Source organism: Triplophysa rosa, linkage group LG21 (assembly GCF_024868665.1).
Source record: "Triplophysa rosa linkage group LG21, Trosa_1v2, whole genome shotgun sequence".
NCBI lineage: Eukaryota > Metazoa > Chordata > Actinopteri > Cypriniformes > Nemacheilidae > Triplophysa > Triplophysa rosa.
Genome location: NC_079910.1, coordinates 1,919,429 through 2,040,650, shown reverse-complemented (window position 1 = coordinate 2,040,650; position 121,222 = coordinate 1,919,429). Strand labels below are relative to the sequence as shown.

The 121,222-nt window shown below is 38.9% G+C and overlaps 2 protein-coding genes across 8 annotated transcripts in view; one reads left to right on the top strand and one right to left on the bottom strand.

Moving 5' to 3' along the window:
- Positions 1 to 4,046: 4,046 nt before the first annotated feature.
- dlgap4a (discs, large (Drosophila) homolog-associated protein 4a) lies at positions 4,047 to 89,698 on the bottom strand. Of its 5 annotated transcripts, none has more exons than XM_057363302.1 (13): positions 89,375 to 89,698; positions 66,561 to 66,649; positions 26,719 to 27,083; positions 25,756 to 26,619; positions 25,378 to 25,616; positions 22,882 to 23,038; positions 20,778 to 20,982; positions 12,110 to 12,534; positions 11,266 to 11,354; positions 10,044 to 10,447; positions 9,348 to 9,439; positions 8,089 to 8,241; positions 4,047 to 7,803 (listed from the first exon to the last, which is right to left on the bottom strand). In XM_057363302.1, the coding sequence occupies exons 3-13, from the start codon at positions 27,010 to 27,012 to the stop codon at positions 7,579 to 7,581; spliced, it is 3,147 nt and encodes a 1,048-aa protein (XP_057219285.1). In that variant the 5' UTR covers positions 27,013 to 27,083; positions 66,561 to 66,649; positions 89,375 to 89,698; the 3' UTR covers positions 4,047 to 7,578. The 5 variants fall into 5 exon arrangements, with proteins under 5 accessions (XP_057219285.1, XP_057219284.1, XP_057219286.1 ...); XM_057363301.1 differs by having other exon boundaries at positions 25,756 to 26,622; positions 89,375 to 89,697; XM_057363303.1 differs by having other exon boundaries at positions 10,062 to 10,447; positions 25,756 to 26,622; positions 89,375 to 89,695.
- Positions 89,699 to 110,186: 20,488 nt separating this feature from the next.
- The window catches only part of si:dkey-65j6.2 (rho guanine nucleotide exchange factor 40), an 18,602-nt gene continuing 7,566 nt past the window's right edge, over positions 110,187 to 121,222 (top strand). For 2 of the 3 annotated variants that reach the window (XM_057320080.1, XM_057320082.1), the window contains exons 1-13: positions 110,187 to 110,341; positions 113,558 to 113,755; positions 115,074 to 116,295; positions 116,403 to 116,567; positions 116,928 to 117,051; positions 118,049 to 118,142; positions 118,245 to 118,331; positions 118,426 to 118,542; positions 118,806 to 118,904; positions 119,121 to 119,272; positions 119,637 to 119,775; positions 119,914 to 120,036; positions 120,137 to 120,328. In XM_057320080.1, coding sequence (XP_057176063.1) covers positions 110,339 to 110,341; positions 113,558 to 113,755; positions 115,074 to 116,295; positions 116,403 to 116,567; positions 116,928 to 117,051; positions 118,049 to 118,142; positions 118,245 to 118,331; positions 118,426 to 118,542; positions 118,806 to 118,904; positions 119,121 to 119,272; positions 119,637 to 119,775; positions 119,914 to 120,036; positions 120,137 to 120,328 — 2,715 coding nt within the window. In that variant the 5' untranslated portion in view covers positions 110,187 to 110,338. Of the gene's footprint in view, positions 110,342 to 113,410; positions 113,470 to 113,557; positions 113,756 to 115,073; positions 116,296 to 116,402; positions 116,568 to 116,927; positions 117,052 to 118,048; positions 118,143 to 118,244; positions 118,332 to 118,425; positions 118,543 to 118,805; positions 118,905 to 119,120; positions 119,273 to 119,636; positions 119,776 to 119,913; positions 120,037 to 120,136; positions 120,329 to 121,222 lie in introns of all 3 variants that reach the window. The other variant, XM_057320081.1, reaches the window with a different exon arrangement.

The following is a 121,222-nucleotide window of genomic DNA, read 5'->3' as shown; positions in this document are numbered from 1 at the left end:
TTACCCTACCAAAACATTTCTAAAGAAAAAATGTAGATCTGACTGACACCAAATGCATTTTTGTCAGAATGACACTGAAACACTAATTCACTTGTTTTGGTCGTGCAACTGTATTCAGCAACTTTGAAAACAAGCCGGTTCGTTATTTTTGGATTTTTCTAAGGTGACCAAAATGCTAGTTTTATAATCGACAATTCTTTCTCTGTGTAAATCTTATACACAAAAATGTACATGTTCTAATTGCAAACCTATTTTTGTAGTCTTTCTAGAAGAGATAAAACAGTATTTAAAAACAATTATGTTTCCTTCTAATACGAAAGCACAAAGAACTTGCACGGCATATAAGATTTTCAACCTATTTAATTTGTCATTTTTATTGTTTTTTTGTGTAATTCCCTCTCCTGTTTTTGTGGTTGATTGTTTGTTTTTTTGTCTTGTTTGTTTTGAGCCATGGTAATGTTTTATTTTCTATTTTCTCTCTTTTCATTAATTCTTAATGTTATGTTAATGTTGTAACATTGTTTTGTTATAACAAAATGTTCAATAAAGCATTATAAAAAAGCTTATTCTGGTATACTATGTTTAGAAATATAAACTGGAATAAAGTTTGGTGTATCAGTGATAAATATTGTTTAAATACGTAGGTAAAAGATACGGTGGTTCACTGGTGCACAACAAAACGAAATTTAAAAACCAAATATAAATTCACAACACAAGTTAATCAAGCTATAACACAACGGAATCAAGTCTCAACACGATGGAAATGGTCCAGACCACTAGGGGGCACTTTCGGCATGAAAAAAGCTACGTCATGCGAGGATTGCGTCATGCCAGGTAGGAGGTGCGCGTTTTGCTGGGTATTGTTTTAGTAGTTTTTGGTAGCCTGTTTTTTTTGTGTAAAGCATTTAAAAGGAAAGTGTGCTCAACCTTGGGAAAACGGAATGGCAATGGCAAAAAAATCTCATATGAACAAATTAGAGAAAATGAATGCTTTATTTTGATTGGCTAGTCATGACACCACTTGGCGAGCTGTGGAGTTGCTGCGCTGCTGCTGTCTCTCGTAGTGAAAATGTTTTGTATTTGTCTTCTTTTTGTTAGGTCGTATAACTCTGGGAAAATTTCGCATACATAAGAAAGAAGTCAAGTAAAAAAGGTTAGCTGGATTTGATTGTTGACGGTTTCGCATGATCTTGGTTTGTTCGATTCTTCGACGCTCATCATGGAGTTGCTGTCATAGCAACAGGTCCGTTAGCTTAAACCTGTTCAGGAGCAGAGACTTATTTCATGTAAACAGATTTTATTGATACGAAAGCAACTTGTTGTGCAATGTGCATGATTGATACAAAAGGACTTTCCGAATTTAACATTTAATTTGCTTTTAAAACAATACCGTTTTTCTGGTGAGGAAGATATTAGCCATATTAATTTGCACTATTATATTAAAAGTCAAGCAGCACAGACAGTTCATATATAGGATGCAGGAAATTTAATTTAAAAAAGTGCAGTCTGTCCTGCCATTTGCGAAGACATTTCTTGGACATTTGTGGTATTTGAGACCCCAGCTTGAGACGCAGTTTTTTCCACAAGTAAATATTATAAATGTGGCTGGTGATCATGCAGTCAGGATCATGTCAATAAGCATTGTGTCTTTCAGTCTTGATTGATGTCACTGCATCATAGCCCCCTGAGGCCTCAGTTCATTATTCGAAAAGAAATGATAATATTTGCCGGTGAACTACTATTATTCCAATATTTTTTCAGATATATTCATATTATAGATTTGTAAAAGTATATTAAACAAAACGGAATTGAATCAATAGAGAAAATGAAGCTAACTGATTAAATCTCTCGGATGGTGTGTGACTTAATGTGCACCTATCACCAGCACTGAAGTCACAAAATGACCTGCATCTGCACGAGTCAACAATCTTCAGTCACATTTATGCACATTACTTGAATGTGTAAGTGAAGTGAAAAGGGTCGAACTCACTGTATTAGATACAGTACATGTATTACGTGCAGGTGCCGAACTAAACTGTGTTTATCCTTAACACAGGCGATTATGATGGGAAGACACCATTCCCTCACTACAGCTACAGCCAGGACAAGATCATGATTTGAATGACATATGGGCATCTGGTAGGAAAAAGTCCGGGATGAACCCGACAACACACATCATCAGAAAAGAGTGGAGCACTGTGATGGAGGAGTAGCCCAATGATGATCTTCGGCCACTACACTGACCTTCATCAGGTAGAAGTTTTGGAATACCATTTCTTTATTATTCTTAAATGAAAAACAACACGTACATGCTTAGGCCCACATGGATTTTAGTTGAATTCTTTATGGATAATTGGCAGGTATCAGTCATCTTTTACCTGCAATAAAAGATGTTAGGTCAGTAAGTAATGTTAGAAATAGTGATAGCGCACTTACTCTATCTCCAGTTTTAGTTTTTAAGGTTTTTAAGTTTTTGCATATATTCAACCTTTAAAGACTTTATACAACCTTAGAAGTTTATACATGGATGTGCCTTGTGCCTTTTGTGGAGAGAAGTGAATAAGTCACAATGCAATAAAAATAACACAATACTCATATTTTCCTAATCTCTGTACCGCGAGATTTTATAAAAGAGAATGAATAAAAAAGAGAATTAAATGTTCATTTATCAGATATACAGTAACTTGTAAAATGTAACAAATATCGGCATTAAAAGCACACTCACGTTTACATTTCTTGACACATTTCAGTGGTTTACGAGTACAAATGTATTATGTTTCTAGTTACTTAATATCTCCATAGTTATGCTTTAAAATGAATCATTTCAAATGAACCAGCGCTGAGGTTTGCGATTAAGCCACTGTATTACATCTTTTGATATTTTACCAATAGATTGTCGTACTTTGTTAGGTTACATAGTTATCCAGTTGATTATGGCCTGTGATTTAAATTCATTGTTGGCACTGTGTTGTGTATATATATATATATATATATATACCGTATATAAAAACACAATAACGTTTTCATTTATCAACTAATTTCAATACTTTACTACTGTGTGTACATGCAGTACTAAACGCTTTGGATAACAGAAAAAGCCATTTCCCCAATGAAAAACTCTTTTTTAGATAATATGTAAATGCAATTATTTGACCTTGGGTGTTTTGTTCGATGTGCTTATCAGCCACAGAGACACGCTGCTTTAGCACATAAGGGACAGTTCACCGAAAAATTAAAGTTCTGTCATCATGCACTTTGTTCCGATGAACACAGAGTAAGATATTATTGCTTTTGTATTGCATTCTTATAATGTGCATTTGATATTTTTTAACTTTTCGGGGTATACAAAAAGTCTTTTTTGACTCATTATACCTGTAAAAGAAATAGTGCCTAATCATACGGAGGACGAGAATTGACTTAAGTATAAATAAATAAATACATAAATTCACGCAGAAATTATTAAATAAATAAATAAATGCAGAAATGTATAAATAATTAAATCAATAAGTAAATGAATACATAAATAAATAAATCTGTCAAAAAATTGTAATACTACATTTATTTAGTTCTGTATTTCTGTGTCCGTATGTTAATGAGGTAGGCGGTCCTTCTCAATGCAGGATAGGTTGTTTGCACATGACGTCACGTTACTGCGTTTGAGTAGCGCGAAGTGGAGATGGCGGCCATGAAATGTGTTCTACTCTACATAGGAATTACACAAACTCGCCTCTTTTGCGTTGTTTATGGTTGCCTAAATCAATGAAACCACAAGGCGTTTTTTATTGAGTTTTCTGACACGCTTAACATGCCTAAACAACGACCATGGAAGCACAATATTCTGTCAAAGCCTTACTTGTAATAAACTCTATAGCTTCTGTCAAAAGAACGAGCCCTTGCGGATAAATCTAAATTACGGATAAATCATCATGTACAGTATACATAAACCGGAGAGGAATGAATTCGTGCATTTTTTTCCTTCCATTTAATCTACGAAAAATGTGCACAAAAAGTCTGCTTATGATTCATAAATCGATGGAGCACAAAGAACAATCATCCACCGTTTTGCTCCGCTCTTGTTAAATAAAACTTTATTTTTATCGTAAAAGAAATATTCCCACAACAATCCTACAATCTACATTGTATGTATCTATATTACTTTAAAACATGAGAGTTCTGAAAAATAATCATGAACAATATCTATAAATCTATCTTTCTCCGGACTCTGAAGACATGGGATGGCATTTGGGTGTACATGTTCAATTCCATAATTCAGACTTTTCCTGTTTCAACAGGTCAAACACAGAATCACTTGAAAACATTTCCAGAATACACATTCAGTTCCCACAGCAGTAATAAACCAAATCTGTTTTAGTTACATGTAGTGTTTAAAACAATAAAACCACCCAAAACATTCTCATTTACTCCCCCTCATGTTTTTTCAAACCCACAGTCTTAAAGGCGGGGTGTCCGATTTCTCTTAGCCGTTGTTGATGTTCAAATCACCAAAACAGACACACCCCTACCCCCATCTTTGGCTTTCGTCAGCGCTCGGCTCGACTAATGTCCGTCCTGTGCACCTTACTGCTGATTGGCTACAAGGTTGTTTTGGTACTCGGCCCGACTTTGTCTAAACAAGCGTAACTCGGAAATCGGACACCCCGCCTTTAAAGGCCCTGTGTTTCACGGAAGATAAACATACAAGTTTCACATGAAGGCGGGTAAGGAATGACAAAATTGTGTCTTTTAGACACGTGATAGACGTCATCTTTATCAGCCCTCTCCGTCCAGCTGGAAAACATCATTGGTTAGTTACAGCAGATGACACACAAACCGCTTTAAAAATCTCTCAAGGAAAGAAAGGTGAAATCAATGCAAAGGCAGTTAGGAGTCCATCGAATGTCCTGCAGAGACTGTCCGTCAGTCCAGTGTAGCCCTGTTTTGCTTTTGTTGATCTGGAGTTTATATCCGACGGAAAGTGAAGCGAATCGTCAGTCTGTGAGATTCCGTAGGGGAGATATTGCTGCGACATGCAGAATCTAGAAACTTGTGCCGAGTTAGTTGTCATTAAAAAAGCATGTCATGTAAATGGAGACGTCTTGGATGAAGATTTTCAATAACAAGCGATTCTTCTGTGAACTTAGAAACACGTGACGTCACCTGCTTTAACTTTGGATCTGTATCGAACAGTAACATTATTGCTGTAAAACTCAAAACATTTCGCATTCTAAGCTGTGATTGGTCCAGACAAGTTGTTGATTTGCTTAAATAAAACATGATCATTTTAGGATCAAGAACTGAGAGGCAAAAGAAAAACAAGAGAAGACAAACCTTCATTTTCTCGGAACACGAACAGAAATGGGCCGGTCTTTTTCTACAGCACGGTTTACGTAAAAGACAAAACCAAATTATATAACAAAACATTTTGGAATTCATCCCATTATTTCATTTGATTAGGATATTGTGGTAACACTTTAACATTGGTTAACTACATTTTCATATTTTAAAATCAAACATACGTTTACTCCCTCATGTATGCGTAGTATTACTAAAGTATACTAGAATTGTTTTCATGTGGGCTAACATAAATGAACACTTGTTATTGTGTTCAATAACATCAGCAAAAATGAAGAAATGTTGTTCAGATATGTTGCTCATTGTTAGTTAAACCATGCTGATGAATGAGACTTGTTTTCGTAAAGTGTTACCAACATTGTTTATTTAATTTTATGCAATTCAATGAATGTCTGACTAACTTTAGCTTTAAACAGGTTGTTGAGTACATACACATCTACACTCATATCAGTCAGTCATTTCATTGCTAACATTATAATGGATGTCAGCAGACTGGGGTAAAAAAAAGTTTCAATAAAAGACCGGCAAGAATCAGAGTCCTGTTCCCATTAACCACTCTAAATTGCCACGACTTTATAATAAACTGAATTAAAGTTCCCTCTTACAATTTAAAGGTAAGTCGTAATATTCAGCCATAAATCTACGCAAAATTAAATGGTTTGTTAAAATACTTATTTTAGTATATTTTCACTGCTATACCCACACTCGGATCAAAAATACATTCAAATAAATTCTCTTCATTGCATCTCGACCACTGCGTAGTGTTTACTGTGCAGTTGACACAAATGTAGGCTTCTAAATCCTAACATGATACAAAGCTAACTCATGAAAACACAAGGTGATGACTCTTTCAGTTCCTAAAGGTCATCTTACGATGTCAAAAGAAAGTTTTCAAGTTTAATGTGCAGACTTCTCCTGCGGTTTTAAAACATTACTCTGTATTTTTGAGATTGACAACGCCATACAGGAAAATTATTCAGACATTACTGACAAGTTCTGGGTAACCGAAGTCTTTAATTTCTGTAAAGAAAAAGATCTATTACAAGCGACGGCTTCTAATTGGTCACACAAAGACGACAGCTTTACTGTCACTGCCTGAATCGACTGGAAAACATCCAGCGGATTCAAGCGTCAGAAAAACTGTGTACTGAAGTACACGTGGAATGACTGGACCACAGAGAACAAAAACCTTTAAAATAATATAATAACAATAATAATATTAATAATAACAATAACATTACAAAACAAACGACTGTTGACCCAGGTGGAAATCTGGACCATTGGTGAATTTCTAAAACATTCATCATAAAAAGCATTTTAATCCTACAAAATTAAAAAGACAGGAATGGATAGCTGGAACAGAAAGAGCGACATGCAGTTTCATGGAAAATGAACCAAGCTGTGCGTTTTCTGCATCAAATTTTACTTTTAAGTGAAAAACGCTAAAGTGTCTCTATCTTAACTAACTGCTAACTGGTTGTGAAAGAAAACAAGTGGAGTGAAATCCTTCTGCTCGGGCTGGTCTGAGATCTGTGCTATTCGTCTTCAGCTTTAGTACATTTCAAGTATCTGTTGCATCCTCATGACATCTGCAGAGTATCAAGAGCTCAGATTGACCCAGATTGCTCAACATCACTAAACATTCACATACGCCATTCAAACGCTTAAGAGTTCAAACTTCTGAACACACTCCATCCGACCGGAGACCAGGGGCAAATTTAACGTTTAAAGAAAACCGAAAGTGTGTTTGTGAGAGCAGGAAGACTGTGCTGATGAGAAGCAAGTGCACACGTGCAGGGTCCTGAGTGCATGCTCAACAACAACAAAAAAATACGTCCGGGAGGGTTCGGTGGTCACGTGACGTGTGAGTGATGCGTGTAAAGGGTCTGGAGGAAAGATCGTCTTTTCATCAGCGATATTAGCACAATTTACAGACAAAGTCTTGATATATTCCATGAGATAATTCACTTTTATAACATCGATCATTTTAACAAGGGTAACCATAGAAACAAAGGTCAAGGAGAGGTTCTTCTGTGGCAGCCATGGCGTTCAAGCTCGTTTAATTTTTCGCTCTTTGTGTACATTTTTTGCTCGTCATTTTACTGCACTGCTTTTTGCACGCCACACTTTCCGATCCACGAGTGTCCGCGTGGGCACTAGGAAGTGCGTATTTAGGGAGGCGTATTTGGAGGTGCACAAAGTGTAAGCATTCGGTTTCGTAGTGTCTCAGAGTCGCGTCTGGGCCTCCGGAACGTAAATCTCGATGCTCTCTGCGCTCTCCGTGGCAGAGTTCTGCCGTTCCGAGACCGCTCGCTTCGCCGCCATCAGACGCTTTCTGGCTTCCTGACGCTGCTTGTCGGCCACAGAATCGCTGCTCTTTTCCTTCATGCCGCTGGTCTTCACCTTCACCGTCTTCTTTGGTGTGTGCGCGGGAGCGGCCTTCTTCTCCTCCTGAGGACATTCATTCACCCGTCACAACTTGGTCAGGAAATTACTTTTAATGTATTAACAGTAAATATTACAATGAATTTCTAAACAACTGATGTTGATGACTTGTGTACTTCACACACTGAGCAGCACTCACTATGTCAGTTCAATCCAGAAATGCTATTTCTTCACATCACATAGACAAGATAATAATGTAATAAAGTCAGGTTATTAAATTAATTATACATCTCATCGTGGTTAATACAATTCTGGAGAGAAAGCGGTGAGATGTTGGTGTGTCGGCTGGACCTTTTTGTCCTGGATCTCGGATATCTTCCAGTTGTTGGACCTGAGGAGGTGGAGTTCATCAAACTTCATGCTGATGTCCTCTATGGACAGCTGCAGTAGATCCCAGAAGCCGGCCAGATCCTGCGCTGTGGGCCGCGGCTGAGCGGTTGCATCCTTGCACACACACAAAAAAGAATAAATAAAGAATAAATGGAGTAAACAGACACAAGTCCCCTGTAATACGTCACTCAACATAACTCCTGGAGCTTTATGGGCAGTGCACAGCGTTCGCAACGACCAAGGAGACGGATTTAACTGATGAACACACATACTGATTAAAAATGCATAGAAGCAAATAAAACCGTAGTGCCCTTTAGGTCAGCTGCTCCTGTTTAACTCCCGTGACCAGAAAACATCTGAAATAGAATGCGATTTCCTGCAGGAAACAGCTCACAGCAAGAAACACAATACACAGGAGTCTTCCTCTCTTTAACTGTGGGAATGTTGTTGTGTGACACAATAACCCAAAACACTGCTGTATGATGAAGGACCAATACTGATGATTTTCTACAAAGAATAGTAGAATTTGTAAAATGGCTTTAAATCACTTTCATTCAGACTGCTGTGCAGACAAAGCGCCACTAGAGGGCAGTAAACTAAAACCTCAAACAGTGGCCAAAAGTGACGTCTGTAGGGCAGTGGTTCTCAAACCCCAAGATGGTCCAGGGGTTGTTTTTAATTGTATGCAATCAAACAGAAAAATAAGACCACCAACCAAAATAATTGATGTTCCAGCATTGTATAACTGATTATGTTTTTGGTTCAATTACAATTCTAAGTTTAAGATGATAAGTCTTTATTTAGGGCGCCGCAAAGCGATGCACCCTACACAAAGGGGGTCTTACAACAAAAAAAGTGCTGTAGGGCATATTTGTGTACAATATTTGCATTTAATGCCAACTCATGGCAAAATATGACGTGTTAGGAAAAAACTTAGTTGATGTATTTATTGGACAAAATGGTCTGGCAAAAAAGACAAACTACAGCGTAACAGGGAATATGGCATCGCTAATTCTGGTTTCTGATTCTGATGATTTTTTTTCTTTTAAACCAAGCACCCAAAAACCACAGAACACAAGTCAATTGTGGGAATTTAAGTTCTGTACCCCTAAAAGCTTCTGCGTAACATTCCACAAAAAACACCCACAAACTTAACTGTCACACCACTCCCATAAAACATAATATTGATTTTATGAGTCAGGAGACGGATTCATGCTCACCAGATTCTGCTCACAAAGACCCTGAAACTGCTTGAACTTCTTTGACATCAGGAGCTGAGCACTGCCGACCGCACTGCGAACCTTCCCCAACACTACACACACACACACACACACACACACAGAGAGAGATTTGAAAAGTCAGTTTGCCGTCACGCATCACAAACGGCAGCTTTGCAAACAGCATTGATTTGTTATGTTTGACGCGGCCTGTCATGAAGGAGGCAGAAATACACAATTTCATGATCAGTCGTCTCGCCTCCCCCCTTCACTGCTGCCAGGTTCAAACCTAATGACTGTAATCACAGGCTCGAAGAGCCAAAATTAGTGACAACCACGAGCCGTTTGTGATTAAAGCCTGTAAATGAGTCTGCACGTCTTATCTTTAATTCATGAGCCCTCTGGGAATTTCTGGGAATTCAGATCCGGTGTCTGAGGCGCCAAGCGGCCAGATGAACCTGGACACACATTTCATCTGTTTCTCCAACACATGTCATTCCTAATTGCTTATATAATGAAAACATACGGCTACGGGTGCAGATAAGGGCTAACGGGAGTTTAAAAACGTCATCTTAAATCTAAAGTGCTTGAGCTTCTGGTGGTAGAAAGCCTCGGGTTCATTCACAGGTTGTGATCGTGTATTCTGTTCTTTTTTTGTATAGATAGCTTGTGGTTTGCATCGGATGTCGTGTTGCTCACTATAAAAGAATAATTCACCCTCTTCGGACAGTTGTTTGTCTTTGGTCTCTTGGTCCATCTGTTGACACCAAGCCTCCATGCGGTCCGTCTCGGCCTGCAGGAGCTTCTGGAACCAGCGTCCGTCCCTGAGGCAGGCCACACCCCCGGGCTGATCCGCCGCTCCGTTTACGCTGCCCGTACCGGCCTGCAGTGAGGGGTCGGGCGGGGGCAGCGAGGACGGATCCAGCGCTGGGTCGAGTTTTTCCTGCAGCGAGGCAAAACTGCAGCGCATGTCCGGTCTCACGGGTCTGCCGTCTAACGATTGATTGCGCGTCTTGTTCTCCGAAGGTTTACCGTCAGGTTGGTCCTGAGCTTCGGCATCCGCAGTCTCCTGTCTAGACGCCATGCTAGTGAAGCGACTGAGTCTAGACACACACAGAGACACAGACGCTACCTGAACATCCAGATCAACATGAGTAATTACAACCAATCTGTCGGTTTTTCACCGTAGTTCTAACAGCTGTAATAATGACAATATAATGAACTTTAAATCATTTTTTTTAAAGAATTTAATAAAAATGTCTTTCATTTCGTCAAACTCTAAATACACCACAAATACAAAGCATTACATTATAGCATTTTATATACACTAAAAAACTATAATGCTATATACAGTATATATACCGGAGTAGTTTTTATCAAATGAAGAACTACACATCATGTAACATTAGAACCATATGTGTTTTCTTTTGATGCCGTCATATTTATTAATACAATTAATAAACAGCATCATTATATATTTGTGTACAAAAATGTAACAAAAGCGTGACGCATTTTTCTGCATTCTGTATGATATTTTGTCAGAGAGTGGAGGAGCAGAGGAGAGCACAGAACAGAGAGACAGAGAGAGAGAGAGAGAGACAGACAGCTGGTGTGTGGGAGACAGGATGCTTTAAAGAGAGAGATATGTAAATGAGTCAGAGAAAATATGAAAATAGACTGCGATGAGGAGCGCCAGGAACAAAGTGAGTGGGAGATCCGGACACAAGCTTCTTCCCTGCTGCCTGTCTGCACTCAGTCTCAGTGTATGTGTGTGTGTGTGTGTGTGTGTGTGTGTGTGTGTGTGTGTGACGGACACACGCACAGAGCTGTTGATTACACGTGTCCTAATCAGTAAATGAAGGCAGTCAGGCAGACATGAAGAACTTTGGCCTTTTCCTGTAAGCACAGAAGCAAAACTCACGGCCTGCCGTCTTCAACCTGAACACCGATGGACTGAAATCTGGTCGTGGGAGTTTGTTCCTCTTTCAGAATCGGCTGAACACAATCCACCTGTGACCAAGCAAGAAATATTACACAAGCATTTGTTTAAATTGATAAAGCACTATGCTTATGCAAATGAAGTACATGGATAAATACTTGAACATGGTTTCTTTCAAAGTTAGTCATTAACTGGCCAAACCACACCTCAGATGTAAAGGCAGATGTCTACCAAAAATAAGAATTCTGCTCGTTAACTTGAATGGCCCAAACGAATCCGTTTTGTGTTATTGCATGAAACACAGAAGAACCGAATGGTCAAGTAGGAGTGATCCGGTTGCAACTCACCAAGTCATGGTGACTAAAAGTAATGACCTAATAACTTACAGAATATATATCCCCTCTAATGTCGTTGTTTATGCAAACAGAGAGAAGTATGAAATGACACGAGGAAGAGTAAGAGATCACAGAATTTGCATTTCGGGGTGAACTATCTTTATAGATGATCATGCTGGTAGTAAAATAAGAGTTCACAATGCATCGTGTTCCTTCCTACTTCACACAAAACTATACTGCGAGAACAAAACCGATTCTGTACTGACATGAACGATAACAAAAACTATTATAACTATAAATATCAAGACTTCGACATGAAATTTAAAAAATAACAATAACAGAGAGGCCGTTTTTTTCCTGTCGATGAACGCTTTGAGACGATAAAACATGTGACCTAATTCAGTTATTACAAACCCCTGCGATATGCATTTTGAAGTCGTATAAACATGTTTCAGTAATCCCGCACATCTCATGAAGATCCACTTACACACCTGAATACCAATAGATGAGAGTTTTCTCTTGGGCTCAGCTTTCGGTACGTCGGGGGTCACCGTCAAACTCACAGGCTCATTTTTGGCATCTGGGGCGGGAGAGGGTGGAACGATGGAAGGGGGCGGGGTGGTCACCCTCGCGCTGGGCAGAGGTACGGGTTCCCGTGGAGCGGGTATGGGGGGCAGGATTGGCGGCCGCTTGGCGCTCTTAACTAGACTTCCTGTCCGCGAGCTGGCGAGGCTGTCTGAAGAATTGCTGCGTCCTGATTGGCTGTTGGCCTCGCTGCGCTGTTCCTGGCTATCCAGGTAAGTGTCCTGGGCGGATTCGGTGCTGCTCTGGACCGTGACGGCGATGAAGGGTTTGGAGGTGATGCGGGGAGGTATAGGGGGAGGAGTCTTCTTACACACAGCTGTACACGAGGACTCTGAGATGATGGAGAGAAATGAGAAGAAATTTAGAGTGAAAATGTCAAGACTAAAATAAATCAAATGTAGTTGTGTAACAGACCGAATATCTCTAACGCTAGCTCATTTCACATGCAACCCAGAAACATTTCAAAAACTCTCTTCAGAATGTCAGACGGTATCCCAGCAGCCTCTGCTGTGGAGACACAGGAAGAGACGAGACAAAGACAGGCATTTACATACTCGAATCAAGACAACATTCCTCTCGTGCATCAGGAATGCGTCGAGCTGCACCCGCCGAACAAAAAATCTGCTGATGCGACTCGAGATTTTCCTCAACATGATAATAACGCTCGTCTGTGCGTTATAGCGAAGCTCTCTCGACAACACCAGAACGCAAATAAACCACAAACACGATTCAAGAATTCTATAAATTCTATTTTATTTACATTAATATGAATGAAGCCGAATCCCATGAAACCGTCTGATTGTATTAAAACCTGTGTTGTATTGTTTTACAAGACGATGTTTTGCATTATTCCGTTTGTATTGTTACAAAGCCAGTATAGGTAAAGGTTTGTCTGTGTTACCTTGAGAGAGAAATGCGTGTTTATTTGCCAGCAAAACATTTTGACAGCAGAGGTGAACAACAGTATTTTCACTCTCATTTTTCAAAAAAACCTGTCCATTATCAAAGTGTTTCTACTTCAGAAAAATCTACATTATTTACATTATACTTAAAATACATTAAAAACCGAGTAATAACCTTTTATTCAAAGAAAGTAAATTACTGAAGAAACAAGGCCTAAAGAGGCAGAAGTGTTCGTGAACAAATATCCTCTGTATTGCGTTTGCTGTATGGCCGGGTCTGTGCCAGGACAAGTCCAACACAGCGACTGACACTTCTCAGACAATATTGAATACATCTGTTCTGTCTCTCGCACAGGCTGTTGGCATTGTCAGCGTGGTGTTTTAATGCTCGCAGTGTGACGCCAGGACAGCTGCCACACAGCAGTCTGATGGCCAACAGAGATTCACTTTAATGAAAGATATTATGAAAGAAAAGAGCCAGTCAAGCCATTATAAAACATCTTGAGACATACAGATGAATGTGTGACAGAACTACGTAGCTCATCTTAGAACTTTTTCAAGACATTTTGAGTGGTCAAGACAGCCCACCCATGCAGATCTCTGATATTCTGACTTTTATGAATTTGTAGCCATGTTTTAAAGCCATACGTCTGTTTACTTACCAATGCTTCATCTGAAGTTGCACAATTCAAATTCTTAACCCTGAGGCTACGTCTACACTTAACCAGATAACATTTCAAAATGATGAAATACTCTTCATCAGTGCTCAAACTGAATAATGTTGTACGGGGGCCCACACCATTTTGGGGCACATGACAAGTCGCCTAAAATAGACATAATAGACTTATAAATAATTCATTCACAATACTTACAGCATCTTATACGCACAACATTTAGATTTGTCATTATTAAGGACCCCCTAGGTCGATTGTTTCCTCTTATAGGGGGGTCCCTAATGCCTTATGGGGGTCGCGGATCCCCCCAGCCCCCTTCAATTCAAGCACTGCTCTTTGTTCACGCCAGCATTAACAAGCATTTTCCAAAGGTCTGAAATGCCTGAAAATGCTTGCATTTCATTACTGCAAAAGTCAAAAAGACATCCATCATTTGCGTCAGCTGTCCATTTACTTTCCACCTCTTTGAAATGTCACGGCAATGTAGAGAAAAGACACAGAGTTTTTTAAATAGATGAACACATGAGGTGAAGTTGATGCTGAGAGTAACAGAAGACTACAAGGATAAAAAACGAGTGAAAACAGAACGGGAATCACATTAAAAACAAAAATGGTAGAATACCGGACAGCTTTAAGGTAATAAAAATATAACTAAATATATAATGCATTAAATGTACGCAAGAAATATTGGACCACTTTTTGATGAATCCACTTGACAAAGCAGTTTTGTTGACAAAAATTAAACGGTCCACACTCACAGTAACAAAAGTGCAACTGCTATTATTTAAGCTGACAGCTACTGAACGACCAACTTTAACTCAACTTCTCTGGGATGTGGCGGCAGATCATTTAAGAACTCTAGACCAAATCTCAAAGCACAGCGCTGCGTTAAGCTGAGCTGACACTTTTAACCACTTCTTGAATTGCTATGGCACGTACACAACACAACAATGTTTCTCGTCGTCCTTCATCTTCTTGTTGTAGCAGCACGCACACTACACAACACAACTTTGGTCAATGACCAACAGCGAAAACACCTCCCACATCGTGAACACTTATGCCGTGCGATCCATTCAGAAGTGATCATCGCTTCGAAGAGTAAAGCTCTCGATGTGTAAACTCTAGACTAGAGGGAAAAACGCAATTGTATCTCTTAATGTGTCCGTTTAAAATTCTCTTGGTAAAAGGTGGAATAAAAACAACGCAAGTTTCTCTTTATTTGGAGCGATGTTTTGTGTGGTGGTGTCCCCTTCTCAAAGGGCCCTTCGGAGGGCGATATGTCCCGTTTGGAACGCACCGCTAGTTTGACGGTGGATGGCAAACGAGTTGCTGGTGCGTTTACGCCATCCACTGGAATGGAGCGTGAAACATTGAAATGTTATTAAAGTGTGTTCTATCTTCCATTATACACACTTGTTGCTTTAGGATAGTTTAAAAAGCTTCATGTCTGTTATACTAGCCATTTAACATGCTCTGTAATGCTAATTAATACATGCCAGCAGTTTTTAATTCCTCGATGTAACAATTTGACGCAAACCTTCTGAGCTGTGATTGGTGTCGAGACACAACGAGATCACTTGGCGATAATATCAAACAGGTTTGAAAACATCGTAGCGTCCAGATCACGTTGCACACCTGCTTATACTTAATGAGCTTTGGCGACCGAAACGAGCACCGATTTGGTCGCGACACTGAGGTTTTGCCGCAGACCTTGGAAATATGTCCGCGACAGGAAAATCCAGCCAAAAGTCACGTAGTGTGAGCTTGCCATTAATCACAACACGATCTTCTCAGGAAACATGACATCTTGTTTAATTTACAGTGTGATTTAACAACACAGCTGACCTGTCATAGCTTAAAGCACCATGATTTCTGGACAAATGGGACTTAGCGTTTTGAAACAGGCTTTTGGGTTTATCTTACTTCAGATATGCTGGCGTCAGCACACGTGTGACTCCTGTAGAGAGGGTGATAGTGAGTGCTCTCGGCGGGGAGGCTCAGATCCAGATTAAAGGCATTAGAGCCGGTCTCTGCCCCAGGGCCCCTGCCAAAGCGGCCATGGCCTTTTAATGAACACAAAGAGCACAGGCACCAAAGAGCCACCAAACTCACAAAGACTTTTTACTCACATTTCTGGGAGGGGAGAAAAGGTTTTTTTCTTCTGCAGAACACAAAAGATATTTTGAAGAACGTTGGAAACCAAAAAAACATTGGACCCCATGGACTTCCATTGTATGGACACAAAAGCTTTTCTCAAAAAGCTCTTCTTTTGTGTTTTACAGAAGAACAAATCACATGCAGGTTTTGAATGACATAATAAGATTAAAAAGATGACAGATTTGGGAGGGGGGGATGACCTATCTCTTAAAATACGAGAATAAGTAGCAGATTCCGTTAGGCCAATAACAATAGAAATTTGGAGCGTATAATGAGTGAAAGTAGTGAAAAAGAGCAGGCCGACCAGGCCGAACAATAACATAGGGAAAAACTTTCTAGTCTTAAAGGAACAGTTTACCCCAAAATACAAATTCTGCCTTCATTCACTCACCCTCGAGTTCTGTATAAATGTCTCGATGAACACACAGAAAGATATTTGGACGAATGCTTGTAACCAAACAGTTCATGCACCCCATTGACTACCACAGTAGTGGGAAAAGTGACAATGGCAGTCAAAAGTTCCCCAGAACTGTTCGCTTTCCTACATTCTTCAAAATATCTTCTTTTGTGTTCAACAGAACAAAGAAATTTACAAAGAACTTTTTCTAATGGTGGAACTAAATAAACCACCGGGAGACTGCATTTATCAGATATTATTTACTAGAATAATCTTGCGTGTTCTATAAACATCATGCACTGTGCTGTGTTTGACCTTTTTTGTGTTTTTCTGTTTTTCTGCTGTAAAGCTGCTTTGGAACAATCAACATTGTGAAAAGCGCTATATAAATAAAATTGAATTGAATTGTTTGGTTACAAGCATTCTTCCAGACATCTTCCTCTGCGTTCATCAGAACAAACATACAGATTTGGAACAACTTGAGGGCGAGTAAATAAAGAATTTTTAATTTTGGGCTAACTGTCCCTTTAAATGATATTGAGCAGAAAATGTGACCGCTGAATGACAAGAAGCTGGGGTTGTGTCACAACTAACATAAGTTGGTCCAAACAACCAAAAATGACCTACAGACTAGACTACACACAGACAGCCCAACCGCTTCACATTCAGACTTGTAATCCTTATTAGGACAAGTTTTAAGATTAAGTGCACAGCAAGTGTTTACTAAGAAGAGAGCAACTTGCCAAATGTAGGACAAACCAGACTCCATACACAATCTAAGCGTTAAACTCATAACATAATACACAACTCGCTCTGGTCAAGCATGTGGAGACAATTACATGTTTAGTTAGTATACACCTACACCCTAAACTTAACATATTATTTCTGTGTGCACATTTATATAAATAGCAGCTTCTACAAGCTAAAAGCATTCATCTCGTTTCAAAGAAAACAGACTAATGTTCAGGTCTGCTTCAGAACCACGAGTCGATCATTTAAAACCCCACATGCTTGCCTTCACAACACACAATGGGTAGTTGTCGTGTCATCTCTCCTTGACTTTGCATTGCAAAAACGTTGCACATAAACTTGTCTTTATGTGATCACGTGTCATCTCTACGTCGAAATGCACGATACCACCTAAAGCAGCGTTCACATGACAGCGTGCGTGAAAAAGCGCAAGCATTCCCACGGCCCGGTTAGTATGTCATGTTTGGGTGTGTGGTTGAGTCACGCATCATTATGAACACACCTCCACTAGCCAGCATGCAGGCTAACGAGAGCTAACGGGCTAATACAATAAACACATGAAAAAAACAAACACTAAAACCATCGATAAAGCCTATTTCTGACGCTTAGATTTGTAAGAATCGGATGCCTTTGTCATGACTTCCTCCAAAAACCGCACATGGGATCCGTCTCGAGACGCTGCGCGTGCGTTCGCTCGCTCACTCGCTCGCTCGCTCTTTCTATCCCTGGCGCGTGCCCTCCGCGTTCACGCGCTAACGGAGGACATTTAACGTAAAGAAATCCACGCACACCTTTTCCTCCGTGCGTGAGGCGATCACCGTCGATCTAGTCTCTCCATATCGTCGCGCGAGAATAAACGAAGCGATCCGCCGGATCTTTTACTTCAGATCTTTGTGTCGTTTCTTCCACGCGCTGTAATATCCTTCCGTTCAACGGGTCCCGCCATCCACGTCTCGAGGAAGAGTCGAGGGGGAAAAAAAGCATACGCGAGCGATCCAGCTATTCTTTCAAAGCGCGGGATTGGAGAGCAGGGCGTTCACGCGCTGCGCTCTCATTGGCCGAGGGGATGAGCGTTTGATCTCGGCGCGTTGCGTCATAGTAGAGTCGCCGCTCGCGGACGGGAGGCTGCGCGTGATCACGTGTTCGCGCACGGCAACCAGGACGGGGAGGAACGTTTTGAAAGCACGTTTTTTTCTCAATGAGATGAGATACGATAGCGCAAATGTTGTCACGTCAAGAGGAAAAAAATCCACATCTGTCTGGTTATTCTTACATTTTACACGCCATCACGTGTCCTTACTGAGTTTAATATTAAACTCCCAATTTGAATAATGAAAAAAATTACTTTTATCAAATTGTTTTGATTAAGTGAACAACTGAAGAGTACATTTTAGAGTATTTCACTACTTTGATTTTAGCGGGTGTTTGCTGGAGCTCTTGGCGATGTTCAAAAACGTTTAAAACTGGCAGTTTAATACGTTTTTTCCCTTTTCATTACAAAACGATTATAACGAGCACATGGCTTTTACTTTGTCCTTAATTGGATAGTTCATAGAAAAATAAAGTTTCTTCTGTGGATCACAAAATAAGGTATTTTGAGAAATGTCTCAGTGGTGTTGTATCCATACAATGGAAGTCAATGTTGTTGTTTGGTTACCAACGTTCTTCAAAATATCTTATTATGTGTTCTGCATAAGAAAGAAACTCATACAGGTTTGGAATGACATGAGAATGAGTAAAGGATGAAAGGATTTCTTGAAATATTTCTTTAACATAAGCAATGGAATTCTAAAATGCTTTGTGGTATTAGTTGGTTTGACTACAACAAAACCCCCATTATGATTAAAAAAATTAAAATATAAAAAATTAAGTGACACCCACATGCAATCTTAAATTGTCTCACTGTAGCTACTGTAACTATTAAAAACTGACAAGTGTACATTTTTAAAAACCTGCTACCTATATAGAAATACTTCCTTAAATTACAACACACTCATACTGTATTCATTATTGAGTCACTAAAAGCACCTGCGTTACATGAAAGACCCTGTTATAGTTCAAGGAAGCTGGTCATGAGTCACTTGTGCTGACAGATACAATTCTGTTCATTTGCAGACCACATACATGTCAGATCAGATGTGGTTAGGAATTGAAATTCTACGGTGTTTGATCATGAACAGCGATGACGGAGTGCCTATTGAGAGCACAGGTGGGCTGGTAATACCTCATTTATACCATTTGCATTGTTTGAAAAATGCCCATTTCACAGCCAAAAGAGATATTTTCAACCAAATGACAAATTCTAGGAATATTGTTCGATATGTCACACCGAATAGAAGGCAATATAAATCAAGTAGGTGATGTTCAACGGTCATCGGCATTGTAAGTCCTCCAAAAAATTGTATATTTTCATTTTTTTTTAATGTATGTACGTTTATAACACTATACGTTGTATTATATTACCTTTGCATCAAATAACAAAAAAAATGTGCTGTGTTTCTTATACAGCGTCTATGGAAGTCACTGTCATCATTCTCTCCTTTGACTGCCGTTATCAGACTCTCTTTTTTTCATTTTGTTGAAAGCAGCGAAAACACTATCGTAGAGTTTTTTTCTTTTGCTATTTGAGCAAATGAGAATGCAAAAAACATACTTGTGGTAGTCTCCCATTTACCGCTATAGAAGTTCCGAGAAACCCGGAAACGTGAAAAAGGACCATTCTGCTTTAGTCTGAGAGCTGTTTATCAGTCATCATATCCAGAAAAAGATGAACAACCAGGCATCCCATTGGCTGCTTGTGTATCACATGTTACGCCGTACTAATCTGCTTGATTCGTTCCTTTAAAAACCAACTGAGATGAAGTTGAATTTGTAGCTGAAGTTTTGCCAGAAGGGTCATGACGGACTGAGAAACTCTGAGCTTCATCTAAGACCATCAGCTGTTAAACTCTGGGATTCATCTTAGCAAGACGCCACCCGTCCAAATGTAGGTCAGCAGATGTTGTGTGTGTGTGCGAGACAGCCGGTGAGTATTTAAGATGTCAAAAAGTCTAACGACTCCAGTGGTCTATTGAATCTAAACCTGTCAATCAAGTTTCTGCAGAAGAACACGTCTCTTTCGTCCTTTGTAATGTAATTCTTCACATTCCACGGAAGTGACATGAGACCACGTTCGAGTAAATCATGACAAAATGTTCATTTTGGGGTAAACTGTGCCTTTAAGAAGTCCATGGACATGGGCTGGATTTGTACCCTCACATGGTGATTCCAGAACACCGGTCTCACAGAAAGCGAGAGAAAGATCACACTTCACCTTGAGCTCTTTAATACTGATATGATATCAACGGCAATATAATGACATCATGTTAACCTGAAGAGACCCAGAGACCTTTGCCTCTCCTCATTTCATTATATCACCGGCGATGAACTTTGTCCACAGATTTGCCTGTTGCTTTAGTATGTGACACAATTAGGGGCTATCAAATTTTGAACGCATCATTAACTCTTCTTCTCTCCGTGCACTGAACAAGATAAGGTGAATCAAGCCCGATATCATAAACCACGAGAGGAGGAACACAAGATAAATGGTTGATATGGATCAGATTGTGTCCGATCCAGTCCATTGTGATGTTTCACATAATCATGTTTGCAGTGTTTGCTTTATATGATCTCTACAAAGGCGTGCCGTACTCACTGTTGCTGTTGGTATAGCTACTGATGGACATGGTTGTGGGCGGAGTCTCATCTGAGTCCACGGAGCCCGTATCATCATCCTGGGAGCATCCGGCTTGGATGGCCCGCAGGTAACTGTGGCTGCGAGACCGAAAGCAGGTTGGTTTGGGAAGGTCCAAGGCCTCCAGCTGACCGTAAGCCACGCTGCCCGGGTAACCATGCTCCACCTGAAAACACACGTGCAGGTTCAGACGACCCGTGCGACGGCCGCTGCCCGTCACCTGAGAGGGGGTGAGACGCGGATGGCGCTTTAGTGTGGATTGAGGCGTTGTCGTGTGGAAGAGAGGATCTGATGGCCCTAACTCCAGCTGGGATTTACGGCTTTCATGTAGTCATTGTTACAAAGGGCCAAAATAAATCTCTTTGGCTGTCAATCTTAGTGCTAAAACGAGTTTAACACTACACTCAGTTCAAAATTCAATACGATACTGGGTTCACGATATTGTATCACGGTATTTTGAACAAAAAATATACTGAGTAACTTTTTGTTGCGCACACAACTTGTTATGGAATTGACAACACTCAAGGTTTGATTGAACATTTTATATGGAAATGAATAAAAGCGGAATAGGTCTGTCAATGTAAAAGATTATTGTAACATTAATAAAGGTAATAAGAAATCAAAATAAAACAAACAAACAAATAAAATGTTCAAACATATATGTCAAGGCAGGTCATGTCATATTGAATCAAATGACCACAGCTCTATGATATATATCGTGACCCCCCCATAAATCGTACCGCGATATATAGCGACACCTTTAAAAACAAGATGTTAAAATAGTTTTAAAATGCTTCTAATTTAGTCTATATTCCATGCCGTTTCTATATTTATAAGGGGTGGATGAAAGAAGTATATTGTGAAACTTGACCTTGTACTGTATTAATATTCTCACGCCAAGAATTTTAATTTGAATAGTTTTTTTTAAGAACCACCATTCAGTAAAAGTCTGTGAAAAGCAGAAATTCAGAATTATTTATTTATTTTCAAACCAAACTAACTATAATTGTGATATTAATATAATATTGGGTTGCCAGGTATTTGATGAGTTCCACTCCTAATATTTATAAATGATCTTGCCTGAAATAGGACAAACATCCAGGCCTAATAATTTTGTGAATTTTTTCTGAACCGATGATTCGTGAGCACATCAGATTATTATAGCATGTTATAATCCTGAAATATGGCCATTTGTCTGCTGCAATCCAACAGGCAAAGTGCAGAAACAGAAACTCCAAAGAGCTTCATGTGAATCCTCAAATCCTTCTAAATTGACAAAACGCGATCACGGTTCAAACTAACAGCAGAACCGGTAGACGGTGAAAGTAGAGACAGAAGTTTGTGTTTGTTCTGGTAGCAGGAGACACTCACCACGAGGACGAAACAGAATGGGTTTTGCGTGTGTTAGAGAAGAATAAACCGTCTAATTAAAAGCAAACAAATAAACAGAAAGATCCACTGAAACTCTGTTCAATGATCAAACCGCCTGACGATTCCCAGAACAAAACACTGCGTAATAAATGCTTTAAACTAGTTCAAGTAGTCCATTTGTTTTTTATCAGAAAACGCCTCAGTGTTCATAGTACAAAATCCCAAGAAAGTAGATCGGTTGTCTTTCCTCTTTAAAAATCCACATCGTTTCATTCCCGTCTCACTCCAGCAGTCCTGATGTTGATATCATGATATCATGAAATGAGGAGAGAGACCGTATGAAATGTCTTCCCCTTAAACTCATTTTCACTCTCCATGCTTCTTTAAACAAGGTTAGAGATGTCTTGCAACACTTAATCTGGAACATTCTGTTTCTGAGGTCACAGCAAAACATCTCTGACACATTTTAGAGTTTCTCTGCGATTTACAAACACACATCGTGTGTTTCGGGTGGATGGTTGCTTCGCTAAATTTAACCCATGGTGTTTGCGGTTCTAGAAATGGTAATCAATCCACGAAGACAGTTAATACTGTGTTTTACTTTTACTATAGTAAAACCATGGTTCATTTTCGTAAGGGTTGCTAAAGTGATCTGTGCGGTTACGGATTGTGGGCATTTGCAAACAGCACTAACCTGGCTGATGCCGGACCCTTGACCCAGTGTCCCACAGCCCTGACTGAACCTGTGATCCGTGTCCCAGTGCGGCAGTCCCGCTTCACCTGACGTCATCAAACAGTCCAGGTTATCCAGACTCCGATTGGTGGAGACCTCACATAGAGACGGCATACAGCTGATGATCGAGAACAGAGGAGAAACGGAAGAGAACGAGTCAAGAAAAGTAAAAAAAGCACAAACCCTGAACACTAATTTTGTCTTTCTGTCATTTGCAATTATTAAGGATTGGTTTATTTTTAGTTCACAGAGACGAAGTGAGCGAGCAGGTGACCGAGAGCAGGATCCAGGACAGAGGAACAGACGTCTGACCAATGAGATTCATTTACACTATCGTATTCGCTCTTGTGGTAGTAAAATCTGTATGCTTTTCTGTTTTCAGTGGCACACAAAATGAGCTCATCTGAAGTTGTCAGCGGTTCCTCTGTTCTGTGTGTTTCAGTGAGGTTGTTGTGGATTCCTGCCGTGCATCCGTGTGCATTGTGGAGGAGATCAGACACCCGTCGGACCTTCCGTCTGTTGGATTGAGTGGAAACGTGCCAGTGAGTTGATTGGTGAAAGTGTCTCTGTGAATATCTGGTGTCCATCTAAACTGGGCGGAATGTCACCTTCTTTTATTTGATTTGTTTTAAACTTCATTAGAGCTTTTCATTTAAAGGAGTAGTTTAGCCAAAAACGTAAATGTTGTCCTTATTTACTCACCCTTATGTTGTTAAAACCCTCAATGGCTTTTCGGGACATTTTTTCTTTTTGTTTTTTTTAAAGGTATTGTTTTTTGTTTACAGCGGGAGTGGATGATAATCTCATCTCAAACTTCATAAGGATGCAAAGGTGCATTAAGTAACTCCATCTTGCATTTTCTAATTTTCCCGAAGGCATACGAAAATCTAAAATATAATGTTTTTATTGATTAATTATTTGATTAAAAACACATTTGTGTGCTTTTAAGCTTGAGGTCACCAAACTTCCACTTTAAACAAAAAACACAAAACACCACTTAAGAAATCTGTTTTGATGTCAAAGAAATCCATCAGGGTTTGAACAACATGAGGGTAAGTAAAATAATAAAAAAAGTTTCATATATGAATGCCAGAAGGGAATATTCCGTATTCATTTATTCATGTCGAACGGTTATACTTGCTTTCTTCTGTGAAGCGCAAAGAAAAATCTCAGTATGTTCTGAAAAGAGAAATGTAACTTGTGCAGATACTTTATGTAAAACTCAAACTGTTATGAACATTTTGTGACTTTCAGTCTGTTCCTGACACAAAGACATCCCATATAGCAGAAGTGTTAGACTGCTGTTATGATTATTGTATGTGTATATAAAATGTATATTTATATGTATGATCAGTAAAATGACATATAACCCTCGTATCTTCTATGTTATTTCTCGTTTCTTTGTTAAATGTTTTTTCATATAATATTTTTTGTGCTCCACAGAAAAAGCACATCGTAGAATAACACGACAGTGAGTATAACATGAAAAAAAGATGTACTATTACAGTTTCACCTCGTGAATGAAATGAACATCAGGAGGTCAGTGACTCTTCTGTTGGGTCATGTGATCGGATGGAGGCGGGGCTCTGAAACACTGACCTGTGCAGGTGTGGCACTGAGCTGGCGCTCTGCAGAGGAAACCAGACCACACCGAACAGCTCCCGCATGAAAGAACAAGGGCTTTGTCTGCTACGGCGAGCGTGTAGGAAGGGTGGGACGTTACATGGCCGATTGCACATAAAAAGAATGTATTTAATGCCATCTGTGTTTTTCTTTTTTTATACCTTGTGCATCAACATCATACAGGACCGACTGCATATTTAATGACAAAACACTTCTGTAACGCTTTATTCATCTTGCCTTCATTGTATGCAGAATTGTTGACCTCGTCACATGATCTTGTGGTTTAGTTTGACATTGGGCACCTGTGATATCAAGTTTGTTACAGAATATTCAAGAGCTCAGAGCAATGCCTCATGGGATTTGTACTTTGTACTGTAGTTACAGTAGAGGAGGTAAAGCAGTCTGTCAACATGCTGCCATCTGCTGGTCACACGGAGCGTGTGTCTGATAACAATAATGTGATGAGAGTGATTCAATTTAAGATATGTGGAAAAGATGAAATACTTAATAATGTACGTAACGTGTTGGTTTATAAAATAATGTAGTACAAAAACATTGAAGAGTTGTCAGGGGTACAGAAAACCACATCAAAGCGGCCTGAACTGGTTTGCTGGTCTGAACTGGTCTCTAGTCTCTTTAGGTTTTAAAGTTGTTTTCAGACAGAAAAACCAGCAAACAAGTTTAGATTGATGTTTCTTAATCTAGGACAGGATATTATGACTTTTATTAGTTTATTATAAAAACAATAGATGTCAATAAAAAGTTTCCAACATCATAGAAAAACAAGTTTGTGTGTTCTGGTGTGTGTGCGTGTGTGTGTTTGGTTTTACGTACTTGCGTGGCGGCAGTGGTGGTTGTTGTTCACTCAGAGACTGTTGTGTGGCTTTCAGGTAACTCTGTCGTCTGGCGGCGGTCTTGGGCGAGGGTTTGGGCGAGGGGGGTTCGTCTGAGTCCTCGCTCTCCTCCGTGTCTCCCATGGCTTTCACATAACTGCCACTGCGCATCCTCCTGCACGGGATATCACCCGCCCCGCCTCCCTTACCCAGAGTCCCACTCCACTCGCCTGCCGGCACCTGCGGCAAACACACAGGGTTCATCACACCAAATGACAATTCGAATGAATTGAAATCAAAACATTTCATAATTAAATCAAGGATGCGCAACAATGTCACGAAATCTCACTTTCATTCTCCCGTCTTTGTTCTGTGTTACCTGTAGGAAGTTGCAGGTCATTTCTTGTCCGTGGCAGGACTTAGACTTGAGCAGTGTGCGGTTGGCGTTGACCGTGCCCTTCTGAAGCACCTGTCTGGCCTGACTGAGCGTCAGCGCGGACCAGGAGGCTCTCTTCACCAGCGCGTTGTGCTCCCCTCGACCCCCGGAGGGCACCGGTCCCGGCTGAGTCTTGAGATCTCCGCTGCTCTTCGAGGATGTGAGGGAGAGAGCCGCGATGGTGTGGTAGCCCTGTGGATGTGGTCTGGGTGCCGCCTGACTGTCCGACACGGCTCTGCCCAGCGTCATCATGCTCAATGGGTTTCGATACGCCACCGCCAACGGGCCGGCGGTGGCGGGCTGACTGGCGGGCTCGTCCTCCAAAGCGTCGTCTGAGCTCCAGAACCCTGAGAGGTTGGGTCGAGGTCGCCGTTTGGTGCCCTCCGTCTTAGCCCGGTCTTTGCTCTTGCTTCTACAGGCCATCTTGGCAGCGTCTCCTGCCTGACCCGCGGCGATGTTCCCTTTGACCGCCGACACCTCCAGAGACTGAGACTTGGCGAAGAGCTTCTGGACGGACTGCACCAGGTTGCGGATGCGACTGGGACTCTCGCTGCGCTGCTTGGAGCCGCGGCTGCGTCGGTGGAACTGCAGCGTGCTGAAACCGTCCCGCTGGAGCGGCAGGTGTCTTTCCAGTTGGTCGAGGAGGTTGCCCGGAATCCGATTCATCTTAGCGGCGGCCGCGGAGGAAATGGTGGCCGTGCCGCTGGAGATCATGGCGGGGGCGCCCAGCCCGAGTCCCAGATTCATGCCCATGGACATGGAGGATGTGAGAGTGCCGGCACGACTCCCTGTTTGAGCCACATAGCCCTGCTGGAATGAACGCCAACATCACTCAGAAATCATGCGGATGTAGTTTACACTCAAATCAACGCTTCTTTATCAATCATTTATAAAATGTTAAAATACCTGCGCGTACTCGTTCTGCTCTGCCTGACTGGTGTAGTGGAGCCGTGGGAAGGTGCTGCTGTTGGTTAGCTGGTTATTCAGGGGCAGCAGGCAGTCTGATTGTAGGGAGGTGGGAGGGGAAACAGGGAAGTGATGGAGGTGAGGATCCAGAGTACCATAGTGGTTGATGGTGGGGCTCAGGAGGTAGGCAGCGTGAGGGTCCGGGGCCAGGGGACACAACGGCTCCTGTGGGCCTGCGGTGGGGTCACAGGCGTCTGACAGATGTCGGCTACGGTTGGCCCCTAAACCTTTCATGGTTGCTGTAAAGCGTCCCGTCTAGAACATGCTCCCACCTGGAGAGAGACAACAGCCCTGGAGGGCGCCCCCTAGAGGAAACACACAGATGGGAACGTCCTTAATGTCTCGCTTATTTCTTCTAGACATCAATGACATTGAATGAAGTTTCATATGCATCTCAGATGTTTCTCCTGAGAAAAAGAGCCTGGTCAAAAGTCAATATTATTGAAGATCTCCATATGAACTCAAACATTTCTCATCAAATTTACCCAATTCCAGATTATTTGACCTCTATAATCTACATTCATTTGACACTTTCAGGAGAAACATCTGAGACTAAGTTGAGAACTTCATCAAAGGTATGAAGAGCAACTTCTGAGCAATACACAGAAGACAAAGATGCAGTCATAGATTAAAATAATTCAATATTGTGGTAAATAGCACATAACAGATCCAGCGTTTGTCAAGGTTGCTTTACATACAGTAAACTACAACTTTTCTACATGCAAACGTCTTCCCACTTTTCCTCACGATGTTCTGTTCACACCCTCCAGGTTCCTGCCGCTAACATCATCTTTTCCGTCGACACACGAGAGAGACGTACATCTGCACTTGAATGTGACTCAAACAGCGCAGCTCCATTCACAAGAGCATCAGATATACCCGCATCAGCGGCGCCGGTCACAAAGAGCTCTATTGGCATGCTGAACATTTTCATCTGTCATTACTGCACATCGCAGTCGGTCTCAATAGGGCCGGGCGATGAGTCACGCCGCCGTCAAAGAGTCTGAAAACCTTGTTAGCATTCATCCCGCAGCTGAGGCTCCTTTTGAACGGGCCTCTGTAGGAGCCGCGCACTCACCCGGTGACATCAGCACCCGAGCGCTTGGGCACCGGTCGACATCAGATGTGCATTTCCACAGCATTTATGCAGCGCCACGGGCTATTATGAAAACATCACATGTTCTGTAGGAGGAAATAAGTCATTGGACAGTTGATTTGTGCCCACAGACTCCACGCTCCTGAGTGACTCTGGTGGGATGTGTTTCATTTTATAATGCAAAAAGGAAATATGCAACTTAGGCATTGGACCTAAATAACCCTCATGACAATGACAACCTGTGAAATAAGTTTCAGTTCATATTTGATGTTTGTTTTAGTGTCTTTGAAGGCCACCACAACACTGGATCAGTTCTTGGTGACCCGCCATAGTAGGAACACTGGCTTTATAAATGTCTTTGTTCTGTTGAACACAAAAGAAGATATTTTGAAGAATGTAGGACAGCAAACAGTTCTGGGGCACTTTTGACTACCATTGTCATTTTTCCTACTGTGGTAGCAATGGTGGCCTAGAACTGTTTGGTTACAAGCATTCGTCCAAATATCATTCTCTGTGTTCATCAGAACAAAGAAGTTAACACAGATTTGGAACAACTCAAGGGTGAGTAAATGATGACCGAATTGTGCTTTTTGGATAAACTGTCCCTTTAAGTGGACATCTGAAGATATGACATCAAAACTCATACATACATAAGAAATGACCACTATAGTTGCGTCTATATGTGAAAGGGTTAAGCATTACACTGTTTCGTATAAATCAACCTTCTTTTAATAGTGAGCAGCATGCAGTGGTGACACCAGAAGTCCAGGTCACATGACTCCGCCCCTCCTGCTTGACATTGAGAGAGAGAGTTGCGTCAACTCTGTAGATGGCAACTGAATCACGTGATACGGGAAAAATGTGAACTTCCGTTGTCGCGACTCTCTCAATGTCTCTGGACGTGTGCACCACCTGTCCATCAAGAGGAGCTGGTACCTCCCATCGGCCCTCCCCTGCAGTTACCAATGGTGATCACTAGGGGGCGTTTCAGCGATGCATTTGCCAACACAATGAATGATGGATGAAATTGACCGTAGACACAAAATCCAGGAGGCCGGTAAGAATCTCAGATCATTTAAATGTAGTGCCGGTGAGCAAATGATGTGCGTAACTGAGATGAAGCATCTGCGGCGAGTCATTTAAAGCATCTATCCTCTCTGGAGATGATTAAAGCCTCCCATAGACCTGCCAGGTTTAAAAAGTCATTAAAGACCCTGTGATAGATCTGTTCTGAGTTTAACCAAGCAGAAAAAAGACAGACATGATAGAACCGTATAATAATGACTGATTTAGAGAGAAAAGAGTCCTTATTTTAAGGAAGAAGAGTTGGTCTGTTTCTAGATCAGCAGTTATTAACATAAGCGGATGATATACGTTTAAACATGACAGTATGTTAAATGTGTTGAGATAATTCTCAGAGATGATAGCGACCCAGAGCTTACGGCTTTAGAATCAATGTGCTTCCATAAAAAGCTCAAATCTCTTCTGCATTTCGGTTCTCATATTCATACTGTGAATGAAATAAATCTGAGCTTCATTCCAAAACCAGTTCACCTAAATCTTTCTGTCTTTCAACAAATAACATCAGCAGTCATTCGATAGCTTTAGTTGGTTGAAAAAAGTCATTTATAAATTTGCTTTCAGGTTCTCAAATTGGTCACAATTGATGAAATCTGCTTTAACACATGTAAAGTTCAGACAATCTGCTTTACATCTCATCCATCAAGAATAAAAATCCTGAATGTGACTTTTGCGTGTCGTCGTGTTGCACCGGGATGTTTTAATTCACTCATAAGACTGCAGTGTTCATGCAGCACACGAGGCGGTGTTCAAATTCATCAGGAATGAAATGACTTTCCTTTGCTCCGCTGAGGCATCAAACACATCTGTTCTGTGTTTGAATTGTGCACAAAGACTTCCGTCGTCGTATTTAGAAGAGGAAGCTTTTGAACGTTCTGTTCGACGCCAATTTAATTTATCACTAAAGGACTGAACTACAGTAGCTGATGAATTATTTTACCGCCTTTATTAAAATGTGCCTGACAGCAGATCTTGAAAACACGAAGACCTTGAGAAGTTGCCTGCGGTTTTTGTAACTAGGTTACATTGTTAACTGTGCTCTCAGAAGCATATTAACTATTGTGCATACTTATGAGTGAGTCATTTGAACAATGTATTACATTATAATGCAATATACTGTCCATAAAAAAAACAAGAGACACCAAAGTATACATTTGTCCATATAGTTTTGTAGCTGCAATCTGTGCCGTTTGCCTCTCTGTCGCCATCTCTGTTTGAAATATTGAACTGCAGCTTATTTACAAATGATGTCAAATAATGATTGACTTGACAGCTCAAATTATAAATCATTCTTAAAAAGTCAGGGTAAGGTATAAGACAACAGGTTTCAACATTGATTTTTTTTCTTTCTTTTTTCTTCTTGACCATCAAAGATTACAGACTGCAGCATTAATATAAAAGGTAAGAAGTGTGATTTGAACTGATTTGGAGATGACACACACCTCTCTGTTTCACTGCTGCTGTCCTCGAGCAGGTTTCTAAACCTCTCTGTACTGAACGTGACCCACTTTCAGGCACTTAACGTGAAAATCAATGTCACGAACCGAGCGCGACCTCCCGGCGAGATGTTAGACAGCGAGAGCTCCAGTCGTTTATCACGAGTCAAACTGCTCCCCTGTGCAGAACACAAAGAGGACATCAGGGGAGAGAGAGAGAGGACATCCATACCTCATGAATGAACGGACTATGTTGTCAGAGGTCGGGATATCAGTTTCATTTCTAAAAGGACTTAACATAAACAACGACTGGGGATAAAACAATGTTTTTATAATTTTTCAAAAATCATGTTTTTCATTATGTCATCACGTTTTTATTGTGTATTATTGTGTTAGTTAGCTGTATTTGTTTAGTTATTATGGCTTAAATCAAAACAAACCAACTGCAGTTTGACTGATATTAATTGGAATGCACAATAAAAAAACATGATTTTTGAGAAATTAAAAACGGATAAAAGCCTCTGCCGAATGCGTTAATGTAAAGGTTTTTTTAGATTTTTATTTCTATCCAGACTTCTATTTTTACTTAGATTCCATTTTTTTATTTTGGTCCCTATTGTTATTTTTTATCATACCCATTATATTCATGTTTTTATTCTGTTACACAGTCTAACGGTGGGCTCACGCCAAAAGCGAAGCGTGCTCGGACAGGAAAGGTCTAATTTTCCTAATGTTGTAGAGGATGAATGCACAGGACCGGGTGCCGCTGGCAACATGATCCGTGAAGTCGAGCTGATCATCAATTAACACTCCCAGGCTTCTGGCCGTTCTGGAAGGTGTAATGGTTGATGAGCCCAGTTGAATGGGGAGGTTGTGATGAATCTTTGGGTCGGCCGGGATCACAAGTCGGATCGTCAGGCTGAAATGACAAGTGGAATTAAATATCGGTCCTTTTACACAGTCTACATGTATAGGTCCCAAGGTCTAGGTCCCATGTTGAAGCTCCAAACAACACGAACATCCATCGTTGTAATCAAGTGGGGTAATGTCTTTTGAAGCGAAACGATGCACTTGTATGAGAAAACATAATATATAACTATTTTGAGCTGATTTAGAAAAATCTACGTGCTAAATTTATACACGGTGACACGTTGAACTTTAATAGATTCTTGGGTTTCCTGTGCCTAGCTGTCACGTGATGTCATCACAGGTCAGAATTCGTGGTTTACAGTGAATTTAGAACGGGGCTTACTGCTTTTATAAAACGGGTATTCCGGATACCTGGCAACACAGTACCAAAAACGTAATGATGCTGAGAACAAATATTTTTCTTCTGCCACACAGTGTAGTTCTTCGATAACAATTAAACAATGCCGTTGCCAAGCAACCCAGATGCAGTAATGCCGAGAGTCATACACGTGTTACCCTTTTGAACGCATCTCGACCGATCAGAATCAAGGAGCGAGGTTTATGGTTGCGTTCAGACGTTTTGAAACTGTACATGAGTCTTTTTTTTGAGTTCCAGTGAAAAGCATGGGAGGGAAGAAATGATGACACTGCATTTATTATAAGAATGTTGTACGGTGCGATTTTCGGGCGCAATGCTCTTCAACACAATATATGGTGTGATGTCAACAGGTCTCTGAGGTCAGGCTCTCTTGTTTCTCTGTCTCACGCAACCATCTCTGACACGACAGACCAACTCGTGTGAGATCAGACTGCAAAAAAACTCCCATTCACGAGTCCACCACATTCACTGCAGGAGACTGAGAGGAGGAGAAATAGAGATGTGACACGTCCTCTCGGGGACGATGACTCAGTAGATATGTGTGTGTGGTTTGGCACTGGACATGTAAAAGTGTGAGTAATGGCTGCTTTGAGACTTTGTGAGGGAAGAAAACACAAGTTTATCAGCTTCTCTGCTCGATGAACACTTTACACCATTACACTAGTGTGTTTTAACATCCAGACTCAATGTCATGAATGTCCTTTCATCACTGACTGACAAGCAATATATATGAAAATACGTGTTACAAATACAATTGGTTTTTGGATTTTATTTTCAATAACTGCAATCACAGAGCAAAATCCCCAGTGTTAAATCAACACTGCTCAGAGTACATATGGTCCCACTCCACAGAGTGTTAAAGTAACACTGATGTAGTGTTGAAGATAATGAGGCAATTAAGTGATTAATTAGGGATGATTAAGCTTTAAAGACAAACACCTGCTGGTAACAAGCAGAATCACTGAAGGAATGAGAAACACAAGAACTACAACTGACATCCAATCACAACATTAGATTAATTAATTAATAACTTAATTGCCTCATTATCTTCAACACTACATCAGTGTTACTTTAACACTCTGTGGAGTGGGACCATATGTACTCTGAGCAGTGTTGATTTAACACTGGGGATTTTGCTCATTTATATGTTATTACTTTTTAATAATAATATTTCCTATTTATTAAACATCCATGTATATTATTATTTGCCATTGATTTATAGGCAAATCTGTAACTATAGATTACCTAAAAAAAGCACATTTTTGTTTTTATACAATGTTTTACGCAAAATCCTAAACCTAACACTTTCTGCATTTTTACAATTTAAAATAAACATAATTTAATTGACTAAATAATCATTTTACATTATTGGGGCTGTATAGAAACCAAGACACACACACACTTTTTTTATGTTTTACTGAGTACTTAATGACTTTTATTTTGTAGAAACTGTATATTCGATTCCCCGAATCAAACGTTCACAGAAAACCATAGGGATTTTCACATTTCCAGAAAAAGGGGGTCCAAAACGATGTCACCACAAGGTCAAAAATGTCTATCTTTGTGGGGACAAAGCGTTGACCAGAAACACACACTGTTTGGATGGCAATTGTTTGAATGTTTGACGGGACCAAAACAACATTCAGCATCACATCAATCACTCTCACAGGTAAACACAGGTGTCAGGTGTGTCCGACACAATCCTGCTCCGAACAAACCTGACGGATGCGGAAATACACACGTCAACTGAAAATCAAAAGTCCAGTGTTATTAGTAACGTGTTTTCTTGAGTTACTAAATAGTTTAATACTTGAACTGGGATCAGTTAACACCAAAGCAACCACCCACACGGCCGATTATCACTGGTGTGTTTTGTCTAAAGAAATATGGATTTAATGCATTACAGGTTTCAGATTGATCATTATAGTGTAAAAATGAGTACGAGTGCAATAAAACATTTTTTCATTTGCATGTCTGATAAGACATCTGGCCGGCTTCAAAAACAGTATTTGAATGTTGCACAAATTTGAAATCAGAAGCACATTCAGTGGACGTATCTGGAGCTGGAGCGACATCATACCATTGTGTGTTCGGATGTGAACGGAGAACTACAGCACAGAACGACTGAAGACAAAGCGGAGAAAACTTTGAGGTGAAGCAGTTCATCCGGATGTTTGAAACTTCCACGTTAACGCTTTCCTAATTCTTCCCTCTTCGTTTTCTGGAAAATCTAGGCATGACGTCTGTGGCAACAAACGCTTCGATGTGCAAGACCTCCATTTTTGGCAAGAACTCCAGCATCTGCTACGATTTGCCTTACTATTACGTGGCCTTCTCGTTTGGCTTCAACATGTTTTTCGGTCTTCCGACGAACTCCTTCGTCCTGTGGCTCAGCATGAAGGAGATCATCCGAGGACAGTCCACGGAAATCTTCTTCTTCAACACGGCGCTGGTCGAGATCATCTTCAGTTTTTCTTTCATTTTAGTCATTCTATATTATTTCTTTCGCTGTATGGCGTGTCAGATTCCGACAATCACTCTGGGATTGATACTGCTGGTCGGTCGTCCTCTGTTTCAGAGCCTCATCTGTGTGGAACGCTACCTGGGGGTTGCACATCCGCTGACGTTCCTCAAACTCAAACCCATGAAATACAGGACTGCGTGTGCCTTCGTGGGATGGATGGCGATCGTGAGCTCGTGCCTGACGGTTTTGAAAGATCCCTTTGAATTTTATAACTTTCTTTTGCCAGGTTATGTGGCGTTTTCCCTGATAAAACTCTACACCTGCTCGATGGTTCTGAAGGCTCTAGTGCGGCCCGGACCGGGCGAAGACGTCAAACAGAGAGGCCCGGTAAACCGGGATAAAATCAAAGCTTTCCGCATCATGCAGATTGTGCTGGTGTCTTCCATGTTCACTTACGTTCCTGTCATTTGTTCTCTTGTGCTTTATCGCATTATAGTTTATGAAAGGTTTCTTTGGTACTGGAGCATATCTCTGTCTACAGGGATAATAATAGGCTTCGTGCAGCCTTTTCTCTATCTCAGAAAAGTCAGGAAACTAAGCCTTTGTTTTAGTTTCAACAACGTTTTCTGAGTCGCTGACGTGAACATTTTACTTATCGTTCAGTGAGTTTTTATTCTTCATTTTTTCTCTCACAGTTTATAGAAGTACGAAGAACATACTGTATGTGCTCATAACCTAATAAACTTGATGTCTTTAAATTCACATCACACTGCTTTTGTTTAATTGTTCACAATGCTTTACCGTAATATAATAAAACTACACTTGAATTTAAAGGAGACGTTCAGAAACCTAACGGTCATGAGAATTATGATGTCCGAAAACACAAAAAGGTACACTTGTGAAGGCTCCTCGTTTTACACAATGTAACCATTTTAAAAAAAAGTTGTGCTTCTCTTTAATGTCTTTATGAAGTTTAACATGCTGAACACAAAAATCACATAATTTTTTTTACCATCGACGGTTCTCTTAAAAAACGAACAAATATTTTCACACATTTCGGTAATATTACTCGTATGCAGAAATGACAAGGTACTGGCATAACACTGAGCTCAAAACAACAGTTACTAAAAATGAGTCAAGTGTACTGTCCTCACGAACCAAGTTCCAGACGTAGTCACCCATCATCACTTCATCCCACCTTCCCTGTGCTACAGACATTTCTAGAGTTTTATGACAGTGACAATTGAAAAATATTTTTTTAAATATGTGAAAATGTGTAGTTTTAGTTTATTAACAATATATCGATATATCATAAACTCAAAAATTGACTTGCGCTAAATATACACCAAAACATTGATGCTGCATGAAAATAAATATTACCACAATAATTAGCACCACAGAATTGTACAAGAACTATAAAAAGGGCGAAACATAATTTGTTACTGTCACAAATGTGAGGAACAGAAGAACCCAAATGCAGGCAGACGAGTGGATGAAGGGTAGAACACGAAGACTTTATTCTTAACACGAAACAAAGGAAAATGCCCACGAGGGAGCGACGAAACAGGTACAGACTAATATAAAAACTGAAACAAAACACTTCCCTCGATGGGGCAAAAGTAAACTAAACAAAACAAGACACAACGTCAAGGCAGAACAAAATAATACAATAACTTGCACGAACTAAGACACGACTGAGACAAGAACATCCAAGGGCAAGGTAATCAACTGGGAGAGCACAACACGCAAGCATACAGCACAAAGACAAAGCACAACGTACAGGATACAACGAACGAGCAACAAGACAATGAAACATGAGGACTATTTAAAGGCAACACAAACGAGGGATAATAACACAGGGCAGGTGAGGGTAATGAAACACAGCCGGGAAACAATACAGGAAACGAGAGGGGCGGGGCCAATGACAAGACACGAGAAGGCACATGGAATATCAAAAGATTAACACCCCATGGCTTTCCCGCACTAAACATAAGGGATCTGTCACGATCCTGCCCCAAGACTAGAAAATCATGAACAAGAAGGCAGGACCATGACAGTTACACTCTGTAATCATTAATAGATTGAGCGGTCAGGTATGATTTTGCATGTAATGTCAGTTTGATGTATTTTGATTCAACCCACATAAAGATAAGTAAACATATAAAAGCATCAAGTAAAAACGAATTCATTTAATTTTGAAGACAGAGAGAACTCTGAGAGGCGGAGAGGCAAAAGTTACTGATTCTGATCTAAAGATTCTGCTTTCTCTAAGTAAGCCTAGTGGGCAATACCCTTGATGAAATCTAATGACAATATAATGAAATATTTCTCCTGTAAAGTATGTCCAATCTCGCCAAGATTGGCTGAGATTATGTTCAGACGAAGCCACATAAACTAAAATCTTGCATATGGCTCGAGGCTCAGTTTGCAGTTTTCTTACTGCTAAACATCCTACAAATATATTCTTTATATAAAACTGAAAACCGATCGATGTGTTTAATCGGATTCAGCATTACTTTGGATTGAGGCGGTTTCTATGTCTGTTTGTACACATTTAAATTGGCACGGCTCTGTAATTTCCATTAATTATGCAGCTATATTACATGCTGTCGTCCCGCATAATAAAATAAACAGAAATCTTATCCACATGTTTTGTTCTTTGTCAGAGAACAACCGAAAAAAAACCCCCATCAAAACACACGTGTACATGTGTGCGTTCTATGAGAAGTATTACATGTGTAAATCTTAAAGCATCTCTATGGCCTTAATTGCATTATCAGACACTTTAGAAAGAGTTTGTTTGCAAAGACAACATCTACACAACGTCTAAAACGATGCTTGAAGAACGATTTGAGTATAGTTAAGCAACATGCGGTCTAGATGAGGTCAGCCTGCTTCTGAAAGTCATTTTAGTTACACGTTTGGATAAAAGCTTATGAAACAAACACATTTTTTGTTTTGGAATAAAATGCACTGATGTATCGTTCGCATTAAGGCCGGGAGCGTGTACTTACAGGGCTAATTTCTTTAAGAAAAAAGTTCAAAAATCATTACCGACCTGATTCGTAACTATTTTACGAGGTGGCATATTTGTATGAATTCGTATATTGTGAATCGCACAAAAACGTAGGATTACAAGAAAAAAAGGAATACTGAAGCCCCGCCCCTAACCCCAACGTCACTGGCGCGAAAGCAAATCATACTAAAATATACGAATGAAATCGTACGAATTCATATGAATTAGCCAAAATTAGCCATATCGTAAAATAGTTACGTTTTTGCCGTGAGGTTGTATTGGAGGTTCCGAGGGCTGAACTAGCTTTTTCCAATAATGCAGTAGATAAAATAATAGAAAATATCACAAAATATCTATTATTTGTACCTTAATATAACGTCTCCTGATTTAAGGCACTTTTATGCAAGAAACAAAAATGTTATTTTGTCTCAATCTCAGTTGATTTTAAACCTAAGAACACTTCTTCTGAAGACCTCACACCAGTGGCGGTCCTTCCTACAGGCGGCATAGGCGCTTGCCTAGGGCACCATCTAGTGAGGGGCGCCAAATATGCGGCGAGAAAAAAATATATAATTAAAATTATAATGTCTATTTATTTTTTCAACAGTTTTTGCCATCCCTCTATCTACAACAATACTTTGACATAAAAATTAAATGAAACTTCTTTGGACATGAGTTCTTTTCTCGTGGGGAAGGGGCGCCATCAGTCAAGCTCGCCTAGGGCACCAAATGGTCTAGGACCGCCCCTGCCTCACACTTAAAAAACACATAAAAGCAATATCATCAATGATTTCCTTTCATATGACTCTACGCCGTGAAATAAAAGCAATTCTCCAAATACTGTATCATTAAAAACATCACAAAATAATCCTTGTAACACTAATCACAGCATCGAGCGTGACGCGCAAGACTTGTGTGATCCTCTGAGCCGTAAGATGAAAAATGATCTAAAACATTCAAAAAACATGTCTGTGTTCTTCACTTTTACAGTCTGACCGCCACACACGGCATTTCACCAGCCGGTTAGATCACATTTCTCTCCATCCTACATTCATCCGAGCTTCAGAGTCATTCTCAATCACACTGCCGAGTTCTCATGTTCCCCTCGAGACGTTCAACCACGAAGATGAGATTTCACAAATCATACCAAACTGCATCTACACTGGGAGGTTGCTATGTGGTTGCTAAGGTGTTTTTAGACCGTTGCTATGTGATCAGGATGTGCTAGGTGGTTGCTAGGGCGTGATTAAATAATACTCCCATCCTCTCTCAATTATTGTCTTCCTTTGACACCAAGAAACTCATTGAGTATAACACGTAAGAAAAATCACAGATCTCTTTTAATATTTCAGTTATTTCTCCATAATCATTTCTCATCAAATTTACCCGAATCCAGATTATTTCACCTTTACTATTCATTTTAAACCTCCATACTTTTCATGTGTTTCAACAATTACAGTCTTATTTGTTTCTCAAGAGAAACGCCAGTTTTCTGAGAATCTCCTGAGTTATGAAAGAGCAACATCTGAGCCTTTCTTCTGAGTTTGTTGAATCTTTCACTCTGTGTACAGTAAAAGGTAAACACTACAACACTTGTAATACATATTCTTCTATATACATTATATATATAAATATTATATTAAGATGCAATGAAAATGTTGTCATGAGCAGTTAGTGAATGTGTTTGTCTCCTGAAATGTAGCAATTCAAATTCCTGTCTTGTGTCTATAATGATCTGCTTGAATGTTTGAAAATATGGAAATGACTGACTAAGGCAGGACATCATTTCTGTAATGCATCTGAAACACAGATGTTTGGCATGATAACATAAAATTGAACATGCTAACGCATTCTTTACTCTTCCAACATGTAATTTAGTGTAATTGTTCTTTTTCTCCGTTTCACTCGACATATTCTCATAGCAGACAGGAAAACACACGTGTGTGTCACAGTACATTACAATTGTAATGCTGTATGTTAAAATACATGCAATTCATATATTTCTTCCAATAGAATTCATTGGAGTTCATGATCTCTTTTTGACTGTCTGTCAATAAGACAGATCAACAGATCAACTGCAATGCATGCTGGGAGTCATGAATGAGTTTTGTACTATGATGTTACCCAGCATGCACTGCAGCATGACGCTTTCTTTTGTTGATTGTCACCATTGTTGAGATTCATACACCGATTCTATTAGTTCATATTGTGTTTTAGTACCACTGTTAAAATCTCACACATTAATAATTAATTACAGTCACCAATCACTTGATCCCAATGGATCTTTTATATGGATATGGATATTTTAACACACTGTCACAACAGACAATGAAAACTTATCAATAAACTATAAGAGTCAAGAGCATAAAGCAAACACTGATCACAATAATGGTGGTTTGTTGAAATGTATACATTTTGATTTGAACCAAGCCATAAATATAATTTGAGAAAAACTAATACAATTGCTAGTAACAAGTTGACGTATTTCTTTTAAGTTGGTCCAAAGTTTCATTTTTTTCAGCGTACAATTAATGCTTTAAATAGTAATGCATATAAAAGAGTGAAAATACACGATTAATGTCATTATAAACAGCATTACTTTACTTGCCTATATGACTTCTCTACGTTTGTTTTGATTTTCAGAAGTTGAATTATTGAAATATTAACATTTAAATTAGACAACAGCACCTATAAGAAAGACAATATCACAGACGGAGAGTTAACTGAAACTTGCTCAAAGTGATAGTTCGCCCAAAAATGAAAAGTTCTTTTTTATCATTCACTCATCCTCTTGTCATTTCAAACCTGGATGACTTCCTTTCTTTCCCGGAACACATAAGAAAATATTTTGAAGAACAGCGCTGGCCCCCATTGACTTCTATTGTATGGACACAAAACCACGCAAGTCAATGGGTGCCAGTTAACAACAATCTTCAAAATATCTTCTTTTGTGTTCTGCAGAAAAAAGAAAGCCATACAGGTTTGAAATGACAAGAGGATGAGTAAGTGATGACATTTTTGGATGAACACTGTCCCTTTAAATCTCATCTGCGTCTGAAATGTTTCTCTGCGAAAGGGTCAGAAATCTCAAAGCTTTTTGTTTCGAATACTTTCTAATAGCTGATTTTTAATAGGCAGAAAATGTACATTTAAATGATTGTAAAAAAGGGCTGCAGGCGTTTTGAGTTATTTGCATAGCTATTTTTCGAGATTGAAAACACTGAATTTGACTGTTGCATCAATGCAAAACTGCATACTTTGTCTTAAGTCATTTTCAAAGTTATAAACGTGAACTTTAAATCACATTCGTCCTGTTCGGCTGAAGTCCGTGTAGCAGACAAGCAAAAAAAGAACTTGTGAGTATTTCTACACATCATGAATGAATCATGAATTCATCTATTTTCCTTTAACTTCATGTTTTTGCATTCCAGGTGTGATCATGGCGGAAATAAATAGCTCGACGTGCAGCGTATGGCTGAACGCTGGGAACTCCAGCATCTGTTTTAATTTCGCCTCGTATTTAATAACCACCTCATTCGGCATCAACATGATTCTCAGCCTCCCGCTGCAGTGCTACATCCTGTGGCTCAGCGTCAAGGAGATGATCCGAGGACGGTCCACCGAAATCTTCATCGTCAACGCCTCGCTCGTCGAGGTCATCTTCTGTTTCGACTTTGTTTTCGTCTTACGGATGTACCTCTTTAAATGTGCTGACTGTAAGAGTCCGGTGGTCTTACTCGGGGTGGTGCTGTTCGTCGGTCGCCCTCTCTTCCTCACCTGCATCTGTGTGGAACGTTACTTAGGGGTCCTGCATCCTCTCATCTTCCTCAAACTCAAACCCATGAAATACAGGATTGCGTGTTCGGCCGTCGGCTGGATTGCGATCATTAGCTCGTGTGTAATATGTGATATGTACGTGGTCCATTATAAGTTTATTTTGCCGGTATTCCTCGTCTTTTTCTCCGTCACACTGTACACTTGTTTGATGGTCCTGAAAGCCCTGTCGCGTCCCGGAGAGAGAGACGCTGTACACCAGGATAAACTCAAAGCCTTTCAAATCATTCGGCTCGTGCTGGTGTGCACTTCACTCACATACGTTCCTGGAATCGCTTCTCTTGTGCTGTATTACATTGTAAAATATGAAACTTTCATTCTGGTGTGGTCGGCGTTCTTATGCTTTGGTATAATGACAGGGTTTCTTCAGCCACTTCTTTATCTCAGAAAACTTGGCAAACTGTCATTTTTTACCATCAAAGGAAGGGTCACATTTGAAACTCAATGAATAAAAACACCTAGTAATATTATAAAAAAAATTCCTCATGCATTTTTTTTAAAACCAAAAGTAAATAAAATTCTACTGAAGAGTTTTACAGTTTTATTTCTAAAAACACTTACTATTTGTCCAACAACTGCTTCTTTACACAAAAAAATATATATTTTAGAAAGGGGGTCCCTCGCAAAAGGTTCATCATATTTGGGGCTCCTCGGCATGAAAAAGTTTGAAAACCCTGCTTTAGATTACAAAAAAAGAAAGAAATCGTTTATATAAGAATCTTTTCAGTAAATGCTTCTTCTATAACATCACTATTTCATATTATTCATATATTTCAACAAGCTGCTTTCTGACCACATTTGTTTCATGTCCATTGTGGACGTCTATAGAAAAACAAGCCATATGAATGGGTCTCATTCCAAGCAAATGTGTGAACTTAAACCACACGTATGCAATAAAAATATAATATATTATTTAGTGCTGTCAATCGATTAAAAAAATTAATCGGATTAATCACACATTTTTTCTGTGATTAATCACGATTAATCGCACATAACTATTATATTTTAAAATATACTTTTACATTTTAATAATTTCACATTTAATCTTCAAATTGATGTAGAAACAACATATTTCTTTAACAGCATCATTTTATGAAAGCTAGCATTTTGATATTAGTACTGTAACTGATGTCTCTATTAAATTGATTATTTTAACATGAATTATAGCCATTCAACAATATAATAGAGAGCTCATGTAGGAAACATACAGGAATTGAAGGACAATTTACAGTCTTTATTAATGCTAAATTATAAATTAAATGCAGAAGAATTCTCATTAAAGCTACAAAATCACATTGATTTCTTCTTTTATTTTGTTCTTTGATTAACATTAGTGACAGGAGTCACAGCAGCACGTTTAAGAACGCGGCCCCTTTAAACACTTTGCATTCATTTAAGATTTTATTTTACACTTTGAAGTCTTGCTTAAGAAAATGCTAGACAAAACGGGCTTTCTGACATAATCTTGTGTGGTTTTATCCATTCAAGCACGAAAGAGAACTGAACACGGATGCGCTGTCTGACAGAGATTCACCGACGCAGCCTTCAGCCCGTTACTGTACACACCAGACTGGACCTCGCGTTGCGTTTTGCCACGTCCCACAGCTAGAAGCTGTCTATCTTCATTGAACGCGTCAAAGCAACTGTTTCAAATCGCGCTTAAGTGGTTTAAAAGCCTGTACACGAATAAGAGCGTGATTACATAATGTAACGCTAGACAAAGGATGTCAAAACAAACGGATGCTGCGTTAATTGCGATAAATATTTTCTCACGCGTTAATTTGAAAAAATTAATCGCATGCGTTAACGCATTAACGTTGACAGCCCTAATATTATTTAATGTAATAGAATGTACACTATATGTAAATTATAAGTTTGGTGGTTTTCTGAACATGAAATGAAAAAGAACCGAATAATACAATTTCTATTCCAGATCAAAGTACAAAAATCATGTCTGTACGCACATTTTGTTAGAAATTCAAACATGAATCAAAACTTTTTTAGAATGTATGCAATTATTACTGAATAATAATCACAATTCCTAATGACAATAAATATCTTTCCAAGTAACTGGAGACTAAACGTTTTAATACTCCACATAGAAATCATTCAAATGTAAAGTTAAAATGTAAATGTTACTGTGCTTTGTATCCAGGAAAACGTCATTGACGTCTGGACCAAAGCACTAAAAGCAGCATCTACTGTATTTATGTCTATGTTCTGTCCTTACACTGTAAAAATTGATTTGTTGTGCAACTTAAATTTGTTTTGAGTTAATTCATTGTAAAAAATATTAGTTATTACCAGGGTCGGACTGGTTTTTGATTGAATGAATGAATTTGATGCAAGACTGTTGTTAACTAATCTTTTTAAGTTGAATTAACTAAACATTTTAAGGCAGCCAGGTCAAGTTAAAATGTTTACAGTGTGAAGATATCTCATACGGGTGTCATGCTTTAAACCTGCCTAATTTACAAAAGTTTTTCTAAACCTGACAAACCTGTTGCAATAAATTTGCTTTTTTATTTGCATGTTTGATATGACTTTTTTTGTTCGACAAACAAGAATTTGACTGTTGCATCAATGCAAAACTGTCGTGTAGGTGCGAGGCGGTGCACTGAATCATAAAGCAGAACTTCAACACAGTTTTTCAGCATTCATCTTCAGTCCGAGCATCAGTTCGGCGGTTAACTAAAACACCAGATCTTCTATACAATTATTCTTTTAAAACATGAAAATCGCTTCATACGGTTTGCTCGCACATTCCTGACTCGACTGCACCTTTTCTCTTCACTTTTATGTTTAAAAGATGAAAAAACACATCCAGGCATGAACACAAATGTTTCGGGGTGTGATGCGTTACCTTACGTGGAAAACTCCAGCAATTCTTTGATTCCTCCTAATTATCTGATCGCATGCTCGCTGAGCGTCAACATGATTCTGGGTCTTCCGGCGAACTGTTACGTCCTGTGGCTCAGCGTGAATGAGATGATCCGAGGACAGTCCACCGAAATCTTCGTCTTCAACGCGACTCTCGTTGAGGTCCTCTTCTGCACTTCCTACGTGTTCCTTATACAAGAGTATTTCTTTCAGTGTGCCGACTGTGGTATGAAAACCATCTTTATTGGAATGATTCTGTGGTCCGGTCGACCCATGTTTCAGACCTGCATCTGTGTGGAACGTTACTTTGGGGTTCTGCATCCGCTGACGTTCCTCAAACTCAAAGGCATGAAATACAGGATTGCGTGTTCGGCTGTTGGATGGACTGCGATTGTCATCTCGTGTGTTTTAAGTATCGTGTTTATCGTTCATCTTTATGACTTCATATTGGTAGGATTTCTGGTGTTTTTCGGGGTTAAATTGTACACTTGCATGATGGTACTCAAGGCTCTCGTGCGCCCCGGACCGGGTGACAACGTCAAAGACAGAGACAGAGTAAACCAGGATAAAATCAAAGCTTTCCGGATCATTCTCATGGTGATCGCGTCTTCCATGTTAACATACGGCCCTGCCATCATCACTCTTATTCTGCGTTATATTGTAGCGGATGAGACGTTTCTTTTGGGCTGGTCTGTTTGCTTGTGTTTCGCTGTCATGTCAGGCTTTGTGCAGCCGTTTCTTTATCTCAAAAGAGTCGGCAAACTGCCCTTCTGTTAACATGGTTCCATTAGAAAAGTCTGGTTTTGAAAATGTTCACTTTTGTTTTGTGAAATGTATTTATGTTTGCCGGTACTGTACATAGTTTTTTGTCTCATTTGTATTTTCAGAAACTTATTATGATTAGTTTTGGAAGTTTTCATTATTAAGTTTAGAGCTAAAGATCTGGGTCATTTTACGTGTCATTCTGACTGTATTAATATGAATAAAATCATCATTTTATTCAACTTCAGTTTGTATTCTTATGCACCTTTTTATTTGTTTTTCCCGTCGTTTTTCTAGTCAATCCAATAATTTGAAGAGTTCATTTGCAAGAACAGATATAAAATCATGTTTTTTATATTTAATCAGATATAATTAATATCAATCAAACTGCAGGTGGGTTGTTTTGATTTAGTAATGATTTAGTAATAATAACTCACACAATAAAAACATGATAACACGATAAAAATGTCAATAATAAAGAGTTACAAATAGTTTTTACAAAAAAAGCTGGTGTTTATCTTCCTAACAGTTTCAGATGACAATAATAACCTTGGTTTTCATAAAACCGGTTCCTCAGGTCTGCTGCTGTGTTTGTGCTTTACGACTTTGATTTGAAAAATTGTGGTGCTGTGATAATCATACTAGCACGGCACCAAAATGTCATTGATCTCCTGTAAAATCCTGACTTATCCCTTATTCTTATTAGTAAATGTACCCGGGAAGTTTGCATAATTTTTTTTTTAGCATATTGGCTGTTTATTAGTACTTATAAAGCACATATTCAACATGACCATATTCTACATCCCTAATCCAACCCAATACCTAAACCTAACAACTACCTCACTAACTATTAATAAGTGAATGGTTTATTAATACCGAGAATTGGACCTTAAAATAAAGTGTGACCAAAATCAGTTTCAGCTGTTTACTGTTTGAAATGGATAAAAAATACGAAAGATGGACTGACGACGAGGTCCAGGCTTTATAAGTGTTTTTGCAGAGGACGAAATCCAACGGGAATTGGAAACGATGACCCGCAATGAAAATGTATACTTAAAGTGTCCGTCGCTTTATGTGACGTCATCGTAGGTAGACATTACCGCCCCCTCCTGGACTGGGAGGAGCCATCACATGCAGTCCTACGTCACGGGACCGATTTGCCTTATCTTCACGGTACTTTAGACCGCTATGGAAACGCAGACAGCAACAGGTCTGCGGAGAAAAACGTTCCTGGGACAAATTGTTCCAGGTCATTTCGGTGGAAATGCGCCATTAGTCCATCATATGTTGTATTTGTAAATGATCCTGAAATACGTTAGTATTTAAAACATGAATAAGATCTGAAAACATGTGGATTTGTTGTAATGAAACGGTGTATTTTTATTCTACCTTTGGTATTTGTATTGTTTTTATTATGTCTGTACAGTACTTTGGTGAACAAGTTCTATAAATGTGCTGTATAAATAAATAAAACTAAACTAAACTAACTAAACTATTCAGTTGTGCTTTTACTCGGAGGTTGAAACGAGTCCCAAGAAGCCATCTGTTCCTCCTGAAGTCAGATCAGCAGACGGAGGTCAGACGGTGTGTTTGACCTTCAGTGAAGACGTTTCTATCAGACGAGAACTTCATTAAACAAACACCAACATTCACTTTTCATCTTGAAAACAATCCAAAGCTCCAGAAAGGACCGCGTGACACTTCTAGCACATGGGTCTGATTCTACCATTTTTATCTCAGATGACATTTTGTCACACATTGAAAAGTTGGGGTAAATATCCTTGTTCCTTGGTTTTCGTATTTTTTATTTCTATCTTCCCTTCTCCACAACGTTGAATCTACATTAGAGTCTGCACAAAACAAATGGCGATAAAGCACAGGAACTATTAATAAGAAATAATAATAATCATCTTCCTCTCCGCAATCATCATTCGTCTCTTTTTAGACCTGGTGGACACGCTGCAACGCTGCAAATGGTTTTTTGATGAATGTAGGGGTGTGCGAGTAGCACGGTTCTTCTGTTACGACACAAATCTAATCTCACTGTAAAATGAGAATAATTTCCAGCACATTAGAGGCAGAAGTGTGACCGGGCTTCCGTTCAAAGACGTGGAGAAAACAAACCGGTCGTGGGAGTTTCAAGCATGAGGCATGTACATGTCAGAATTTACTGCTACTATTTTGTTATTATTATAAGTTTGTCACTTTGTGAGGTTCTTATTGTTCTGATTCTTAATGATTTCAAATCCCAGCAAGTTCTGCTACACCATCAAACAACACGTATCAGATATCTAAACATCTGAAGAATTGGTTCTCGATGTATCAATACGAAAATATAAACTAGAAAAGATGTGTCTGAAATACACGGTTAATACATACACTCGGCTGTAAGTGAAGCGCTCAACTGTCTTTGATCCAGCGAGATCTTCCGCTCACCTTCATGTCTGAGACCCTCAGCAGACCGTCCTCATGCATATTAATGACACAACACGTATCATAAACGCCCGTCCAATACTCCTGGGTTCTCATGGCTTGACTAAACAGCAGGTCCATTAATGTCTCATGGGCAGAAATCCGACGCATATTAATTATGCATGACAATCTACATATGGAAGTATGCAAATGAGGGTGTGTTCTGTAAAGCTGTGCTGTACGATTTAGAGCGGCAGAGAAAAAACCTTTAAATCCTCCGACGCTCACGAGAATACTTTAATGCTTTCCTTTCATTTGTATGAAGCACTGAGCTTCTTCTGCAGACAGATTTGTTAGGGTGAACCAGATCACACTGAAAGGTTTTCTGTAGGATTTCCTCTTAGATTATCACGTGTAATGAAAGCCTGCGATTTTATTCAGGAGACATTATATAAATACATATACAGTAAACGAATAATGTTTCTATGATTTTTAAAGTCTCCTGCCATATTAATGCTCATGCGTTTGGCCGACATTTTCAGACGGTAGGCGTGATCCCCTTGAGAATCAAACCTACAACCTTACACTGTGCCAACAATTGCTTTCATTATAAAACATATATTTTCATTGCAAAGTGTTTTGACTCGGACTAAATATGAAGAAAACGTAGCCAATAAGACTTGCAATAACATCATGTAGTTCAACATCATACTGTATACTGTATTCTATTTATTTATGTATTACTATTATTTTTTATGTATGTAAAGCTGCTTTGCTACAATAAAAATTTTAAAAGCACTATATAACTAAAAAAAAGAGTAAATACCGTTTAAAAAGCATTTCAGGATGAGATCTCAAGAAGCTGCTTGATAAAACGACAGAAAAACATTTCTGCAATCTCTACACACAGAGCGACTACTCTTCAAATCAGATCTAACCGTTTTGACTTTTACAACATTTTTGTATTTGTAAAGCTAAATTTGTGTTACTGCATTGTTTTCATAAGTTCACTATCATTCTAAACTGTGGAGGTAAAATTAACAAGTGACGTAAATGTTTGTTTGGTTGTGTACATCACCGTATTTGTTGTGTACTGTATTTATTCTGATGATTTCTCAACTCAACTCAACTCAACTTTATTTATATAGCGCTTTTACAATTTTCATTGTTACAAAGCAGCTGTACATGAGACACATTGACTACAAGCAAAACAATCAAAGTTGTACCTGCAAAAACAAGAAAAGGTTGAAAACACAGAAGACAGACACACCCACACACAAAACACTCCACACACACAACACGCACCAACACACACACCCACACACAAAACACTCCACACACACAACACGCACCAACACACACAGACACAGAGACACACACACACACGGATGCGCACGCACACACACACACACACAACACACACACACACGTACGTACACAGACAAGTACGCACACACACACACGCTCAGTGAGAGCACACATTTAGGATAAAGGAGAGAGAAGCACAGGTCAAATATAACAGATAATAAATTCCTATATGCAATATTAATTAAGTAAAACTTTAAGATTCTAAAGCAGCCCCCCCGGTCAGGCAGATAGTGCAAAAACAGTATGCAAACGGTGGCGAGGAACCCAAAACTCTAATCGAGAAAAAAAACCTCAGGAGAACCCAGGCCCAACCAGGGGATTCCAGTTCCCCTCTGGCAAAAGCTGCTGCCTCTGCACAAGCTCCAGAGAACTTGCACAACAAGGCTAAATAAAATAAATAAACTTAATAATAAAATAAATTATAGTTTAAGATTATCATTAATAATCTAATAGCATTTGAAGTTTTGTGGTGAAGACATGTCAAGAGACCGCGTCCTTCTTTATCCAGCTCTATCATCTCAGCTCTTGTCAGGTCCCCACTTCCCATTCTCCGCTCTACCATCAGGTCAGGCCATGAACTGCATCCTGCTCGCTGTGGTAACCTTGGAACAATGAGACAAGACTGGCTGAGAGTAGAGTACTGTTCTGTACTCTTTGATGCAACAAGTACATCAGTTGTGTTTTTGGTTCCGGTTGATCTAACTAATGCAGCCTAAACCCTCTGAAGATTTATATTATGGAAGAGTAGTGTATGCAAGATTAAAAAGATGCGTCTTTAGTCTAGATTTAAACTGACAGAGTGTGTCTGCCTCCCGGACAGTGCAGGGAAGACTATTCCAAAGTTTAGGCGCTAGATAGGAAAAGGATCTACCACCTGCACTTGATTTTGAAATTCTAGGTATTACCAACTGACAGGACGCCTGAGAGCGTAATGCACGTGAAGGACTGTAATACAAAAGGAGTTCATTCAAGTACTGAGGAGCTAAACCATGTAAGGCTTTATAGGTAATAAGCAAGATTTTAAAGTTAACGCGATGCTTTATAGGTAACCAGTGCAAGGTTGACAGAACCGGGCTAATATGTTCATACTTTTTTGTACGTGTAAGAACTCGAGCTGCCGCGTTTTGGACCAATTGGAGTTTTTGTAATAAGCCTGCAGGGCAACCACCTAACAGTGCATTACAGTAATCTAGTCTTGATGTCATGAATGCATGAATTAACTTCTCTGCATCTGAGATTGACAGCATATGACGTAGTTTAGATATATTCTTAAAATGGAAAAACGCAATTTTACAGGTGTTGGCGACGTGGCTCTCAAATGACAGATTACTATCGAATAGAACGCCAAGATTCTTTGCTGACGACGAGGGTTTTATGGAACATCCGTCAATAGTTAAACAGTATTCTTGGTTGTTACTTATAGCAGTTTTCGGTCCAATAAGTAACACTTCCGTTTTGTCCGAGTTCAGTAATAAAAAGTTGTTACTCATCCAGTTTTTTATATCGACTATGCATTCCATTATTCGATGGAACTGCTGTGTTTCATGAGGCTTCGAGGAAATATAAAGTTGAGTATCATCAGCATAACAGTGAAAGCTAACTCCGTGTCGCTTTATTATATCTCCTAGAGGTAGCATGTATAATGCGAAGAGCAGAGGCCCTAAGACTGAGCCCTGTGGTACACCGTACTGGACTTGCGATTTGCGTGACACCTCATTGTTTATTGCTACAAATTGAAAACGGTCGGATAAATAAGATTTAAACCATTTCAAAGCTATTCCCTTAATGCCAACATAATTTTCGAGTCTATGTAGGAGTGTGCTGTGGTCAATGGTATCGAATGCAGCACTAAGGTCTAGCAGCACCAGATAAACAGCTTTTAATACAGAGTTGTATACAGCTTGCATGTGGAAGCATGCTTTTGATAAAAGGTAGCATGTTCACATGAACTGAATAGCAATTCCTCTGTGCTTCAGAGGAACACCAGAGTGCACCAGATTTCTGACAACGATTTCTTTCTACTTAAGATTCAAGGCAATAGAAAAAAAGAATAAAACCTCTGAAACATTACTGTCATTAAAAATAATGTCAATGCAAAAATCTTTGTTTTCTGCATGCAAATGCTTCACTTTTGCCATCGAGATGAAACGTGACCTTCATCCTCACATCCTCGAAGGATTTTAAATGCATGTTAATTGACCCCATGACTAATACCTCACATCAGCAGGAGAACGCATTCAACTATACCGTTCCTCACTTTTATTACTACACAAGCTCTTCTTTCTCATGTTTTACTGCTTCTTGCTCATTTCTCTGCATTTATAATCTGCTGCTGAAGCTACTGTACATGCAAACCTGTAACATGTTTCACATCATGTTGCACTGGGTTTCATCAGAACAAGAGACTCGAACGAAATATTGTCAAGGCATTTCACTGCCGAATACAAACCAAACCTGGAATAATGAGACGCCTCGACCTGCGATCACACGGGTGACAAAACATCACTTCAACAAGTACTGAGAATAACCAAAAAAATTATGAAATCATGCAAGAAAAATGGTTGTTAGGCTGTTGCTAAGGTGTAGTGAATGGTTTCTAGTTGCTAGTGCATGTACACAGAGCAAAATCGCCAGTGTTAAAAAAGGTCAAATGAACTCTCACAGTGTATATACAGTATAATGCACACTTTGAGAGTGTGGATTATATAACACTGTGAGTGTTCATTTGACTTTTTTTAACACTGGCGATTTTGCTGTGCACTTATTTATAAATGAATCATGGTTGATCATTTGTTCACATAAAATATTGATTTCTACAATAAACCATCATAACTCGGTTGATAAAACACAGATTATAGATTGGAAATCATGACTCTGACTGTCAATCATTGAATAAACTCGGCTCTCCACAGAAATACACATCAAACTCCTTATCGACATGAGCGTACACTAAACACCCAATTGGTGACTTCAGCAAACCAAAATAAGCAAACTACTACTCTTTTGACTACTTAAATGCCCCATCGGTTTCGTTTATCTGACTAAACATAGAAAGTAAAATTCTTCAAATGCAACAGCTTTTAGATGTTTCTCACGGCACTTCTTGGTACCAACATTTTCATGCATGTTGTTGGTTTAAATTCAACTGGATTTTCTTTGTTTTTGGTGTAAAACAGAACAATACACTTAATATTTAGTCATGATTAATTAATTGTAAGTAAAGACACAATTGCTTACTCAAAAGTCATACAAGGGGAAGGAGTCACAATAAAAGCTCCAAACCACAAAAAAACACCCCTGTTGAGCATATGCTGGTTTGCTGGTTTGTGCTGGTTTAAGATGGTCCATAGCTGTTTTAAGATGGTCAAACCAGCATCAAAACATACCTCACCCAACATATGCTGTTTTTTCAACAGGGACAAGGCCTGTCGTATCACCAGAGGTGGACGAAGTACAAGTTCTGGTGTCGACCATGATTTGTTGCAATTTTGAGGTGTTCAGTCTTATTATGATTTAAGAAAATAAATGCGATTGCTCACCTCACAAATCAACTGTTTCTAGTTTTTCACTGATGTGTCTCTTAAGTGTTGAGGACTAGTGCTGCTTTGAGCCTACATTCAGTATGAGTAAAATACTCAAGTACTGTTAAAATCAGATTCTCGAAGACTTTTACTCAAGTCGTTTTGGAATTGGTGACTTGTAACTTGTAATGGAGTAATTTTCACTGCAAGGTATCTGTACTTTTACTTAAGTATGGTTTTCAGGTACTCTTTACACCTCTGCACTGGGTTCACAGCAAACGCGAATTAAGCGTTTTGCGCGAGTAAATTACATGCAAAGTCAACGCGAACTCGCGGCAGGCGGTGCGAATGACGCGAATCGGGCGGCGCGATTGCCGCGAACGCGCGTCAATCTCGTCGTCCGCGAAGGTTGAAAATATCTGTCAGATCGCGTCACTCACGCGATAATAACGAACTTTTGTGGAACGCGATTGTTCGCGGTAGGTGTGAACCCAGCATTATACACTCGTGTTTGTTCTTGTTGACAGTTATTTTCGTGTTTTTGAGAATAAACTGATTAAATGAATGTTATAGACTATGGTGCTTTATTTTAAATATATTAAATAATTGTATTAAACGTTAAAGTATATAAACGTGGCAAACAGTTGTTTTGTTCTCTTTATTAAAAAACTAATACAAACAACAACGTGACAAAAAAGGTGAAAATGAACTTTACCATTTTATTAAGCAATCCATGAAGCCACACAGGTGTAAGCAGAGGTGGACGAAGTACACAACTTCCTTACTTGAGTGAAAGTACAGATACTACTGGTCAAATATTACTCCACTACAAGTAAAAGTTGTAAAGACAGATTCTTACTTGAGTAAAAGTACAGAAGTACGTGCTTTTAAAAGTACTCAAGTATTAAAAGTAAATTTCCTTTATGTCAGTTGTGCATTGTTTTATTGTCGTATACCTTATGCCTCTGAAGCACCCTACTGAATACACCGAGTAGCTCACAGAATCAGTGGTATTAAAGGAGTAGTTCACTTCAAAATTTGCCCCCATTGACTTTCCATAGTAGTTTTTATTCCTACTATGGAAAGTCAATGGGGGCAAATTTTGCAGTGAGCAACTCCTTTAAGAGCTTTATATGTTTAGCACACATATGTTTAGTTTAGATATAATCCTGTATGATCATTTAGCCTATTATCCTCATTAGCCCCCTAGGCCTATATGTATTTATGAGCAGTGTTCTTTTATTTTGTATATTCCCTTTACCAGTTTTAGCAGCAATTTACCAGTAAGTAGTAAGGTTCTTGTAAATAGTAAAGTGTAGAAGCCATGTGTTTGTTGGACTTATTACCATAATTTAACTACAAACATAAACTATAGCTAGTATAATAATGAATATAATGAAACTATGGTATGTTTAGTTGCTGTGGTTTTACTAAAGATTATTAATTGGAGTATGGTTCCTATATTTAGAAAATGGTAAATTTGTGGATACTGTGGTTTTAATGCAAATACCATCCCTGCTGAAAAAAAACAATGAATTTTTGAATTAGAATGAGATTTTTAAATTAAATTCCTCTTTGTAGTGTGTTTTGGGTTTTATTCCAATAGGATTTACCATCCCATCAATAGAATCCATCACAAACAACTAGACAACAAGTATCCATAGTACAATTCCCATTTATAACCATTAAATCCATTACATTTTATGTTGTATTTTGGGCAGGGTTCTATTGTTTTTATTTCAACAGGAATACTTCAACTATAGTTACTTCAGTAAAAACATCATTCATTTTCCAAATCGCTTTAAATGATATAACAGCAGATCAGAAGTTAACACGCACGTGTAGCTCAAGGTGTATGTGATGGTTATTTACCGTTTAGCCGTTATGCCGATCATTTTCATGACAATGTTTCTACGATCTTTGACTGATCGTAACTCACAGATGATTACACCACACTTTAACGTGCCTTTTTCGTCTTTTATTGTTCTATTTGCCTTTGCAGAGCGCTATCAATGGTGTAGCAGAGCCTACATTTACATTAGTTTAGCGGGGAAGATCCCAGAGTTGCCAGATTTACGTTAAAAAAATCTGCCAAATGGCCATTCAAAGCTTGCCGGAAAACCGCGAGCTTAGAAAAACTGAAATACTTGGCAACAGTAAAAGGTCCTGGCAGATCGCAAGCCAGATAAATTGCGCACACAGGAAACCCCGCTACATAGAAACCATTTTCTACTTTTGGACCTTTTTATAAATGTAGTGGAGTAAAAAGTATGATATTTGTCTTTCAAATGTAGTCAAGTTAAAGTACAAGTACTCAAAAAGTGTACTTAAGTACAGTACTCAGGCAAATTTACTTCGTTACTGTCCACCTCTGCGTATCACAGACACCCATCTCGGCACACCCATAAAACACAACTGACCCTATAGTACTCGAATCTCTCGTGTCCTTTCTGTTGCTCACCAGTCTGGCACGTTCCCATCACCAGTATCACAGGTTCTGTTGTACAACACCACGACTGCTCCATTACACATGTTATTAGAAAACCGAGCTGCCTGTCAATATTGTATACACAGTCAAAAAAACATTCACACTTCTACACACAATGCATCAAACATAAGAAGAGAGTTTAGATTATACTTCATCTGAATTTAATCTGTTGTCCTGCACGGAGAACATTTGTCTGATCAACTGGAATCATTTAAAAACTACAGAAAGTGAATCGAAAGGGAGCAAGTGCAATGAATAATTGAAATGCTGTGAGTCCAGCATCATGGAAAATCAATTAATATTCATCCGTCTAGTGCGTGGAAGTTACTGTAGCATGCTGGATTAATTGAGGGTATGCATTGACGTCACTTTTTCGTGCAAGGACACGTTCCTTTGAGTGGTAAAACACGGAGAAACAAAAAAACGGAGACTGGACTCGACGGTGATCTTTGTGACTTACAAAGGATCCAGGTGTCCTCGGACACTGATGCACTTTTTTCACATGTATTTTTAAATCTGATTAAAGGAGCAATGTGTAGTTTTAGCGGCATCTAGTGGTGAGGTTGAGAATTGCAACCAACGGCTCACTCCTCACTCACACCTCCCTTTCAAAGCACTACAGTGGCTCTCACAAGACATAGATGTTGTCACGTTTTCGCTTCTTTGCCGATGGAGATAACGTATTTACGAAATGCATTCTGTAGAGCAGTTTGTCCATTTAGGGCTACCGTAGAAACATCATGGCGAATTCCATGTAAGGGGACCCGCGGCGTATGTAGACAGAAATAGCTCATTCTAAAGTAATAAAACATAACGCTTCATTATGTGAGGTCTTTATACACCTCTGAACACATAGTTATGTATATTATATTGCAATTCTGTTAATAGATCCTCCTTAATATTACACACAGCACCTTTAGGTCTTGTTTAACATTTTAATTCAGTTCTACTCTAAATGTTCTTTTGCTCAAACAGGAAGTTCTACTGGACTCGTGTTGTTTACGTTTTGTAAAATTGTCAATAAGCTGCCTTAAAGAATTCCACAACAGGTGACAATTCACCGGTAGAACACTAAAAGCATCACAAACGCTTTTTCTTTGACCTGGTTTACTTTCAGACTTCTGTAACAATGCTTGTGAGCTGCTGACAGGTCCAATCCTTCAATAACACGAGAAATAGTTCATGATGATCTTTTATGATTTACTAAATGTGAAGGGGCTGGGAATGATCATTTAGAGATGATGTGTGTCATGTATTTACATTCATGCTGTATGGTTGAAAAAAGGAAAGGGAGCATTAGCCAGATATGAATAATACATACATTATGAGAGCATATTAAATGAAACTGTAATACACCAGTGACCGCAAGGCAAATGAAGGTTTAAAGGGGGCGACAGCAGGACCACAACCCACAGAATGATGAATGACACATTGAAATTCATTCTCCAGACCGCTCATTTGAATTCTTACCACATGAGGGTCGTCGCAGCAAAGAGATGTACATCAGGACAGACAGTGATGTTTTATGCAAACACGCACCTACAACACAACACACAGATGACATGCGACGGCGGGACGGGAAATGTGCGGATCCGGCACAGAAATCAAGATGGAAATCAAGATTAAAAGAGGTCTTTAGCATCAAATGAATTGTTCATGAAGCTGGGAAAAGGTTCAATGGCTTTGTTTCTGAAACGTTTGGGATCGGTCAAACGCCGGCCGTCGAAACAACCTCAACATGGGACAGTTCACCCAAAATGTTTAGTTCTGTCATCATGTATTCCCCCTCCTGTGGTTGTAAATCTGTATGTGATTCTTTCTTCAGTGTAACACAAAAGAAGATATTTTGAGAAATGTCACGGTGGTTTTGTGCGCACACAATGGAAGTCAATGGGATTTGGTGTAGGGGTTAAAAAAGTGAATGTTGCAGACGAAAACAGGACACGTTGTGAATGATGCGTGCGGAAGCAGGATAAGATAACATATATTATTGCCGGGAAGTGTAACAGAATCCCGCTGAAGCAGGTGGAAATGACATCCGTCCCGCGGGACAGTCAGCCTCTTCTTAAAGGTACAGTGTCAAAATCACATGACCCGCGACTAGTCGACATCAAGCTTTAAATGTCGCATCAGAGGTTATCAACATTCTTCTAAATATCTTCTTTTGTGTTCTGCAGAAGAAAGAAAGTCATACGGGTTTGAAATGACATGTGGATGAATACTGTTAGTGATGGCAGAATTTTAAACTATAGCTTAAGAACATGTTTATTAGCTAAATTGTAAAACACAGTAACATTAGTAATTGCTTATTTATGTCAAAGTAACATCTTTCACGATGTATCCAATCAGAATTAAGAACAACAATGACAATGCTATAAAAAAGACACGCATTCTCTCATTGGTCTTCTGAAGCGGACGGCTGGTTATAAACATTATATCTCAGGTTGATATTGAGTGTACCTCAGTCTGATCTCAATATCACAGACACACACAGAGAGTTGATCTTATTCTTATTAAAATGTCACTACTACTTACATCTTAACACGAGTGAAAAATAAATGTCCGAATCTTGTGACCTTTTATAAAAACAGTCTGACATTAAAATTTAATAATGAATGAGATGCATCATGTACCTGAAAAAGCTGCACTGGTGTTTCATATTCACAGACATTTCTGTTGCATTAGTTTCATATAAAAACACTCATGCTGTGTCTGAAATCATTCCCTCGCTCACTCCTTCACTGTTCCCTATATAGGGAATGACATTTTAGTCCACTATATGGGGAAGAAGTGAATGAAAATGAGTGAACGATTTCAGACACTGACGTAATACGCCCTTTTCACAATGACGTCACTTAACTTCCGCCTTTTTGCAAAGCAGTGTATCATAACATCCATCTTGCAACAAACAAGAAGAAGAAGAAGAAGAAGAACTTTTGTTTTGCCGTCGCGCTGGAATTTAACAACAGTGAGAAAAAAAACTGACAGAACACGTATTCAAGTACTTATCCTAGCACCTTCGCTAACACAAAAAGAAAACAAAACACTTACCTTCATAATCAAACAAGTACTGTTCAACGAAGAATTTGTATCCTTTCTCTAGCTTTGATCTTGTCGTTAGCGAAAATTTGTCTGCAAGACGTTCTACATCATCTAGACGTATTTGTGGCAGATGTGCAAGGGACTTGGTAAACTATTCTGAGGCGCTAGCGGAAGTAACTTCTTCTTCTTCTTGAGTTTAACTAGCGGTTGGCAAACCAGCTTATAGGTGCATTACAGCCACTCCGGTGTGGACAAATTTTAAAATTATAATGGGTTCTAATTCGTTCTATTGTCTCTTGTGGTGTCGCATCCAGTGTAGACACGGTGTGACAGTACTGTCGCGGACATTCGACATAACGGTTACCTTACACCTGTGTGGCTTCATGGATTGCTTAATAAAATGGTAAAGTTCATTTTCACCTTTTTTGTCACGTTGTTGTTTGTATTAGTTTTTTAATAAAGAGAACAAAACAACTGTTTGCCACGTTTATATACTTTAACGTTTAATACAATTATTTAATATATTTAAAATAAAGCACCATAGTCTATAACATTCATTTAATCAGTTTATTCTCAAAAACACGAAAATAACTGTCAACAAGAACAAACACGAGTGTATAATGCTGGGTTCACACCTACCGCGAACAATCACGTTCCACAAAAGTTCGTTATTATCGCGTGAGTGACGCGATCTGACAGATATTTTCAACCTTCGCGGACGACGAGATTGACGCGCGTTCGCGGCAATCGCGCCGCCCGATTCGCGTCATTCGCACCGCCTGCCGCGAGTTCGCGTTGACTTTGCATGTAATTTACTCGCGCAAAACGCTTAATTCGCGTTTGCTGTGAACCCAGTGCAGAGGTGTAAAGAGTACCTGAAAACCATACTTAAGTAAAAGTACAGATACCTTGCAGTGAAAATTACTCCATTACAAGTTACAAGTCACCAATTCCAAAACGACTTGAGTAAAAGTCTTCGAGTATCTGATTTTAACAGTACTTGAGTATTTTACTCATACTGAATGTAGGCTCAAAGCAGCACTAGTCCTCAACACTTAAGAGACACATCAGTGAAAAACTAGAAACAGTTGATTTGTGAGGTGAGCAATCGCATTTATTTTCTTAAATCATAATAAGACTGAACACCTCAAAATTGCAACAAATCATGGTCGACACCATAACCTACGTCATTACAAACACCCTAAGTCTCATTTAAGCTCAAGTGCTCATAAGTAAACCAAAGTCCTTCAAAAAGGTCTCTTCAATATAACAGATAAATAAAATAATGTTAAGTAGAATTAAAAAGTCAAAGCCTTTTTGCACTGGACATGCTGGTTTGGGCCTCATCGCCAGCTGCAGTCATGTCCTCATTTCACATACACTGTTAGCCCTTACCTGCCATTTCTACAGTAATACATTGGCAACACTGTTGCCAGCTAGTTACTGTAGGTGTTTTACAGTAAACTACTGCAATGGCTGTTTGAAGATACATTTATAAAGAATCTATTAACGCACTTAAGTCACACAGTCTTAGATGAACAAGTGTAAATAACAGATGAACACAATAAATCTGTCAAGATTTCACCAGAGGAGAATTAAACACAAACATCAATAACATCTTCACATATTACAGACACCACTTTCACTTTATTTCTGTCATCTGTGTAAGATCTTATTGAGATTTAACTCTAGTTCATAGTGGTTCAATTATGTTTTAAGTCACCATTATGGCGATCAGTGTTTGCTTTGGTTGGACTCTTTGACTTTCTTGTAGCTTTAAAATGTACACTTATACAATAACACTGAAAGGGACTTTACAGGAACCGCAACTTTATGTTTGCTTAGTAACTGAAGATACATCTGAAAGAATTCAATCATTAAATAATAATAATATAGCATTTAAGATTTATTAAGATATGTTTGGTAAAGTGATTACATGTTATAATGGAAAGATCTCTGTCAGAAAATCTTTCTTTGCAATTGAGACACAGTTAGACACTTGACATACAAACCTCATCAATGGTGACAAACAATCATGAATGAGTTTTGTACTATGTACCCAGCATGCATTGCAGCATGAAGCTGTTCAGTTGATTGTCACCATTGTTGAGATTCATATGTGAATTGTTCATTTCTCTGTGTCCGACTCATTCTATAGGTTAATATTTTGTCTATATAGTGTGAGAGCACTTTTGAAAATTGAAATACTATACATTCTTTTTACTGGTTTACATCACTTCATGGCAATAGTCCCACCACATGGTCAAATTTTGAGCAAACATGTTTAGAGCACATTTAGGAAGAGTTAGTTTTAAAAATAAGAGCTTTTGTAGATGTGTGACCTACAGTAACTAGCTGGCAACAGTGTTGCCAATATATTACTGTAGAAATAGCGGGTAAGGGCTAACCGTGTATAAACCGCCAGCGATTGACATCTACCTGATACTGCACTCATATTCATATAAAGAAGCCATGTTGACAAGTTTTTGTAAGTTATGGCAAAATCCACAAGATTGTAGTACCTTCAATGCCCTGTAAATGGCAATATTAATTATAAGATAGGTGCCATGCAAAATGTAATGTGTAAATGCATTAGTCATTACAAATGTAGTGGAGTAAAGAGTACATATACTTGTTCAAAAATGTAGTAAAGTAGAGAGTAAAAGTTGCTAATATCTTTAATACTCAGTACAACTACAAAGTAGCCAAAAAGATACTTAAGTAAAGTAACTAAGTACATTTACTCCAATACTTTACACCACTGACCCAGTGTAAGCGTGCCTTCGTGGCATTAACGGTCACTCTCCTCCAGCTGATTCTAATCAAGCAGTCGTCGCGCATCGAACGTACACTCAAAATCAGAGTGCATTGTGGGTACAAAAGAGTGAACGAAGGTAAGGATTGAAGTAGTTCACTCAGGTTCCGGACACCACAAAATGGTGGAAACACGATATAGTGCACTATATAGGAGATGGGGAGCGGCTTCAGACACAGCCTCAGACATGTTTTAATATCTCCATCATTGCTTTAAAGCTCAGACAGACAGTTAATGTAATATCACTGCCATATTCCAACATAAACACTTTCTGAAGGGAACAAGTGGAACATCGATTCACAGGCATTGCCTAGAAAGTCTCCAGAAACAATCCAATTAGCAAGTGTCAAACCAGACTAACAAACTGTTAGACAAGCAGTTTATAGGATGTGCATTTCCTAGAGACAACATAACACTCTCAACCGGACACACATTAGAATGTCTTTATATCTCACGACGGTCACGTCTTACAGTCTGAATTCTGAATCTGAAGTCTCTGGTGATCTTTAATAAGCGGCCTGTCTGACGCTGCCATTCAACTACAGCTCAACCAATCACAAAACGCTCACATTCATATTCATACAGGGACGCTTCAGAGGTTCACAAAAGCGTCTGAATGTCACTGGCTCTTTTGATTGGACGCTGTGCAGCTTTGAGTTGAAGTGTGTGTGCGAGAGGCTTCTGTCGGCTCCTGATATGGGATGTTTCTTTTGGAGGAGGTTGTTGGCAGAACCACGAGTGCAACGGGAAATAGGACAATGAAACCAACTTAAATTCACAAACATGAATGTCAAGGAGAACCTGATGCTCTTGGAGGACTCCGAATGGAAATAAAATAAATTTTACATTTTAGTCAAAGTCAAAGTCCGCTTTATTGTCAGTTCTGCCACTTGTACAGTACATACATATAGAGGATTGAAATTGCGTTACTCTCAGACCCATGGTGCATACAAATAACACTAACACAGAATAAAAATATTTAAAAAAAGATACAGATAAATACAGATTATTATATATATGTAAAATACAAGCAGGGATATAAAAAAAAAAAAGAAGATAGGTAGCAGATAGAGTGCAAACCAGTGAAATATACAACAGTATACAAGAGCGTATCAGTCTGTTTAAAGTGACATTTTAGAAAATAAAATCAATTTTAGAAAGGAAACAATTAACCGTATCCAATACTTTTGTAATTTTTTTCCATTAAAATGCCAATACCAAACATGTTCCTTTAAATCTTTAAAATGAAGTACATATTTTGTTTTTCATTTATTGGCAGACGCTTTTATCCAAAGTGACTTACAATGCATCCAAAGTATATTTTTATACGATTTTGTCGAAGATCTACCAACTGAGCTACAGAAACACTAGCACCCACCATAGCAACCTCTCTTACCACCCCTAGCAACAACCCAAAACACCTTAGCCACCGTACAGCAATGGTCTGTCGCCTTTGCATTGTGTTCTCTTCTGAATGTAGTTTCATTGACATTCAAGCTGTGGAGCTCCTCTGCATTCCACTCTGTTCTCTGTTTGTTTATCCTCTCGCTTAAATGAGAGAGACTCAGAGAAGTATGTGGGTCATTCCCAAAACACGGTGACAAAAATCTTCCTCCACCTTTCAGTCCTGAAAAACACAGCAGGATGGAGAGGACGGGTGGCTGGAAACGTCACCGAAGGTGGGAAGATAATATTTTTGGCGCTTTCAAGATGGGTTTTTTTGGTCGAGCACCTACACTGAGCGTGGTTGCTATACAATGTTTGTTTGTTTACTATTAAAGCCAACATTTTGCATACCGTCTTCCAAATTATTTTCAGTTTTTCTGAATTGACTACAGTATTTACAGGTATGTGTTAAGGTGAAATGGTCATTTTTGATTCATTCTGTGAACTACTAACAGTATTTCACTTACATTTTAAATTAAAATATTGTTTCTATTTGCATTTATTTGCAGAAAATGAAAACTGGAGAAACATGTGAAGATAACAGAAAAGATGCTCTGTATTTTTTCAGACCTCAAAGACTGCAAAGAAAACAAGTTCAGATTCACTTTTAAGCAACACAACAGTCATATTTGTACCTAATATTATTTTTTGTGATAAACAGTTTTCATGTGTCTTGTCATGCTGTCACTGTTGGATGACTTTGTCACTCTTGAGGTTTGATTTTGTTGAAATTCAACAGACACTGGACTGAAACGACCACAATACATCTAGAAATGATGATTAAATGAACGTTTGGAATGGGCTCTTCATTTTCCCCCGGCTGTTTATCTACAGTATAACCAAACAAACATAAATTAACTTGACTTTATATTATTTTACGGACATTTTTTCAAAGAATCGTCAACCCTTCATTAATTAACAGCTATTTATTGTTTTTTTGTGTGTTGTTCCTTGTTATGCATTACAGCAAGGTTTCACAACCGTGAGTCTCACAAGCAATGATCCATCTGTCTCAACCCCTCATGAAACTATCAGAGAGTGAGAGATGGATACACTACTGCAGACGTCCCAAAAGCAAGTTACAGCATTTTTCGATGAATATGGCAAGATGCTCCGTCATTTCTCTGACAGTGAGATGCTTAAACACTTTAGTGTGTGTGTGCATGTGTGTGTGATCTTGCAATACACGAGCATATGGTGTGCATTTATTGTCACTCTGAAGTTGCTGAATCATTTACCCTGAGGAAGCTGCACAATCCACATGCACAATGTCATCCCATAATACAGTATAAGACACACTGTGTCTGTCTAATACTAACAGATAGCTTATATGAGATACTGGAAAAGAAAGAAAAAAATAAGACTAAGATGAGAGCGAGAGAGTCACGTTATTGTTGCTGATGCTTTGGGTTTGAGTTTTGTTCACATCACTTAACCACTAAGCCTCAACGGCCCGGTTTCACAGACAAGGCTTATCTTAAGCCAGGACTACGCCTTAGTTAAATTAAGATGTTTAAGTCACTTTTATAAAATGACTTGGAAACATTTTTTTCTGGTGTGCATCTTGAGACAAAACAATCGCACAGACATATTTTAAGATATGCCAGGGCAAGTTATTTTCAGTTTTGAAAGCTCAAACATTTATTTTAGTATTTTAGGACTAGTCTTAAACATTGTCTGTGAATTACAATTCATAATAATTCATCCTGTAACAGCGCAAATGAAACTACGGTACAATCATTATCTGGCAGATATTATGATAAGAAAACAATCAATAACTATCCCAATCTAACCCTAACCCTCTCGACGCGTCTGCAGCAGGCACGTATTTTGACATGACGTGCCACACACATGACGGGCTAAATACATGTTTTGCCGAGCTTCACATTACTGCTTCCCCGGAAGAGGAGTCACGGATCGCCACTGCTTAACAACCACCAGAACATCCTAGCAACCACACAGAATGTAATAGCTACCCAAACATAACAACCTAGCAACCACCCAGAACACCTTAGCAACCACCAGAACATCCTAGCAACCACCCAGATCATCCTAGCAATCACCAGAACACCTTAGCAACCACCAAAACATCCTAGCAGTCACCAGAACACCTTAGCAACCACCAGAACACCTTAGCAACCACCAGAACATCCTAGCAATAACCAGAACACTTTAGCAACCACCAGAACATTCTAGCAATAACCAGTACACCTTAGCAACCACCAGAACACCTTAACAACCACCAGAACATCCTAGCAACCACCAGAACATCCTAGCAACCACCCAGAACACCTTAGCAACCACCAGAAGATCATAGCAATCACCAGAACACCTTAGCAACCACCCAGAACACCTTGGCAACCACCAAAACATCTTAACCACCCAGCACATCTTAACAGCATCCCTAAACACTCTAGCACGTTTTATCTGTTTTGCAATAAAGGTATCAGTGTGTGTGTGTGTGTGTGTGTGTGTGTGTACATACGTGTAGGTGTGTGATACATGTATGTGTCTCATGGAGATCAGAGTCATTAAACTAACGTTTCCGAGCTTCAATAAACAACTGATATTCTGCCTGTCCTTCAGGCTACATACATTCATTTACATCCATGAAATAAATAAATAAATAATGATGAAATAACCTTGCAGATGTAAGCTGATGTAAAATTCATAGATGTTAAGACATGGGTTCATATTCTTCACTTCTGTAGCGGAATATTATTTCTTGAATATCAAATATTCAAGTTTAAGGTCAAGGTGTCTAACACCAAAAATTAATTTTTTCACCCTCTTTTTAACCCCACTCAAACCTGCTTAAACTTTTTTCAAACTTTCTAAACGTGTCTTAAACCTTCTCAAACTGTTGTACCCTTCTCAAATGTTTCCAAGAAGACAGTATCATCACTTTTATACATATTCTGTAACTACATTCATTGCCAATTTATTTATCAAAACAAAAATCACAAGGCAAATCTAAAGCACTCAGTCTGAAAGGAAAGCTTTTTTAAGAGCTTCTCTTCTTCAGCTTAACTGAGGAAATGTTGTCCTAACATGTTAGAATAATCATTTGATTATCCGATCAATAACCCGACAGACAAACACAGGCTGAGATTGCTGTAGCGTCTGACAGCAGACAGAATAGCCGGACTGCTCAGATGATGATGTATTGTGAGAGATGACTCAACAGATGAAGCATCTTCGGTCGGTGTCATCATCTCTCCCCGTGGCTGCTGAAGACTCTCATTCCTCTCAACTGTCTGTCACTCACCTACACTCTCATCATATCTTTACCCTTTTACTCCAGAGAGTCTGTCAGTCTGATCTTTCACCGCCTTTAGGTGTTTCAAACCAGCCCGGACCTTCACGTTATAATTAAACATTTGCTCATGTTTCATGTGAATCTCAGATATTTCTCCTGAGAAAAAGAGTCTGAAATCTGACATAAGTCTCTGTCACTGGAGTTTCAAAAGCGATGAGATTAAACCGAGCTCAGATTTGTCAAGTCTGCAATCCAGTCAATATTATTGAAGATCTATGAACTCAAACATTTCTCATCAAATTTACCCAAATCCAGATGATTTTACATTCATTTTACACCTCCGTACTCCTCATGTGTCTCAGCAATTGCACTCTCATTAGTACCATCTTGATTTCTCCTGAGCAATCTTAGAAGAAACATCTGAGGCTTGATATTGAAATGAAGCAATAACCTTTTCCTCTGCACGATGTCTAGGGATTAAACATAAAAACGTTGTGAATTTTCAGGTTTGGATGCATCAGAATTATTGTGAAGTTAAACACGCGCCAGCCATCAGAATGATGAAAACACACCGGTCATTCGGCCTCGAGGTCACCTGTCACACCGATGACATCATAAATCCGTGCCGGAGCGTGCGCCGTGCACACATCGATCCGTGCACACATCTACATGCCAAACATCGGCCCCCGGGGGTCCCTCATTCAATCTCCCATCGGTGGAGGTGAAATCCCATTATCCTCTCTTCACCGTATGTCCATGGTCAGATGACATGCCAAAGACAAATTCATTTATAGCCTGTCGGATCCCAGGCACGAAGTCATTACTCTCTTCCACAACAAACACCGAGGACAATCTTATTGCTCAGAAATAACTCCCGAGATTTGATGGAGTTTTCTTTCATAAACGTAAGTCTCATATGTTTCTTGTAAAATTACTTGGGCCAAATAAATATACAAACGAGTCAATTGGTAAAATACAGTAAGATCTTAATACAAACTCAAACATTTTTCATCAAATTGATCCAAATCCAGATAATTATACCTCTACAATCACACCTCTTTAAAATAAAGGTGCTTAAAAGGCATTGTTTGGTTCCACAAAGGACCACTCAGACAAAGGTTCTTTAAAGAACCATCTCTTTCTTACTTTGAATAAAGAAACATACTTTGAAAGATGGTAAAGGTTCTTCTATCTATGGCATCGAAGAACCTTTCGAAGCTCCTTTTTTTAAGAGTGCACATTCATTTTACACCTCCATGCTAGTCGTGTGTTTACACTCTTGTTTAATTCTGTTCTTCAAAACAATTTTAGGAGAAACATAAGTTGATGCTTAAATGAAACACAGCTGAGCATTAATATTTTCCTCTGGGAAGCCAAAGGTCAACAATCACACCCAACCAATTCCTGTGATTTATAAAAACACCTAAATAAACACAATATATACAACGCAATTCACACATACAATCAAATAATACAACTCTTGCTGTATCTTCTGGGGCTGGCATCAAATGCTCAACTTTGACATTTAGTCAAATGAGGCGTAAGAAAACATGTTTTCATGTCCAGTGTACTCACCAGAGTCTTTACATGCTCAACATCACAGATGACAGGACAACGGCACCGGACGACTCCACGCAGAGATCCTCACAGACACTCACTTCAATCTGCAGACAGACAGCACATCAATAAAACCTTCATATAATTATATTTCTGCAAAATAAACATGGAAATAAATCCGTTCACAAAGATGATAAAGCTGAACATAATATCACCATTAAGAGACTTATGAGTTATTAGAAGCTTATTGTTTGACCCTGATGTGTTTTTTATCGTGTACTTGTGGATTCATCGCAAAGATAATGACCAATAACTTTACTGCCCATGATTTGTTTTTTCAGTGACACCGGTGAGATTAAATGGAGAGCAAATGAAAACTCCTGCATAAGTCTCACGTGCATCTCATATGTTTTTCCTGAGAAAAAGTGTCAGAAATGTCTCTGTCATTAACAATGTGTCAAACCTGAGCTCAGATTTGTCAAGTCTGCGATCAAAAGTCAATATTATTGAAGATCTCAATATGAACTCAAACAATTCTCATTTCTCAGTTATTTCTCCTCTACAATCTAAATTCATTTTACACAAACGTCACAAATCTGTGGTTCAGTTTAACCTTGTTTTAGGCTAAACAGGATTTAACCTTGTTGGGAACTAAATGTCTGTCTAATAATGATTTCACCGCATATCGTTTCATGCTTTGAGAATCTCTCAAATTGAGTTGAGGAGAGAGTCCCGGGGAGTCACAGAAAATTAATTCTAATCCTGTCTTGATTAAATATCCTTAAAAGATTTTCCTGAGGGGTATCATTTGCCTTTTATTACACGAAGGTCTCGACCAAATGGATTCAGCGGCAAATTCAATAAACAATGTGCTGCTCGCACAGAACTAATGATGAGGGAAGAGACCTCCATGTATTTCAATATGGGGATTTTCATCTTGGCTCATTACTCAATGAAGATGGAAGCAGTTTTGATTTTCATAATTAATTTAAAACATCAAAATTCATATTATAGTGTTAGACGTACATAAACATACAGTATTCATATATTTTCATATATTCATATATTCACATAAACCATATCAACATGCACCAGACTGTCATTTTTTCGGTAAGGTTCTTTTAGAATAATGTGTTATGTAAAAAGCTCAATATAAATAAATTCAAACTAAAATAGATGCATGTGTATTCTTGGATATACAGAGTTTACATCTTTAAAATAAATAAATAAATAAATGAATAAAAAAATCGGCTAACTTATTTCTATTTCTGGAAATGAGTTTTTATGGTAGTCAATGGTGGCCAACAACTGTTTGGTTACAAGCATTCTTCCAAATATCTTCTTCTGTGTTCATCAGAACAAAGGCATTTATACAGATTTGGAACAACACACCTGATAGTTTGTTCATCTATTGCTCCGCCAAACCAGGTTTCAATCGCACAACATCGTGGGTCACTGTACTGATAACATAACGGAAATGAGATCTTACACTGTAATCACACACAGTAAAGTTTTCTATTTCAATGTATTTTAAGAACCCCATGACACCATATATCTAAAGATTCTGATGTCAAGGTACCATCTCTCGCAGAGACCCTACCATGATGGACCACTAAATTATTCATGAAAACATTCTCCAAGGGAAATAACAGCCATATGAGCGAACAAAAATGCTTTAAAGAGGCTTATTTTAGCTTCAGCTTCACCAGCAAACAACAAAACGGTCCTAAAATCCTTCGCTCTCCTGTCATGTTGGTCTCGTTTCTCAAACTAGGATGTGTCACATTGACGCTAATAATAACACAGTCGGTTAAAACAGTATCTAGATTGTTTCCACTTATAAATCAGATGTCGATGTGACTTTATAAAACACGTTTATGAAACACAAAGAAGTGTAAATATTCTATCAGCTCTGAATCTCATGATCTGAACTCTGAGAAAATATTTCAACTGTTTGCCGTCACGAATTGGTGTCTAGCGTTATGACACTCTACTGCGCTTTCCAGCTAATTCACACTCACCCACACACACACGCACACACATATATACAAAACTTTAGTGTGTAGGCGTTCTTCACCTGGAAGACCCAAACTAACGAGATTGACACCTGATTTCCACAGAAAGCCCCCCACACACCACAGCAGTGGGCGGACGCTTGTCAAATGAAATCTTTATGGGGTAAATGGGAAAGTCTTCCTCCTGCCACCCTCTGTTAGAGGATCATCTCCACGCCAGAGAAATCTCATTTCCAGCGTGTCGGTGTGTAGCCGCTCGTGATGTCTGCTGAGGGAACTTCCGTTTATTCTGAGTCGGGGAAAGAGAAACGCTGTTCATCAGCTTCAGGTTCACCCAGGAGTTAATGGCCTGTTAGCGCCTCGGTCGGCAGAAATTCACACGTAATGTTTGACGTCTAGGGAAGGGGCAGAATAACTAAGAGAAAGCGGATTCATCTCACGCAGTGGGCAAATGTCTTCGACCACTCGATCACTAATGAGAGCTCTTTATAATCTCAACCGTTTCTCGCAGACAGCTTCTTGTCGGGGTTCTCAAAAGACTCAAACGTTTCTATTTCGAACGTCATCTATATAAATTTTGTCTTAGCGTTGTGAGGACTGCCATGTGAGATGAAGCGGACACTTGAACGAGACCAACGTGAGATCTCCAATTCGTCTCCTGAGCGATTCAACTTTCTAGATAGAGTAGGTGTGAAGCGGGGCACATTTGTCTCGGCACGTAAGTAAATGTCATTCTCACTCGAGGTGAAAACGATTTGTATCTTTAGCGTCGAGAAAAAAGGTGGGTGTGTGAACAACATCTCGTCAGATTCGCAAACGTGAAAACACACACACACACACACACACACACACACACACACACACACACACTGATGTGCCTTAGCGAGTATCTACACAACTCAAAGTGTGTCAGATGATCACAGGTTCATGAGAGCCGAACAGAACCTTAGAGACGCTTGGCGCTGTTGTTCAGTCCTGTGCTTTTTACAAACCATCTGATGAGAAAGAGTTTGACCTTCAGCACGGCCAGAGTGACATACATATGCTACACGTGTCATGAACCGCCATACGACCAGAGCTGCTGGAGTCTGACACTCACTCACACAGCGTGAATAATACACTGAGGGAATGTTATTGCTCTTTCCAAGCTCGGGAGGTCGCAAACAGGTATCGTTTGAGTATCAATTCTGTTTTAAATAAATAAATAACATTAGATACAAATGACAGATACGAAGTGTTGACATGAAGTGTGCAAAGCGGATTATAGTGTCACATAGAACCTACGGAATAATTGTAGTAACGTGTCATATGGTGACGTTATTCTATTATGAGATCAACGGTGATTTCACCACTTGTTCTGAGATTCAGATGAGACATTTGAGGGGGAATGCGGCAAGCGGAATCTGTTAGCATAGAGAGAGAGAGAGAGAGAGATCGAGACACACATACTGATGAGAGGTGCAGTGAATGTTTGTGTGACCCGGGTGCATACAGATACAAAGAAGATGCCCGCGCACGCACACACACAAACACACGCACACACATGTCGCGCACACACAAATGCACGCACACACATGTCACGCACACACACGCGCACAAATGCACACACACACACAAACACACGCACACACATGTCGCGCATACACAAATGCACACACACGCAAGCACACACATGTCGCGCACACACAAATGCACACACACAAACACACACACGCACAAATGCACACACACACACAAGCACACAAACACAAGCACACACATGTCGCGCACACACAAATGCACGCACACACACACACACACGCACAAATGCACACACACAAGCACACAAACACACGCATGTCGCGTGCACACACACACACACAAGCACACTCGCACACACATGTCGCGCACACACAAAGGCACACACGCACACACACACACACGCACAAATGCACACACACACTAATGCACCCACAAAGACACACACACACACATGCACGCACACACACAAATGCACACATACACACAAATGCACACACAAAGGCACACACATGCACGTACACACATATATGCACACACACAAACACACTCACGCACACACACAAATGCAAACACAAAGGCACAAACACACACCAGTGACCCTTTGATATTTGCTTATGAACGATGAATCTAAATATAAATATACAGTATACTGCATGTCCAAATGTCTCATGTTCCACAAAGAATCACTGTCACAGACTGACAACACATTCTTAATCAGATATTCAGATTTCACTGTGAAATAAAATAATACAAATAAGTGATAAAAGGAATTCTGTAAAGTCTGTACTTCAAATGTTTAGTATATATTATTATTTATAAAACGGTCAGTTCTGGTCCTTGATTCTGATTGGCTGAGCGGAGTTCTAAGCCGTTATAAAATACCTCAATATATAACGGCTGACCGCACCACATAGCCTAATTATCATTTTATGTACTTTATTTTATGAAACCTTGCTAAGCATATGGAATAACCGTTTTATAAAAGCAATAAGCCCCGCGAAGCAGTGGGTTACAGTGCATTTTATAACAGCTACGGGTTTTAATGACTCCGCTTTGCGTCGTGCCACAACGCCCTTAGCTGTTATAAAATGCACTGTAACCCACTGCTTCTTGGGGCTTATTGCTTTAATATATATTATATATTAGTATATTATTGCTGCAAAGCTTCAAGTTAAAACGTCAATCTATTGATTATGCATCCCATTTAGTCTGAAGACAACAGAAAATTCTAGAAATTACAATTGATTTAATTTGCTGAAATCAATTAGATCAGACTTTTTTTATACAATGAAATCTAAATGTGTATGGTATATGATCAATGCTAAAATACATTACATAAAATGCCTAAAGGGACAGTTCACCCCAAAAAAAAATTCTGTCATGAAGTACTCACCCTCAAGTTGTTCCAAACCTGTTTTAAAATCGTTCTACTGAACACAAAGAAAGATATTTGGAAGAATGTTTGTAACCAAACATAGTTCTGGGCCACTATTGACTACCATAGTACAGAAAAAAAACTGCAATGGTAGTCAAAAGTGCCCCAGAACGCTCTAGTTTCCAACATTCCTGAAAACATCTTCTTTGGTGTTTGAAATCAACATAAATTCACATTCAAACTGCATTTCTGAACCCTCCCTATGTGCAACCTCACGGGATGAGCAGCAGGAGTGCTTTAGATGAGAACAGACGGCTGGAGTTTAGACAGTTTAAACTGCACATCTACTGTCTCTCTCTCTCTCTCTCTCTCTCTCTGTCCTCTAGAGCTGAAGAAATGGATCATAACCTGCATTATTACCGCTCCACATCAAGTAGCATCACACAAATCAACTATTTTTTACCTTTGAACAAAGCACTTGACCTGCAGACGCGCCGTAATGTGCCCCCGTCTGTGACCTCTGACCCTTCAGAATCAAAGCATGTCTTGATTCTTCTCTCCCCTTTTCTTCAGCTATATTTAGAAATACTAGCTTTGATGCTAAACAACATAACCTTGCAGAATCGTCTACATGCGTTTGTGTTTACAACAATACATCTTGACTTTTTACTTTTGTAAACACAGCGAGGTCAGAACTGCAGGTGAGCACATGACGTTCACATGACTGCTGTCAAATCACAGCGCCTGACCCACATTTCCATGCACCACACAGAACATACAAGACGTTTACATTCAGCACTCACAATCCTACTGAAGTGCTAAACAACGCTCTAGTGTTGTTAATAAACCAAGATAATGCATACTGAAATAAATACACACAAATAAAACGTCTTTATATAAACAGATGCTTTCAGGAGTGTTTGTGTGATGAGGACCTTGCTTTTCGAACATTTGTTTTGATATGTTTAACATTGTTAAACATCTTTTGTACACAAACAACCTGCATAGCAACTGCATTGCAACACCCCGACAACCACACCAGCATCACAGCGCTGATTTTTCCAGCTGACAGTATTATATTCAATGATAAAATCATTTGAATGTATTAGAATTGATTGAAAAAGCTGAAAGTTTAATAAAAGTGAAGCATAAACGGACTGTGTGCATCATTATGACATCACAGCGATTATCAGGGTGAGAAAATGAATGAAGGATCATATAAATACTTTGGCAGGATTAAAGCGGCTTGAAATGGGTCGTGAGTGTAGATTTAAAGTCCACCAGCTTAAACTGACAACGATTCCAACCGCTGGGTTTAACAAAATACAGCGATCTGAAAGAGAGAGAGAGTGAGAGAGAGTGAGGGAAAAAGAGAATGTATGTTTTAAAGAGAGAGTGTGAATGAGAGATGTCTGTGTGTGTGCGTGTGCGTGTGTGTGTAAGCAAGCATGAAAGACGGAAAGAGTGTGAGCGAGTGCGTGAGAAAGTGTGCGTGTGTGTGTGTGAAAAAAAGCGAGTGTGTGCATGTGTGTGTGTGTGTGTGTGTGTGAGAGAGGGAGAGAACGAGAGTGTGTGTGCTTGTATACATGGTTTATGAGGACACAAATCTGTGTAATGACATGTGTATAACAACGTAAACATGGTTTACGGGGACACTTCCTGTGTCCTCGTAAACTAAAATGCTTAAAAAACATACTAAATGATAATTTTTTTTAAAGAAAAAAAGACAAACGTTTTATGTGATATTAGGGTTAGGGGTTAGGGAATAGAATATACAGTTTGTTCGGTATAAAAATCATTACGTCTATGGAGAGTCCTCGTAAACCACATATGCAAGTGTGTGTGTGTGTGTGTGTGTAAGCATGAAAGACGGAAAGAGTGTGAGCGAGTGCGTGAGAAAGTGTGCGTGTGTGTGTGAAAAAAGCGAGTGTGTGCATGTGTGTGTGTGTATGTGTGTGGGAAGGGTAAACCCTACGGTATGGGGACAAAATGTCCCCACAAAGATGGCAATATCCAAAACCCTTGTCCTTGAGGGGACATTTTTTGGTCCCCATGAGGAAACAAGCTTATAAATCATACAGAATGAACTTTTGTAAAAATGTAAAAGAGCAGACAGTTGTGTGTGATTGTTAGGGTTAGGGAATATGATATACAGTTTGTACAGTATAAAAACCATTGTGTCTATGGAATGTCCCCATAAAACATGGAAACCCAACATGTGTGTGTGTGTGTGTGTGCGTGCGTGCGTGCGTGCGTGCGTGCGTGTGCTGTGCGTGTGTGTGTGTGTGTGTGCAAAAGAGAGAAAGAATGAGTAAGTGTATGTGTGAGAGAAAGTGAATGAGCAAGTGTGTGTGCGTGTGTAGGTGTGTGTGTGTGAGAGAGAGAATGAATGAGCTTACAGCTCACAGACGGGCAGACACAGACACGCAATAGAAGAGCGACTGTGTCCACACTGCACACAGAATCAAGTGGAAACAGAGCTGCGCTTTTTCATCTCATGTCCAAACTAAACACGCATCAGAGAAACATCCTTCCCCCAGTTCCACAAAGACTTTAACCAGTTTCAACAAAAGGACAAGATTTCATACATACTGGGAGAAAACTCATGAAGCTCAAACCTGCTGCAAGATATGTCAAGTCCTGCCACGACCAAAGAACAACCAGCACAACACAACAAAACACTGACGCAACACACACAAACTTGACGGATGGCTCGCCCCGGCTGTATTATTTCCCTCTCTCGCCCCTGACGGGTTGTGTTAACACTGATTAATTAAAAAGCAACAGCTCCAGTGAGGAAAATAACACAGAGCTACAGAAAGGGCTTTTGGAGACCCCAGGGAGACACTTCAGCCGTTCCAGAGTGGGCCGATTACAGCACAAATAAACAGCACCATTAGCATGTGTTCACGCAAACCGCTCCCATCTCTCCGTCAACAAAAATAGAGAAATATTTCTGTGAACCCACAACGGCCCGGCGCTAATTAACTCGCTGGAAATGGAAGGCGATCTCTTCAAAACCAATAAGTTACAGTATCACGCTAGAAATAAACTCGAGCGTCATGAAAAATAACATTTTACATCAAACAGCTTGTGGAATCGTCCACATAGACCTGTGTGAATAAAATCAGGACATCCAATCTTAAAACAGAATCGACATATTGAGAACATATTGAGATGGATCTACTGGATCTTGGATCTACTGACATACAGCTCAGGAAATGTCTAAAAATCGTCTGAAATTTACAGCTAGCAAAAATTCACCCATAAAAGAAAATCTGAAGTGTGAAGGAGAAACCCCAGTTGCCGTCCCCGTTCTGACCTGCCCAAGCAGAACCTCTCTCTTTCGATCTCTCTCGCAGAGGATTATGGGCCGTATGTTGAGTTTGGAGCTCTGCCTTTTCACCCGGATGAAGGTCAGTCCCGAGGAGAGATGCTAAATGATGGAGTCGGTCGGAGTTCTCCGGGCTCCATGCGGAGGTTTTCAATTGTCAGGCTGATGCAGGGACCGACCCATTAACAGTCTCTCTGCATCACTCTGGACGTCTCTCTCTCTCTCTCTCCTCAGGGAAGCCTTTGACAGAACAACATGATAGCTGCGCTATAAGTAAAGCTTCACTTCACAAAGAAAGACATTCAGCGTCGGTCCTGTAGATCTCTTCAGACAGTGCGAACTGCAGTACTTCTATTCAAATTCACAAGACGCGTCGCGATTCACAAGTCAATTCACTTAGACACGGTTTGATTTTCAGGTTGGCTAGAAAAGGCCATCTGTAGACGGCAACCGCAGATGTCATGCAGAAATGATTTCAACAACTAAGAAATCACAAATTGAAGGTTATTGATTTCAAAATGACATTTCTAAGATACAGAATTGCAGTGCGAAGATCTTGTCATAAATTCTGCCTGGTGTTCTCAGCCATTCAGTCATCCTTGGGATCAATTTAAAACTGATTAAGTGCAAATGAAATGAACGTTCAGTACAATGACTCCATCACATCACTAAATACTTGCTAGACATTGATGTATGATAGTATCTCTAGTGCACTTCATTTATTTACTACAAAAAAAGCCAAAAATACATGATTATTTTATTGTTATCGTGTTTTTATTGTGTTAGTTAGCTGTATTTTTTTATTATTACTACTTAATCAAAACAACGCAACTGCGGTTTGATTGATATAAACTGGATGCAAAATAAAAAACTTGATTTTTTTTCTGTTTTTCCAAATATACTCTTTACTTGATATTTAAAATGCATTATTCATATATTGCCAAACCATTATTCAAACTACAATGCAAAAAAATCTAACACAGGTTTTCCTTGTTTTCCAATACAATTATCTAAACATCCTTAAAATAAGATGTTTACTGTTCTTTGTAAGTTTGATGTTTTTGCTTAAAAAAAGAAAATGTGTTTGTCAGTAAGGTATGTAAAAATATTCTAATTCAAAAGAAAAAAATAGATCATTTATCTTTACGCTATGTCAAACAGCTTTTAAGAACATCACAAAATTGTTACGTTTTTCTGAAATCATGATGTAAATGTTTTTAATTCTTTTAGATATTTGTGTTGGAAAACAAGAAAAAACTTGCATAAATGTATAAGCTAATTTCTAAAAAAGGTAAGAAACTATGTAAAAACGTCACTTATTACATATAAACAAAGCCACTTTTTAAATGGTAGTACCTGTCATGTCATTTTGTAAAGGATGCTTAACTTTAAAACGTGACTATAGGGCATAAGCTGCTAGCGCAACCCACCTATGGGGTCATTTTTTGGAGTAGGACGGGCTCAAAAAACAAAACAGAAATACCCCTAAACCAAGCAATTCTGAGCACAAAGAAAGCTCTATTTCTGACAGAAACACGAGCGTGGCCTTCATTCAGAGCGCTGGTGAACGCTGTAAATTTGAAGTACAGAAGCGTCTGAGCGTTCAGTGAAGCAGAACAGACCTCTGTCCTGAGATCACATGAGTGACGGTCCTGACATACAAAAGTGATTTTGGATCTGGATCTCACATCTGACGTTGGTTAAGAAGGATTTGTCATCGACAAAACCAAAGCCGAGACGTTAATGTACATATCAATCAGATGTAACACCACAACACAAAACCTGCACTTGTACATAATCTCTACATCATGCCTTCCAAAACACCAGCGTCAAAGTAACGATACAAAATGTGCATAATATTGAAATAATGACAAATAACTTGCGTGCTGGAATGATCGAAATGAATCTTTCTCCTCTACGCTAGCAATTTAAAGAACCAACATCCAAGTCTTCATGAGATTTTGGTGTCTGCTACCTCCTTCAATATCTCTGGGAGTTTTTATCATCCAGCAAGTTCACTTGCAGTTAGAAAACGGCCAGAATTTTAGGAATACTATCATTCATTTCAATAGCACATATGGAGCTTGTCTAACTCGGGAATTCATGTTTCTTACAATGTTCTAATGCAAAAACTAAATAACTGCAAACTAAAGATTGCTTTGAGTATTATAAAGACAACCAATGTACACAACAATAAGAAATAATCATTTCTAAAAGAAAACTGTAAATACCTCACGCAAAAGTTGTCAAACACCATTACAGACCTTTAAACCCCACGCAATGATTCCTCTAAAGAGTACATAAGATGAGATCATGAAAATGACATTTCATGCAGTGTGTAATGTTGCCGTGTTTGAAAGTAAGCAAGGCAAGGCAAGTTTATTTATATAGCACATTTCATACACAAGGGCAATTAAGTGCTTTACATAAAATGATTGACGGAGAGAAATAAGACGCATCTTTAAAATGCAAATGATTTAAGATCACAAATACTTTAGATTTTAAGAGACAATAAAACAGCAATAAAATTGATTAAAAATGTGAGTGTATATATAAAGAGAATAAGAGCAAAAGAAAAAGAAATGAGAAGTAGAAGTGCAGTTGATGTAAACCAGTACAGTGCTCAGGTTGTAAATGCACGGCTAAACAGGTGTGTTTTTAATCTGGATTTAAAAGTAGCTGCTGTTGGTGAACGTCTGCCAAGTTGTAAATCAGAAGGTGAATGAATAACAAAGTTATTGGCTTGGAAAGAAGGGAGTCGACTCTGAATCACGCAAACGAGTCGTCCCTAGTCCAAATCACGAACCGCCGCGGATTTACGTCACTACATATAGTCCCCGCCCACGTTTTGCTAGGACTTCACTCTTCTCCCCCAAACACTGTAGCTCGTGAGCCTCATTCGCGGTAGACCAATCACAGCAGACTAGACCATCTGACCAATCACATCAGACTAGGCTAGCGGAAAGGAGGGGATTAGACCGATGAATTGCGCAACCAACCATTTGAGTCAGTCAAGAAGTAAGTTAAGAATAACTGCCTATTATTACGAAATAATTGTGTTTTTACACCTTCTATGTACATAAACCAAAGTAGGCCCTTAAAAATCCCTAGTTATGTACTCTTTAAATTCTTAATTCTGAAATTCTTCACCATTCAATAACAAAAATTTTAAGCTACAGTAAGATGACCTCCGTGACCTATAACATGAATGCAGAAGTGTTTTAAACTCGTAAACATATACAACACCTTTTCCAAACCCCTCTGTAGTGTGTTACGAACGCATTGGATCCGTGCTGTACATTAAGATGGTGTGTCACCGTGAATGTGCACAGAATGTTCCCTTCACGCTCCACACGTCAAACCCCTCAGAGCTCAAACGACTTCTGCTCCAGCCTCCGCCCAACTGAAGCGCACACATTCAAAGCTTCATCTCAGAGAAGTAATTATGCACACTAATTTTGTTGCCATCTTGCCTTCGGTTTCACACTGCGCAAAATATTAGCAAGTTCAGTATCAAGATATAAGTTGTACTCTAATCATACTTTATTTCCGCTTTGCTGGTCTAAGATCATTTAACAGTTTCAGAACGACATGAACATCAGCGAGGTGCAATATTCAAGAGATTAAATACAGATTTAATGAACGAATGTGGTTTGTTTTCTTTTCAAAAAGTGATGAAAGGTTTTCTTTCAACCCCGTTACCAAAATCAAGATTGCTCTCACAGCTCTAGTAGAGGCTAGTTTGGAACGTTGGTATGCAGTTTTTAACAAACTTATATTTTACATAAATTAAAGACAAATGTTTGTTTGATCATTACAAGAACTTTGGTAACAGGGTTGAATGGTTGCGCTTGTTAAGAGCACTCAACACTTTAATTTGTGGAAAAAAGGAATGAAACTATATGCTTGTTTTTACACTATGCCGTAGAAAAGGTTCAAATGATGTCACTTCCTGGTTGTTATCATTTTAAGGTCGTTGTTTCAATAATTCGGCAATTTCATGTACAATTATATTTCAATTGATTGGGATGCAAACATTTGATGCCTTCAAACCTGCTACCATTCATATTAACTTTAATTCGATTTTCTGAATTTAAAATCAAGTAAATTTCCAGCTGCCAATGGATACTGCAGTGGTACTCAAAGACAGAGTGTGATTTCAAGCGTCTGGAAATGTGAAACAGCTTAATCTGAGAATACAACACAGAGCACAAATCTTTCCTGTCAAATTCCCTTCTAAATCCCAGAGCACGAGTAACCCCGTCAGCAGAGAGAAATCAAGTTAAATGAGCTTTTTCTCCGGTTTAATTACTCAGGAAATCAGTAGAAAAGCCCGCAGGCTTTCTGAACTGAGATTAAACTCATATGTAGAGAGAACACTGCTGAATACACACTACAGCTTCTCTTTCACACATTCCTCCATACACAAAGCCATTATCTCATACTGTACTAATGCTAAAATTGCCCACAAGTCTTTCTTAAGCAAATAGTTACTGTATTCTATTGCTTGTGTCTGACGGTTCTAACCTTTGAATGTCATTCACTGCCTATCCTATACTTGACAAATCTGATACAGTAATGTATAAATTACAGATTCAATCATATAATACTTCATATCATGTAGCTTGCTGAAAAGAGAGGTGCTGTTTTTGACTCATGAATCAGCAGACAATAAAACAGGAGATTAGATCTTATAGATTTACATTGATCTGAGCCATACGCTCTTAAAAATGCTGGGTTATTTTCAACCCTGTGTCAGGTTAAAAAAGGAACCAACACAACCGCCGCTAGGATAACCCGGAAAATGTTTATATTTGACCCAATAATGTGTTTCAAACAACCCAGCATTTTGGATTGGCACAAACCAGAATAGGTTCTTTTATAACGCAACAGTTCGATTCGTCCCGTTTTGACCCAACGCTGGGTTAAAAATAACCCAGCATTTTTTAGAGTTGTACTCCAATCATACTTTATTCCTGCTTTGCTGGTCTAAGATCATTTAACAGTTTTTTTAACATTAGTAAGGTGCAATATTAAAGAGATTAAATGCTGTTTTAATAAATGAATACAGTTTGTTTACTTGAAAACAAAATGGTGAAATGAGGCTTTTAAGAGAACACGATCAACCCTGTTACCCAAATCAAATAGTAAAATCAAGATTGCTATGACAATTTTTTTATCTACATATCATACAGACTTTGGGAGACCCCAGCTAGGAATATTCTAGAAAGCGCCTAGCGCACCCTAGCAACCACCTAGCAACATAACAGCAACAAGCCAAAGCATCCTAGCAACTCATTAGCAATGCTCACGTACCCACAAATAATCGTCATCAGTTGATAAAAAAAACGAAACTTTGTAAACAGAACCCAATAATTATTTTGTCCTCGTGATCCCATATTGTGAACCAATATGAATTACTGTTATATATGCAGTGGATACAGAAAAGAATCAACCCCCTTCGAAATAATCAAATTTTGTTGCTTTGCAGCTTGAAATGAAGATGGACACAGTTTTTGTTTTATCCAGCTGTATTTACTCAGTGCAACTTATAACACCAATCAAAAGATAGAACACCAACATGTTATAAAAAAATAAAAAAACAGAATTACTGAGTTGGAAAAAGGAGCACCCCCTCCTACAAATGACTTGTAAACTCAATCAGGTGTAGCTCATCATCTTACTAAATGGCACACAAAGCCATTTGACTTTCAACTGTGGTCATTTTGATTAGCTCAGCATGAAAAGAGCTTTTCCTAGAGCATTTCAGTCCTTTGTAGTGCAACTGAAGCAAACAATCAACTATGGGTGGCAAGGCACTGTCCAAAGATCTCCGGTGGAAAGTTGTAAACCGATAAAAAAATATTTCCAAGGCTTTATCAATTTAATCAAGGTGTTTGGTACAACACAGACCCTCCCTGGATCAGGATGGCACTCCGATGAAAGAGCCAGGAGGAACCTGGTCAGAGAGGCTACCAAGAGGACCACATCAACACTGAAGCAGTTGCAGGAATTTATGACAAAGAGTGGTCATTTTGTGCATGTGACAACAATATCACAAATTCTCCAAAAATCTGGCTTGTATGGGAGGGTTGCAAGAAAAAAGCCACTCCTCAAGAAAGGCCAGATGCAGTCACGACTGAGCTGTGCCAAAACGCACCTTGAATATTCTGAGGCCACATGGAAAAAGGTGTTATTGTCGGATGAGACTAAAATTGAATTATTTGGCCTCAACACTAAACTATATGTCTGGCAGAAATCCAATACAGCTCACCATCCAAAAAACACCATTCCTACCGTAAAGCACGGAGGTGGTAACATCCTGTTATGGGGGTGATCTCTGCATCTGGGACTGGAGCACTTGTCAGGATAGAGGGGAAAACGTATGGTGCACAATACAGTCAATTCTTGAGGAAAACATACTGCCCTCTGCAAGAAAGGTGTCTATGGGAAGAAGGTTTATCTTCCAACATGAGAACGACCCAAAGCACACAGCAAAACTGACCACAAAGTGGTTAAAGGAGAAACAGGCCAATGTCCTTGCATGGCCTAGTCAAAGCCCAGACTTGAACCCCATTGAAAATCTGTGGAATGACTTGAAGACCACAAAAGGTCACCATCAAATTTAACTGAACTTGAGCAGTTCTGCAAAGAAGAGTGGGCAAATATTGCAAATCTAGATGTGCAATGAGATGTGCAGAGACTAAAGGCTGTAATTAAAGCAAAAGGTGGTTCAACTAAATACTGACAGAAGGGGTGCTCCTTTTTCCAACTCGGTGATTCTTGTTTTTATTTTTTATAACATGTTGGTGTTCTATCTTTTGCTTGATGTTATAAATTGCACTGAGTAAATACAGCTGGATAAAACAAAAACTGTGTCTATCTTCATTTCAAGCTGCAAAGCAACCAAATGTGATGATTTTGAAGGGGGTGATTCTTTTCAATATCCACTGTATATGCCCTATTGCATTTAACTACAGCCTTTGCATTGTGATACTGACTTCATCTTATTACATTCTCCTCTATCTCCAGTACAATGAGAACACAGTTAAATCCCAGATTGGCTTTTAATAGCATCATCTGGATTGGATTCTCCAAACGTTTGGCTCTTCGGTTCTGCCAGACCTGAATTTACTATCATCTGCGTCCACTGCATATTCCAACCGCATGTGAGTCACTGTAGAGAAAATATCAGCTGAATGAATACATCTAGATGTAAATATTGAAGAAACACTGAAGAATGATTTAAAGATCTTGAGTTCAGTGTTGGCTACATTTTCTCCTAGAGAAGCACTACTGGAACACAAAAGGTACTGGACACAGTCATGTTTAAAGATGTAATGTGTTTTTTATGTGTATTTTTATGTATTTAGTGTATGTTGTGTGGTATGTAATGTATGTATTGGCAGTGTCATGATGTCCAAGACAAATTTACCTAGTACAGGACAATAAAAGTATATTCTATTCTATTCAAACCGAAGGCCGGATGCTATTGCATCAACATCTTGCTTCACTTTATAAAGCGCATTTTCAGTCTCTTGGAAACAGACATGCTCCCGCTTGAATATACTGTATATGATTAAAGGTCTATAAAACTACAAAAAAGGGCATTGCTGTTTCATTGATTGACCTCTTGGAGTAGACTAACAAATATCAAAACATTTTTACTCAAAATTCAATTGAGAATCAATAAAGAATCCAAAGTCATGTGACAACAATGTTGCATCCTACCACTTACATACTACATTACTTCGTGATGCCTACTGTTTACTATCCAAACATAGTGTACAGTACAGTGTGTACTAAGCAGTAGAGATCAACCTCCCACTCTGAACAAACCAATCATCTCATCTCCCAACCGAGCTTAGGCTTGCATGTTTTTCTGCAGCTAATGCAGCAAAGCCAAACAAATGACACTTAACTGAAGCCCTGCTGTGGTACACGTCTTCATAATGCGATAAGGGTCCTTCTGGGGGGTCTGCGTTTACTCACACATCCCATACAGAAGCATTAGTCATCTCCATCGCCAGAGGCGCAATTACACAATTAGAAATACCACAACAGACTGCAGCCGCCTGCAGCTGCGCAGTCAAATTGCATTGCACAACAAACATCTGGTATTACAGCATGCTGCATCGCTTCCGCTCCCAATCTAATTAATTACCCGGGGAAATACAGTCATTAATAGCTGTGGGGGGACAACACATCCCCCGAGGCCGGCGTGTCTTTTAACATGCAAACGCATGGGTGAACGCGCTCTGGTGGCGTCTGATTGGATGAAAATGGAATTGAAAAAGTTCAAAATGAAAAACAAGACAACATGGTACATGTTCGCTAAATGTCCTTAGTTTTGCTGTTCTTATATGAAATCACAGATTCTGAAAAGTTACAATAGTTTTAAACGCGAGTGTGAAGTAAATTACATTTACATTACTAGTATGAAGGAATTGGGTTTTGTTTTACAGTAAAGGTCATAGAGGTCATTTACAGAAAGTTGAAATGGCTCCTTCGTCTGGAAATAAAGACATGGACGTGACTGCTTCAACATGACAAACGCGACAGAAACGCAAATGTGCCACCAGCCCTCTTCATTTGTCTGATGGATTCAATTAAACTTCAACAATCTGCTTTCCATTTGTCTCTCCTTGCACTCGTCTCTCGCTCGTTCTCGTTCCGTGAGACATTGAAATAATGAGGATGTTGAATTAGAGGGTGAGCTGTGGGTCGGGGGGTTTGTGCCGTGTGACTGCGACTCTCTGAATGGAAACGGCAGCTAATCTCCAACAGCTTTCACACAAGCTGCTCGAAGACAAACATCAGGTGCTTTATTCCTGAGAAAATGATAAATGAACCGGCGTGTCTTCCACACGGTTTCAACCACATAAAACGGACTTAACTCAGAATGTTTTTGGTTGTATTTGTAGTAAACCATTGTAAACACAAAATTAACCATGGTCTCACCACAGTTTATCCATGATATTTGTAGTAAAATGATGGTAATCAACCCACCAAAAACATGGTCACTACACTTTTACTATGGTAAAACATGGTTCATTTTCCTTGGGGATGTTCGGTTCAAAAGCTGTAAAGCTATTGGTCAAGTGTGCAGTTTTCTGCCATTACAAATTTTTTTATTTAAGCACAGAATGTTGAGATGGACCAATCAGAATCAAGCAAATATCTAGTCTGTAAATGATTTCTGCCGTACATGTTTCTCTTTCATCTATTACTGCGTTTGTGTTAAAGATACAAAATATGTCTCTACCAGAAAAAAACTAAAAATAAATCAACACTCAAGGACAAAAACAAGCAGTCTTTAATCACTCTTACATGCTATTTATTGAACCCTAGATTCAGATATTTCTTTAAGTACTTAGATATTTCTGAATACAAAAGCACATATTTGTTGCGAATCTTTTTAAGTCTAGAAGTAAATAGATGAACACAAATCTATTTATACAAATAAGTTTACTGGTAAATATGTATATTAAGATGAAAATAATGTGACAAGCTTAAAGTATTCACACTCTTTAATGTAGTGTCTTTGTTTAGCACCGGAGGGTTTGTGTTATTATTAAAATAATAATTTTGCATATATTGAGTTATTCAGCGTGTGACGAGCCTGTGGAGATAAAACCATCAACTGTGTGTCTTAAAACGCCCAGTTCAGTGTCTTCTCAAACTGTTTTGCTTCAAGGCATTTACACTGTGCCTGTTTTTTTAAAGCATTTTCACTTCAAATTTCTTATGTTTGGGTCTTAATAAGGTTAGGAAGAGACGAGACATTTTGCCTTGACATCTTTCTGCCACCTTCGCTTCATCTTCCCATTATTCCAATCGGTTCTTAATCTTGGCATGATGTCACATTTAGTGTTGGGACGACTAGCCCAAACAACCAAGATTGAGTTTGATAATCATGTTGCTATTAAATCTCCGACTGTAGTGTTTAAATCTAGATTTCTGGTTCACATTGCTAATTATTTTGTTGAAGAACCACAACACCGCACATAACCCCAAAAAATGACAAAGGTTGTGTAAAGCCAACTTTAGCCGGCTCGTGTCATATTTGTGTTTATTACACGGCTCTTTGGAATGCTTGATTCTGATTGGCCAGTTGCGACATTTGCAGGTTCGTTATTCCCAGATAACAACCTCTCAAAACTAATAACACACAGTAACCCGGATGCATCAAATCATTTTGACAGGGTTTTTTTACAAATTAAATATAAATATTTATTTTAATAACATATATGACATTATATTTACAAATGATTAAACCAAATTGCCTGTTCGTGACATTTGAACGCCGTTTCTTACCTTGAAACCCAAAGTAAACGGCTTTTCCTCACGGAAGGTCTGCATTCAAAAATGAGCTAATAAAATATTTCAAATTCACATTTCATGTCTATTTTTTTCTCATGTGGCAAGTAGCCGTGTAATAAGCGGGATAATGTACACGCAGCCGGCTGTTATCGTAAAATAACCCCCTTCAGTGTGATCATTTTTATTTCTGCGATAACAACCGGCTGCCTGTACACTATCCCTTACATAACATACATCCGTCTGTCAGCGTACGATCTGTGGGTTTGTCCTCCGAGACTGCGACTATATTTCTACCGACTTAAAATCAATTGAAAGTGTAACGTGGTTTAAATCTATCCAGCGTACTGTACAGGTTGGCGCCAGCTGTCAGGTTATTCATAAGTGATCTGATAAATGATCAAGAGACACATTCACATCGGTCTAAACACACTGAAACTCTAGCTCATTATTGGAGTTTGCCAACACCCTCCACCGTCTCCAGAAGAGCAGGCAACACAAAAACACGCTTTACTACATCATTTCACAGGCCGTTTCTCTGAAGTAAACCATCAATCACTCCTGACACTTTCGTGTGTATTTATTGCAGTTGTTATTGAGAGCAGATAGGGTTCATACTGGCCTCTGACACACATTTACAGCTCCGCTGAGAGAGCGAGCTAATAGAGAAACGTGTCATATCACATCACTGCAAATTGCTGTAACCGTGACGATGGCTATATGACGCCATAATGCGCGCATGTCAGCAGAAGTCGAACTGTAAATGCAAGTCTTGGAACGTGGTGTGTAAGCAAGTATAGTAAAACATCACTACAAAGTCCAGTAATGCAAACGGATGCATTCATACTCAGCACACCAGACAAAACGTCGACTTCTCGGTCCCCTTGTGATACATGCTATTAAACACACGCAACGTCTCTTTGAGCCTCGCAGCACTTGCATTGATTTTTAGCTCACTACAGCAAACCTGACGGTGATGATTTTTCTAGTTTTTCTTTATCCGCACACATACACTCTAAAAAACGGTGCTATATAGCACTAAAAGCGCTTCTTGGTTTGTAATCATAGGGGAACCACTTTAAGTGCTATAGAACTATATCTTGGTGCTTCGGTGGTTTTTCGGAGGTTCTTCAGCGGTTCTTTAGCATGACTGAGGTGCTATATATACCGCTCCCGTATAAAGAACCCGTTAAGCCCCTGTATGGTTCTTCAGCGAATCTCTGAAGAACCACAGAAGCACCAAGATATGGATCTACATAGCACTTAAAATGGTTCCGATGCAAGAACCACTTTTAGTGCTAATTTTTTTTTTGAGTGTGTCAAACTGAGCTCAGATTTGTCAAGTCTGCAATCAAAAATCAATATTATTGAAGATCTCAATATCAACTCAAACATTTCTCATCAAATTTACCCAAATCCTGATTATTTCACCTCTACAATCGACATTCATTGTACACATCCTTTCATGTGATTCAACAATTACGGTCTAAGAAAACACCCGTTTTTCAGGATAACGTTGAAAAACAGTTGGGAACATCATCAAATCTCTTGAGATATAAAATCCGCGATAACATTTTCCTAACGGTCATACAATTTCTGCGCTGCATTCTAGGCATTGCCACAGGGGGCGCTGCACATGACATTAACACTAATCGTCTTCTACAAAAACTAAATCTGCATTTTTTTCCCCGTCCGATCAACCAACGCAACAATTAGTCATTAAATGTCATCATGTTTATAACTAAATGGCGAGACATCCCAGTTAAAGAAAAGGTATTTAAAGCTAACTACATGAGAAGACAACACTGTCCATTCGAGTGCTACAACTGGTTACTGCCATTCATTTTAAAAGCACACAACAGAACTGAATGCTTTCAATGCATGAGCTTGAACAAACTGGTTAAGAGTACATAAAACACCATTTATTAACCGTAGTGTGGTATGAATTTGCGTGACCCCCTGTAGTAACGCACTGCTGCCAATACAACTCAAAACATCGCACAATACACGTTAAACTCAAAATAACACCGACAACCAATCATCTTCTTCTGAACACACTGCACGGTTAGATACACATGCGAGTTAGCAGTCGAAGGATAAATCCCTGTTGACATCACACATATAAAGTGTTTCATTAAAGACGGCTGCTACGTGCCGGAGAGGTGCACGGGTTCATCTGCCAGCGGCTGCATTATCTCAGATCTGAAACCTGCGCAGACGCCCCAGCGCAGCTCCTGTAATTAAGACAAACGTTACTGTTCATTTTAAATGCTGATTTATTTCTCCCCTCACCACCAGCCACCCGTGCAGTCTTCAGATTTGCCACAACACCCAAAAGTGCAATCCATCAGAGCGCCCGCCGTAACAACGGCCTTTTAATTACGGAGGGTCTCGTCTGGCTGCGAGAACAGAGGGGTCCTGATGCAGAAACGCACGGCGAGGCCCCTCAGCTACCCGCCGAGAGAACCAATCACATCCTCGCGTGCCAGCTGGACCGGCGCCAAGACGGGGACAAAACATCTGGGGGTGAAAAAACACTAAATACGTGTTAAATCAAGCCGCTCCGGGATGCTGATATCAATCGCCGGCTGGTTTTTGCTTACAGTTTAGTGACAGAAAGAGAATCTATCAGCGGTTTGTGTCTCTCTGGCTTTAGACCAGCAGTAAAGAGACTCTGGAGATGAAATCAAACACTGAAATCCTGTTAGAAGAGAGGCCAATACAGTTCTGTTCGTGTACGAGAAAAGGGGAGGGTGTGAAAATGCATTTTCTTTTTCTAATGTCATTCCACACCTGTGCTAAGACAGGTGAACTCTGTACAACAGCACTTCATGTCCAAGAAAATACATCACGCTACATAAAACGTCATTAGTAGTTTGAAAAAAATCCTTCATCTTTGATCTGTGTGTACGACACTTGGGGGAACCACACTCTAAAAAAAATCCGTAAAAATAGGGCACAATACTGTATACTGTATTAATATGAAGGAATTTTCCGTATTCATCTTTACAGTTGTTTTACCTGCATTTTACGTTTTGCACTGCATTAAATTGCATTTTAGCATTAACGGAAATGCCCGTAAAATAAAGGAAAATGTACAGGTTTATTTTACTGCCAGTACTTTATCCGTTTTTTACGGGATTTTTTTGCAGTCCCTTTTCACCATTCACACAAACAGTTTCAGAAGTCTTTGTTTTGAAACTGAACAGACGTGACATCCTGTGAACTGCACCGGAAAACAATTCTACCAGAATTCTGCTTTTGTGTTACATGGCAAATATAAAAGCATCTGCGACTAAAGCACAAGAATGAAACAAACAAAAAAAGACAGGATTTTCATTTGGATGAATGTTCTCATCACAATATATCTGCTATTCAAAGAAGAAGATGTTTAGTTTGATAGCATGACAGCCAAGATGTCTAAGTACAGTACCGCCAAACTTAATATTTACATTAATAAATGAACTGCATTATACCAGTGAATGTCATTAAACCTGCTCAAAACGGGTAGAAACACAACAGCTGCTCATATTCACAGTGTTGCCAACACACAGTACATCACAAACGTGCACTGATTCAGATACTTAAAACTGAAAAAAAATGATGCTTGAATTACTTCTAAGATGAAATCTGCTTTACATTCTTAAAACAGATGTCCAATCAATTCTACTCTGTAAACAAAACAAACTGAATTAGATATTTATGAGATAAATAAGCAGGCTGTGCATTAGTAATCTTCAGCTTTGGCCCGTGACAAAGAGATCTCATCATATCTGCTGTCTAATGCAAGGAACTGACCGTTTATTGCGATACCATGACAACACAGCCATCAGCATCTCTTACATGAACTACTTAGACAATGAACCACTTAGAGTTAATGAAGCACTTGAAATATTTCGTCTTACAGGTAGACAATTCACACATTTAGCAAAATAAATAACTACACAAGGTGAGGTGCACTTATATAATGAATGGAAATCGAGATAAGTTTGACACATGATATAAGAACCAGCTTTACATAACTGTAGATCCAAAACGGACACGTCGATAACTTTAGCCCAAAATACCTGGGAGGGCTACAAGCAGACTGTGAATGAGGGTTCAGGTTTGGCCCCTGCACACAGACAACCGCAAAATGCGTCAGACGCGATGCAGCAGAAATTTACATGCGTTTGACAGCAACACGCAGCGCGTCTCCGTGGCCGCTTTCATATTTCATTCTCACATACATGTCTCGCACGTCAATGAAAATGCCAGGCTCACTCACCACACACATCGACTCAAAAATGCGCGTCTGTCCGCTCCGTCCTTGTGTGCGTCTCACGGAAGGGCCCCCGAAAGCGACCGCCGCCGGATCCCTCCGGTGATACAGTACATCCTCTCGAGACACGATCCGGTACCGGGCGCGACTGCTCGGATGACAAACGGCGCTGTTTAACGGAGACGCGGCGAGCGAGCGCGCATCGCATCAGTGAATGAGGAAGACGCGCGCGCGTTCAGTGACGAGCGCGGCTGATGATGCCGATGGGATGGTGCTGATGCTGCGCGAGCAGGACGCGACCACTGGATGCGTCTGGAGACGTGGGTTTGGTTCACTTGAACGCGTCTCGGTCTAAACTACATCTGAAATGCGAGGGTTTGGTTGTGACTGGACATCCCCGTGGGAAAGCAACATGGCAAATGAGATCTCGTTGACGTTTCAGTTGGACAGAAGGGAGAATAAATGTCCAGCATTTGCTTCTCATGTTTATTTCACGAGAGACCTTACTGGCTCCTTTATTGTTTCAGAAGTCTCCAAATTTCTCCATCCAATTCTGACAAGCCCAAACTTGGAGCATCACAAGTCTCTCTATACAAAACCATTTGGGTTCCAAAATAAAATCCCCCAATTACTGCTTTTGTTTAAAATAAGCACATCTCTTTAATAGCTCATTTCAAATTTTTCCATTAGAAAATAATGAGATTCAAGAACACATTTGCTTAAAGCTTTTATTTCTCAACATTTCCAGCTCGTGATCTCACATGAGTCAATAAGAGCTCAAACATTTCTCATTAAATTCTGCCAAGACCAATTTATTGGAGCATCACCTCACCTCTTTCTTCTATAATCCATTTAATATTGCCTCAAAGAAGGGGTGTGAGAGTAAATGGAGAGCATTTTCTGAAGCCTCCGGACCCCGGTGATCTCACATGAGCTCTCAGCAGTGTCTCAAACTGTGCTCAGATTTACAAAAGTCTGGTTTTAATATGAGCTCAAACATTTCTATCAAAACTAGCTGTACCAATGTTTAATTTCTATTTTATTTGTCCCAAGTGAATACTAATTGAAACGTGGTTATCGTTTCCTGAGTTGTGAGAGAGAAACCTCTGAGCAAAATTCATTTACATTCAGCACTCCATGTGCAAACAGACAGACAGATAATAAAAGGTCTGTTGATATTACCAGCGTGCAGGTGAAACATTGAAGATCTCTGTAAGTTCTGGTAACCTGTGGTGTCTCCAGTCCACATTTCAGCTCGAGGAGACGTGTCCCTGAGCTCAGCGAGACGTGTGTAAACTGATGAACGTGTGATTGAAGATGTGATCATATGAAGATGCGACTGCATGCTAATACACACACACGCTCAAGGGCAAACACACAAATGTGTGTGACTGCTACCACACATTATTAAACATGATGCATTTTATAAAACAGGTGCTATTCGGGTCTCTCATTAAAAACATGCCAAATAAAATTTAATAGCTGATGCCGAATTTGATTCGGCTCACACAATAAACCCTCAATTATTGCCCTTGTGTTTGAAGTACGCACTTTATGTAAATGTTTCATAAAATTGACAAAATGTTTAAGTTTGTCAATAGAGGACAATCTGGAAATATCACCCCTGTTATGATCTTTTATCTGACGTCCTAAAAACTTTAAATCTTGCAGAAATGATCTTATCAGGGAAAAAATGCACCGTTGCTCAAGCAGCACCATCAGTCTAACGTGTTGAGCATTTCTTTCCTGAGATGAACTCATTCTGTTTAATTCTCAGATGACAGAGCAGACGTCATGTTTTAATGTTTATCAGCGCTGCAGGGGGTGAGCAGAAGGTCTGTCATCTGACCGTCACACACACACAATAAAAAAGTTTGTGTTCCCATGTCTATAGCATGCACTTCAAAGTCTAAACTAAAAAGACAAAAAGAAGGCAAAAATATTTTTAAGTAAACCACGTCCAAATTATCAAATGATGATATGGACATAAATAAATGAGATTCACTTACTAAACAAATCTTATAATGATAAACACCTGTGACTTCACGTGCTGATTCAGAAAGAACCAAGATCTGCGCAGGATGGACATCTATAGTCCGGTGTTAGGCATTATGGAAGGCCACCAATGTCACTGAAGCACTGGAGCTTACCTGGGCTGGTATACAGTATAATACATTGGTCATTGAGATCACTTAAGTCAGTCCAAATATACGAAAGCGCAACAGAGCAAGACCAAATGTTGCTTTTCCGTATGAAACACTATGGAAAAGATACCACAATTAAACATTCCCACCCATACATCTGCACAACACAAACTTACTTCATCAACCCAGATGAGTTTCTTTCCCCCAATGTTGATCTTTCTGCTTTCAAACTTTAAAAGTAGTTCAGATGATGTCGATTATAGATGTTATTTGGGTCAACATCAAAAGCTTCAAAGTTACATTTGACACAGATCTGAGCCCAAAGCAGCGGGACAAACACAGAACTGCTGGATGCACCATATGCCCGGAGATCTCCAGCATGCACACGGTCAGATCGTATCAACACCACTGTTCCTAAAGAGATTTCACTCTTTTTAGTTTTAATGTCACTAAAAAAATAAAAAATAAAGTATTCGAAACAATTTTTGTAATATTAATTGCTCTGCTCTCAGTCACATTATCAAGCTTTCCATGCAAATTCACATTACATGTAAAATGGCCAGGTTAAAAACATCATAACCTAAACTAATTGAGTGTTGAATTATTAGAATTAGCGCCACTGAACTGTGATTGACCATTAGTTATGGAAGATCACTGTGATTAAATTAGTTAAGGTAAATCAGTATCATTTCATATTTAATTTTTAATTTATGACATATTTATTCAAAGCCACTTACAGTGCATTCGACATATTTCATAATTTCTTCGCTGGGATTTTTAATCCACAACCTTTGCATTTCTAACACATGAGCTACAGGAACACTGATTAGACTAGTTAAGGTAATTCAGTATGATTAGTTAGTAAGTAGAATTAGTGTTAGACAACTGGTGTAATGGTCTGAAGTGAGATGACTTCTGTTCCTGAGGATTCTACTGAAAATGTTTCACAAGACGAAACTGAAACATCCATTATTGTCCAAAGGCATTTGTGTTGTTATGCTTTTGGAAGACCAGAGAGAACCTACATGGCTTTAAAATGCTTGGACACGACCAATGATGGTTCACTAACTCTCAAAGATCAGTGATTTGATGTTGATCTTCATCAGACTTAGTAATGGTCAGCTTAACACCCAAATCCACAGGGGTCACAGACATGAGAAATGACAAGGAGGAGCTTCAGACAGTTTCTGAACAAGGTCATCCAAGGTCGTCCAATTCCCATAAATTGAGAAGCCGCATCCTTCGAATGCACTGCAAGTCACGTGTGACAAATGCGTGTATGTAAATTAAATGATCTGCAAGGGTGTCATAAAGCCATTTTACTGTAACATGTCATAAAAACGGACCAAGATTGAGATTAAATGGATTATATAGAATAATAGACGCCAAACAAGCTCAGCTTCGATTTTCGCAGCGGTTTCATCACAGCGTGAAATGCAAATTAAGGTTCTCTCACGCTCTGTCCTGACAATAGTGAGTGACGTTATTCATGATTGAATTTGTCACTGTAAATGTGTGTCGTAACAAGAAACATTCCTGCACATAAACACTGCTAACGTCTCTGCAATCGTCATTCTATTCCAGCCGCTCGGTTTCCTCACAACCCCCCGTTCATCATTCCAGCGGGGGGGGGGGGCGGCGGATTTACAGGAAGGTCACGGTCTGAGCGTCGTGATTGAAATCCACTCCCGAGTCTCCGCCGAGTGAGGGTTACCCTCATAAATAACCCCATCGCTCGAAAATGGAACTGGGGAATGAAGGAGAAAGAGAGAAAAAGAACACATCAGCTCCTTTTGGAACGGAAGGACCAAAATATTAGCAAAGGAAATCTCTTAATGAGATTTGACCGTGACGGAGGGGCAGAGGTTCAGAGAGAGGTGGGATATGGAAATGTGTGTGGCGTTCCTTGAGGGTCTCTCTTTTGTGCACAGCGATGGTGAGGCGAGAGAGAAATCAGGCAGATAACAGTCCTGCGAGTCACACAGATGGGCTATTAAAGCGCTCTCCTGGGATCAAGGTCGAATCAGAGAGAGGGAGAGAGAGAGACTGTGAATCTGAAACAGGGTTATTGGAATGAAAAAATCCCAATCAATAACTTTCTCAAGTAAACGTGGGCGACTGTGCAAAGCTCGTTGCTAGGGCATTTCCATGTGGTTGCTAAGGTGCTGGGTGGATGTTTAACAGCTCAAGGCAAAAGAGCCACAACAAGCCCCTGTGAGTTTTGGCTCTCTCTTTAAACACAAATAGTTCACTCAAAAAGGAAACTTTTGTCATAATTTACTCACCTTTATGTCATTCCACACTTGTATATGACTATGCTGTGGAACACAAAAGAAGATATTTTGATAAATGCGACAAATGCACTGCAAAAAATGACTTTCTTACTTAGTCTTTTTTTCTTGTTTTCCAGTAAAAATGTCTAAACATTCTTGAATCAAGAAGCATTTTTTTGATTAGCAAACTGACCAAAGAAAATAAGTCTTGTTTTTAGTCAAAAAAATATGAAATTTCAGTGAATTTGTGCTTAAAACAAGCAAAACAATCTACCAATGGGGTAAGAAAAATAATCTTGAATTGAGTGACTAAGAAAAGGGTAAACCTTAATTCAAGATTATTTTTCTTACCCCATTGGTAGATCTTTTTTCAGACATCTTTACTAGAAAAGAAGAAAAAAAGACTAAGTAAGAAAGTCATTTTTTGCAGTGTGGTTTTGTGTTCATACAATGGAAGGCAATTTTGGTCATCAACACTCTTCAAAATATCTTCTTTTGTGTTGTGCAGAAAAAGAAACTCATACAGGTTTGACATGACATGGCAGTGAGTAAATGATGAAAGAATTTTCATTTTTGTGTACATTACCCCATGAAGAGGTTTAAGTTATATAAGCAATAAAACCGAGAATATAACCATGCAGCATTGATCACACGTGCCTTTATTACTAAATCAAAGTTTAATAAATGACTTCATTTCTAGTTCTGCATTTCAATAGATGTTTCATAGTGTGAATGTAATAACTGGACAAGCACGGAGACTTCAAGAGACGCCACAACTTCCAGAGCCATGTTACTGTAACTTGTACCCGTATGTCCTTCAGAAACTAAAAAACAACGGACTGATGAACTACCACACAACTACAAGACCAACAGGATGAAAACACACACACTGAACTAACAAACCAAGAGTTTGTGTGAATGCTCTTGAATGTCCATTACGACTGCTGCATTCAATTTGTCAAGTCAATGAACCAAAGAAATAAGGAACACGGTTTTACTGTGGTTAAGAGGACTTCTCATGCCTTTAAACCACAGTAAAAATCACTTTCTCACAAGCAAGATCTTGATTTTCAGGTTTGCCATTCCTTGAATATTGTGGCTCGTTTATGATTTTTGGTTACAGACCAATCTGGTACATTTGAAAGCATTGCCATTCAACAGTATGTAAAAGCGTCGTCATCACTCAAGTCTAGCAAATGCAAATTTAATTTAAAAGCTTCTGATATGGATACCAAGAGGTTTGGAACGGTTTGGAACAAGAGGTCAATCCAGAATGTCTCTACACGTCTATAAATAAATATTATTATATAATAATATATAGGGATGTAACGATTCACTTAGCTCACGATGCGATGCGAGTCACGATTCTGATCTCACGATGCGATTTATTCACGATTTACTCACGATTTATTTTTACAAAATGAGTTGAAACAAATTAGAAATGAACAACTTCCCTTGCATTATTTCTTAAATGCTTCACGTTTCTTTGTATGATAAAATAATGTTTTATTTCAAATAACAAAACTAAACTGCAATTTTATAACAAATTAATAATAGAAAAAGTCTCTTTAATATAAACAAACTAATTCTGTGTGAGCTTTTCTTGGATTTTTTTGTATTTAAGAAATATCAGCATGTCCACGTTTAGATTTGCAGGGAAAATAGCGGCCCCTGCTGTTCAAAAAATGTATTGCGATTCAGTTCACACCTCAACCGATTTGAATCGTCACTCATTATAACCGATTTTCAACCAGCTCACGGTGAATCGTTACATCCCTAATAATATATAAATATTATTACAGCAACAGTGAAATTGTAATTGTGTGCTATTATTGAACTGTCACCATAAATAAAAGTGTGTTATATTTCTAAGATTTAGTTTAGTTTCACTAGAGTGTGATTTTTTAAAAAAGGACCTTCTGTGAATGTGATTCATTTCAAACCCCTACTGTGAACAATTTGTATCTTCACAGCACACAATGTTCTCTGGAGTACATGTTATAACCCTCCACAAAAACACACAAGACCAGAAACACTTTCTATCCAGGCCAATACTCAGAGCTGTCCATCATAAAAAAGTGTATTTCGTATGAATGCACAGATCGAAATACAAATCAATTTACCTTATATTTCAAACTTACATTTATTTTAACACTTAACATGCAGCCGTAGAATTTATTCACACTAATCCACTACATATAGTCTCCTCTTTTAAAGTCTATCTCAACAAGTACAAAGTGAACATTCATACACGCAAAAAGAACATCCATCTACTTTATTAGTTGGAAAGTGTCGGCCATTAACGTTTGAGCAGTCTGTGTAGCGCTTTGGCCCAGTGGTTCATGGAAATAGACCTTTCTCCTGCAGAGCTTTGGCAGTAAAACACACATTCTCTTACACCAGTGCTGGGAGATACTACACCAATTACAGCTCACGGTGGGGGCAGTTTATTCGTGGAGGCGTTTTTTTGGCTTAAAATAAGCAGAAGGGGTCAGAAAACCTCACTGCACCCAGTGCCACCCCGTCTCTCTCCCGCTGAGCTCGGCCAATGAGGGCGTCGGAAATGTGCTGACATCACAGGCATGTGATACCCAGGCCGGCGGTTTTGTTTGGTACCCGCAGCGAGTGTTACGCTTGCTCTATTTAAGGACGTTTAAGACGGTCGGGAACCTATTTGGTTTGAAATTGTGTGTGCGTCTAACCCTGAGAATCAATTAAAAATCACTCAGAACACCTTAGAAACAATGTAGCAACTGCCCTGGCAACCACAAACAATTCCCTAGCAACCCCGAAAAACAACTCTGAAACCTTAGAAACCTTGTAATAACTGCCCTGGCAACCACAAAGAACTCCTTTTGATTGTAGTTTGTAATGTAAAAAAGTTAGTAATGTTAGTTAGTGTAATAGTTCACGATAAAGAGAACAAAACAACTGTTTGTCACATTTATTTACCATAACGTTTAATAAAATGATTTAATATATTTAAAATAAAACACTACTGTCTATAACATTCATTTCATGTGATGGTGATTCTAATCAAGCGGTTGATTGACGTTGTATCATGGGAAATAGTGAGTGACACTGTGTCCGAAATCACCTACTTCCATACTATAAAGTAGGCGAAAATGAGTACGAGTCATGAATAGTATGTCCAAAACCTCAGTATGCAAAAAACAGTAGGCGAGAAATACCCGGGTGGTCTACTACTTCCGCCGAGATTCGTGAGTGTGGATCGGATGGACACTTCTCTATCCCATGATGCCACGGGAGCTGAGCAACGCTCAAATTTTAAAAGTAAATCAAATAAATATAGCGGAAAACTTTAAGGCGGATGTCCGTTTATAATGTAAGTGCCAATAAATGAATTTCATGTGACTAAATGATGTTTTTATCAACGCTCACGTGTAGGTTGTTGTTAATACGTCATAGGTCAAAGAGCATACGGGTCACATGACCATAAAACATGGCGGACGCAGTATGTCCGAAATGTATTCATACTACCCCCACTCATACTATACAGAACGTACTGTTTTGACGGCCGATAGCTAGGTACTTATTCAAATTCAGTACATACTGTCACAGTATGCAATTTCGGACACAGCATGAGTGTACATCAGATGTACACTCAAAATCAGAGTGCATTGTGGGTCAAAAGTAATGAATGAATATAGGGAATGAGTTAGTTCACTAGGAGACAGGAAGCGAATCCGGATAGCTTTAGTTAGAAACCATGTAGAAAATGTCCTGGCAACCACAACTAACTCCTTAGCAACCCACTTAAAACAACTCTGAGGAACATCTTAGAAACTATAGAAACGGTCCTGAAACCAACAAACAACTCCTTAGCTATCCTCTACCAACGTTGGCATCCAGATAGCAACGCCCTAACAACCATGACTAACCTAGCAACTCTTCTAAAGACAGAAAATGTGAGCAGTGCTCTATACAAAAATCTGAATCTACATGAACCGTGAAAATATGTCTTCCAATTAAAAAAATCAAGACCTAGACACGGCACATACAGCCCAGCACCTTTAAACAGGAAAATGGTTTTAACAAACTAAGACTTCTGACTACCACACGTGCACAGAACATGACATATCATTTTGGAACACATCGCATGAGGCTGCAATTATGTAACACAATGAGGCTTTTATGAATATTATAATAATAATAATGGAGAACCCTGCAAAGGGCACGAAGCTCACTAAATGAGTGAATTAGACAGCAAGACGAAGTGCCGGGAAGGGGAACAGATCATTATGCAAACAGCGAGAGCGAGCGAGCAGCAGCGAGAGAGGGAGTGAGAGACATATTGCATTTGGTGGATGTGATGACAGACTCGGGTTATGTTATCATGGCTGTATTGAGAGGGAAGCTTTTCATCTAAGCAAACTGCCCATTTCTTCATTATTAAGAATGTGGCTCTAATGGGTCAGAATGAAATGACATTTAGAAGCCGCGGCGCGTGCGGTCTGATCTTCAGCGGTAAATCTGCCACACGCAGGTAAACGAGCAACATTAGAGTCCATTTATCCATCAGTGTTATTTACCCAGACCACTAAACGCTAGGTGATATAAATAGCGTTGTGGGAGTATCTAAATGAACCTTTTATAAGCCTGCTTCTGAATCGATGAATCTGGCCATAGTTTTTCTCTAAAGATAACCCATTTTCATGCACACTAGGGTTCTGATGGGCTTCCGGAGATCTGCTAACTGAGACTGAGCCCAATGACACCTGACAAACAGTTGGGAATCAGGTCAGTTTCTCACATTTAACGTTGGGTTTAGGTTATAATTCATTAAAAATCTATGTGACCCGGCTTACTTTATACTTTACAGTCAGCATCTTAACCAAAATGGACCCTCCTCATCAGTGATGGATTGGTCAACTTTACATATGTCTCGAAGCACTGCACTACAAAATAAAGTTAGATCTTATTCAACTGCATCTGTGACATGTTATTGATAACCCCAGACAACAATTTCAGTTTATAAAAACATTTATTTGTCTTCTACTACAATTGGACATGTTTTCTGCCTCAAACAGACCCAAACTTTGATCAAATAACTGTGCAACAGTTTGTGTTGAGTGCATTTATACTGGTTTTGCTGTTGTGTCATGCACTTACACCTCAACATCAAACTTCAACCATGGAAAAAATCAAAAACCATCCTTCATTTAAAAAACTCTAAACACAACAGATAACTAACAGTAACAACAATATTAAAGCATAAATTAAGCCAGCAAGAACTAAAATATTTAAAAGAAAAACAAATAAGAAACACCGAATTGAACATGCTGCAATGCGTTTTAGGAACTTTTAACTCTTGCATTATATTTTTTGTTCAGAATACACTGTTTTGTAAGTAGGGCAGACTTACTGATGCATTTGGCCAAAAACTTGAGAATCTAAGTCCTGTCAACGCAAAACAATCATTTGACTCCTTTAATTAAAAATTCTATGTTCAAGTTACTTATTTATCTTTGTAGGGAGAACATTTTGCAAGTTGGATTTTGTAGTGTACTGCAATTCACATATCACCTTTTGGAAGTTAAATACTGAATGTGCATCATATCCACACTAATTATGGTTTTAGAAACAGCGCAATAAACTAAATGTCAATTTATGTGAGTTTTAAATAGTATCTCCATATAGTACGCATGCATTTTACCTGTTTAAGTCACTTATCATTTACACAACAACCACATTCACAGAAAAAAAAACCAATTAAACAAAGGTCTCAACAGCTTTCAGCGAGTTCAACTGGCCATGTACCCACATACCAGAAGTGGAGCAGCTTCCCAGTGGACTTGGCTCTTTTGCATGTGTGCATGCCGTGTGCCAGCTGCACACACACGTACACGCCATCAGTAACATAATCCAGCCATCAGCTCTCACACACACAGATGGGTTTGAGAAAACTGGCAGAAACTCATCATGCTGTGCTAAATACAATCTGAACACAAATAGCGTATAACAATTGTGCAAATGTCACCTTTCTGTAATTCAACCTCACATTATGAAGTCACCAAATGCATTTTACAGGTGGGTCAAAAAGAGCCTTGTTTGTCTCAAGTATGTATAACTGGATGGAAGACATCCAATTTCGAAGTAGGACAGCTTGACACTTTTTCTGACGAGTCTATCGAGGCTTTACACAGATTACTGGGGTTTATGGGTACAATTTTATCTGATATTTGAACAGAATTTGTCTGCACGGTCTGTTAATGAACTGTAATGTGGCGTTATGTTAGTTTGTCACACTGTGTGGTTTATAAGGTATCTTAATTTATAGTAGGATTTACTGTACAAGCAGAACAAACAAACCCAAGTCAACAAACAAACCACAACTAGATTTTGACATTTTCTCCAAAAAAAATCGCAAACGATCAGCAACAAGGTTTAAATTTACCTAAGGTTCACAATCAAGGTGCAAGGGGACAGTAAAGCTTCCTTCCAATGTCTTTGATAATCTCATGTCAAACATAATATGGCAGATTTTAGAATCGAGATTATAAATAATTCTGTACTCCACCGTAACCCATTGGGATTGGTTGAGAAATGTAAACGTCACTGTGCTGTGTGCTTTTACATTAAAACCCGCAGCTCCTCTGTACACATGTATGCGTTAATAGGGAATCCTTGCCCGTTCCAATATGGCGGCACCGTTGACGTAAAAGTGCCAACAAAACTAACCCTCTCTTAAATGGGCCGAACTAACATCTGAGCTGTTGTATCGCATTATAATAACGCGCCATTCCACTAGAATCAACATCGCCATCGTATAATCTGGCTTCACAATGTCGACGAAATGATATCACAATGTTCTAAAATTGAAAATATGAACTGTCTTATGTCTATAAATGAAATTTGAATACTTGCAGTTGTTCCATCCAACTCGTGTGAGGAATTCCCTACAACCATCTTTTGTTATATCCGAGAATGTGCAGTTGACATGGGTAAAATCACCTGTCAAAGATCCCAGTGCGCTTAATGGTAAATCCACAGTGTTAAACCAAAAGCGCTAATCCAGTGCTGGTTAGTTAAATTATGATTGGGTATCGTTAAACACAAACACTATATGGCGTGCATTTGGCAACTGTCCGGGCGCACCGGTGCGAGTGAATAAAATCGGAATAAAAACAGCAAATCCCAGAATGCTCTTGCACGGCGCGTCAGTAACGATTCAGACACGGTGATTGGCTGCTGTCTAGCAAGCGCGAAAAATACGATTTCAGCGTTCTCTCAGCGGTTTGTTTGACGCAAAAATACAACCATGGATGTTAGAGAAGTAGCTCGCTATACTTTATTATGCTTTCAAACGAAAAGAGGGAAAGCTTTAACTATATTGATGTTTTAACTGCTAATGTACTTAAAATAGCTTCTATCCACACTGTTTTCCCGTAACGTGCTTTTGATGGTTATCACGGTCATCCATCCAACACAGCCTACGTCCAGTATAGCACTCTAAACAATTTAATATGGTGTATTTTTATTGTAGTTTATATGATAGAATATTTTTAAACAAAGGTATACTTAAATGGCGTTGTCAATTATATTATTTTATGAGTTATTTCGTTGCTTCTAACAGTCATGAAAGTCATGTTGTGTTTTTGTTTCATGAGCTGCTTTTTTGTTTTTCTGCAGCTTGCCATACTGACTTAAAAGAATAAATTTGCTTTATCATAAGTTTAACTTTGTCATGATTCACGCTATGTTCCTAAATTATGTCATTGATAAGATCGGTTTTATTTACTTATAATGTGTTATACCATCTAAAGATATAATGAATGTGAGTGCAGACGACAACATTAACTGTCAAAATCTCCATTTATGTTTTACTGAATGTCATACTGGTGGTGTGGAAGGTGAGTAAACAATTAAATATGATCATTTTTACATATTAGGCCTGTCCAGTATGGCCTCTTGTGTAGTATGAAGCATTAATGGTAAGTTAACCATTACAATTTTGAACATCCACCACTAATCACATCGCTGACATTTTATCACTGGGAAAGATGAGTCTGACGTCACAGTGCCACCTACTGGTGTATGTCATGTAGTGCAGCACAAAGGACTGAATGGGTTCACGGGTGAAATGCATGCGTTAATAATGATCATATTATTTTAATAACATTTACCTTTCCAAAACCCCACTGGGATCGGAAGTACCAGCAAAGCTGAAGGACTAATCATTGTCAAAATAAATGCAAAAGAACAAACAGTTTGTGATGTAAACAAATCTAAATATCCGGCTTGCTTAAGCACTTTCCCATGAGAAGGTCTTGAATTATCCATGTGCTATTATTATTACAAGTATGTAAGATCAGAATTGTATCAGAATTACATGACACACAAACAAGGGACAGACAGTTATGATGTTTGTTTGTGTTGTTGTTCAAGAGAATTTAGGGGCCGCCTTCACTGAGATGTTAATAGTCACTCATTAGGCCCACAAATACATTAGTAGGCCTACACAAAATTAGGGTATAATTTTACTAAAAAAAATTATATGTTCAACTTAATTATTTTTTTTATGTCAACAGGTTCCACATAACTGTTTTACGTTGAATGTAAGTAACATTATCTATTTCAGTAAACTTACATAAAGTTAATGCAATGTTGTTTAGTTGAATCAGATTAAGAGTCTTGTTTTTGTTTTAAACGATTATCTTGATGATGTTAAGTAATGCTAAAATGTATGTAAAATATAAAAAAACAATTTTCTTGAGTAGTTTATTCAATGAAGACATCCAAGAACATTTAATAATTGTATACATATTTATTAAAAATCAGACAAAACCTACATTTGTCTTCAATAAGAAGATATTGAGTTAAGAGAATTCAACAGAAGTTCAAAGTTAAAACTGTAACCACAGACTCCCTAACCAAAGGCAACGCTTTTCTGAATAATGGTAGCCACAAAACTCAAAAATATAACAAAGACAAACAAATGAACATTAAACCGTAACAAGTGTTTATGTTTACAAAAGAAATCATAAAATAACACTAATTTAAGAAACTAACTCTCAAAATGCAGTCATACGCAAAGCATGCTGGGAAATATAAGTCCTCTGCCCAATTGTAACAATTTTATGTTCACACAACACAACTTCTTTATGTTGTCCCAACATGAATGGATTCATTTATATGACTAAACATAAAAAATCATGTGCAACCCAATTTTCCAAAAGTTGTGTTGATTCAACTTAATTTAGTTAAGTTAATTGGACAAGCAGCAAAAATCATTTTTTTGAGTCAAATGCCATTTCTGTAGAAAAAGTAGAATTTGTATTTGATCATTTAATTATGGCACCTGTATATTAATATTAGGTATAATACATTAGGAGCTCATTTGAATAAAAATATTATATAATTATAATTGATATATGATTATATACAGAATTATATAATAATTTAATAATGTTTACAATTTTCACTTTTTTGTAATTATTTGAAATATTAAATGTTTTCTTTTGTGATTTATTTCTAATGTATAATAAGACACAAATGTAATGTGTAAAGTACACATATTAATTAATTCTTTTACTATACTATATTTATTATTTACTCAAATTAAAGAAATAACTTGAATAAAACGTAATCTATATCAATAATCTAGAGCTGAATGGCTTTGATCAGAAAGCGTGAGTGTCATTGATAATTACATTCTGCAGATATTGGTGATGGGTCTGTAATCACGTCACTTTTTTCAAATTGGGAGTATTTTTGGTGTGTTCAGTCGTGACTCCCGTGCTGTTTTCCTGAAGACCACATCAGAATTCCCACTGGAGTTATTTTTGGACACTGGTGGACGGTGGGACTCGGGTGGGATTGCTGGAGTGCCGGTGTCTGTATAGCGACGCTTTGGCACCGCGGCACAGATCAGATCAGCAGGTGCTGTCATCAGGGTGGTTATTGATTATGAATGCAGACAGTCATTAGATTTGCTTTCACGTTCTCACTCTGTCTGTCTCTCCCACCCGAGATAAAGACACGCATACGCAGAGTCAATTTGGAGTCTCTGAGGCGCAGTTCAGGTAAGACGCGCAGACGAGCTCATATGATAATATCTCAAATATTATGTTGATATTTCTTCGTGATCGCTGTAGTTTTTCTCAAAATGTTGTCGTATTTCTTTAAAATGTAACTGGGCTTTTGAGTTAAAGCTTTCGTGGACAAACCTAGATTATTTTGAAGTGGATCTTAAATAAAGGAAACGTTTTGTTTCCACCAAAGGGAATTAAAACGTATGTCGTCTCTCGTTAAATTTTTGCGTATTTTGAAGAGTCGCATGTGTTTGGCAGATTCTCTTTTCTGTACTTGTGTATCGCGTTTGTTTTCAGAATTTAACGAGTCTTAAATTACTCGCGCGTAAAAAGAATCTGGAGTGTTCGGTTACGCGTGACATGTAATGCGTATCATCAGTAGTTTATATACATGTCACGATAAGAAAAGTTTTCTAAAATTTCAAACTATTAACTGTTTTTTCCAACTAAAGATGTACACTATTTAAATGAACAAGGCAACTATTTTTTATTTTATTTTTTCAGTTTGGTAATGCAGGGGAACATTAATGTTTGACCATTAAAGAAGGGTTTGAGAAAACGCCAAGAGTGTAAAACTTAATAAGTAAACTATTAAGACTGGACACACCTTGTGGGAAAGATAAATGAATCTGTGATGATATCTCACATGTAATACAGTATTTGACCACACAAATATTTGTTTCAGTCATTTGGAAGTCCTGACAGGAGGTATCGGCGCAGTAACAGTGTCCTGGAGTTTAGGGTCAAAAATAGATGCGTGTTGACACGAACAGGGCAGGTGGTAAGAAACAAAAACCATATACTTTAGTTGGGTTTGTTCCCTGTCACGTAAAGCATGTATTTGGTTTATTTATTGGAGTTTTATTAGTTCAGTACCTGGTCTGTTTATTGAGTGCTAAATCTTTTCAGACCTTTCTGGTGTGATGGTCAGTTCACTGAACCTGTAGTTAGTGGAATTTCATGTATTATTCTTGATCAGTGATGGAGCTTTAAAACATTCTCGATGTTACAGTACACTATAGGTCCTTCACATCAGTTTATATTTTAAATTAGAACTTCTATTTTAAAAAGCTTTATTCCTCTAGCATGTGTCTCATTTCTGAAAAGTGCAGACAGAATGGTTGAACTGCTGACCCTTAACGCAACTCTGCAGGTCTGCGGCTTCATTACGAAAGGAAGGCGTTTGCTGTAGTCAATAAAGAAAATGCACTCTGTGTGTGTTTGGTTGTGAAGTGACTTGTTTGTTTATGACACAGTGAAGGTACATTACACACTAATGTGTCCTCAGAGCCTCATCACTTCTCAGAGAGAGAGAGAGAGAGAGGGAGAGAGAGTCTGTCTGGGATAATGGAGATTGATCACTTTCTTTTTCTGTCGCAATAAACAGATCTAAAGAACCTTATGAAACAACCATTTAAACCCTTAAATTTTTTTTATTCGTGTTAAAAAACATACGTAGCTCAAATGGTTGTTGACCTTGTTGACAGTTAACCTAAAAAACCTGCGTGTGAGAATTCACTTCTTTAACATACAGTTTTATTTCAATAACAAACTCTGTCCATCTTTAAAAGTGATTTGCACGTTCTTATATATTATACAGTAAGTGCATAAAAGATAAAAGTCAAATCTGGCCCTTGAGATGGTTGGGATGTCAGCTGGTGATTCTGTTTTTGCACTTTCTGCTGATGTTCAGATGTTTGGTATTTTTCTAATGTGCTGGATTCAGATGTTTTAAATACTCATACATAATTCCGTATGATCCTGCTGGTGTTACGCTGCTGTTTTCACCCCGCGTTGAGGTGCTCTGCTGCGGAGTCTGATGTTTTTCATTTAAGTAACTCAAGCTGGTTTTTCGAGAGAGGAAATGTGTAGTTTTTTTAAGAAGAAGATGCTAGATGACAACAGAACAAAATCCTTTTAATGAAACATGGATTATAATAATACAATAATAATATTTCTGTATCTCAGTTTAAATTGACAGGTAACTCACTCAACTTAAAGTGGTTTATAATATATGTAAATATATAAAAACAGAAATGGAGTATAGTTTAAACAAAGATTTACAAAATCAAAATATACATTTAAGTAGCAGAATAAAGGTCTATAATAATATAATGTTATGAAGATATATTGGAAACATCAGGTCAGGGCAGATTGATTGTTTTCTCTTGTGTTGTGACAGACAGACACATATTGTGCAGCTAACACACAGCAGTCCTAACAGACACGCCAGTTTCTCATCCTCTGACTTGGACTTGAGAAGAACATGAGAAATTATTTCAGTCTTAATTAAATGACTGACCAAGGTGGTCTGCTGGTTTAAGGTGGTTTCGCTGGTCTTCTAGGCTGACCAGGCTGATGTTTATCTGGTTTAGTGTGTTGGCCAGCTGCTTTCTCATTCTGACCAGTTGGCAAAGGGTCAAAAGCCATCAAACCTGAGCGGTGAGGCACATTTCTTCACGTTAAACAGCTGAGGTGTTCTCTGATAGATGTGTTCCGGACTTCTCACCACCGATTTAAAATAGCTCTCGTCTTTCTGCGGGTATATTTACTGAGTGCAAACCAATCAGGGCTGCGGGAGGCAGATGTATAACTGTCACATTCCCTCAGCGAGTTACATTACTGTGTGTTATATTAACATCCCTGAGGATTCTGATTTCACAGATAACTCATTTAACCTGGAACCACAACCAAACGTGACTGAGGGAACTCATCCATCCGACTCAGAAAGTTGCACTGTTGTCTATAATTGTCATTCTCAAGCCTTTCTAAATTCAGCTGCTTTGAGTCAAATTTGAGTCAAAAAAAGAAATTTTTGTTACTTTATTTAACTGTTCTGGTTGGATAGAGATGAAGCTTTGAATGACAGTACGTCTGCAAAGAACAGAAGAAGGTTTTGGGATGAAATGGGATGAACTGTGATACTTCACTGTAATGGATGAGTTTGAAAGAATGTGACGTTTAGACTGCTCAGTTAACTTCAGTTCAGCGCTGTTGTCATTTCTCTTTCAGTTGTTACATAAAGTGAATATGGCCAAGGACATCTCAGCGCTGGCAAACCCACCCGACAACCCACCTCAGGCCACAGAAATCTAATTTCTGCATCCCCTGAGGCGTCTGTGATAGTGTAGAGAGAAAGAGAGAGAGAAGGAGATAGAGAGAGAGAGAGAGAGAGAGAGAGAGAGAGAGAGAGAGGCAGAGAGAGAGACAGAGAGAGAGACAGAGAGAGAGAGAGAGAGAGGGAGAGACAGAGAGAGAGAGAGAGACAGAGAGAGAGAGAGAGAGAGAGAGAGAGAGAGAAAGAGAGAGAGAGAGGGAGAGGGAGAGAGAGTGTTTTCTCTGGTAAGGTCATGTATGTGTTTCAGGCGTGTGTTAGCCGTGATCAGTTTTAAATGTGCCGCTCTCGTTGTTAAATGCTCAACGGTGCAACTGAACTCTTGCTGTTGACAAAAATAATAACCATCACATTCCTAATAACATTTTCATTTTACAAAATGTTTTTGCTCAGATTTGATGGAGTTTTCAGGTGTGTTTAAGTATTAACTTAACAAACTTAATGTTGTTTAACATTTAAGATGTTTCTCCTAAAACTGCTTAGGAGAAATAAAACAGAAACAAATGAGATTGTAGAATATTGTAGAGGTCAAATCATCTGGGTTTGGGTACACTCAAAAAAATGATTTTTGCTGCATGTCCAATTAACTTAACTAACTTAAGTTGAATCAACGCAACTTTTGGAAAATTGGGTTGCAACATGATTTTTTATGTTTAATGATTTAAAACAAAAACAAGACTCTTAATCTGATTCATCTAAACAACATTGCGTTAACTTGATGTAAGTATCTTAAAGGTGCAGTTTGTAACAATTTTACAGTAAAATATCCAAACACCACTAGGCTAATGTTATATATTTTGTTCAGCTGAGTACTTACAATATCTCAAATGTTTCCAACTACTTGTAAATCGTGAGAAAATTGCCATTCAATGGCGTCATATCCGCGTTACCCTTTGTTACCGCCTTTCAGGACGTAGAAACCGCATGACAACAGTGTCGTGGACAAATGCGGAAGTAGTGTCTAGCGTCTAGCAAGCCACTAGCTTTTTTCGAGCAGTCACTTATTTATGGAACACAATTATTCGCAACATTTATAAAACTTTACCTCATCCGCTAACATGATTTCTCGTTCCCGTCTGATTGATGGCCATCAGCGGTGGAGTTGAAGACAACAGATCCCATCATTCCACGCTCCTTCACAGCGTCATCAAGCTACGGCATTGTTGTTGTTTTGATCGTGCGCCCTCTAGCGGCCATTTTTACAAACTGCACCTTTAAGTTTACTGAAATAGATAATGTTACTTAAATTCAACTTAATCCAGTTACGTGGAACCTGTTGACATAAAAGATTAATTAAGTTGAGCATGTCATTTTTTTGAGTGTACATTTGATGAGAAATGTTTGAGTTCATATTGAGATCTTCAATAATATCGACTTTTGATCGCAGACTTGACAAATCTGAGCTCAGTTTGACACATTGTTGACATCTCTTCTGAAACTAATGACAGAGACATTTGTGAGATTTCTGACTCTTTCTCGCAGGAAATATCCATTTAATCTCACTGATTCATCTGTGATTTTTCCTTATGTACAGTAATGCCTTTAACACAAGAAAACTACTGATCTATGCAATTTAAGCTGTTATTCTGAAAATGTCATTATACATTGGTATTTAATTCCACTTGTTTCCTGTTGTCTGTGTGTGTTGAAACAGTCTGTGTATCAGTTTAATACACACGAGAGCGAGCCCGGCCCAGTTAATAGCTGCTATCTTTGACTGCTATTTATCTAATGACTCTCTGGAGATCAGCAGTCTCTTACTCTGCACGTCGAGAGATTACACCGCAAACGTCTTGAGTTAAAATCAAAAAGCCTTTTCTGCAGCGTCTGTGTGGCTTTTGTGGTTAACTTTGCATCTCTGATCTTTTATTGTTGCTGTCCAGAAGTTGATATAAAGAGCAAGCGGCTTGTCTTTACTGTGTATTTGTCAGTGATGTAAGTGGTTGTGATGTATCTCTGTGGTCATCTCGTGTGGTTTAGTCTACAGTATATGGCCGTCTGTGGTCAGCTGTTATCTGAGCGTTCGGCCATTTGTTCTGTACTTGTAAACCCTTTGACCGCTTGCAGAGACTTAATGAGGTTTTAATGTTTGTTTTGAGGTACAGATTGTTCACTGGCTCTGAATTTTAGACTTCCTCATAATAATAATAATAATAATAATAATAATCTATTGGTCACTTACACTGTGTGTGTTGTTAACTGTGAAAAACCTTAATGTTAATCATCATAAAGCTTCCTGAATGGTTTTTCTTTTTTGCTGCATTTTAGTTTTAGAGTCTTTCGGTTTGGGGGTACTTAAAATGCTTTTAAAAATGTCAAATTTGTTTTGTTAAGTTTTGTATTAAGAAGTGAATTTAGAAGTTGGTGTCATAGTTTGTAAACACTCAAGATAAAATCAAAATCAACCCCTTTTACTGTACCCAAAACTGAAAATTCTGTCATCATTTACTCACTTTTGAGTTTTTACCAAATGTGTATAAATGTGTTCGGTCTGCTGAACACGGAGAAAGATATTTGGAATAATGCTTATAACCAAACAGATCTTAACACCCATCGACTACCATGACTACCAAAAAAACAAGGGTAGTCAAAAGTGCCCCAGAATTGTTTGTTGTCCGAAGTCATTTCTCCTACTATGGGATGGGAGTCAATCTCTCTCTCTCTCTCTCTCTCTCTCTCTCTCTCTCTCTCTCTCTCTCTCTCTCTCGCTCTCTCTCTGCTCTCGTCTCTATCTTCTCTCTCTCTCTTCTCTCTTCTCTCTCTCTCTCTCTCTCTCTCTCTCTCTCTCCTCTCTCTCTCTCTTCTCTCTCTTCTTCTCTCTCTCCTCCTCTCTCTCTCCTTCTTCTCTCTCTCCTCTCTTCTCTCTCTCCCTCTCTCTCTCTCTCTCTCTCTCTTCTCTCTCCTCCTCTCTCTCTCTTCTCTCTTTCTCTCTCTCTCTCTCTCTCCTTCTCTCTCTCTCTCTCTCTCTCTCTCTCCTCTTCTCCCGCCACCTCGCTCTCTCGCTCTATTCTTCTCTTCTTCATCTCTCCTCTCGTCTCTCGGTCTCGTGTTCTTTCGCTTCCTCCTCTCTCCTCCTCTTCTCTCTATTCCCCCTCCTCTGTCTCTCTCTTCCTCGCTCTCTCTTCCCTGCCTTTCTCTCTCTCTCTCTCTCTCTCTCTCTCTCTCTCTCTCTCTCTCTCTATAAACTGTTTTGTCGTCAGTGGACAGCCCTCTTTCACAGTCAGACATGCTTCGAGACAGACAGACAGAAAATGACAGATAGAGGAATCCTGTGGATTTGAGTTGGACAGAATGGACGGATTATTTTCAGTCAGACGTTCTTGTGGAATGGACTTCAGCGTGACGTTGAAGTTTGACAGGAGAACTGTTGTGCCGTGGCTAAAATGGTACCGTAACTCTTGTTCTGTATCCACAGCTCTGCCTTTGTTTATTAATCCTGTTAATGATTATAAATTGTGATTTATAACCACACGTTCTGTCATTTAGGGGCAGTTTCCCGGACAGGGATTAATTTAAACCAGGACTAGGCCTTAGTTAAATCAGGATATTTAAGTCATTTTTTAAAACATAATTTACAAAAAACATTAATGGTGTACGTCTTGAGACAAAACAATCACACTTATATATTTTAAGATATGTCATTGCAAGTTGTTTTTGATCAAGAAACTTCTAACAATTAAGTAAGTCTGGGACTAAGCTTAAACCCTGTCCGGGAAACCGCCCCATAGTCATGTAAATATGTGTACCAAAAAGTTTAACACAAAAGTGACTTTCTTAGACGAAGCACAATTTTTATGTTGAACTTACTCTCTGTGTGTGGTTTTAAGGAACATATGTGATTGGCAATAGATCAGTGAACAGGTTCATTTACATGTCCTGTGACCCGAGTGTCATACAGGAGATCAACGAACCAGTAGGTTTGAAAATGAATGTTTTAATGTGCTAAGGCTTTAGTGAACTCAGACTTGAATGTTTATTAATGTGATCTGGACGCATCCCTCAGACGGTTAACATTGTGTTTTACAGTAATAAACAAAGGAAACAGTGATTTCCTCATAACGTTCACAGGATGAGCTCTTAGATGCTGTGTCAAATAATACAAAGATTAAAATCACACACATCTCATGTGTGTTTGTGTGTTAGATTTTCTGCTTTACAAACACACACTTCAAAGTGCTTTTTGGAAAATATTGTGAATTTGATCAGAAGAACACTAACAGATGCATAGAGACCCACATAAAATATACTAATCTATATATTTTTCTAAACGTTTTCTCAGTGTTTGGTTTAAGGTTTGGGGTTAGAACGTGTACAAAATATGTAAATACAATGTGTTGTAAACCTGCGTTGAGAGAGAGAGAGACTGGACACTATAGGACTGTGCAGGTTGAATCACACACGCACTCTTCAGGTAGTCATGTGATTTGACGGATGGTTGTTGGGGTCAGAGGTCATTCCGAGATCACTGTTCATGTATTTCAGCAGGATATGAGGATCAGTCAGAAATACACATACTGAAAGCAGAGGATCTGATATCACAGACGGAACATGTCAAACCACGGCAGGAGTTTCTGTAAATCACGTTGACCTGACCATTGAAGTTTTATTGTGTACTTTAGTCCTTGAGAATCTAGTACTTTTTATAAAACATGTTAGTTCCGTTTCAGTTTCAATCTGCTTTGTAATAGAATGTGGGTTTGACCGTTTATGAACTTTAAAACAAGACCAACAACTGTATTGGAAAACAAAGGCAAAACTGACGTGAGTGTCCTGTGCCATCCCTAACATGTCTTTAAATGTAAAACCCTGTGAATTGAGGTGTGTGTGTGTGTGTGTGTGCGTGTGCGTGCGTGCGTGCGTGCGTGCGTGTGTGTGTGTGTGTGCTGAAGCCCACCGGACAATAGGAATGTCCATTAACCCTGTGGACCCTCGTTGAACAGCTAAATCCAGATGAGACTCAATGAGACGGTCTGAGCCTGAAGGTCAGAGAAGAACTCTTTGAATCTGAAACCCCTTCAGATCCCCACAGACCGTCTCAGGACCAGCTGTCTGTCTGTCTGTCTGTCTGTCTGCTACTGTTTTATTTGTGTGTTCAGGAGAGCTCATCTATCATTTTGAAGGGTTTGAGTCCTGCAGCGCCAGGGTTGATAGTTTATTCTGGTTAATAATGCTAGACACACTGAAAAAAATATTATGTGCCTTAGTAGATTTTATGAAAAGAAATTATTAAAATATACTTAATATAATTATGTTTCTGTTTTTAACCAAAAAAACGAGTTAAAATAACGTAAAAATCTTGGGAATTAAATCTACTAATTTTGGTTGTTAAGATTTTAATTATTTTGTTTGAAGAAATAGTTAAGCAACTCCAACTCAATTTCAATTATGTTAAACCCATTTTAATTGGTCAAATTAACTTTACTTATTTATTTTGTGTCGAGACTCCATAAATCATTTTTGTAGATATAACTACCTTGGCAGATGATCTGTAGTTCCAACCATGCTTTGTATCTGACTGCTTTAGGAGATAAATATTCAATATTAACCGTCATTTTATGTGTTTTTCAGTAAAAAGAAAGACTTGTTCGTGTTTTTTGTTGATTTATCTTTGAGATTTAGGAGAGTTTGGGTATTTTATGTTAAAACCATTTTTTAAGTGCTTACCGTTGTTCAGACGAGCAGTGCTTGTGTTTTAACATAAACTAAATGTATTTAATAAGTAGAAATTTACTTAATTCTGGTTAGTAAGTTGTACTAGAATTGATTTTAAAAAACTTGAAGTAAACTATGAAGTAAAATCTACAAGTTATTTATCAGTGCACTTTTAAAATTGGTGAATATGGTATTTTATTGTAAACTGCATATCTAGCAGAAGATTTTATTTTTGCTGATCTGGATTTGGTTATTATATCAGAATATCAGACGTGTTGTTATGAATCAGGATGTCTCTGTGAGCAGTCATTTTTCCTGGATTATTTAACCTCTCTTAGTTTATTTGGCTAAAGAATTTCATGACTTCCAAACCCATTTCAATTTGCTCACAGTTTTCAGCGTTTTTGTCCGGTTCTGTGTGTGTAAGACCCTTGTCAGTTTCACAACCACCTGCTAAACACAATGATTTATGGCACACCGCCTCTTTGTTGTTGTTTTCCTGTCGAGTTTGTTTTGAATGCCATGTTTTGCTTTCCAATTCTGTTTGAATTCTGAACGCTGCATGGGTATAGATTATCCACGTCAAATGAAATCTAGATATTATATAGTGGATGACTTTTAAAGTATTTTGTATGTATCGACCAGGATGCTAAAATGCTGGCATCTCAGGTTCAAGCTCTTATTTTATAGACAGCAAGTCAAATGTTTTCCAAAGCTAAAATGATCCTAATTCAGGATAGTTTTGAACCACGTGAAAGCATGTCAGAAGAGAATGTTATTGCTCTTACTTTTTCTCGTCTCAGGAGATTTGATGGAGTTCACCGTTTCATTTACTGTAGGCATCTCTTTAATTTGATTGATGGTATATATTATAATAATGGTTATCAATCTACTTAGGTTCAGGTTTTCACACACACTGTTAATGGTGTTTTATTTGTGTGTTTGATCAGAATCCAGACTCATTGGACGTGTCTATTCAGACCTGTCTGCGTGTCCTGTACTCACCGTTTGAGGTCACGGCCCCCACTGTCCTCGACCAGCTCTTCCAGGTCATTGATGGTCGTTACCATGGCGACGCCCTCCAGTGTCTGACTGACTTCCTGATCCCTGCCAGACATCTGCTGGAGGCCGTACAGCAGGCGGCCTGTGTGAGTGTGAGAAGAAACATGACAAATCATAACACACACTTCAAATCAGACTCGATCTCTCACACTATTAAACCAAAATATTCTGCTAAAAGAGTTCTGACCTTAAATATGATTTCAATCCATTTATTACAATATTATATTACAGTATTATAACAATACACTCAGCTTGTGACTCGATGCAATCACATATAATCTCAATATTTTAAACAAAATTTAAAAAATATATTTCTTTTCTTTTCCTAAACATGTACAATATTCAGTACCATTTGTGTACATACAGCTTGTTATAGAATTGACAACCTTCAAGATTTAAAGGGATAGTTCATCCAAAAATGAAAAACCTGTATAAATGACTTTGTTCCAATGAACACAGAGAAAGATATTTGTAAGAATGTTAGCAATTTTCAGTTCTGGGACATCATCCACCACAGTAGGAAAAAATATTGTATTTTTTTGTTCTGTCGAACACATAATGAGATATTTTGAAGAATTTAGAAAACCAAAGAGTTCTGGGGCACCTTTGAGTACCATTTAATTCTTCCTACTATGGTAGTTAACGATGTCCCGGAACCCAACATGACTGACATTCTTCCAAATATCTTTATTTGTGTTCATCAGAACAAAGTCATTTATACAGGTATGAAATTACATGAGCGTGAGTAAATGATGACAGAATGTTTCTAAATGAATAAAAATAGATCTGTTAGAGAAAAATAAAAGTAAATTTTAACATAAAATTAAAATGAGGAATAATGAAAGCTCGACTTTAAGAGAGAACTTCGTAAAGCAGTTCTCTAGACTGAAGTATCTCATGTCAATGACGGATGACTCGAGCAGTCGTCCGTGAGATGTTCTTCAGGAGCTCTGACACTGTCATTATGGGATGTCTTTACATCAATATTCAGTTAATGAGCCGTTGAAGGTTTATAGCTTTATTTAATTGTTTGCAGATCGTCGCTGTTTTTCCAAAGCCTCAGATGTCCAAATTCACAGTTTCTCAGGAAATGAAAAAACGCTGTACTTTTTAAACGATTAAATACTGTGTTGACAAAGTTGACAAGCACTTTTTAACACTTTTGATTGGTTAGATGTTTGCAAAACCCAGCGACAAACATGAAGGGTGAATAATAATAATGATTTATGGCAAAAGATATAACTAATAAAATATGGAGATACGAGGTTTCAGACGGACAGCAGCAATTTATTTGAAAAAGCTTGTATCTTATTTAACTTATCTTTAAATCTGTCAATTATCTGTGATAAATGTATTGACATTTGTCGTTTTTTTATTTGATTTGTGCATGTTTGTCCCGAACAGGCACCGTATTCCGAGAGGGTTTTCTGCTGTGCCGGCTGGCCGTTGTGTTTACACGAGCGTGTCGTGATCCATCTTGCTCCCATCAACCCTTTGCTGCTCAGACCGGGAGATTTCTTCCTGCAGGTAGTGCCCTTCGGGAACCAGGCAGCTCAGATCGTGATCCAAAGCCTCCTGGAGGAGGAGGAACGTGAACTAGAGGAGACCCCCATACACGAGACCTCGTACACCAGCATCTTCACAGAGAACTGGCTTAATGAGCTCAACGCCGGGAGACATGGAACACCTCTCACTCGCTGCGTTCTCAAAACCCAGCGGGGTGTAGTCAAGGTTCCTTGGGAGGAGGTGGCCAACCCTGAATTTGAGGAGACGACTCGGAGCATGGCCTTCGCTGCTCCTTCAAACCAAACGGATTCGAGTTTGCGCTGCCCCCAGGGTCCATCCGCCAGCACTTTTACTTACTCCGTCGAGACTAGGATTCGGCCCGCGAAGGATGGAATAGCCGTGTCCTTACGACTGGTGGACAGCAGCAGAGACGGTGAAATGGATCCAGCTCAGTCCGGGATGAGACCGGTGGGTTGGGTGTCTCCAAACACGTGGGACAGCAGAAGTACAAGCCGTTTTGTTGGCAATCGTGATGATCTTGCCAAAGAAGCCCAAGGGACATGGTCTCAACCTCTCACTCCTCTGCTAAGATCAAACCGAGCAGGTTCTGGCGGTGACCGGACGGCGTGCGTAAGGACCGTGAGATTCGCGGAAGACCCCTGTACACCCTGCATGCAGAGGAAACACGGAAAAGGGACCAAAGTCCAAGAATGTCGGTATAGAAAGTCCTACACGGAGAAACCCATCAACTCTCCGAGAGGACCAGAACTTTCATATGAACCTCTGACCGACCACAGAAACCTTCAGAAACCTGCCTGGGAAACTCCAGCGTCCTGCAGCACGTCAGAAATGTGCCAGCAGAGCAACAGCGGTAATTTCTCCAGCCGAGAATGGACTCAGGATCTTTCTCAAGACAGCAGTAAAGAAACGGTCAGTTTTCCTCCACCTGTGGTCGGGACGTCTGAGAAATGTCACATTGTTATTCAAGGACAAATAAATGATGTGGACAGAAACAGCTACTTGGAAATGATTCCACGGCTTCGTGTGGTGCCGGGGAGGAAAGCCATGACGTTTGGACTCGTGTCTCCAAAGGTGAACAGAAGACAACTGCTGAAGCAAGGTTTGCAAGACCTAAATTTGATATGTGTAACATAAATGATTAACATGTGATCATGGTCATTTTTTTATATATACAAGATTGTTTTTAACATGTATGTCTGTTTGTAGATGATCCTAAGGACTCCGAAATGTCCTCCTCTTTTGGACCACAGATCTCCAACATCTCAGCGCAGAATAACATACACAATAACCTGGAGAGTTCGGCATCCACATCCACACCATCTCCTCTTAAAGCTGATGCTCTCCTTTATTTAGGAATTGCCTGTCTCACAGGTAAAAAATGTTTTCTAATGATCAGTCAAACTTGCTCAAACTGATTTTGCCAGACGAGAGTCTAAACAAACACACATTAACTGTAAACCTATCCTTCAAATCTGATTGGTTAACTGGAATGTTGACCAATGAATGAACCTGAAATATCTCTCTCACTTGACAAAATGTTTAAAATCCATCAGCTTTTTAAAGCAACTCCAAGAAATCTATCAAGAAATGCTTTTTTTTCACAATAACACCAAAAGGATTCTATTGATACATTGTTTAATGAACTCTGACTGCAGACAGTATTAAGGAAAGCAGTAGACAGTATTTATGTACAGACCCGAGTCACGATCTAACATGTAATCTGTTGACCAGGCGGTCAGGACCGATCAGGAAGAGCCGTATTGGAGATGAATGGAGATCATCAGGTCTGGAGTTCTGCACTGATCTCAAGTCAGGAGCTCTGTAAATTATTACTGTACCTCCACATCATCAGCAGGTACACCACACCCCATCCAAACAATCTACTTTCTGTGATATATTCACTTATATCCTGTCAAATGTCTACAACGTTAAATGTGAATCGATCAGGAACAGTGTTGGGTCAGTTACTCTGAAAAAGTAATTAGTTACTAGTTACTAATTACATATTCAATCGTGTAATTAGATTATTGTACAAATGACTCTCTCCAAAAAGCATTTAATTACTTCTTACTAATTACTTTCTAATCTTTTCTACATCAACCTTGATTAGTTAAGTGATTCAAGGATAGACATGAAACATGAAACACTTATTTAAATCATTCAAATAAATAATCAATAACTACATAAATCATTCTTATTAACTGACCAAAGTATATACAAATGTGAGAAGGACACATTAAAGCATACATTTTAAAGTTTTGATGTCATTTCCACTATTGAATATATTACACACTATTTAGTTCAATTACATCAGAAGTAACTGTAATTTAATTACAGAGTAATCCCTTACTTTACTTTTTCAAGGGGAAAGTAATTAAATTACAGTAACTAATTACTTAGTAACTAGTTACACCCAACACTGATCAGGAATCAGGTTTGTTTATGTAGCTCAACTGGTGCAACATCATGCTAGTCGAGTCTGCGTTTGTCCAATCAGTAGCAAGCATTTTGAGAGGCGTCTTCACCATTCAGAGACACCGTACAAACGAGCCCCAAAACGAAAAACCACATATGAACATTTCGAACTGTATGTGCAAATACCTTTACTATTTCTATGTGTTAATAAAATGATCACTATAACTAAATATTACTAAACCAACATGCTAATGCTCACCCTTCATGTTTATCTATTTTGAAAACGTTTGTGCAATGAAATGTATGAAAAAATGTTGTGGACAGTGTTTCATTATTTATCACTACATTGTTTCTTCTATTTACTGAAAAGTAGTGGTTTTAAAGATACAAAGTTTCTACCTGACAGCGACAAACTGTTACATTATACATGTTTTTAGGAAAGAGATGAAAGATGATGGCATGACGATAGTGTTTGATGCACGGACGACACCGCTTCACCCAGAGTTGATCAAAGCTCTGCCGATGGTCCAGGTGAGTACAAACACATCTCAAGTAGAATCTGTGTGCGCACACCTTTAATCTTTTTTCCTGTTGTGTTAACCTCATTTGTGCGTTTGAATCTCTTGTTCACAGGAGATCAATCCTCACGCTGTGCATTGGGTTCTACTTCTGCTTGATAAAGACAGCGGCTACATCCACGAGAAAAGACCCCCTGTAACGGTCAGAAACTGTTTGTTCTTCTACTAAAATAAATGTGACCTAAATATTTCAATGAATGCAACAAAAAACCGACTGTGATCTCAACCCCGTGCAGATGGAAACTGTGAGCTCACTCAAAGCTCTTTATAAACTTGTGGACGTCCATCAGCTGTCTGCGGCCCTACAGGGATCTTTACCTTACAATCACACTCACTGGATAGAAATCCATCAGGTGTGATCATGTCGAGAGCTTTTCCAAGCGCATTAATCTTTCTGACGTATCTTCATATTGTCCAACTGCAGTTGGTGTTGTAATAAAATAAAATGCTTTTCTAACATCTGAGGTCGCACCAAAGTCATGGATTTAATTCCCATCGATTCCCATGTAATGTAATATAAGATATAGCTTGAATGCATTGTGTGTCGCTTTGGATAAAAGCACCTGTCAAATGTGTAAATGTAACCGTAGAATAATAAACGGCGTCTGCTTTACAGAAACTGTATCCGTTCGTATCAGACCTGCGGGACGCGTCGGCTCTGCTAACAGAAGCCATCAAGAAACTAGAAGGCGTTCATAAAATTGACACAGTGCAGGTAATTGTTCTGATTTCATCTGCTCTTCTTCAGTCGAACATTAACTTCTGTCAGATGGGGAGGAGATAAAAGAAAACCTGCTGCCCTCATTCAGAGGCAGTGCAGAGAGCACTTACATAATGACAGTGAGCAAATCATCGTGTGTGTGTGTGCGTGTGTGCGTGTGTGTGTGTGTGTGCGTGTGTGTGTGCGTGTGTGTGTGCGTGTGTCAATCAGGATGTGCAGCAATGCATTCTGGAACAGAGAGCGCTGATGAAGAATGTGCTTGAGGACACCCGATTGGTTGCCCTGCAAAGGGGAGGCGGGGCCATGCTGGCAAGGCTGAGATGGGAAACTGATATTAGGTCATCACACAGCGAGCACAGCTGGTAACCACACACACACACGTCATGTCATTTACTACACGCACACACACACACACACTAAACATGCACTCTGTCAGTCTCTACACACACAAACACACCATCAGATTACATGATTGAGCAATTATACCAACTTACATCACTTTAAACACGTGATTGCATTTGACCAAGAAGTATATTTACATTTAACACAATTATTTTGAAATACAGTGTTTTCAAGTTTACAGCCCGATGTGACAAATGTCATCACCACAATATTATCAGGATTTGTTTGATCCAAATGTGTGCATGAATTTTTTCTATTCAATTGTAATTCTTTTCATGATGAAGTGTTTGTAGTGTTTTACAGTACTGCACATCTCACCTGCAGTGAGGCGATAGACACAGTCACTCATCTGTATAATGCGATGGAGGAACACGTGCATGTGCTCGCCAGGAAATCCAACATGTCTTTGCAACACCTGGACTTCCTGTTACAGCTCCGAGACATGGAGAGCAGATTCACCACGGTACCATCACACACCTGCAATATACACCACAGTGACCAAAACCATCTAAACATTTCTCTGTCTCTCTCTCTCTCTCTCTCTCTCTCTCTCTCTCTCTCGTCTGTCTGTCTGTCTGTCTGTCTGTCTGTCTGTCTGTAGATGAAGGAATGGTTTGACACAGAAGGAGAGGAGCGTCTCCAGCAGGCTGAGACTGTGGATGAGTCCAGTGATAAAATCCAGCAAACACTGCAGAGCTTCAAAGCTTTCCTCACTGAAGCAAACGTGTGTTTAAACAATGATTGACATCTCTCACCGTCCAATGACTGTCACAGGAATTACTTAGCTTTTTCTGATTTTCTCTGATTGTTTGATGAAATATTAGGAGCGTAAGCATCAGGCTATGATGTTAGTGTCAGACGCAGAGAACCTGAAGGGGCCAAACTATCCCGAGACGGAGGTGTTTCACAGAATGGTGTCCACCTTTAAATCCAGCCTCAATGACTTTCTGACGCGAGCTGAACTGTGTTGTGAAGAGCTCGGCACCATGGTTTACATCTGCCACTTCTGCGAGAGGGTACGACCTAAAGATATGATTTACTTGTGTATAAGTCTTTAAAAGAAGACGAACTTCTGAAACCTGTATGTGCTTACGCTGTTATGTTACGACTTTGATCATACAGGTGATGTATATACAGTCGCATCACTACAGAACTGAAACACGTTGTCAGATTTGACATTTTGAACTCTCAGACTGGCATTTGAACAGTGAGTGCTGTTCACACATGACCTGTGATCCCAGTAATGACTGTAGGGTTATGTGTTTGTGTGTATGAATGATTGATTGACAGCAAATAACATCGCGGTTATGGTGTTGATATCTGATATTGCAGATGGGAGTGTGCTGCCTCCTAGTGGCCTCTTACATGAACTGCTTAAAATATTAAATCAATCGTCAATAAACACAACTACCTAATTTCAGTAAACAAGCTTAAGGTGGGGATGGACAATAGGTCTTTTTCAATCTGAAAATGATATTATAAATAGGTGTGAGTACATAAGAGTTTATATATGAAGAGATAACTCTGTTTTTAACATTTTTGAAAAATCATGTTTTTTTATTGTGCATTCCAATTAAAATCAGTCAAACTGCAGTTGGTTTGCTTTGATTTAAGCCATAATAACTCAAAAAAATACAGCTAACTAAACACAACAAAACACATAAAAATATGGTAACATAATAAAAAACATGATTTTTGAGTTTTTTTGGAACCCAACTCTTCATATATACCTGTATTAAAAAATGGAGTTCCTGTGACTTTCTGGAGCATTGTATTAGTGGGGTAAAGGATTAAAATACTAATAAAATATAATCAATCCAGTGTTGGTTCAACAAGAACAAACCCAAGTGCTTGGGTAAATTAACCAAGGAAATGTTTATATTTGACCCAACATTAGGTTCAAACAACTA

Bases quoted from the DNA above. Each gene is read 5' to 3' on its own strand.
- dlgap4a (XM_057363301.1), bottom strand. From the start codon at position 27,012: ATGAAAGGTTTAGGGGCCAACCGTAGCCGACATCTGTCAGACGCCTGT. The intron at 23,039-25,377 runs GTACGTAAAACC...CTCGATCATCAG, and splicing joins CCACCACTGCCGCCACGCAA to CTGTATGCCGTCTCTATGTG. The intron at 10,448-11,265 runs GTGAGTTTTGCT...GTGTGTGTCTAG, and splicing joins CAGGTTGAAGACGGCAGGCC to ACTCAGTCGCTTCACTAGCA.